This window comes from Bubalus bubalis, chromosome 1 (assembly GCF_019923935.1).
Source record: "Bubalus bubalis isolate 160015118507 breed Murrah chromosome 1, NDDB_SH_1, whole genome shotgun sequence".
In the NCBI taxonomy this organism is placed as follows: Eukaryota; Metazoa; Chordata; class Mammalia; order Artiodactyla; family Bovidae; genus Bubalus; species Bubalus bubalis.
In genome coordinates, this window is record NC_059157.1 from 164,113,435 (window position 1) to 164,257,613 (window position 144,179).

Here is a 144,179-nt window from a genome sequence, read left to right on the forward strand (position 1 = left end):
ATTCTTTTGGTCACACTGCGTGGCACGCAGGTTCTTAGTTTCTGTGCCTCCTGCATTAGAAGCACAGAGCCTTAACCACTGGACCACCAGGGAAGTCCTAGCTTTGTATATTCTTCTGGAATCCATTAGTTAATTACATAAACTTAGAAGTTTTTGTATTTAAGCCAGGCTTTTGAAAAGTCAGACTCTTCTTTGCCAGGGGCTTCAAAATTCTGTTTTGTTAAGAACCTGTGAAAGAACATTTTTAGCTTACTTTCTTGTTTGGGGTGTAGAGAAAAACCCTTATTTCTGGCAATCTCTGAAAGGCTCTAATATGCATATTGCCAAGCCACATTATTTATGATGTAGATGCTTCCCTGGTGGCTCAGACAATAAAGAATCCACCTGCAATGCGGGAGACCTGGGTTTGATCCCTAGGTTGGGAAGATCCCCTGGAGAAGGAAACGGCATTAGATGTTTTATGCAGGAGAAAGGCAATTGTGAAAATTGGATTATGAACTAGTTATTAGAAGACACCAAGGATTGATTTATTAATTTTGTTGGGTGTGAGAATGGTCTTGTGGTTATGTATGCGAAGGTCATTATAGGCAGCGTGGGTTGGGAAGTGATAGGAGTGGGAAGTAGGGGACAGATTATAAAAAGCCACACATGCCATTCTTTGATTTCATGCCCATAGCATCAAACAGGGAAGTGACATATTTAATTTGCATAGAGGGGGAAAGGATGAGCAGGCATGTTTGTAACTAGGAGGCAGACGGTTAGAGGAATTTTTTATTCCTTCTCCTCCCTCAGCACCCATATCCAAATTTATTAGCAAACTTTCCTGGTCAGCTTAGCTTCATCACTTTCCCATTCCAAGGTATTATCATCTCTTACCTGGACACAATCATTTCCTGATTAACTAACCAGTCTCTCCATTTCTGTTCTTTTCCCCTATAATCCATTCTCCACAGAGCTGCCAGATTGAATTTTTTTAAGCCTAATTTAGATTGTCATTCTCCTGCACGAAACATTTAATGGCTATTACATTTAAAATAAAATATAAACGAGGGTTGGACACGACTGAGCGACTACACTTTCACTTTTCACTTTCATGCATTGGAGAAGGAAATGGCAACCCACTCCAGTGTTCTTGCTGGAGAATCCTAGGGACAGGGGAGCCTGGTGGGCTGCCATCTATGGGGTCACACAGAGTCGGACACGACTGAAGTGACGCAGCAGCAGCTACCATAGACCTTGAATTTCTATATCATCTGGCTCTTATGTTGTTACCTCTTTGTGACACTCTCCTCCTTACACATCAGTCTAACACACAAGCCGTTGTACAGTTGCCATTCTATTTTTTAGCTACAAGTTCATTTTTCAGAAAACATTATCTTATGTGATAGTTATGAATTTATAAGTGTAGTAACATTTTAATCAAACTAGTACACATTGTACTTTTTAAACACTAAAATAATAATGATTAAGTGAAAGAGTGCTCAAGTTGAAGTTCAACTGCTAGATCTGAGATGTAAAATAGTGACAATATGGACAAAAATGTTGACTTTAGCAAATTTTTACTTCATTCAATCCACATTCTTTAACCATGGTATAGTCACTGCTCACAGGTTTCAAGTCTTGAGAGGATCAGGTTTACCTATATTGTGACATTTGAAATTTTATCTTTCAATCTGATGAGCATAACTTCCTCATTAACTTTATACACAAAACATCTTCAATTTGGGCATTTTGGGGCATATTTTCCAAGAACTTAGATCTGGCACACCCCAAATTGAACTATACTGCCATTTGCCTCCTAAGACTTCTAGAAGAAAGTAAATAACTGAAATAATTTGAGGGACTTCCTTGGCCATCCAGTGTTAAGACTGTGCTTCCACTGCAGGAACATGGGTTGGATCCCTGGTGGGGGAACTAAGATCCCACATGCCTTGTGTGCATGTGTATGTGTGTGTGTGCACGCGTGTGCTCAGTCGTGTCCAACTCTCTGCAACCCCATGGACTGTAGTCCTCCAGGCTCTTCTGTCCTTGGTATTTTCCAGGCAAGAATACTGGAGTGGGTTGCCATGTCCTCATCCAGGGGATCTTCCTGACACAGGGATTGAACCCACATCCCTGAACTGGCAGGTGGATTCTTTACCATTGAGCTACCAGGGAAGCTCACATGCCCTGCATGTTCAGTAAAATGAAGTATTGAGTTGCTGCAAATTCTACTTCTCATTCTACACCGGGTTCATATTTACAGATTGTGATAGTTTAAGATAATAAACAAATGCCTCCTAAAAACCTGTTTCACTGACCACCTCTAAAACTCTGCTGTGCGTGCTAAGTCACTTCAGTCATGTCGGACTCTTTGCGACCCCATGGACTGAAGACCCCCCAGGCTCCTCTGTCCATGGGATTCTCCAGGCAAGAACACTGGAGTGGGTTGCCATATCCTTCTCCAAATCCTCTGCTGATGGAAGTATAAAATGGACCACTCTTTGAAGGGTGACGGTCAATAGTAATAACTTTCTCAAATACCTTTCCTTTTTAATCCTGCACTTGTCTTGACATTTACACCTAATCCGAAGGGCAGGTCAAGCCAGCTTCTTACCCTGGTGCTGCTGCTGCCCCAGTTAAAAGGCTGACAAGGCGCAGAGACCAGTCCGGTCAGTACCTGGGCTGCACCGGCCCACTCGCCCACCTACTCAAAGCTGAATTCTACCGAGTCTCCTCAGATTCTCAAAAGCTGGCTATTGGGCACGTGGGAGCTCTTCCTACAGTTCCCTGAGGAAAATCAGCTTCTTCCCTTACTGCAGGGATAGTCACGTGCCTTCAAGGGAAGCAGGGATACTTCCAGCAGTCACCCACGAGCTTCTTTTGCTCTCTACGATTTTCCTCTAGTAGAAGTGAAAGTTTTCCCTAAAAGAAAAAAAATGCGATAGCGAGAGAGAAATGGAAACTCCATAAATCTAAATTGAAATTAAACTCTCTGAACCCGGTGTGTCTCATTGATTCGCTCGTGGGGCTTAAAAGGCATATTTTGAGGGCAACTACCCGGATTCACCACAGAAAACGGAGTGAAGGATCTGGCTGGTAGGGTTCGTAAAGTGAGGAGCTTATTGACTGGAAGTCCCTACTACATGTCACATTCAGTTCAGTTCAGTTCAGTCGCTCAGTCGTGTCCGACTCTTTGCGACCCCATGAATTGCAGCACGCCAGGCCTCCCTGTCCATCACCAACTCCCGGAGTTCACGCAAACTCACGTCCATCGAGTCAGTGATACCATTAGATGAAGAGAAAATTAGGATGAGGATGAGGTAAAGCCTGAAAAATGGGGCCGAGGCTTACGGCTTGAGGAAAATAGCGGAAAGGGGAGTTGTCGCCCTCTGTTTGAGGTGGCTAATCAGACGAACCGCGGATGCCTTTAACACCACATTTCGTGCTACTGGGGCCGCGTGGCTTTCCCGCGCCCTGTCTTGCAGGCGGGGAAGAACCCGGATGGAACCACCCTTGCAGCTAGGACCACCCCCCAGTCTTTGAATCGCTGCGCGGGGCGGAGTTACCCTCCCTCCTTTGCTTTGATTGGTTTGCCTCCGTAGGTCCCTCCTTGGGATTGGACTTTCCGGATGCCAGTCACAATGCGTCGCTAGTCACTCAAATTGTTGCTGGAAGCAGACGGTACTGTAGACGTCTGACCAGATTTCGGGGCGTCTTACTCTCGTGGAGTAGGCTGTCGCTCCGGCGCTCGGAACTTGTCACCGGCTTTTCGGCCGCGAGGCCTGGAAGGAGGCTTATTTAGGCGGCTTGAGAACGATCCTGGGCGTCTGAGTGTTTCGCTCGTCACGCACTCAGCGCCATGTCCTGGATGTTCAAGAGGTGAAGGGGGCGGAGGGGGGGTGGGGCGCCGGCGGTAACCGTCTAGCGGAGTTCTGAAATGAACCTGACCTTCCTAGCGTTTCCTTCTCCTTCGGGGTGCGAGCTGTGCAACTGCTGTTCGTCCTGCTGGCGGCTCGTGTAGCCGCGGGAGAAATAAATGCAGAGGGGAGGATCCTCGGGCGAGTCTCCTGCTAGAGCCTTGGGGAAATATCTGTCAAGGGATTTGGGGAACCTGGGGCTCTAAGCTCACTCCTTACCCGGGGTCTCAACCTGTGCTTTATTCCACGAAACACCTATCAGCTACCCACTGTGCGCTGGGCATTGTGCTCGGCAGAAAGGGCTGGGTAAGACAGCTTCTCTCCAAGCACCTCGCAGTTGATGTGTATGCACAGACGTGCAAATATCTATCTGCAGAGGAGCCAAAAGCGGTGTTCGCGACGTTCGAGGAAAACGCAGGGGAAATAGCTTCTATCCATTCCAGAAAAGTGGAAGCTTTCTGGAAGGCCCCAGCCAACTGCCTGTTACTTTTCATTGTCCGATTCGGTTTACATATTCGTTCCGGAAACAGTTCTCGATCTAGGGGTTGAGGTTACCCTTTAACCAACGGGAGTGGGAGGCTTGGGGTAAGCTTCCCATGATGGCACGGCTTAGATACCTGAATAAAAGAAGGGTTCTCTTCGAAGGGAATTCAAGTAATGGAAGCTGAATGTATTATTTGTAAAGCTGTAAGTGGCTTCATGTAAAAAATAGTTCTATATTTTCGAGTTTCTTCTAGCTCAATATTGAAATTTTGGTGTAAATTAATTACAGACATCACATAATTTTTCAGTTTAAGTAAGTGATTGTGACTAAGAAAGGTTTGTGAACCCTTATTGGTGTTTTCACTTTGAATACCTGTGGGTAGAAGACGCATTATTGAACAGGTAGGGTTTCTAGAAACCTCCCCCACTCACTCCAATCCTTGCTTTATAGCCAGAGCAGATTCATCTCTATACAGCACTTCCCATATTAGACTTTTTTTGTTGAAATAAAGTGTGAGAAAGCAATTGGCCTTTAAATATGGTATGGTCTTTGGGGACTGGTTAAATATTATATTTTTGTGCCCCCTTTTTTTTTTTTTTTTAATAGAGATCCTGTTTGGAAGTACTTGCAGACTGTCCAGTATGGAGTCCATGGAAATTTTCCACGCCTCTCATATCCAACTTTCTTTCCTCGTTTTGAATTTCAAGATATTATTCCTCCAGATGACTTCCTAACAAGTGATGAAGAGTTAGATTCAGTTTTATTTGGAACTTTGAGAGGCCATGTCGTTGGACTACGCTATTACACAGGAGTAGTGAGTATAGCATTAGATATTAAGTTGATGTGATGTGATGTTATTAACCTAGAAAATAAGAATTAGGTGATATGTGCAGTAAATATTTAAATAATTGAAATATATCTGGGCAAGAGATAACAAATACTTAATTATTAATGTTCTCTTACTTTTATGTCATGGTTACAGTATACAAAGAACTGTTTCCTGTGTAGTCTCATTTGATCACTACTCTGTCTGTGTGGTAGATGGAACACCTATTATCCCATTTCAGGAACTGAAGAACTAAAGCTCAGGAAGGTTAAATGATTTGCCCAAAAAGCATAGATAACTGTTTGCAAAGTGACTTCTGACTCAGTTAATTGCTTTCTCTTCTCCTGTCCCTGAGCCCATTTCTACACTTTTTTTTTAAGTTAGGAAGATCATTTCATGCTAGATATGGGACTTGTCTTTTTTAGGTCCTTTTCTTTCTTCCTGTGTTTCTCTTTTTGTGTCTCTGTTCTCTGCTTTGTGTGTGTGTGTGAGAGAACAGAGACAAAGACAGAGAAAGCAGTTGTCTTTGTTATGGTTGCCTAGTATGCCTCTGTGTTATCTGCATGGTATATCTCTAGTTTTTTTAATTTTGAAAAATTTCAGATATGCATAAAAGTAGAATAATACAGTAAACTTCCATGTACCCATGATCCAGATTCAGTAGTTAACAATTTTTTTGCACATTTGCTTCATCACTTTTTTCCTTTGGTACTAAAAATTCCAACTGTATCACTTTAAACACATTTAAGTGTGTATCTCTAAAAAATGTCAGATATTTTCTTACATCATTGTTGTACTTAGCAAAATTAATAATAGTTCCCTGTTATATCCAATAGCTAATATATGACCAGTTTTCTTAATTGGTTAAAATGTCTTTTTATAATTAATTTTTTTTGAATTAGGATCAAAACAAGTTAATAATAGTATCTTTGGTTGTTATGTAAATCACCTCCCTACTCTTTGTTTTATGTCATTGATTTATTGCATAAGCTGCTTATATTCTATGGAAATTTGATTTACCAGTTCTTTCGTTCTCCCATATTTTTCTTATGTTGAAGCTTCTCAAATCATTTTTTGGTTGTGTAAAGTATGTTTTGCAGGAGATTCCTTGGGGAAGAATTCCATTTGTCCAGTGTTTTGTCCTCTCATATTTTCTTTATAATATTAGAGCTTCTCAAATCATTTTGTGGTTGTCTGAAATGTGTTGAAGTGTGTTGTCTAGGAGATTCCTTAAGAAGCAACAATATTTCCTGAGATTTTGTATATTTGTAATTGTGATACGCTTCAAGGACAGTTTGGTTGAATATAAAATCCTTGACTCATTTTCTATCCATGATATCTTTTTTAAAACATTGTAATTATTTTTGCCTGTGAAATATCTTTGTTGCTGCATGGACTTTTCTCTAGTTGCAGAGAGAGGGGGCAACTTTTTAGTTGTGGCGTGCAGGTTTCTCATTGTGGTGGCTTCTCTTATTGCAGAGCATGTGCTGTAGGATGCATGAGCTTCAATTGCTGGGGCAAGTGGGCTCAGTAGTTGTGGTTCCTGGGCTCTGATATCAAGGACTGAACTTGTGTCTCCTGCATTGGAGGTGGACTCTTCACTACTGAGCCACCAGGGAAGCCCATGCTATCTTGACGTTGTATAAGATACTGTTGGTGAAATGCCAATATAATTTCTCTCCTATATAAGTGAATTAGAAGTCCCGTAATTTTCATTAGGGAATGTCTTAGTGTTGATTGTTCTGTAACTGTTTTCTTCTATTTCAGAAAACTTTAATTATAGTTTTTCTTTTTTTGGCTGCCCTGGATCTTCGTTGCTGTGCATGGACTTTATGTAGTTGTGGTACCTGGGCTTCTCACTGGGTGACTTTTCTTGTTTAGGAGCACAGTCTCTAGAGTGCAGTCTCAGTAATTGTGGCATATAGGCCTAGTTGCCCCTCAACAAGTGGGATCTTCCCAGACCAGAAATCAAACCCGTGTTTTCTGCATTGGCAGATTCTTAACCACTGGACCACTAGAGAAGTCCTAATTATAGTTTTAAATGGTTTTTGTTTCAAAGCTTGTTTTTTTCTTCAGAGTACTCCATTCTACTCTTTCTGTATTAGATCTTCTGTGCATATACATATGCCAATTACTTCCTCTGAGGTCATTTTTATCATGTTTTTTCACTTTTCTCTTTTCATCATTTATTTCCCTTACCATGTTTTTCTTAACAAGATGTGTTCACTTTTGTGTTCTTTCTACTTTATTCTTTAATTCTGTATACTACTTTTTTTTTTTTTTTTGACTGCACTGTGTGACAGGCAGAATCTTAGTTCCCCAACCAGGCTTTGAACTTGTGCCCCTTCAATGGAAGCACAGAGTCATAACCATTGGACCACCAGGGAAGTCCCTATTCTTTAATTCTGAAGTAGTTTTTCTTTTCTGTTTTTTTCCTGAAGTCTATCAGTTATCAGTTCATGTATCCCATCTGTTCTCCAGCTCTCATACTCATTTCAGAACTTTCCTATTTTAGATTTGTGAAATTTTTCCAAACTAAATATTGTTTTTAAATTTAAACAACCATTAAATCATGGTTGTTTTTTGTTATAGAACAATCACTGTTTGTTGATCTTAGAATAATTTCTGTGACACTGGTAAACTATTAAAAATGTGATGGGCTGATTTGGACTGACTAAAATTTATTATTGCTTAATTTTTTAATTTTATAAAGTGTGTATTATTTTATAAGTACTACACATTTATTATTTTAAAATGGCTAAAAGAAAAAGTAGTAAGTCTCCCTCAGTCCAGAACCACAACTCACTTTGTTATGTCTTCCACACTTTACTTTGAGAGCATATGCATATAAATTGCAATCTTATTATATATTAACAAAAATGAGGATCATATTATATATATTACCACCTTTTTTAAAGTAAAATATTGGGAATAATGTCTTTTCAATACAAATATTTATTGTATCTTTTATTTTCTTGATGGACATTTTGGAGTTGATCACTGATAAAAATATTGAAATAAAAATTGAGGTATTTATCTTTGTATACTTTTTTATTATTTATTATTTTCAACTTTTTTATGCTTTATTGAGATGTGATTTATATATATTTTTTAAATGCAAACATTGTAAATACATGATTCTGAGTTTTAAACAAATATATATACCTAATAATCATTACCCCATCAACATATAGATCATTTCCATTACCTCTGAAAGTTCCCTTGTATTCTGTTGCAGTCATTCATCCCTGCCTTTGCCCTAAGAACCACCAGTCTGATTTCTATCACTGTAGATGGTTTAGCCTGTTCTAGAACTTCATATACATTATTTTATTTTTTTTTTGATGTTCCCTGAGTCATGTGGGATCTTAGTTCCACGCCCAGGGATCAAACCTGTGACCCCTGCAGTGGAAGCATGGAGTCCTAACCACTAGACTGCCAGGGAATTCTCAAGAGCTTCATATGCGTTGAATCATACAATATGTACTTTTTAAGTCTGGTTTCATTCAAACAACATAATTAAGATACTTCTTGAGTCAGTTTTGGCAATTTATATTTTTATCGAAAAGCGTCCATTTATATTTTCAAATTTATTGCCACAAAATTTGCATAATAGTCATACTTAAAAATATTTTGCCTATGTTTATGGTTGTATTCCTGTTTTCATTGTTTGTGTTATGTATTTGTGTCTATTCTTATTTTTTATTGATTAGCCTCAATAGAGATTTATATGTTTCATCTTTTCATGTAATCTTTCTTGAATTTTTTTTTAATGATTATCATCTTTCTTCATTGATTTATATATTGTTATCCTATTTTCCTTAGGTTCATTTTATTTTATTTTTGGATTCTTGATTTGAACGCTTAATTTTAATAATAAAAGCTTTTAATCTTTTAAATTTTCTTCAAAGTACTGCATTGGCTGTATCTCCTAGGTTTTGTTATTTAATATTGGCATTATACATTTTTAACTTTTTAAAATGTTTTCCATTTGCTTCTGTTTACATTTTTTATTTCTTGACCCTTCAAAGCCTTTATAATAAAGTAGATTATTTCTTGTCTACAAATACTGTTATAATTAGTCCTTATTCTTTTTGTTGTCTTAATCTTGTTTTAATATAGCCTTTTTTGTCTTGTGCTTGGATCATATTTTCTTTGTTTTTATAGTCTCCACATTTTGCCCTACTTTTTGGTTATATATTTCCTGTAATTTGCATTAATATGGTTTAAAGAAGATCATGCTTTAAGAGTGGCATGGGGAAAGTGGGCTGGTAGAAAACAGAGTTATGCTTCACAGAATATCTTGAAGGAGTAATATTTGTCTGATAATCTGGATAGTCAGACTGTAGTCTCTTAAGTCAGTAGGCAGATACTGGGAGATTTAAGCAGCTTTCCTGCATATTTTTCAGGCAATGTAAAGAATTGAGGTAATTTACATACCATAAAATTTATCATTTTTAAGTATACAATTCAGTGGTTTTTAGATATTCACAAGGTTGAATCCCCACTGTCTGATTCCAAAATATTTTCGTCATTCCAAAAAACTTTATACTATTACTTTTATAGTATACTATTACACAGAGAAGGCAATGGCACCCCACTCCAGTACTCTTACCTGGAAAATCCCATGGACGGAGGAGCCTGGTAGGCAGCAGTCCATGGGGTCACACAGAGTCGAACACGACTGAGCAACTTCCCTTTCACTTTTCACTTTCATGCATTGGAGAAGGAAATGGCAACCCACTCCAGTATCCTTGCCTGGAGAATCCCAGGGACGGGGGAGCCTGGTGGGCTGCCCTCTATGGGGTCGCACAGAGTTGGACATGACTGAAGTGACTTAGCAGCAGCAGCATTACTATTATAAGTAATCACTCCTTATTTCTCTCTTCTCTTAGCCCATGGCATCCATTAATTTATGTTCTGTTTCTGTGGATTTACTTACTTTAGACATTTCATATAAAAAGAATCATGCAATATATAACCCTTGGGTCTGGCCTCCATTACTGTCTTCTTTTGTGTTAAATATATAATAGTTCCCTTCTTGTTTCTTTTGTTCTATATTTTGAGTTGTTTCCTACTACTAAGAAACCAACTACTAATGCCCATGGGAATTGCAGTTATCTTAATTCGTAAGTTTGGAGTTGTGCCAACTTACTTTTAATTGTTTACAAAACCTTTGCTTTAAAATAGTTCCATTGTCTTCTTCCCCACTCTTCTGTGCTGTTATCATACAAATTAAATCTTTATATACCTTGTATATTCATCAATACAGGTTTAAAATGATTGTTATATGTCCTTTTAAATCAGTAAGGAGAAAAAAGTTACAACCAGAAATTTCATACTGCCTTTTACATTTACCTGTGTTTACATTTACCTTTACTTGTGCTTTTTATTTCTTCATATATTCACAAATGTTACTGTCTAGTGGCTCTGATTTCAGCCTGAAGGTCTTTTAATATTTCTTGTGGAGCAGTTGGCAAGTGATAGATTCTCTCAGTTTTTGTTTGTTTGGGAAGTCTTAATTTCTTCTTTATTTTTGAAGGATAGTTTTGCCAGATAAAGAATTCTTGGTTGAATTTTTTCCTTTTAGCACTTTGAGAAGTTATCCCACTGTATTCTGGCCTCTATGGTTTCTGGTGAGAAACAATTGTTAATCTTCTTGAGGAGCCCCTGTATGTGACGAGTTGCTTATTTCTGTTGTTTTCAGTGTTCTTTCCACAGTTTGATTATGATGTGTCTGGGTTTGAAGTCTAAGTGTTTTTTACCTGGAATTTGTTCAGTTTCTTAAATATGTAGATTAATGTTTTTCTCATCAAATTTGGGAAGTTTTTGGCTATGACTTCTTCACATGTATTCTCTACCTTTTTTTCTTCCCTCCTTCTGAGACTTGGTGTTGGTATGCTGCTATTGTCCCATAGGATCTGTTTATGTTTGTTCATTCTTTTTTCTTTCTGTTCCTCTAACTTTTCCTCAGACATTATAGTCTCAATTGACCTATCATCAGCTTCATTGATTTTTTCTTCTGCCTGCTCATATCTGCTGTTTGGTCCTCTCTAGTGAATTTTAAACTTCGTTAACTATGTACTTTTTTGACTCCAGATTTCTGTATGTCAGGAAATTTCTCATGCTTTCCTTTAGTTATTTAGAAATGGTTTGCTTTAGGTCTTTGAACATATTTAAAATTAAAACTTTAAGTTTTTTCTAGTTGTTATCTGTACTTCCTGAGGGATGGGTAATTGATAGCATTTTTCCTATGTGTGGATATACTTTCTCATTTCTTTGCATGTCTCATGTTTTTTTTGGTTGTTGAAAATTAGACACTTTGTATAATGTGACAACTCTATAAATCATATCCTGCAGTCCCACTCCTGGGCATATATCTGAGGAAAACTATAATTTGAAAAGATTTGTGTGGCCTAATGTTCATCGCAGCGGTATTTTCAATAGCCAGGACATGGAAGCAACCTAAATGTCAATCAACAGATGGATGGATAAAGAAAATGTAGTATATCTGTACAATGAAATATTACGCAGCCATAAGAAAGAATGAAATAATGCCATTTGCAGCAACATGGATGGATCTAAAGATTATCATACTAAGTGAAGTGAACCTGACAGAGAAAGACAAGTATCATATGATATCACTTATACATGGAATCTAAAAAAAAAAGATAAAAATGAACTTATTTACAAAACAGAAATAGGTCCAAAGACATAGTTACCAAAGGGGAAGTTGGGGGAGAGATAAATTAGGAGTTTGGGATTAAAATGTACACACTACTATAGAACCAATAAGGACCTACCATATAGCACAGGGAACTGTACGCAATATTTTGTAATGACTTTTAAGTGAAAAGAATATGAAAAATAATAGATTTTATACATATAAATATGTGTGTATGTATATATGCTATGCTATGCTATGCTATGCTAAGTCACTTCAGTCGTGTCCAACTCTGTGCGACCCCATAGATGGCAGCCCAACAGGCTCCCCCGTCCCTGGGATTCTCCAGGCAAGGATACTGGAGTGGGTTGCCATTTCCTTCTCCAATGCATGAAAGTGAAAAGTGAAAGGGAAGTCGCTCAGTCGTGTCCGACTCCTAGTGACCCCATGGACTGCAGCCTACCAGGCTCCTCTGTCCATGGGATTTTCCAGGCAAGAGTACTAGAGTGGGGTGCCATTGCCTTCTCTGGTATGTATATATATATATATATATATATACACACACACACATATATATGTATAACTGAATCACTGCTCTACACCTGAAACTACCACAGCAGTGTAAATCAACTAGACTTCAATTAAAAGAATAATCTACGTGAGATAAAGAATGTGAACAACAACAAAAATAATGTGGCAACTCTCAAAATCATATTCTTCCTTCTCCCCATAGTTGCTGGTTGTTATTGATTTTAGTAATTATTGTTTGTTTAGTAACTTTTCTAAATTAACCTTGTAAAAGTTTTTGCTGTCTGTGGTGACTGATAGCCGTAATTTGGTTAGCTTAGTGGTCAGCTAATGATTGAACTAGAACCAGTAAATTTCCCAGTCTTTACTGAGAGGACCTGTGTGCATTTGGGGCACTCTTTCAACACTCAGACTGATAGTCGACAAGGCTGTGCCTTAGCCTTTATTTTCTGCCTGTTCAGATCTTCAAGTTTAGCCAGAGGTAAGAGTTGAGGGCCTCTCAGGTCTTTCTTGAACATGTGCACAATGCTGGGCATGCAAATAGCCATGTGCTTGCTTTTGCCCTTTTGATTTCCAGGAATATGCTGGAGCTTTTCAAAGCCCCTAGGGACATCTTATTTTCCGCTTTTTCCTTTTAAACTCTTTGGTTATTGTTTTGTTTGCCTCAGCTATTAATCATTGCTTATAAATTTAAAAAATATATATTTTTATTTATTTATGTGGCTGTACTAGTTCTTAGTTGTGGCATGGTTAGTTCCCTAACCAGGGATTGAACTTGGGCCCCTGTGTTGGGAGTGTGGAGTCTTAACCACTGGACCACCAGGGAGGTCCCTGTAAAATTGTTTTTTATAAACATCCACCCAAGGAAGAAGGTTTTATGTACTGGGTGAGTTCAGAGGTCAAGCAGAAACAGCTTTGTAAGTGGAAGTCTTCTAGGGAACCACCATACCAGTCAAATGACAATTCTATAGAAATGAATCTTTGAAAGATTCTGCTTCAGTATGCTTACTCTGGTAACTACCAGGCTGTACTGAGAATTCTGGCAGGTTGTTCTATTTTAAAAGGCTGTCATGAACTGAGAGCTGGAGATGAGACTAGGGCATTCATATTCAGCTGTTTTCTTGAATTAAGACTCCCCAGGTTTCTGTGATACTTAGGTTAGTTTCCAGAGTTCTGAAAAAGTTGATTCAGTTTTTGCCAGATTTTTTATTGCTTTTATGGAAGAGACAATTTTTGGAAATCTTTCAATTAGAAAATTGGCAGTTTTTAATTAAGTGGGATCAGATAATGGCAGGGGTTGAAGGCTGGATGTGTTTTCTTGATTCACTTCCATTCGGACTTAAAATTAATACCTTTTTCCCCTTTCGGATTCTGGAGAACTTAGGCTTAGGAACCAGCCTGCTGGATTCAAATTCTAAGCTCTGCTACTTATTAACTTTATGACCTTGGACAAGTTACTTAACTTTCCTGTGCTTTAGTGTCTTCATCTGCAAGATGGAGATAATGATGAGACCTATCAGTAGGGTTGTGACAATTTTGAAAGCCAATCTGTATAAGGTACTTAGAACAGTGTTTGGTATGTAATAAGCATTCAAGAGATTATCTGTTTTTGAAGTTATGTTGGGAATTTTATATAATGTATATCTGTTAGTTTTGATTATACCTTTTATATATCAAGGATTTGTTAACTTTCCAATTAATGTACATTAGGAAAATACTGCAAAAGAATTATTTTAAAATATATTCTCTAATATTTCTATAGAAATATGAGTCTAAGAAAATGTACATTTCTTATGTGTGGTGTTATTCAGCAAGCATTAAAAAAATGAATGGAAATCCCAGATAAAGTACAATGAAGAAATCTGTCATATATTATTTATAACATATCTGTTTATTTTTATTAGGTTAATAATAATGAAATGGTTGCATTACAACGAGAGCCGACTAACCCGTATGATAAGAATGCAATTAAAGTAAACAATGTGAATGGAAATCAGGTTGGTCATATAAAGAAAGATCTTGCAGCTGCCTTGGCCTATATCATGGACAACAAATTGGCACAAATTGAAGGGTAATGCACTTTTGGAGTTTAGTTTTAATAATTGTGAATTGTGGTGATCTTGGAATTGAAGGATATGTATAGTTGCTCTGACAACTTCTGTCACCACACCTTTAGTATATGTTCAGTAAATATTTTATCATCTGCCTGCACTACCCTAGCCATCAAATAGCTATTCCCTCACTTTCCTGGTAAATTATTACCATGGAGAAAAAGAGACTTTGGCTCAAATATTAGAAAGTCCACACAATCTTTTAAGAAAAAAGCCTTTTTGTTGTTGTTCAGTCACTCAGTCGTGTCTGACTCTTTGAGACCCCATGGACTGCAGCACGCCAGGCTTCCCTGTCCTTTACCACCTCCCAGAGCTTGCTCAAACTCATGTCCATTGAGTCAGTGATGCCATCCAACCATCTCATCCTCTGCTGTTTCCTTCTCCTCCTGGCTTCTATCTTTCCCAGCATCGGGGTCTTTTCCAATGAGTGGGCTCTTCGCATCAGTTGGCCAAAGTATTGGAGCTTCAGCTTTGGCATGAGTTCATCCAGTGTGAATATTCAGGGTTGATTTTCTTTACGATTGACTGGTTTGATTTTCTTGCTCTCCAAGGGACTCTCTTGAGTCTTCTCCAACACCACAGTGCAAAAGCATCAGTTCTTCAGCACTCAGCCTTCTTTATGGTCCAACTTTCACATCCATATGTGACTACTGGAAAAACCCATAGCTTTAACTAGATGGACTTTTGTCCACCATGATTTTAGTTTTTTGAATGTTGAGTTTTAAGCCAGCTTTTTCACTCTCCTCTTTCACTTTCATCAAGAGGCTCTTTTGTTTCTCTTTGCTTTCTGCCATAAGGATGGTATTATCTGCATGTGTAAGGTTATTCATATTTCTCCCAGCAAGCTTGATTCCAGCTTGTGCTTCATCCAGCCTGGCATTTTGCATGATGTACTCTGCATATAAGTTAAATAAATAGGGTGACAATATACAGCCTTGATGTACTCCTTTCCCAGTTTGGAACCAGTCGGTTGTTTCATGTCTGGTTCTGAGTGTTGGTTCTTGACCTGTGTACATATTTCTCAGGAGGCAGGTAAGGTGGTCTGGTATTCCCATCTCTTGAAGAATTTTCTAGTTTGTTGTGATCCACAGAGGCTTTAGCATAGTCAATGAAGCAGATGTTTTTCTGGAATTCTCTTGCTTTTTCTACGATCCAGTGGATGTTGGCAATTTGATCTCTGGTTCCTCTGCCTTTTCTAAATCCAGCTTGTATATCCAAAAGTTTTTGGTTCACATACTGTTGAACTTAGCTTGGAACATTTTGAGCATGACCTTGCTAATGTGTGAAATGAGTTTAATTGTGCAGTAGTTTGAACATTATTTGGCATTGCCCTTCTTTGGGATTGGAATGAAAACTGACCTTTTCCAGTCCTGTGGCCACTGCTGAGTTTTCCAAATTTGCTGGCATATTGAGTGCAGCACTTTCACAGCATCATCTTTTAGTCTTTGAAATAGCTCAGCTGGAATTCCATCACTTCTACTAGCTTTGTTTGTAGTGATGCTTCTTAAGGCCCACCTGACTTTGCCCACAATGTCTTGCTCTAGGTGAGTGATCACACCATTGTGGTTATCTGGGTTTATCTTCTTTGTTATCTTTGGTGGTTATCTTCTTTGTATAGTTCTTTTGTGTATTCTTGCCACCTCTTCTTAATATCTTCTGCTTCTGTTAGGTCCGTACCATTTCTGTTCTTTATTGTGCCCATCTTTGCATGAAATGTTCCCTTGGTATCTCTGATTTTTTGAGGAGAAAAAAAAGCCTTTTAGTGTATTGGTTTTAGAAGTTTGGGAATGTTTGTTTAAATCTGGTTGTAAGCTGATAGGCTGTGATCAGTTCCAGATGAGTTTGATTTTGCCTGCACAGTGTTTAAATTTTTTCAGTTATTTCCAGTATTAAAATATCTGGACATTCTGCATTTTATGCATATTATTTTTTCCCTAATTATAAAACATTATTTACAAAGTTTTCTCTTGATAAATGGAAGATCTGGTAATGCAGGATACTCATTTCCACTTGACATCATTTGACTGGAGCTAGGTAGTCGGAGAAGGCAATGGCACCCCACTCCAGTACTCTTGCCTGGAAAATCCCATGGACAGAGGAGCCCAGTAGGCTGCAGTCCATGGGGTCGCTAAGAGTCGGATACGACTGAGCGACTTCTTTCACTTTTCACTTTCATGCATTGGAGAAGGAAATGGCAACCCACTCCAGTGTTCTTGCCTGGAGAATCCCAGGGGCGGGGGAGCCTGGTGAGATGCTGTCTATGGAGTCGCACAGAGTCGGACACGACTGAAGTGACTTAGCAGCAGCAGCAGCAGCAGGTAGTAGCTGTTGCATTAATTAGGCATATCCCTTCTTAGTTTTACCACCTGTTTCTTTTTTAAAATTCAGTGTCCTTGGTTATATTTTATATGCATTTGTATTTATGATCTAAATTTTAGTGTAGATTGTTTAGAATATTTAAAGGTGAGTTTGGAAGATAAATACTTAGCAGTGTCTTCTCACTTGTTTACTTGTTTTCTCCTTTTTCAGTTCATTTCCTTTCTCAGGTTTTTTGGATGTTGAGAGTAAACTTTCAGTGAATCCTAAATCAGAAATAATTCTTTGAAATCATTCCCCATTTTCTCAGATTGAGTTGCTACACTCAGTGGTTCTGTTAGTGAAAGCTCTACTGTCTCAAGTAAACTTACTATTTTACTTATCTTACAACCTTGGTAATAGGTTATCTTATGTATTTAAACACTTTTATCCCATCTTAGTTTCTTCTGGTATTCTGATCCTAAAAATTGCCCTTTCCTTCTCATTGTTGGTCCTCCTCCGTGTTCTTTTTCTTGCTAGTCTGCCCAGTTAGTTCCTTTTTGTTGTTATTGATCAGTTGCTAATTCATGTCCAACTCTGCAACCCCGTGGACTGTAGCACTCCAGGCTTCTCTGTCCTCCACAACCTCTTTCTGTTTTACTTCCGTGTAAAATTTGCATGTGACAGTTATTTAACATGATTCTTAATGGGACTTAAAATTAAATGTAAAAAAATAACTCTACTAACTTCTCGTTTTTTTCCCTTAATTATAATAGGGTAGTTCCTTTTGGTGCAAACAATACTTTTACCATGCCTCTGCAAATGACATTTTGGGGAAAAGAAGAAAATAGAAAAGCAGTTTTAGATGAGTTAAAGAAACATGGATTTAAATTGGGACCTGCACCAAAATGTAAGTTTAGGGTTTAATATACTATTATTTTGATACTGTAAGATGCCAGAATTATAAAACATTTATTCTCTTAAGTAATAGTTTTGAGTTTGGTTGACTAAATTAATTATTGCTGAAGCCTCCAAGTTCTTTTTTAGGACTATTTTTAAGGACATCCCTGAATTTTTTTCTTTATTTTGAAGTAACAATAGATTCATAGGAGGTTGCACACATACACAGAAGAATGTATAGGGAGGGCCCTCCCCAGATTTCCCCCAGTGATAATACCTGGAAATCCCTGATTTTAAACATTCTTTTTAATAAGTAATAGACAAAAAGAATTTCCTAATAGAGAATGAAAAAGTATTATTTGTGTTTCAAAAGTTCAAATCATGTGCAATTCTTTTAATGTATTTTTTTGAATGACCTAAGAAATTTACCTTTAAAATGTTTAAAATGTGTATTAAGGAAAGTTTTAATTCAGCTTATTAGACAAGCTTTAAGAACAATTTACTAAAAGATAATTTTGTATTCTTTTCATTTTGTAAATTACAGCTTTAGGGTTCAGTTTGGAAAGTGGTTGGGGCTCTGGAAGAGCTGGACCAAGCTACAGTATGCCAGTTCATACTGCAGTACAGATGACAACTGAACAGGTGTTCTTTTTTAAAATTTTGTAACCTGAAAGTGAATTTTAAATGTTGAAGATTGATGCTTAAAAATGAGATAAGTATGCATGTGCTAGTGTTAGTGATTTATGTTTTGATGTTTTTGTATTACTTGAAAAATTTTAAGTGTCCATAATTTTTAAAAAATTGAAGCTTGAAACTTATTCCTTCAGTAAGATTGCAAATTCAGTGCTAAAAAAAACTAGTTCCGAATCTTAGGCCTTAGTCTTTTTCTTACTTTTCTCTACTTTGTGATCCAGGATACTATTATATTGGGTTATGTGAAGTATGTGAAGTCGCTCAGTCGTGTCTGACTCTTTGTGATCCCATGGACTATAGCCCAGCAGGCTCCTCCATCCATGGAATTTTCTAGGCAAGAGTACTTGGAGTGGGTTGCCATTTCCTTCTCCAGGGGATCTTCCCAACCCAGGGATCGAACCTGGATCTCCCACATTGCAGGCAGACACTTTACCGTCAAAGCCACCAGGGAATTACATTGATTTAGTTTGGGGGAACTGGAGAAGGCAATGGCAACCCACTCCAGTGTTCTTGCCTGGAGAATCCCAGGGACGGCGGAACCTGGTGGGCTGCAGTCTCTGGGGTCGCACAGAGTCGGACACGACTGAAGCGACTTAGCAGCAGCAGCAGTTTGGGGGAAAATGGATATAAAATAGTGAAATCAATCTTCCAATTACACAATTACATTAAAAAAAATTTTTGTGTCTACTCACCAGTGTTAGCCTTTTTATATTCTAAGGTAGTTAGTGTGTTTTCTCTGTTCATTGTTAGAAGGGCTTGAGCCTGTGTCTGGTGGGTAAACCCCAGATTGCTTCTCCTTACTTTTAGACTTGGCATGGTTTCTTCTGGACTGATGCTCTGTATTTATTTGCTAATTTACAAAAGTAATTATAACACATATATGTTACTATAAATTGGGACAAGATCAGTTTAAAGAACCAACTAAATTAGCATTAAGATTGAAATTATTGTAATATTTTGTTGCACATAGCAAGTTTCTGATTATAGTATTAATCAATGTAATGTCATTTACTTGAAAAAGTCAAATATACCTGATAGGATCTGCTAAAATGGTTTGAATACAGCTAGTAGAATCATAGAATTTCAATGGCAGAAGGAACCTTAGATACACTCTAAATCTAGTTCATTCTGTTTGTTTTGCAGTAATAAGATACAGGGCCATATAAGTTAAATGTCTTGCCCAAAGTTATATAAAGGTTTATTTGTGACAGAGCTGTGACTGAAACCCAGGACTTCAAACTACAGCCTATATTTTTTCAACTATAATAGAGCAGTGTAGTATCTCAAAGAATTAATATATTTTATGTACCTTTTGGTATGCAACTCTTTTAGTTAAATGACTTGAAGTCTCTGAATTAAGTGCAGTTATTAATTGGTTTGTTTCACTGTGTTTCTTGTTGCTGTTTATGGTAGCTTAAGACTGAGTTTGACAAATTGTTTGAAGATTTAAAAGAAGATGATAAAACTCAGGAAATGGAACCAGCTGAGGTACTGAGCCAGTATTTTCTATCTAAAACTATTCGAAATTTTAAAATGTAGTATTAATGTATACTTTTTTTTTTTTATCAGAAGATCAACTGTTTTCCAGATTCTTTGTGGGGTTTATTATAAGAAAGGACTTACTATATTTCTGTTTATGACATTTCTTATAGGCTATTGAAACACCATTGCTTCCACATCAAAAACAAGCTCTAGCTTGGATGGTTTCACGGGAAAACAGTGAAGAACTTCCGCCATTCTGGGAACAGCGAAGTGACTTATACTATAACACAATAACAAATTTTTCTGAAAAGGACCGACCAGAAAATGTTCATGGAGGAATTTTAGCTGATGATATGGGTTTGGTAATTACATTTTTTATTAAGTTAATAACATTTTATTTTTTAACTAAGATTTTTTTTTTAACTTTATTTATTTGACTTCACTGGTTCTTTATTGCTGCACACAGGCTTTCTCTTGTGGTGAGCAAGGGCTACTCTCCAGTTGAAGTGAGCAGGCTTCTCATTGTAGTGGCTTCTCCTGTAGTGGAACCCAGGCTCCAGAGCTCAGGGGCTTCAGTAATTGCAGCACACAGGCTACGTAGTTGCAGCTTGTGGACTTCAGAGCACAGACTTAGTAGTGCTTAGCTAAGCCTGCTGCATGTGCCATCTCTCTGGTCCAGGGATTGAACCTGTGTCCCATGCATTTCCAGGCAGGCTCTTCTCCTCTGGGCATAAGGGAAGTTCAGTAACTTAAGATTTATATGAAGTAGTCTTAAAGTAGATAGAGATGGGAATATATTGGTGCCAGTATGGGAATAGATATCACTGTTAGTGTAGAATGTAGTTTTTCCTATGGTTTTTACTTAAAATAATGCTGAATTTTTCTTCTTTTTCTTTCTTTTGGCTTGTTTGCCCAAGGTACAATTAAAATAATTGGCAATAATGATATAAACATGTTTCTCAATTTCTTTTGAAATTTAAGATTGCTTATCTTTTATAGGTTTTATTAAAGGAAAGATATGATTTGTTACATCAGCAGTTTTTATACTTTTTGGTTTTGATAATAAAATAAATTTTTCATTTTAACTCATTACTTGCTAATAGAACCAGCATATTTTTCAGTGAAAAGTGCACTCCAAAACAAAAACAGTTTTGATGAGAAAACTGGCATTGTTTTACATTTTTGCAAGTCTCTTTAATGTGTAGCTTAATAGTTGATAGCTGATTTCTTGTACCTGTTTTTTCATTCATTCTGTTGTTTTCATTGAGATGTACAGAGAAGATTAGTCCTCACATAGATATGTATTTGAAAGAGGTGTACTTTAGCAGTTTTTTTGGATAACTAGATCTTCTTTGCCAGAACATCAAATTAAGCAAGTGTTAGTTTATTAAAGGGCCTCCCTGGTAGCTCAGCAGGTAAAGAATCCACGTGCAATGCAGGAGACCCCGGTTTGATTCTTGGGTCGGGAAGATCCACTGGAGAAGGGATAGGCTACCCACTCCAGTGTTACAGCTTGTGGGCTTCTGTCTAGTAGTGGTAGTTGTGGCATTATATATAATTTCTATATATATATGGGCTCTGTAGTTGTGGGGCATGGGCCTAGATCCCCCTGAGCCTTTGGGGTCTTAGTTCCTCAGCCAGGGCTCGAATCCACATCCACTGCATTGGAAAGTGGATTCTTAACCACCAGACCACCAGTGAAATCCCTATTAAAGGTTAATAGTTATAATGTGGAACTTTTCTTTTTGGCTGTGCCATGTGACATGCAGGATCTTAGTTCCCCAACCAGGGATTGAACCTGTGCTCACTACACTGGGAGTGCAGAGCCTTAACCCCTAGACTGTCAGGGAAATTCCGATAATGTAAAAATTAAATATCATGTCAGTGAACTTTTTGTAGTCTGTTAAAATTCATTGGTGTAGCTTGCACATTGCATGGATATTTTACCCATGCATGATTTTGTAACATTAGGTATTGCTCATTTGGAATATATTGGTTCCCTGAGTTACACAGATCTGCCAAATGTTGATACATTTCATTATATAATATAAAAAATTTTATGTTCATGGGTATTCTGATCTTATTAGAAAGGCATTTACATTTGGGAAGCTTCTATGCTTATGGTGTTGATACAAGTTTTCTAATATAAATTTTGCTTAAAAGCTCAAATTTTATCATTAACCACAAACATTGTCAGTTTTTTCCTTTGGAATTGATAGGCTTACTTTGTTCATAGGCCCACTTTATTCATTTTTCAAGAAAATGTCTACGCTCAATCATAAATAACTAGTTGTCAGTCATTCTTTCAAGTTAAAATGGTGATACTTGGAAATGATGTGTGGTAATTAGTTGAGCTGCAATTCAGTCTCAAGTGATTTTTCTCTAGATAACATTCATGTTTTGGTATGGAAAAGAAGTATTTTGTGTTCTTCCCATCTTATTACAAGAATAGTTAAAAGATCCATACTTAAGAGGTGAGATTTGGTAAAATGAATGTGTACTGCTTTATCAAGAGCATTCTTAAAGTAAAACATTTTTTTTCTTTTTACTATATGTGTTAGTTAGAAATACGATGACTCCTGGTATAGTACAGTGTCAACTGCTTTGTTTCATGCTAAGGCAGCAGCAGCTTTGCCCACCATTGCATTTTGTGGAATTACTACAAATATCCAACACAAAGTTTGAGTAATATCAAAATATTTTTGACTGTACACACTCCTGAAAGAGTCCTAGGGGTACTTCTAGGAGCTATGGACCACACTTTGAAAATGGCTGCTTTACACTGCTTCCAACTTGAGATTTATTTCTGTGTTGCTCACTATAAATTCAGCTAAATAGTGGAAAATAATGAAAATTTTTATATTTCTTTTAAAAAATACAAAAGAAGTATCTTGTCGTTTATGCTCTATTGGTAAGATACAGCCTTTAAGTTTTGAAATTAAATTAAGTTTAATAAAATAATGACCTTATGTTCATACTGGAATTACTAATCATTTTAAGTTAGCTTTGAATTATGTGTCAGGTAAATAGTTGTGGTGTCATGATAAAGTTATTAGTTCAGGGTTAAATGTGAAAATTTAAATGGCAGTTGTTCAATAAAATAACATTTCTCAAAGATGCTTATAGTGTTTTAGAGTAAATTATTTAATAACTCCCAGTAATACGGAATGGTAAGACATTTCCTAATGTAATCAGTGAAATAACTTCATTAATATGTATATTATTTAGCATAATAATCAGCACACTTCTGTGGCCCTAAATGCTGTTTGATATTTTCTTACTTTATTTAAAAATTGGTTTTGAAATGTTTTCTGGTCATCTGGGTTTCAGAATCTGACCTTTTTTCTTTGTAAAACATTTTATAGGGCAAAACTCTGACAGCCATTGCAGTGATTCTCACCAACTTCCATGATGGCAAGTCTCTTCCTGTTGAAAGAATTAAGAAAAATCAACTGAAGAAGGTAAAGTATTAGTGTTTTTTTCCTAAACTCTCTGGTTTATTGTAAAACTTAAATTTTGTCATTAAAAACTTATTGGCAAAAAGTTGATAATACCCAATTTTTAGAGGTATGATGAATGGCCTTGTATATTGCTGATGAGAGTGAAAGTTGATACTACATTTTGAAGTCAGTTTGTAATATGTGTCAGAAGCATTAAAAGCATTTATAATCTTTGACTCAGTAATGCCATTTCAAAAAAACTGTCTGAAGAAGTTATCAGAAATGTATTTATTCCAAAGAGAAAAATACAGCTTTATTGTCACAGCATTATTTTAAACACAGAAAAGCAATACCTTTCAATAAGATGAGAATTAACTTATTATCCAACTATAAAATCCTATTTTTGAAGAATACTTTCATGGTCTTTTTTAGTTAAAAAAAAGAGGCCAGGTACATCTTCTATAGAATTTGAATCTTCATTTGTAAATACATATTTGTATATGTCTTAAGTGTAGTCACACATACTGTATGTGTCAAAATGTTAATAGTGATAATTCTGTCCTATTGATGAGCATATGGGTGACTATTCTTGATACTTAACTTATGTATATTTTTATATATAGTGTACATACACATAATATATTTATATTCAGAACCACTTCAGTATTCTTGCCTTGAGAACCCATGACTAGTATGAAAAGCCAAAAAGATAGGACACTGAAAGATGAACTCCCCAGGTTGGTAGGTGCCCAATATGCTACTGGATATCAGTGGAGAAATAACTCCAGAAAGAATGAAGAGATGGAGCCAAAGCAAAAACAAAACCTGTTTGTGGGTGTGATTGGTGATAGAAGCAAGGTCCGTTGTTGTAAAGAGCAATATTGCATAGGAACCTGGAATGTTAGGTTCATGAACCAAGGCAAATTGGAAGTGGTCAAACAGGAGATGGCAAGAGTGAATGTCAGCGTTCTAGGAATCAGCGAACTAAGATGGACTGGAATGGGTAAATTTAACTCAGATGACCATTATATCTACTACTGTGGGAAGGAATCCCTTAGAAGAAATGGAGTACCCATCATAGTCAACAAAAGAGTCCGGAATGCAGTACTTGCTGCTGCTGCTAAGTCGCTTCAGTTGTGTCCGACTCTGTGTGACCCCATAGATGGCAGCCCACCAGGCCCTGCTGTCCCTGGGATTCTCCAGGCAAGAACACTGGAGTGGGTTGCCATTTCCTCCTGCAGTGCATGAAAGTGAAAAGTGAAAGCGAAGTTGCTCAGTTGTATCCGACTCTTCGCGACCCCATGGACTGCAGCCTACCAGGCTCCTCCATCCATGGGATTTTCCAGGCAAGAGTATTGGAGTGGGGTGCCATTGCAGTACTTGGATGCAATCTAAAAAACGACACAATGATCTTGTTCGTTTCCAAGGCAAACCATTCAATATCATGGTAATCCAAGTCTATGCCCCAACCAGTAATGCTGAAGAAGCTGAAGCTGAATGGTTCTATGAAGACCCACAAGACCTTTTAGAAGTAAAACCCAAAAAAGATGTCCTTTTCATTATAGGAGACTGGAATGCAAAAGTAGGAAGTCAAGAAACACCTGGAATAACAGGCAGATTTGGCCTTGGAGTACAGAATGAAGCAGGGCAAAGGCTAATAGATTCTGCTAAGAGAGCACACTGCCAACAAAACAAGAGAAGACTCGACACATGGACATCACCAGATGGTCAACACCAATATCAGATTGATTCTATTCTTTGCAACCAAAGATGGAGAAGCTCTATACAGTCAGCAAAAACAAGACTGAGAGCTGACTGTGGCTCAGATCATGAACTCCTTATTGCCAAATTCAGACTGAAATTGAAGACAGTGGGGAAAACCACTAGACCATTCAGGTGTGGCCTAAATCAAATCCCTTATGATTATACAGGGGAAGTGAGAAATAGATTTAAGGGACTAGATCTGATAGACAGAGTGCCTGATGAACTATGGATGGAGGTTCATGACATTCTATAGGAGCAAGACCATCCCCAAGAAAAAGAAATGCAAAAAAGCAAAATGGCTGTCTGAGGAGGCCTTACAAATAGCTGTGAAAAGAAGAGAAGCGAAAAGGAAAAGAAAAGGAAAGATATACCCATTTGAATGCAGAGTTTCAAAGAATAGCAAGAAGAGATAAGAAAGCCTTCCTCTGCAATCAATGCAAAGAAATAGAGGAAAACAATAGAATGGGAAAGACTAGAGATCTCTTCAAGAAAATTGGAGATACCAAGGGAACATTTCATGCAAAGATGGGCTCAATAAAGGACAGAAATGGTATGGACCTAACAGAAGCAGAAGATATTAAGAAGAGGTGGCAAGAATACACAGAAGAACTGTAAAAAAAAGATCTTCACAACCCAGATAATCACAATGGTGTGACCACTCACCTAGAGCCAGACATCCTGGAACGTGAAGTCCAGTGGGCCTTAGGAAGCATCACTACAAACAAAGCTAGTGGAGGTGATGGAATTCCAGTTGAGCTATTTCAAATCCTGAAAGATGATGCTATGAAAGTGCTGCACTCACTATGCCAGCAAATTTGGAAAACTCAGCAGTGGCCACAGGACTGGAAAAGTTCAGTTTTCATTCGAATCCCAAAGAAAGGCAATGCCAAAGAATGCTCAAACTATTGCACAATTGCACTCATCTCACATGCTAGTAAAGTAATGCTTAAAATTCTGCAAGCCAGACTTCAGCAATACGTGAACCGTGAACTTGCAGATGTTCAAGCTGGTTTTAGAAAAGGCAGAGGAACCAGAGATCAAATTGCCAACATCCGCTGAATCATTGAAAAAGCAAGAGAGTTCCAGAAAAACATCTATTTCTGCTTTATTGACTATGCCAAAGCCTCTGACTGTGTGGATCACAATAAACTGTGGAAAAATCTGAAAGAGATGGGAATACCAGACCACCTGACCTGCCTCTTGAGAAATTTGTATGCAGGTCAGGAAGCAACAGTTAGAACTGGACATGGAACAACAGACTGGTTCCAAATAGGGAAAGGAGTACGTCAAGGCTGAATATTGTCACCCTGCTTATTTAACTTATATGCAGAGTACATCATGTGAAATGCTGGGCTGAATGAAGCACAAGCTGGAATCAAGATTGCCGGGAGAAATATCAATAACCTCAGATATGCAGATGACACCACCCTTATGGCAGAAAGTGAAGAAGAACTAAAGAGCCTCTTGATGAAAGTGGAGAGTGAAAAAGTTGGCTTAAATCTCAACATTCAGAAAACTAAGATCATGGCATCCAGTCCCACCACTTCATAGCAAATCAGTGAGGAAACAGTGGAAACAGTGGCTGACTTTATTTTCTTGGGCTCCAAAATCATTGCAGATGGTGATTGCAGCTATGAAATTAAAAGACGCTTAACTCCTTGGAAAGAAAGTTATGACCAACCTAGACAGCGTATTAAAAAGCAGAGACATTACTTTGTCAACAAAGTTGCATCTAGTCAAGGCTGTGGTTTTTCCAGTAGTCATGTATGGATATGAGAGTTGGACTATAAGGAAAGCTGAGTGCTGAAGAATTGATGCTTTTGAAATGTAGTGTTGGAGAAGACTCTTGAGAGTCCCATGGACTGCAAGGAGATCCCACCAGTCCTTACTAAAGGAGATCAGTCCTGGGTGTTCATTGGAAGGACTGATGTTGAAGCTGAAACTCCAATACTTTTGCCACCCGATGGCAAAGAGCTGACTCATTTGAAAAGACCCTGATGCTGGGAAAGATTGAGGGCAGGAGGAGAAGGGGACGACAGAGGATGAGATGGACCGACTCAATGGACATGAGTTTGGGTAAACTCTGGTAGTTGGTGTTGGACAGGGAGGCCTGGCGTGCTGCGGTCCATGGGGTTGCTAGAGTCGGACACGACTGAGTGACTGAACTGAACTGAAGAATTAATAAATAATTAGTTTATAAGGCAAATAAGTGGTATTAGAATGAAATGGTTGTTCTTCATTCTCAGCTAAAAGTCCAAAGAACTTAAAATAGGAATAATTTAAGTACAGTGTATATGCAAACTGTTTTTTCTTTTCGACTTTTCTACTGCTGCTGTTCTTCTGATTTTTTAGTTTTCAAAGATGCTGCATATCAGTTTCCTACCGCTGTTTATTAATTTTCCATTTTCCTAATTTCTAAGCTTAGTTGCATTTCCTCTTTATACTTTTATTGGGAGTTTAACTATGGTAATAACATGTAAGATTCAGTCCCCTACCCTGAATATTCCAGTGCTTTTTACCTTTTTTTCCCCCTACATTTTAGTTATTAAAACTGAAAAGTAGTACCTAAGACTACTTAGAACTTCATTGTTAATTACCTGTTTAACAGTAAGGCATTCTTTTTTTCCCCTTAAGATCAGCCATGCATTTAACGTGTTATGTAGTAGAAAGGCTTTAGGATATTTTGTTTGCTACATTAGTTGAAATTGAGACTAAGAATGTGATTTCCAGCAAGGCATTTACTGTAACAGAAATTTCATTATGTCAGATAGATTTGGATATTGCAAAGTTACAGAGTGAAATGTTAAATTCCATGAGATTGGAGCATTGTATTTGATAGGTTAGACTTTATATGTACATTTTTTTTGAACTTCATGAAGAAAAGGCTTGCTGAGCAAAGTCATTGAATGTGAAAAGAATAATGTAAAGGACATCCTTTATTTTATAGATAAATTTTTAAATTATTTCTGCATGCTATTTAATATAAGTGATTGTGCTGATTACTGAGGAAGACTGGGTAGGATGTCTTGACTAAAGGCATTTTTAACATCTGTTTCTTGGAGCTAATACTTTTAAAAATTATCTAATTTCTAGTCACATATTTCTAAATATGGTATATCTTAGATTTTTAATTTATTTAGACTCATACTGTTTTAAGGGGATGGATTTTCTTTTCAGCCACATTTTTAGAGAAATGTAAACTCTAGTGGAATTTTATATAATGTTTAAACTTGTCTTTTAAAAAATAAAATAAAATCTTTTATTGGCCTTAATTATAGGTAAAAATTACATTGTACTCCTGCTATCTAATCTTGAACCCATTCTGAGGTTTTGATTCAAAATAATGATCTTCCTTTCACAATATACCTACCTTTCTTTTTAAACTGAAAGAATTCATTTAATGAAACCCAATTTTATTTGTCATTCCTTTATACAGAATCAAGTCTAGAATTAAGATTGGAGGAACCTTGCTCTAGTAGATTCAGTTGAAAATACTTTCACAGAGAAGAATAAAAGTTTGCTTTTATAGAAGTTTTTGTGCTCACATAGATGGATTTTTGAAACAAAGAAACAGAAAGGGAAAAGAACAAAGAGTTGGCAGGAAAATCCCTGATAGAGCAAGGGAGGAGGTACTCTGATACCTGACTATTGGATCTATCCACTCTAGGAATTACAGAGAAAAAAAGGATGTCAATGGCAGCTTAGCTTCATTATAGATCTGTTATCTGTTGAGAAGGGACTCTTGGGTTTGAAAGTTTCTAGTGTTAGAATTCCTTTTAATTTTGAAGTAAATTTCATTCGTGACTGTTTCTCACAGTAATATGCCATTTATAATTGAATTTTGCTTTTTTGTTATTTCTTTTGAAAACGTTGAGACAGACTAGTTTTCTTTTTTTAGATACCTGTTAAAATTTTTTTTCAATTTGTACATTTTTCCTCTTAATGTACCTCCTTACATTGCTCCAGAATAGGGTAGCCATTTTAGTAGTCTTTATTGTGTAAAGTAAAGTAGTATAAAATAGGATATATTTTTAAGTTTATTTAAAACTGACAGCAGTACTATGTAAGAAATATGCCTTTTCATCTAGGAATGTAATGTTTACGATGAATCTATGGAACTTGGAGGAAACAATACCAGTGAAAAGGCAGCTGGACTAATCAAAGGTAAACCTTAATTTTGAACATGACCCCATAGATTTTTCCAATTTAATGATGTAATTCCACCTCTGGCTTTAGTACTGTACAAAAATTTCAGATATTTTTTACCAAAGAATCTCACGAAAACTGGTAGTCAAGAAAAATTTCATGAAGGAGGCCATGATGAAATTGTGTGGTAGCACATTAAAGAACCTGAGGAAGAACATTTTTGGTTGAGAAAAAAAGCCCCAGGAAAGGGCAGCTAAAAGCAAAACAAAGCAGAGTATCTTGCTCTGGGACCTCAGAATAATTTGTGCTATTTATAATGTAAATAAATAATTGAATATGAATAAACAGGCATGAATAGCAGCAGATTAAGATAGATAGAGCCAAATTAGAGGAGAAATGAAAAGGGATGCAGTTGTATGGTTGCATTTAGCAGTTAGTGACTTTCATAAAATTAATTTCTGAAGATTGGTTAGAGTAGAGCAAGACTGAAAATATTTTAAAAGAAGACTAGTAGATGAAGAAAGAAATAACATCTGTGTTCTGTTACGAATTTTGCCATGTTTGAGACAGGGGCAAAATAGATGGAGAGAGAGGCAGAATTGAGGGCTTTGTGGTGGGGGCAGGGTTTAGGAAAAAATTTTGTATGTAATGGAAAGAATAATTTGTTGGCCTTTATGAGGGAATGTGATCAATAAAATAGGTAGATGAGTTAGCATTAGAAGGAAAGGAAGTAATGCTGAGGAAAAATACAGTTAATTGAGAATTACAAAATATAAAAAAAGGAAAATTGATTAATTTGTAGAAGATGACATCTGATTTTCTTTACAAAGTGAAGTAGGTCATCTGCTGCGAGTAAAAGGAGTTGAAAATCTGGGCAGAGGACCCAGTGTATGATAGTAGTGGGTAAGGAGGCGCTGTGATAGGTAGAAGAGTTGCTAAGTGATACAAGGTTGACAACTGAGATTGGGAAGTGTAAATTTATTATACCACTTGTTTATTCATTTTTTTCTGCAGCAGCTCTCAGCTGCCTTGTATAGCAGGAAATACAGTCAGTGTGGGGACTGACTGGATGACTTCAGGGGAAACGACTAGGTTACAAAAAAGTTGAAGTTACTTTTGTGAGAAAATACTAGATTAGGAAATTGTATCTATTGAGTTAGAAAACCAGCTTTTTAAGAAAGATGCTTCTTGTCTGAGACAGTTTACTAATACTGTTTATCCTTTTCTTTGAAATGGAAGGATCTAGATGTAGTGGAGAACCCAGTATTTCAGATGTCAAGGGAAAGAATAAATATCCCAAGTCAGAATTCTCTAGCTCCCGCTCCAAAAGGTAAACTCTTTTATGGTTTGATTTTATGTAATATGTTTAAACTCTTTCTCTATTTTCTTACATATACAAGAAAGATATGACCATTATCTCCACAGCGTAGTTCTTTCAAATACATTCTTTAATTTGAAACTGCTAAAATCATTGTGACTTAGGGAGGTAGACTGTTCTTATTTTATAGGTTAAAAAGTAACATTAATATATAAAAGAAGCAATTGGTAATTTTTAATAATCACTATCTTTCTATTATTTTCCTATTTGTTTCACATAAGAACTGAGATCTTACTCTTGGGTTTTTTGTTTTCATTGAGACTTTAGAAGAGTTTTCTTTGTGAATTTAAGGAGTTGAGAACCGATGTATATTTATTGGACGACTTGACAAAAGCATTGTCTGCTCATCTGAGTTGTTTCTCAATTCACCTTTAGTAGAAATAAAGCATGATAAAGTTATTTATGGACAGTATTATATTCATGTAGACTGGAAGGAGAATTTGAATAAAACCCATAATGCCCCTCTGATTTCCACTTGAATTGTTAAGTTTATAAATTTTATTTATTCTCTGAGGTAGATCTAAATACTTGGCTTTTGTGTTTTGTTGTTCACTATCAATACCTGCAGGTATGACCCCAAATCTGAGTCCCTCTTAGCTATTCTATTTGAAATAGAGATTTCAAATCTGGGGCTTTGTTAATTGTTCTGTCTTTAATACCTGTCTGAACTGAGGATAAAACCAGGACTCATCAGTTTCCCTTTTATCTAGATCTCAAATCTATATAACTCTGAACTGACCATGAGTCTGGGTAACAAAGCACTATCAGCTGGACAAGATTAGGTTCAAGGGTGCGGAAATAATGATGACATGGGAAAAACAACAACCAACACACAAACTATTAATTAAACTATTAATTAAAAAGTAGATATATACTTAGTGTATAACAGGGACTATTTTAGAGGCTTTACATGTGGTAACACATTTTATCGTACAGAGTGAATTGTAACTTTATTCCTATTTTCCAAGTGAAGAAACTGAAACTTAGAAGAATATTAGGTAATTTGCCAAAAGTCACATAGCAAATAAATGGTGGAATGGAGATTTGAATCTAGGCAGTCTCGTTCCACAGTCCGTTGTTTCTAGGCACTTAAACATAGTACTGTACTACTTCTACACGGAATTTATAAAAGTTTCCATTATGAAAGAATTATATTTTTGCCTCTTAGCTGCTTACTTTGTATTGGAGGGTTTTCTTTGATAATCAGAATCACTTCTTTTTTGTTCTAGTTTTATACAAGTATTTTAATTGAATGACCAAATACTGAATAAAGTGTTGAAGAGATTACTATTCTAGAAGGTTTACTTTCTCAAATTTATTTTAATAATCATGATACTGTATTTTGTATAGTTAAATGCATCTGGCTGTGAAAACAAAATGCTTTTAGCAAATTTGGCTTTCATTTGTCAAATAAAAATTTTTTTCCTTTGAAATTTTCTCAAAAAATAAACCAGGGTAAGACAAAAAGCATTTGTATTACATTTATTAAGCATAGATTTTATATCCCATTTTATTTTGGGTTGATTAAAAAATTGTGTATACTTAATTTTAGGAGAAAACCTGCTGCTGTACAGTACACTGAAAGTAGTGATTCAGAGGAAGTTGAACCAAGTGAATTGCCACAGAAAATGAAAGGTAATATGAAATGAGTTGGATTTGATAATGTGTGCTATATTTTAATTTCCTAGTGTGACCATGTTATATTTGGTTTTATTTTTAGGCAAACTGAAAAGAACACAATCAGAGACTAAAATCAGAGTAAAAGGTATGTATATACATCTCAATATCCACTATCTATACTTAAAGATTATTAAAGTAATCATTGATTTGTATCTCATTGATTTGTATCTATCTAGCTTGGAATTCTTTAGTAATAGTTCTTAAACTTGACTACTTTTTACATTTAAACCATTTATGGAGCTTACCAAGGGTGTTAAATGAATGAAGCAAATTGAAAGAATAGTTTCAAATTAAAATCTAAGAGAAAATATTTAAACTGACTTTAGACAAAACGAAAATCTACTACTTATGAAATGACTTCAATAAAACCTGTTTTGTACATGTATAAATTGTAGTTACAGAAGTAGGGTGAGACTGCCTTTTTGTCAATATAGCTCAGCTATTATATTTAGCATTATACAAATTTATAAATGCTGAGTATCTTTACTTTTTCCTTTGTCTTTAAAACATAACTTTACTTTGTTTATCTCCTAATCTAATTGTATCATATTCCTAGGTTAAGAAATTGTGTTGCATTTGGAAAATAACTTATCACCATTTGACTGATCTGAAAATTTGGCAGCATCTTTGTTAAACGTTAAACACCTGTTTCATTGAACATATTCTCCTTCCACCTAGGAGCTGAATCACTTTGCATTTGACTGCTTCTACTTTCACATTTCTTCCTTAGGAGAAGCTTCAATTTATCATGAATGACTGTTTCTTCTCTGAGCTAGAAAGATGCTTAGTGTCAAAAGAGGCAGTTTTGGTTACTAGAAATTATTTTATATTTATTGAATAATACAAACTCTTGAAGTGTGTAAGTGGTATTATGTTTCCTATCCTTAGAAAGTTATCTGTACTTAAGTACAGGAGAGAATTAGTTTTCAAATATCTTAATGATTCTGTGGTTTGTACTTTAGCAGGATCTTCTAAGGTTCAAGAAGATGCAGAATTTGCATGTGCACTTACTTCATCTACCCCTGTAACAAAAAAGAAAATGTTGAAAAGGGGTAAGTAAATCTGCTTTTGTTTGGTTAACTTTTTCTGTTTCTCAAATAAAAAAATTTTAAATGACAAAAGTATAAAACCATATTACAAGAAAAAAGTAGAGAAAAAAAATAATCTCATTTTTAAAAGTACAATTTTATGTATTTTCCTATTCTATTTGTTTTAGTTAGGCTAAAAATATGATGGGCAGAGGTCTCTTACTCATCTGAGTAGCAGAGATATTGTTTCCAGTAAAGGCACAGAGCAATTTATGGCCGTTTTGAAACTTAATTTGGATTAATTAGAATTGTAAATATTTATTATTGGTATGAGAAGAATTTGTTTTTCAATTAAAAATGTGAGTGATATTTATTATTACTTTGTAATTTGTAAATCGTAAGAAAAAAGAGTCTAAATATTTGAAATGGAAAGAGATTGGACTGTGGTTAAGGAGATCTAACAGATTATTTTATCTCTGTACCTTAGTATCTTCCATTTTACATATTGAAGATGCAGCAGACAAGTCTATTTTCATGGGGCTTATGTCTAATGATGAGGTGGAAACATAAAATAAACATGTAAACAATTTAAAATGTTTTTAATTTATTTTTTATTTAAGTGTAGTTGCTTTACAGTATTATATGTTACAGGTGTACGGTTTTTAAAGGTACTACTCCACTTACAGTTATTATAAAATATTGGCTATATTCCCCATGTTGTACAATATATCCTTGTAGCTCATACCTAATATTTTGTACTTACTCCCCTATCTCTCCTTTGCGGCTCCCCTATTCCTTCTCCCTACTGTTGACCACTAGTTCTCTATATCTGTGAGTCTACTTTTTTGTTATATTCACTAGTTGGTAGTATTTGTTAGATTCTCCTTATAAGTGATATCATACAATATTTGTCTTCTCTGTCTGACTTATTTCATTTAGCATAATGCTCTTCAAGTCCAGTCATGTTGTTTCAAATAGTAAAATTTTATTTTTCTTTTTGAAAATACTACTTGTTTTATTTATTTTTGTTGTTGTTCAGTCACTCAGTTGTGTCTGATTCTTTGAGACCCCATGGACCACAGGATGCCAGGCTTCCTTGTCCTTCATTATCTCCTGGAGTTTGCTCAAACTCATGTCCATTGAGTTGGTGATGCAGTCCAACCATCTCATCCTCTGTTGTTCCCTTCTTCTCATGCCCTCAGTCTTTCTCAGCATCAGGGTCTTTTCCAGTGAGTCGGCTTTTCTCAAGTGGCCAAAGTATTGGAACTTCAGCATCTGTCCTTCCAATGAATATTCAGTTACTTTCCTTTAGGATTAACTAGTTTGATCTCCTTGATGTCCAAGGAACTCTCAAGAGTCTTCTTGAACACCACAGTTCGAAAGCATCCATCTTCAGCGTTCAGCCTTCTTTATGGTCCAACTCTCACAGACGTCCATGACCACTGGAAAAACCATAGCTTTGACTAGATGGACCTTTGTCAGCAAAGTAATGTCTTTGCTTTTTACTACGCTATCTAGGTTTTTCATAGGTTTTCTTCCAAGGAGCAGGAGTCTTTTAATTTTGTGGCTGCGGTTGCCATCTGCAATGATTTTGGAGCCCAAGAAAATAGTCTGCCACTATTTTTGTTGTTTCCCTATCTGTTTGCCATGAAGTGATGGAAACGGATACCATGATCTTCGTTTTTTGATTGTTGAGTTTTTAAGCCAACTTTTTCACTCTTCTCTTAAACCTTTATCAAGAGGCTCCTTAGTTCCTCTTCACTTTCTGCCATTATTTGTTTTTAACTTTTTCTTTTGGCTGTACCACATGGCTTGTGAAATCTTAGTTCCCAGACCAGGGATTGAACATGGGCCTTAGCAGTGAAAGTGCTGAGTTCTAACCACTGGACTACCAGTGAATTCCCCAAATTTCATTCTTTTTTAATGGCTGAATAATATTCCATTGTGTGTGTATGTGAGACATCTTTTTTTTTTCCATTCATCTGCTGATGGACACTTAGGTTGCTCTGTATCTTGGCAGTTGTAAATAATGCTGTTGTGAACATTGGGGTGAGCGTGTTTTTTTTAGAATTAGTGTTTTTATCTTTTTGTGTATATCCAAGTGTAGAACTGCTGGGTCATATGGTTCTTTGAGAAACTACCTTACTGTTTTTTCAGTTGCTGTACCAATTTTTATTTCCACTAATAGTATATGAGGGTTCCATTTTCTCTACAGCCTCACTAACATTTGTTATTTGCATTCTTTTTGATGGCAGCCATTCTGACAGGTATGAGGTATTTGATACCTCATTGTGGTTTTGATTTGCATTTCCCCAATGGTTAGTGATGTTGAGCATATTTTCATGTGCCTGTTGGCCATCTATATTTCCTCTTTGAAACAATGTCTGTTCAGGTCTTCTTTCCATTTTTTAATTGGGTTATGTTTTTGATGTTGAGTTATATGAGCTGATTGCATATGTTGGATATTAATCCCTTATTAGTCATATCATTTGCAAATATATCCTCCCATTTAGTAGGCCTCCCATTTAGCTTATTTGTTTTGTCAATGGTTTCTTTTGCTGTGCAAAAGCTTTTAAGTTTAATCAGGTCCCATTTGTTTATCTTTGCTTTTATTTTATTTAGGCGATGGATCCAAAAAATATTGCAGTGATTCATATCAAAGAGTGTTCTGTTTTCCTGTAGGAGTTTTATAGTATCTGGTCTTACATTTAGGTCTTTAGTCTATTTGGAGTTTATTTTCATATGTGGTGTTAGAGAATGTTCTACTTTCATTTTTTTACATGTAGCTGTCCAGATTTCCCATCAGCACTTATTGAAGAGGGTGTTTTCCATTGTATACTCTTGTCTTTTTTGTTGTAGGTTAATTGTCGATAAATGTGTAGGTTTATTTCTGAGCTCTCTGTACTGTTACATTGATCTGTGTGCCACAGCCATACTGTTTGGATTACTGTAGCTTTATGGTATAGTTTGAAGTCAGAGAGCATGATTCCTCCAGCTCTGTAAAAATCACTGCTACTAAACAGAAAAAAGAAAAAAAAATGAACCTATTTACAGGGCAGCAGTGTAGATGCAGACATAGAAAACAGATTTGTGGACACAGTGCGAGGAGGAGAGGGTGGGACAAATTGAGAGAGTAGCATCGAAACATATACATTACCTTATGTAAAATTAGATAGCCAGTGGGAGTTTGCTGTATGACACAGGGAGCTCAATTCTGGTGTGCTGAGACAACCTGGGGGCGGGGTGGGGTGGGAGGGAGGTTCAAGAGGGAGGGGACATATGTATACCTATGGTTGGTTCATGTTGATCCATGGCAGAAAGGAGCATACTAATGTAAAGCAGTTATCCTCCAATTAAAAATAATTTAAAGAAAAAATGAATGAAAAGAAATGAGGACACTTTAAGAGACTTCTGGGAAAGCAGCAAGCTCACTAATATTTGCATTATAGTAGTCCCATAAGGAAAAGAGGAAAAGAAAAAGCCTGAGATGTAATAGCTGAAAACTTAACTAACCTGGGAAACAGTCACCCAAATTGAGGAACAACTGAGTTCCATACAGGATGAATCCAGGGAGGAACATGCTAAGACACATTGTAATTAAAATGGCAAGAATTAAAGAGTAAATATTTAATGCAGCAAAGAAAAAGCAGCAAATAACATACAAGGGAACTCCCTTAAGGATATCAGTTGATTTTTCAGCAGAAACTCTGCAGCCCAGAAGGGAGTGGCTTGATAAATTTAAAGTAATGAAAGAGAACAACCTACAACCAAGAATACTCTACCCAGCAAGAGTCTCCTAAAGATTTGATGGAGAAATCAAAAGCTTTACAGACAAGCAAAAGATGAAAGAGTTCAGCACTACAAAACCAGGTTTACGACAGTTGTTAAAGGAACTTCTCTAGGCAAAAAAGGAAAGGCCACAACTAGGAACAAAATTACGGAAAGAAAAAACTCACCAGTAAAGGGCAAACGTACAGTTAAAGTAGAAATCATCCTCATACAAAGCTAGTTATGGAGGTTAAAAGACAAAAGTAGTAAAATCATCTATGTCCACAATAAACAGTTAAGGAATACACAAAAAAATTAGATGTAAAATATCTCAAAAGTAGTTATCATAAGGGAGTTTTAAAATGCATTTGAAATTAAGAGATCAGCAACTTAAAATAATTATGTATGTATAGAGACTGTTGTACAAAAACCTCATTAGTTCAGTCATTCATTCGTGTCTGACTCTTTGTGACCCATGAACTGCAGCATGCCAGGCTTCCCTGTCCATCACCAACTCTCAGAGCTTACTCAAACTCATGCAGTGAGTCAGTGATGCCATCCAATGATGGTGATGCGATCTCATCCTCTGTCGTCCCTTTCTCCTCCTCCCTTCAGTCTTTCCCAGCGTCAGGGTCTTTTCCAGTGCATCAGTCCTTTGCATCAGGTGGCCAGAGTATTGGGGCTTCAGCTTCAGCATCAGTCCTTCCAAAGAATATTCAGGACTGATTTCCTTTAGGATTTACAAAACCTCATGGTAACTGCAAACCAAAATCTATAAAAAATTTGCATACAAAAAAGAAAAAGGAGTGCAAGTTTAACACTAAAGATAGTCATCAAATAATAAGAGAAGGGGAAAAAAGACGTACAAAAGGAAATCCAAAATAACTTCCAAAATGCTAATACGAAGAGATATATATATCAATAATTATGGACCAAATGTTCCAGTCAAAAGACATAGAATGGGACTTTTCCTTATGGGCAGTGGTTAAGACTTTGCCTTCCAGTTCAGGGGGTTCAGGTCAATCCCTGGTCAGGGAGCTAAGATCCTACATATTTTGGGGCCAAAAAACCCAAAATGTAAAGCATAATCATTATTTTAACAAATTCAATAAGGACTTTAAAAATGGAGCTTCCCTGGTAGTTCAGTCGGTAAAGAGTCCACCTACAATGCAAGAGACACAAGAGACTCTGGTTTGATCCCTTGGTCAGGAAGATCTCCTCGAGGGATGCATGGCCATCCACTCCATTATTCTTACTTAGAGAATCCCATGGACAGAGGAACCTGGTGGGCTATAGTCCATAGGGTGGCAAAGAATCAGACACAACTGAAATGACTTAGCAAGCAGCAAACATTAAGAAAATAAAGGAAAATAGTGAAATAAATACTGACCTAAGGTTCCTGGTTAAAAATTGTGAAAGGAGTACATCAAGGCTGTATATTATCACCCTGCTTATTTAACTTATATGCAGATTACATCCTGTGAAATGCCAGGCTGGATGAAGCACAAACTGGAATCAAGATTTCTGGAGAAGTGTCAATAAGCTCAGATACACAGATGACACCACCCTTATGGCAGAAAGCAAAGAGGAACTAAAGACCCTTTTGATGAAGGTGAAAGAGGAGGGTGAAAAAGCTGGCTTAAAACTCAGCATTCAGAAAACAAAGATCTTGGCATCTGGTCCCATCACTTCATTGGAAATAGATGAGGAAACAATGGAAACAGTGACAGACTATTTTCTTGGCTCCAAAATTATTGTGCATGGTGACTGCAGCCATGAAATTAAAAGACACTTGCTCCTTGGATGAAAAGCTGTGACAAACCTAGACAATGTATTAAAAATTAGAGATATTACTTTGCCAGTGAAGGTCCATCTAGTCAAAGCTATGGTTTTTCCAGTAGTCATGTACAGGATGGAGAGTTGGTCCATAAGGAAGATGGAGCACTGAAGAATTGATGCTTTCGAATTGTGGTGTTGGAGAAGACTCTTGAGAGTCCCTTGGACTGCAAGGAGATCCAACCAGTTAATCCTAAAGGAAATCAGTCCTGAATATTCATTGGAAGGACTGATGCTGAAGTTGAAACTCCAGTACTTTGGCCACCTGATGGGAAGAGCTGACTTATTGGGAAAGATTGAAGGCAGGAGGGAAAGGGAATGAGCGAGGACAAGATGGTTGGATGGCATCACTGATTCAAAGGACATGAATTTGAGCAAACTCTGGGAGATGGTAAAGGACAGGGAAGCCTGGTGTGCTGTAGTCCATGGGGTCACAAAGAGTTGGATACAATTGAGCAACTAAACAACAACAACCTGTTTAAGAAGGTGATATTTGAACTAGCAAAGAATGATGAGAAAGAGTTAAGTTTAGTCTAAAATTAGAAATAGAAAATTCTTTTTAGATTACTCTTGATCCTAACTTTAGAAATTTTAAGAAATGTGGGACTTCTCTGGCAGTTCAGTGGTTAAGACTCTGCTCCTAATGCAGGTAGCAAGGATTAGATCCCTGGAAACCAAGATCCCAGAAGCTGTGGGGCACAGCCTACCCCGCGCCCCTCCCCCCCACCAAATCTCAGTTTATAGGCAAGGAACAGGAACACACAGTGTATGGAAGTGTAAATTACCTTGGATAACAAGTAAGCCATACAGTGAACCCAAAGATACATGACTTAGAACTCTTGATATCTACTGGGAGATATGAAAAAATAGTTTTATCACATTATTTTAGCAACATATTAGAAAAAATGTCAGTACTGTCCAGTAGGGAAGTGGAAAATAAAATTATAGTGTGTCCTCCCATAGGGTGTCTTAAATGTCCTCATGTGGCAGCTGGCCTCTCCCAGAGAGTGATCAGAGAGAGAAGCTGACTAGACAGAGGGAGAGGGCATCTGAGTCAGAAGTTGTGTCTTTTATAACGATCTCAGAAGTGATACACTATCATTTCTACCATATCCTGTTGGTCATATTGTTGTTTAGTCACTAAGTTGTGTCTGACTCTTCGCAGCCCCATGGACTGGAGCGCACCAGGCTCCTCTGTCCATGGGATTTTCCAGGCAAGAATACTAGAGTGGGTTGGCATTTCCTTCTCCAGGGGATCATATATACCAAGTTTAGTTGAATGTGGAAGGGGGCTATACAAGATTGTGACTTTGGGGAAATAGATACCATTTGGGCCCATTGGAGTCTGATACCACATTAACTATAGTACAAATTCAGAAAACTGCATAAAACAATTTAATAACTATGAATAACCTAACAAGTATTAGGAGATATTCCATACTTCCTCCCTATACCCTTTCTCAGTCATCATTCTCTACATTCCCCATAAACAATCACTATTCAGATTTTTAGTTGTATAAAGTGGCAAGATAAAATCTAGTTCCTGATACTTCATTATGGTTAGAAACAGAAGGTTTTTTGTTTCTTTTTAATTACTCCTAATTTCTCTTCATAGAGGCACATTTTTGACATATCTTTATTGACTTCATGTATGTTTGAGAAAAACTGCTGAAGGATGTGTCGCTGATTCATTCTTTCAGGGGCATCTGCAGTGGAGAGTTCAAAGAAAACTGATGTTGAAGATAAACCAAGAACAACACTGATCATCTGTCCACTTTCTGTATTAAGCAACTGGATGGTAAGTCTTTACAGCCCTTTAAAAATATAATTTATATTTGTCTTACACTATAAGAGAGTCATTCATTGGGAGAAATATGGTTGGTCAGCACTTTATAGTTAAATTCAAATAATTGTTAATTGACTTGGGGCTATTTTTACTGAATTGAAGTAATTTTTCTCTGAAAATGTATAGTAGAGAAAGAAACATTGTCAGTTGCTATTGTAAGATTTGACTTGTACTTCCACCTCTTTTCTTTCTGTCTCCTGAAGTAGGAAAGGTGTATAATTTAAGACCACATCATATTTATGAACTGTTGAAATCTCTTTCTTAAGCACACCACTAATGATAACTTGTTTATTTTAACAGCTTATTACAAACATTTAATGAGCTCTTATGTGCTCAGTTTTTCCTAAACTCTTTTCATAGATTTTCTCAATGAATCCTCACAACTAGTATTCTCATTTTCCAAGTGACTGAATTAAAACACAGAGAAATTAAATAACTTGCTTGAGGTCATCCAGCCAATAAATGACAGAGCAAGGAGATAGTATCCAACATTCTGACTCTAGAGCCTATACTTCTAACTCGCCAGAAAAATATAGTCTTTTTTTTTTCCCTTCGAGATTGCTTTTCTGTTGTAAAACATTACATTGGAATGGAGCCTTTTTTTTGTGTAGGAGCAGCTTGGTTCTATTTCCTTTCTAGTTTGACCTTCAAGCTGCATGTTATAATGAAATAATGACTGTTGGAAGCATTGTGAACATAAAGACCACTGGATTTGAACTTCCATTCTTGCCACCTGTGAGGTTATCTGCATCTGTCCTCAACTTGCCTCCTTTTATCTCAGACGTGGAAGAGTTCTCACTCTTTGTAAGATCAGTACATTAGTCTATACATTAGATTCCATCTCTTTCTGCTTTTGCATTTTGTTATTCTTCCTCTTCCCTGGTTATCCAGTCTCTCTCCACTGGCTCTTTCATGAAACATACTCAGATCCTTTTGATTTTCAAATGCTTTCTCTTGATTATGTCTCACATTTAATGATTATGTCTCATTTTAAAGGAGTGATGGTTGAGCATATAGGGATATAAGAATTAGAATTTTGCAATCTCTGCAAGTTGCTCTCTTCCAAGACCCCCAGTGATATAACTGTACAGTACTGTAATAAGCAGGCTAGAAGTAACCTTTCCTTCCCTTCTTGGTCTTCAGATGTGGGAAAGAATCCAGTTCAAGGAGTAACATACCAATCCGACATACACCACATAATTTTTTTGGGTATTTAGGTTACCTATCCTCTCAGTGGAAAATTAAGTAGTAACTCCTCTATTTCATTCATGCAGACAGACACACACATACAACCTACCACAGTGACTACAAACTCAATACTATAGGTTCTCTTTTACCAAAAGAGTTAATTTTCTTTTATGTCAAGTCTAATCTTTCCACAAATATTATCTGTTCCATTTCAAGGCTAACACATTGATTGACTTTTCTCATACTGTTCTCTTTCTCCTTTCCTTTTCCACTTGATAAAATTCTTGATAAAATTCTCTTGATAATTGATAAAGATTTCCTGATAAAATTTCTGCATTTTCGCCTTTAATGTTTCATGTTTTATCTTCTTTATATTTTTGCCTTTGCTGTTTCAGATTTCATTCTCTCTTTAGCCCACAGCAAGTCTGGGTTTTGCTCCCGTCTTCGTTAGTCTCGTCAAAGACTTCATTGTTGCCATGTCCAATGAATTCCCTTTATCTTTTCCCCTGCGCTGACTTTGTTTTCCTTTTATTACTTTTTGTTATGTGTTATTTTGTAAATCATCTTTAACCGTTTTGGTAAATAGAGGGAATGAACATAAATTACAAATTAAAAAATTAATCTTGTATTTGTTCTTGAAACTTTGGTATTCTTTGGTCCTTCACTCAAGATTTTGTTTGCTCTCCTAGTGACCATTGTTTTTCTCCACCTCTTCCATACATCATATGTAGTCTGCCTTTTTTCTCCTAAGCTTTTTTTTTTAGTATTATAAAAATTTGTAATGAGATCCACATTCAGTTCAGTTCGGGTGCTTAGTCATGTCCGACTCTTTGTGACTCCATGGACTGCAGCACGCCAGGTCACCCTGTCCATCACCAACTCCCGGAGTTTACCCAAACTCATGTCCATCGAGTCGGTGATGCCATCCAACCATCTCATCCTCTGTCGTCCCCTTCTCTTCCCGCCTTCAGTCTTTCCCAGCATCAGGGTCTTTTCAAATGAGTCAGTTCTTCGTATCAGGTGGCCAGAGTATTGGAGTTTCAGCTTCAACGTCAGTCCTTCCAATGAACACCCAGGACTGATCTCCTTTAGTATGGAATGGTTAGATCTCCTTGCAGTCCAAGGAACTCTCAAGAGTCTTCTCAAAAGCATCAATTCTTTGGTGCTCAGCTTTCTTTATAGTCCAACTCTCACATCCATCCATGACTACTGGAAAAACCATAGCCTTGACTAGATGGACCTTTGTTGGCAAAGTAATGTCTCTGCTTTTTAATATGCTGTCTAGGTTGGTCATAACTTTCTTTCCCAGGTGTAAGCGTCTTTTAATTTCTTGGCTGCAGTCACCATCTGCAGTGATTTTGGAGCCCCCAAAAATAAAGTCTGTGACTATTTCCCCATCTATTTGCCATGAAGTGATGGGACTGGATGCCATGATCTTAGTTTTTGAATGTTGAGCTTTAAGCCAACTTTTTCATTCTCCTCTTTTGTATTAATCCTCTAGATTTAAGAATCAAAAGTTTGCCACATTTGCTTTATATTTTTCTTTACTAAAATATTTTAAATTGTACCTCAGACCTCATGACCTTATCTCCCAATAGAAGCATAAGCTTTGCTCTTTAAATATTGCTCTCTTTCCCTAAACCTACCTTTATCATTGTGTTTGTTTTCCTTAGAGAATCTTATTTATTCCAGTGGTTTCATATACTGATACTGATATCTTTGAAGTCTATATCTACACTTGCATTATAGGTTAATATTTAAATTTTTGTGGTGTATTTCTCCAGTTAGATATTTTAAGGTGACCAAAATTTTAAAATGTCTAAAATAGTAGTACTCATTACCTCTTTCTCATCTTTATGCCTGTTTTTCCTTATTTTTTGAAACTTCTGTGTATCATTATCACACAGTTCTTCTAGTAGTTTTTTAAGTTTCAGAGTCTTCTTTTGTTTTCTCCCTTTTCTTCATATTCCTTATTTACTTAGTTCTCAAGTCCCCATCAGTCCATGTACATATCAGTCCTTTCAATTCTGGACTTACTTTTGCCATTCTGGTTTAGGTCTTCATCTTTCATCATTTTTCACCTAATGGTTTCCCAGCTATGTCTCCTTAGTGTCTTCTCTTTCTCATCTTTTTTTTTTTTCTGCTCAGAATCTCTCAGCTTTGTTGTTTTCATAAGTTAAAAAAACCCAAACAAAAAACTCTTAAGTTTTAAAAACTGATCGTATTGTTAAGGAGAGCAGCAGTTCAGTTCAGTTCAGTCAGTTGTGTCCGACTCTTTGCGACTTCATGAATCCCTGCACGCCAGGCCTCCCTGTCCATCACCAACTCCCGGAGTTCACTCAGACTCATGTCCATCGAGTCAGTGATGCCATCCAGCCATCTCATCCTCTGTCGTCCCCTTCTCCTCCTGCCCCCAATCCCTTCCAGCATCAGGGTCTTTTCCAATGAGTCAACTCTTCGCATAAGGTGGCCAAAGTACTGGAGTTTCAGCTTTAGCATCATTCCTTCCAAAGAAATCCCAGGGCTGATCTCCTTCAGAACGGACTGGTTGGATCTCCTTGCAGTCCAAGGGACTCTCAAGAGTCTTCTCCAACACCACAGTTCAAAAGCAACAGTTCTTTGGCACTCAGCTTTCTTCCCAGTCCAACTCTCACATCAACCAGGAGAGCAGCAACCTGGTCTTATTTTTTTCTTTAGCTCTACCATCTTTCTAGTTTATACCTGACAAATAAGTCTTATAATAAATGAATGAAAGTGGATACTGTGCTTGAAACTCTACCTACATTCATGAAAATATTCCTTACTGTTCTTTTATTGTTTAATTTTTAAAGATTAAACTGGAATCATTAAAGATCCTTTTTGTAGAATACTAAATTAAAAAAAACCTAATTACTATCTTAAAAGAGCTTGGTTGCTTTTAACTTCTAAAGATGAAGCAGCCGCTCACTGATAGGGCCAGGCAAAATTTATATAACTTATTATTACTGTAAATATGTCAGTTTCTCTGGCAATAAAATATTAGCATTGTTATTGTTGTTTTAGTTTAGATTTCGTGAAACTTGTTTTTATGGGATTTTAGTAGTTTGACTTGTGAAACTGCCAAGACAGTATATTTTATATACATATTAAACCTGATACTAATCTTATTATTAAAGTATTTCTAATTTTCTTTTAGGACCAGTTTGGACAACACATAAAATCAGATGTGCACTTGAATTTTTATGTTTATTATGGTCCTGATCGTGTTAGAGACCCAACATTGCTTTCAAAACAGGATATTGTTTTGACGACATACAATATTTTAACTCATGACTATGGTGTAAGTGTGTTGATACTCAGAGATTTTCAGAAGTTGAATTTAAGAAATTGCTTCAGGTTTCTAAAGTGTTCTAAAATTTAGGCTTTATACTCTTCCCTTTTTTCTTTCTGAATATAAAAGAAATAAATAGGAAATTTTTTAGTAAAATATTTTATTAAAATTAATTTCACCTATATCTTGTTACTTAAGTGTGGCTACTGGAAAATTGAATATGACATATGTGCTTGCACAACATTCCTGTTTGACAGTGCTGCTCTAGACCCTTTTTTCAGAACCATTCATGTGCATACGTATCCACATAATTTAGCATATAATTTCAGGAACTGGTGGGAGTGCCCTGAATCCCTCTGTGGGCTCTACTTCCAAATTAAGGATCTCTGTTTCAGGAGTTGTTGTGTTTCTTTAGATGTGGAATTTGCCGCATCATCACTGCACAGATGGAGAAACTTGAGCATCAAGCTGTCCTTCCAGCTGTGATCACAGCTAGTGCGGGAACCCCGTCCTCTGATCTTCTGGGGTGTGGGGCTGCCTGGCCCTCATGAACAGGTGTGGAGGGCAGGCCCTGGGTGTCACCTCTTAGAGGGTGATGCTGCTGTTCTGCCTCTCTAGTCGCCACAAGAGAAAATTGTTTTTTTAATATTTTGCCAAAAAAAAAAGAAGGTTCAACTTCCTTTAGATAATTTAGGAATATTTTATATTTAGACCACTTAAATTTTTAAATTTGAATTTACGTGTATCCAGCAATTGGTCAATGAATTCTTTTTCTAATTTGGAATATTGTTTTCTGTCACAATGATTTGATAATTGTTTATCTCTATTTAAAAATAAGCTTTTTTAATATCTGAAACTTAGGAGTTTCCCAATTCATTTAGGATTCCAATTGTCTAGTTCCAGTTGTTAAGTGAAAATGTTCTCCAAAATACTTTATTATAAAAATTTTGGTCTTCAGGTAAGAACATTGATTTTTACATAAAAAAGTCATTCTGTTATATTCAAGTAATTCTTATAGCTGACATCATATGTCATATGTTTGACTCTGAGGCATGATAACTTAGTGTTTTGAACCATGATCTAAGCAGAAAGCTAGACAACCTGGATTTGAATGCTAGCTCAGCACTTCCTAGCTGTGGTACTTTGAGCAACATATACCATACCTTGGTGCTTCAGTTTTCTTATTTGTAAAATAGGAATAATAATACTTTATAAGTTGGTGAACATTCAATAATTTAATGTATGTAATGCTTAAAAAAGTACCTACCACATAGTAAGTGATGATATTAAAAGATAAGAACTCATATTATTATCAAATTACATAAAGTATTATTTTAATTTCCCATGTTTTTAATTCATATGAAATATTTATTTTAGACTAAGGGTGATAGTCCATTACATAGCATAAGGTGGCTAAGAGTGATCCTGGATGAAGGACATGCCATACGGAATCCAAATGCTCAGCAAACAAAAGCTGTACTTGATTTAGAAGCAGAAAGAAGATGGGTTTTGACAGGTAATGATATGGATTTTGAGATAACATATACTATCTCACTGGATTTTGAGATAGCATTTACTTTAGAAAAGTTAATTCCAAAATACATATTGTTAAGTAAGTTATGAGGTAACTTGTAAATTTGAAGTGGATATAAAGTCTTTCCAAAAATTAATTATAGAAATCATTTTATAAAACTGACTTTTTTTCATAACTGCTCATGATACAGCAACATTTGAATTATAGAACAGTCACCAGAATAATTTTTCAACATTGGATTTGACACTTTAATTCTCCAATCAGAATCTTGATTTCTCTGTTTCCCATCTTGGAGCTTGTTTGCTACATGTGAACTGTACTGGAAGATGGGGACAAGAATATAAACTCAAAAATTAGTTTTTTTCTTCTTGCTAGTGCTGCTGATTTAAAAATCTAATAAGCAAATGTTCTTGATAAGGGGAAAGTTAAGTTTACGGGATCTGTGTTCTTTTTGTTAGTATGGCAAGTGAGAGCCTAAAGTTAGAGCCAGACTGGATTTTGAGATTGTCTGTATGTTTAACAAAGCATTATAGTCACAGCTTAATAGTGGGTATGCTTAGAACTAAGTGCCCATTTTCAAGTGTTGTCTCAGTTAATTGGGCCATGTGGATATTTTGACTGTGTACTCTTGCTGTAGAATTATAAGAGTTTTCTGTTCTCTTTAGGCACTCCAATTCAGAATTCTTTAAAGGACTTGTGGTCTCTTCTTTCCTTTTTAAAACTTAAACCATTTGTTGATAGAGAATGGTGGCATAGAACAATACAGCGTCCTGTCACAATGGGAGACGAAGCTGGACTTAGGTAAGTAATTTCACAACTGATAGCTATAAGTAATTGTTAGCAGCTTAACCGGTTGCCACTTTGATGATTACCCCTTTAACCTGACTGTTGTGGCTTTCCTCTCCAAAACATGTTCACAGCTTAATGCATTTGACTCTCAAAATCTAATTATTCTTGTTTATGGAGATGAAAATTTCTAACTATCACTAAAAGGTTAACCAGACTTTCCACTGATTTTAGTCAAAACTGTGAAGAAAGAACAGAGCTACATGGTCTTTGTGTGTTGCTCTTACCCTCAAAACCACCATTAATAAACAGTAATAGGAAAAACATTATATGCTCAGAGAATCCAATATGTACTAAATTTTCATAACTGAGTGATAAGCTTTAGATAGTTTTAGATAGTGATAACTGAATGATGTGGTAATACAGTGGCATCACCACGAGTTTCTACAAGAGAGAAAGTTGTTTCTGGTGGAGATAGATAAAAGTTGAGAACATAAACGTCAACTTGGTGATAGCCATTTTAAAAGCAAGGTATTCGGCTAACGTGGTTCAGATATTTTGCTACAGTGGTGGGTTTCAGACAGGGTTTAGGATTCATTAGCTGTTTGTAAAATCATAAAGATGGCAACTAGCATTATAGCTGTTCATTACATAAAATGAAATAGAGTAGAAGATTTAATAAAACAGCAAAGTGTATCATACAGTATCATTTTGTGAAGTATTTATTTCTCTCATGTGTGTGTTTGTGTATGTGTTTGTTGGATAGAGTAAAATAAACTTCTTACTGTAAGTTACTGTGAAAAAGGTTCAAAAGCCACTAACCTAGCTTGCAGTATTATCTACTTGATTCCTTAGAATCAACTATTTGAATTCTAATTTAAGAAATTGTATTTATATTTCAGTGTTAGGAGAATATCCTTTTTTAAAGAGTTGATATGCTTACTTTTTTCCCTGATACTGAGAAAAGAGAGTGTAAAGGTTGTAGAATCTAAAAAGGCATTTATCCCTCTTCTGAATTGTCACATCATGTTTTTATTTTTGGTATTCATTACTTTATAAAAATTATTTATGTACCTTGATTTTCATATTACTGGAGAAACTTTTTGAAGATAAGATCTTACTCATATTTATGAACTTACGATACTTACTATAATGCCTTGTGCTTAATAGGTGCTTATTAAGAATTTGAGTGTCAAACATTGGGTGATATAGTTGACAGAATTGAGAAGTAAAAAGGGTTAGTGATTAGAAAACTGGGGAGATGAGTATAAGAAAAATAAGGACAGAATAAAAGATTAAACTGTGACAGGTACTGAATTGAGAGCAAATTTAGATGCATTTTGTTGCTCTAATTTTCTCTGTAGAATATGTTTGTCATTATCAGATTGGATAAAAATCCCTAAACGTTTTTTTTTTTTTCCAAATCTTTACTAAGTTTATAAAACTAACAGATTAATATATTTATTTTTGTTCTCATTGAATCAACTTATGTAGGAATAAAAAGTTATATAATTATTTGTTTTATTTTGACTAGGCGTTTGCAGTCCCTAATTAAAAATATTACACTTAGAAGAACAAAGACAAGCAAAATTAAAGGAAAACCTGTTTTGGAGTTACCAGAACGTAAAGTATTTATTCAGCACATTACACTTTCAGATGAAGAGAGAAAGATTTACCAGTCTGTGAAAAATGAAGGCAAAGCTACTATTGGAAGGTATGGAGAAAGAAAGTCATTTTAGAAATTAGTTTTTTTCTTTGTTAACTTTAATTGAAGAGCCTTTTTAAAAATGTAAGTTAAAAAAGCCTTCAGTACACCGAAGTATAATTTGTTTTTAAGTATTCAAACTACTTTTTTACAAATTAATAGTTGGAGTGAAATAGTATTATAATTCACCAGGTAAGTAACTCCTACAGTTAGGGAAAAAAGTTTATGTGAAATGGCAAGTTTTGAATTGCTAGTCAGAAGACCTTGCTTGCTTCTATTCCTGTTTTTGTGACATGGGAGAAGATTAAAAGCATTGAAAAAAGTATACATAGGGAAAATAAACCTATTAAAGACTAAAACTTGAAATTTTTATAGTGTTCAGGGAAGATGATTTCACCAAGAAGGTAATATGTGGGAAAGGATTTAAAGAAGATTGGGGCTAGGGAACATTTCTGGCAGAGGGGAACAGCAAGTGTAAAGGTCCTGAATTGGGAGCAAACTTGAGAAACTTGAGCAACAAAGAGGCAACCGTGGCTGGATAATATGAGCAAGGTGGAAAATAGTAATGATGGCAGAGAGCTGTTGGAGTAGGGGCGGGTAACAATTATGTAAGGCATTGTGGCGTATTTCAGGAACTTTGGCTTTTACTGTTTATGAGATTTATGAACCTCTGAAGTGTTTTGAACTGCAAGAGTGACTTAATTTTAATTTTATTTTTATTTTAAAGTATCACTGGCTGTTGTGTTCTTTAGTAATAAGGCATAAATAGGGAGAACAGTCGGGACTTCTCAGGTGGCGCTAGTGGTAAAGAAACTGCCCGCCAGTGCAGGAGACATAAGAACTGCATGTTCGATCCCTGGGTTGGGAAGATCCCCTGGAGGAGGGCACGGCAACTCACTTCAGTATTCTTGCCTGAAGAATCCCCATGAACAGAGGAGCCTGGTGGGCTACCATCCATAGGGTTGCAAAGAGTCAGACATGACTGAAGCGAGTGAGCACAGGGAGAACAGTGACAGTAATCAAAGTAAGAGATGGTGGTGTTTTTTTACTGCAGTAGTAGTGATGAGGAGGGTGAGAAATGCCTAGGTTTTGTTATATTTTGAAGGGAGAGCCAACAGGACTTGCTGATTTATATAGTGTGGGGTGGGAGAGAAGTGGAAGATTACTGCAAGGTTTTTCACGTGGGTGACTAGAAGGATGAAATTGCCATTTGCAAAATATATCTATGGGAGGAGCAGAATTTTTTCAGGGAAAATGAAAAACTCCACTTTGGACACATTGATTCTGTGATCCCTGTGTGTTTTCCAAGTGGAGATGTCACATACTCAGTTGGATATGAGGTTAGAGTTCATAGGAATTATCTTGGTTTGATACACATTTGAAAGTCACCTGTGTGTAAATGATAATTAAAGCCAGGGGACTGGATAAGGTCACCAAGAGAGTGAGTGAAGTTAGAGAAGAGTTCTAACAAGACAGAAGTAGCTGGTGAGGTAGGAGGAGGCTTCTACTTCAGTATCTGGCACTCAAAAGGAATTTCTTAAACTGAAATAATGATTGTCAGTGTAAGAAGTGATGCCAGGAAGTAGTTAGACTGTTGGTAAATGTTATTGTGTTTGAAAGATTGAAAAAAAAAAACTTTATTGAAACTGTTCTTAAGTATTTTAAAAATATCTTAATAGGTAATACATTTACAAACATTGAGCAGTTACTAGGTGTTAATGCATCTGAGAGTGCTTTATGTGTATTAATTCACAGCAATTCTATTAAGTCAGTACAAAGATTACCTACGTTTTACTGAGGAAGAATCTGAGGCATGGAGGCAGTTAGTTGACTTGCCTTGTGTCACACAGCTAATGACAGAGCTGGTGCTTAAACTCAGGCAGTTTGATTCTAGAATTTGTAAGTTTAATCTTTATATTGCCTATTCCTTGCATTCTTGAATGCTGTTGTTGTGTGCGTGCTCAGTTGCATTTGACTCTTTGTGACTCCATGGACTGTGTAGACCGCCCAGGCAAGAATACTGGAGTGGGTAGCCATTTCCTGCTCCAGGGGTTCTTCCCGACCCAGAGATCAAACCCAAGTTTCCTGCATCTCCTGCATTGGTGGGTGGATTCTTTACTACTGTGCCACCTGGGAAGCCTGCATTCTTGAATACTGAGAAGCATTTGTTGCCATAATACTACCCTTACTAATAATATTAGCACATATATATCATTCATTGTAGTTCAGCACCATTGTAAATGCTTTGCATGTGGTAACTTTTTTAATATAGCAATCCTATTAGGTGTGTATTATGCCACTGTTACAACTGAGGAAGCTCAAGGCACAGGTTGAGAAACCTGCCCAAGGTTTCACAGTTAAACTGAGAGTCAGGTTTTGAATTCAGATAGTTTAGCTCTGAAGTCTGTCCTCTTAACCCTTAGGCTATATTTCTTCTATTGCCTTAATACTTAAATATCAGATTGCCTTGTTATATAATGGTATATAATTTTTGGATCACTCATTCTTCCTTCAGAAACTTTATTGTCTTTTTTCTATATTTTATATTGAATCTTTCCCTTGAAAACCTTGATTTTATTTTTAAGAAAAGTCCAGCAATTTCACGAGGACCTCTCTCTCTTGATTTTTTTTTCCTGGAACAGATGGTACCATTTAAATCTGTAGACTCCAGGTACCCCTGTACCCCACTTTGGGAAAGTTTTCTTAAATATTGCTTTCTGCTCCATCATTTTATTTCTCTATGTAGGTTGGATAGTCTTTGTTTTTTCATAGGTATCATTTTACTCTAATCTTTTATATCTTTCTGTTTAATTTTGCTTTTTTCAATCCTGTTTCCCACATTCTTTCCTGTGTTTTTATCAGTGGCTAGTCCAGTGGCTCAGTGGTAAAGAATCTACCTGCAATGCAGGAGACAGGGGTCTGATACCTGTATGGGGAAGAATCCCTGGAAGGGAGCATGGTAACCTACTCCAGTATTCTTGCCTGGAGAATCCCATGGACAGAGGAGCCTGGTGGGCTACTGTCCATATGGTCACAAAGAGTCAGACATAACTGAAGCGACTGAGCACATACCCACACAGTCTCTTTTATGCTGGCTTTCCTGTGGCTTTCTCTGATAGTTCACTTTTCTCTTTCTCACTCTTTAGCTGTACCACGCTTGTTTTTGATCTCTGTTTTGTTTTGCCATACCTTTTCAAAGTTTTGTCTCTGCCTTAAGCTATTGGTGTTTTTTTAGGAGGAACTGTTTTATCGAGTGGTATTATCATGGCAGAATTCTTGGTCATAATTTTTAATTTGTTCTATGGAAACTTTTTTCTGGTGAGTTTTCTTTTGATGCTATTTGTTTTCTCCCTTGATCTGTGCTGATTATTACTCTTATATAAATGTCTTGAGTTCTTTCTGGACTAGCTTTTTGCAAGAGATTCATCATATAAAGGGATAGGAATCATCGCTGTATCCTTGACTGGTAGGAAATATATCCTGTTTAATTATGACTCAGGGTGTTACATGTGAGTTCTTTCAACAGAGATCAGAAGCTTTAGGGTTCCCTATGATATGGAATGCTGTGCTTGTAGTATTTTCTGGAAAAAAAACAAACACACACACTAGGTCAGTGTGTTTCCTTATTCAGTTTGTCTTCCCTCTGTCCTGGTATAAACTTGACCTGGGATGTTCAAGCCATGAGCCATGCACCCTGTTTTTGTTTCTGCATGTAAGAGATGGTGGTTTTCTCCTTAGGGCATGCTGTCTATTTTGAAGAATTGTGCTCTGGCAGGTCTGCTTGAGATCTGCAGTCATATCTCTCATTATCTTCCTATTTGACATTACCTGTAGTTTGCAGCCATTTCTCATATACTTTGCTTTATTGGTGTAAATCTCTCATGGTTTCATTAAAGGTAAGACTTTACTTTTCTGTTTTCCATTCTTGTTTTGAAGTGATTTCTAGGGAAGAAGAGAACAATGCTGTTTGTGTGTGTGTGTGTGCTGTTTTAGAATAGGAAATACCATTTTTAGAGGCCTTCATAGTATTTAACATTTTTACCTCTAGGTATTTTAATGAAGGGACTGTCCTTGCACACTATGCAGATGTCCTGGGTCTTTTGCTTAGATTGCGGCAGATTTGTTGTCATACACACCTTCTTGCAAATGCAGTGTCTTCCAGTGGTCCCTCAGGTAGGTAAATGTGATTGGTTTACACATTATATTTATTAGAGATATTTAAGTCAAAATAAGAAATTGTTCATGTGGCCTAAATTTGGTTTGTCAAATGAACGTTGATTTTTAGTATAGGACTGAACTAGAAATATACTCAAAAACCTCTTTAACAATGAAATGGAATATTAATGAGGTTTTCCAGGATTTCCAATGATAGTCTTAGAAGAAAGGATCAAATTGCCTTTTATTCTATGGTAGTACCTGCAGATTGTGTTATAATACTGTTTCTGTGTAAGGTATGTTATGTGGAACTTCTGAATTTTTCTTAAAAATTCAAATTTAAGTCATGTTTTTTACCTATGATAAAAAAATAAAAGACTAAGAACTACCCAAGCAAAACTTTTCCTTATATAAGGAAGATTAAGATTGTCTAGTCGTATTACAAGTCTTCCTCTGAAATTAATTATTCAGCCTTTTCTCTAGGGAATGATACACCTGAAGAACTACGAAAGAAGTTAATAAAGAAGATGAAGTTAATTCTAAGCTCAGGTTCTGATGAAGAATGTGCAATTTGCTTGGATTCTTTAATGGCCCCTGTCATAACACATTGTGCACATGTCTTCTGTAAACCTTGTATTTGCCAAGTCATTCAGAATGAGCAGGTGAGTTTTATGCCTAGTACAAATTCAGTGTTTGGTGGTGTGGAGTTCCAGTGTTGAGTATAATGAAAACCCAAGCCCAACAAAGACTATAAGGAGTTTTTAACTTGGGTTTGCTAGTGCACCTTTTATAGTTAATTTTATCAGTGTTTATATTTCATGTAACTAAGCTCTTGTCATATAAAAAGACATAGATTTGGAGGTATAGTTCACAGTCAGTGTTCTAATTCTACTGACTCTTCAGATCATTTCTAAGAAATAGACATAATGTGAGACACAAAGGTAATTTAAAATTTTCTAGTAAAACAGATCAGTTTTTATAATGCATTTTTATTTATCCAGTATATCTAAAATATAAAAATTATTAATGAGATGCCTTATATGATTTTTTTCAACTTAGGAGTTCAAAATTCAGTGGTATTGTGCACTTAAAGCACATCTCAATTTGTCTTTGCCATATTCAAACAGCTTAGTTGCCATGCCATGGCTATTGGACTGTTATGTCTAGGTAGGTCTAAATTTATGTGAAGTGGAATAATCCTTTAAGCAATCCTTTTAAAGTATAATTTTTTTTAAACATTTTTATGGAGAGGTAATATACATATAGGGGAAAATGCACCTCTTGATTGTACATATTTTCAGAATCTTTTATTGTAATGGTATTTGGTATGTAGTTCTTTTAGAGATAATCTTATTAGTATGCCTTGGTACAAAATAGACACAACAGATAACTGCTTTGAATGAACCTGCTAGGACTTAACACATCTGAACTACTTTATAAGCTATTAAGAAGGAACTGTTTTTCTTTTAAAGAATAGTTTCAATTAGTATGCTGAATTTTAATTAGCTCAAGAAACTGTTATTCATAGTTTCTTTATTTGGCTGAAAATAATATTTATTGTTTCAAGCTCTTGCTGCTTGTCAGGATTACCTACTTTTGCTCTCTTACCAATCCCACTTCCTACATTAGAACATTATACCTGCCTGGAGTTCAGCATGTACAGATTTATCTCAAATAGATAAAGCTAATAAAAGGTTTAATAAAATGCTGACTATTAGGGATATGGAATTTACCTTGCCTTTTAAACTTTTTAGGCAAATTTATATTTCTGTTCCTTTGTTAAGTGTCACTCGTACTTTGTTCTTTCTTATATAGCCTCATGCTAAATGCCCTTTATGCAGAAATGATATACATGGAGACAGTTTAATAGAATGTCCTCCAGAAGAATTGGCATGCAACACTGAGAAAAAGTCTAATATGGAATGGACATCCAGTTCGAAGGTAAATATGCATGTGCAAATATTTCAGTATTTGTTTTATGTTTATATAATCATATTTAAAAATAATAATTCTGCTTTTAATCTTGTCACTTGAGCATTATACTTTGTTGGTGGTTACTGGCTTTTTGTTTATATCTAGTGGTGAATTTAAGGGGAGAGAGAAAGGGTTCAGATTATGAAAAATATGATAGTCTCAATTTTTTTAAAAAATTAGTGGTCTTTTACATTTGCATTTTGGGGAGGTTATATGTCAGAACCTTTCTCTTCCCATTCAAAATGGAACCTAATGGGTATCCTAATCTTTTTCAGATTAATGCTCTAATGCATGCATTGATTGATTTAAGAAAGAAGAACCCCAACATAAAAAGTTTAGTTGTTTCTCAGTTTACAACATTTCTGTCTTTAATAGAAACACCCCTCAGGTAAGTTAAAAAGTGTTTTTTTCACTTTGAGCAAAAGGATTTTATATAAATGTTTTAATTTGAATCACAAAAAAAACCCCATTATTTCTGTTTTAGCAGTTTTATTCATCTATCTAAAATAACAGTAACAATAAAGAATATTCCTGAGAACTTAGAATTTTAAAGTTTAAGTCTTGAATTTATAGGAAAAAACGTTGACTGTAGGGCCTGACATATTAGTAGATGATTAGTACATATTTGTCAGAAGAAATGAATGAAAAAATTGGTTTAATGAAAAGATTACAATTACTTTACATGTTTTTATAGTGTAGTAACTTACTTGTCTCTTTTATCCCCTCCATTAGATCCTCTGGATTTGTATTTACTCGTTTGGATGGTTCCATGGCCCAAAAAAAAAGAGTTGAATCAATTCAGTGTTTTCAAAACACTGAAGCAGGGTCTCCAACTATAATGCTTCTATCCTTAAAAGCAGGTGGAGTTGGTTTGAATCTTTCTGCAGCTTCTCGAGTTTTTTTAATGGATCCAGTAAGTAATTTTATAGACTTTTTGATCTGTTACTACCTCTTTACCAAATAGTTTTTTGTTAATTTTTTTAGAAAGACCTTTATAGTTGTAACTGATTGTGAAAATGCTTAGACAAACTTTAGAAATAGATAACAACTTAGGAAATGTGTTTTGAGGGCTTTCTCTTTAAGTGCTTCACATAAATCAACTGAAATTCTCACAACATCTCTGTGAGTAGATCTTGTTACTTATCCCTATTTTACAGGTGAGGAAACTGAAACTGAGATGTGAAATAACTTGCCCTATCACACAGCTAGTAATACACAAATCAGGATCTGAGTCCATGTTCATAAGTACTGCGCTGTGCTTTTCTACTGTTCTTCTATATATAGAATATGTTCTGGTATGTCTAATGCTTTAGGGAAGTGTTTTCATTGATTTGGCCCATGAATAATGAGATCCTATTTTGTATCAGGGAATCTTCCAGATGTGGAATCTGGCTATAAACAGAATAGACAAAGTAGCCACCATCATGGTACTAATAGTCTCAAGCTTTAATGTGCATAAGAATTAAGAAATACAGCTTGACCTCTGTCCTCAAATTTAGGAGTTCCTAGATGAGACCCAGGAAACTGCATTTTTATATAGGTGCAGGTGGTCCAGCATCACAATTTAGAAACAAATAACAGTAATGGAATGTTTTGGGTAAATTTTAATGTCTGATACAGTTCAGTCACTGTGTGTGAAACAGGCCTAGGGATAGAGTGGGAGCTAAAATTCACTCTGAACTTGACTCATCAAACTGTGTGACTTAGAGTTGCATCCCCATAGGAGCACTTTTTCTTGATTGTACAAAGGGCTTTTTTGGACTGGAAACCCTCTGAACTAATTCAGTTTCAATTTGTATTGCGTTCTGTTTTGCCTAGAGGAAACCCTGTTCTATTTCTGTGTAACCACAGACTTAATTAAGGTTTGTAGTTTTACCTTGCTGCCTGAAACTCAGAAAATTCATAACAAAGAAATTTTACTAAGATCCAAATTTTGAATTATTCTGGATAGACAATCTAGTTGAAGCATATACCTGTTACCAAGGTTTTTTTTTTTTCCTCACCTGAGGGTAACCTTTCCAGTAATATCACAGCCATAAGCCATACTCAAGCATTCATGGATTTCATGTTAATGCCATGGGGATGGCAGTGTATTGTATTTTCTTGCCTTAGTTCTGTGGATGAAGTTTTAAATATCTGCTGGAGTTCTGGTATTATGGTTATTATATAAACTATGCATTGTAACTACAGATAATAATTCTAAAAGCTGATTTTTGGAACAGATTCCCAATTTTTTTTTCTTTGGTTATAATCTTAGTACTTGATAAGAAAGAGGTTGTTAATACCAAATACAGTAATTTAATTATTATTATAAAGTTGACCAGAGACTAAACTCTTTGAACTGTTATACTTTTAGAAAACTTACAGAATGTTAATAGTTTCATAGTAAGTTGATTGTTTTTCATTGAACATTTTAAGTTTTCAAATATTGTTTCTAACTTTAAAACAAAAGCCAGGTCCCAAAAAAATAAGATTCAGTGAGGAAAAAATAGCTCATGAAAATGTTTTACATCTTTATGGAGTATTATATAAAAGATAAGATAAATTTTGATATTTCATTATGAACTTTTGATAAAGTTAATTGCTTCCTTCATCACTGCCTATGAGAATGGGAGCTGTCAGTTTTCTATTACCATGAAATAAATTTTATTATACATCTTAGTCATACTTGTTATATACTGCCATTTCACCATGAGGTTTCTAGACAAAATACAGACAGCAGAAAGCAACATTTTATCTGGCCTTTAGTATAATGATTTTAAAGTGTGTCCAGTTGCAAACTACAAAATATTCACAGAATATGACTCTCAGTTTTAGAAAATCATAAGCTACATAAGTCCTTTAAATCTAACTTCTATACCAAAAAATAATCCCAAAATCAAATTATAGCAAGTCAATAGTTAAAAAAATCTCTTTTTCTCTAGATCTCAGTTCAGTTCAGTTCAATCACTCAGTCGTGTCCGACTCTTTGCGACCCCATGAATCGCAGCATGCCAGGCCTCCCTGTCCATCACCAACTCCCAGAGTTCACTGAGACTCAGTCCATCGAGTCAGTGATGCCATCCAACCATCTCATCCTCTGTCGTCCCCTTCTCCTCCTGCCCTCAATCCCTCCCAGCATCAGAGTCTTTTCCAATGAGTCAACTCTTCGCATGAGGTGGCCAAAGTACTGGAGTTTCAGCTTTAGCACCATTCCTTCCAAAGAAATCCCAGGGCTGATCTCCTTCAGAATGGACTGGTTGGATCTCCTTGCAGTTCAAGGGACTCTCAAGAGTCTTCTCCAACACCACAGTTCAAAAGCATCAATTCTTCAGCACTCAGCTTTCTTCATAGTCCAACTCTCACATCCATACGTGACCACTGGAAAAACCATAGCCTTGACTAGACGGACCTTTGTTAGCAAAGTAATGTCTCTGCTTTTGAATATGCTATCTAGGTTGGTCATAACTTTCCTTCCAAGGAGTAAGCGTCTTTTAATTTCATGGCTGCAGTCACCATCTGCAGTGATTTTGGAGCCCCAAAAAATAAAGTCTGACACTGTTTCCACTGTTTCCCCATCTATTTCCCATGAAGTGATGGGACCAGATGCCGTGATCTTTGTTTTCTGAATGTTGAATTTTAAGCCAGCTTTTTCACTCTCCACTTTCACTTTCATCAAGAGGCTTTTTAGTTCCTCTTCACTTTTCTGCCATTAAGGGTGGTGTCATCTGCATATCTGAGGTTATTAATATTTCTCCCGGCAATCTTGATTCCAGTTTGTGCTTCTTCCAGTCCAGCGTTTCTCATGATGTACTCTGCATATAAGTTAAATAAGCAGGGTGACAATATACAGCCTTGACGTACTCCTTTCCCTATTTGGAACCAGTCTGTTGTTCCATGTCCAGTTCTAACTGTTGCTTCCTGACCTGCATATAGGTTTCTCAAGAGGCAGGTCAGGTGGTCTGGTATTCCCATCTCTTTCAGAATTTTCCACAGTTTATTGTGATCCACACAGTCAGAGGCTTTGGCATAGTCAATAAAGCAGAAATAGATGTTTTTCTGGAACTCTCTTGCTTTTTCGATGATCCAGCGGATGTTGGCAATTTGATCTCTGGTTCCTCTGCCGTTTCTAAAACCAGCTTGAACACCTGTAAGTTCATGGTTCACGTATTGTTGAAGCCTGGCTTGGAGAATTTTGAGCATTACTTTACTAGTGTGTGAGATGAGTGCAATTGTGCAGTAGTTTGAGCATTCTTTGGCATTGCCTTTCTTTGGGATTGGAATGAAAACTGACCTTTTCCAGTCCTGTGGCCGCTGCTGAGTTTTCCAAATTTGCTGGCGTATTGAGTGCAGCACTTTCACAGCATCATCGTTCAGGATTTGAAATAGCTCAACTGGAATTCCATCACATCCACTAGCTTTGTTCGTAGTGATGCTTTCTAAAGCCCACTTGCCTTCACATTCCAGAATGTCTGGCTCTAGGTGAGTGATCACACCATTGTGATTATCTTGGTCGTGAAAATCTTTTTTGTATAGTTCTTCTGTATATTCCTGCCACCTCTTCTTAATATCTTCTGCTTCTCTTAGGTCCCTACCATTTCTGTCCTTTATTGAGCCCATCTTTGCATGAAATGTTCCCTTGGTATCTCTGTAATTTTCTTGAAGAGATCTCTAGTCTTTCCCATTCTGTTGTTTTCCTCTATTTCTTTGCATTGATCGCTGAGGAAGGCTCTCTTACCTCTTCTTGCTATTCTTTGGAACTCTGCATTCAGATGCTTATATCTTTCCTTTTTTCCTTTGCTTTTCACTTCTCTTCTTTTCACAGCTATTTGTAAGGCCTCCTCAGGCAGCGATTTTGCTTTTTTGCGTTTCTTTTCCATGGGGATGGTCTTGATCCCTGTCTCCTATACAGTGTCATGAACCTCTGTCCATAGTTCATCAGGTACTTTATCTATCAGATCTAGTCCCTTAAATCTATTTCTCTCTTCCACTGTATAATCATAAGGGATTTGATTTAGGTCATACCTGAATGGTCTAGTGGTTTTCCCTACTTTCTTCAATTTAAGTCTGAATTTGGCAATAAGTTCATGATCTGAGCCATAGTCAGCTCCTTGTCTTTTTTTTGTTGACTGTATAGAGCTTCTCCATCTTTGGCTGCAAAGAATATAATCAGTCTGATTTCGGTGTTGACCATCTGGTGATGTCCATGTGTAGAGTCTTCTCTTGTGTTGTTGGAAGAGGGTGTTTGCTATGACCAGTGCATTTTCTTGGCAAAACTCTATTCTTTGCCCTGCTTCATTCCGTATTCCAAGGCCAAATTTACCTGTTACTCTAGGTATTTCTTGACTTCCTACTTTTGCATTCCACCCCCCTATAATGAAAAGGACATCTTTTTGGGGTGTTAGTTCTAAAAGGTCTTGCAGGTCTTCATAGAACCGTTCAACTTCAGCTTCTTCAGCTTTACTGGTTGGGGCATAGACTTGGATTACTGTGATCTCACGAGAAGGCAATGGCACCCCACTCTGTGATCTCAAGGGAACTTTAAAAAGAAGAAAATAACTTCCTAAGTATAAATTGTACTGTGAATCTACTTGTCATCTACTTACTCATTTATGATTTTGTTTCTGTTTTCTGTTGGTACTTTGTTGTATAAATTTTCCTTTTCTCCAAAAACCCTATTTTCAGCTTCAAGAATTATTCCATAGTTTAGTTTAAAATTTAATGATCCCACCCTGACAATTCATGATATTATTTCAAAACCACTTGACTCCTATCTTCTAGACTGAAAAGCTCTTCGATATCCTTCTTGCTTATTCTTCCCTTTTCAGTGCTTCATTGTTTTATTCTTTACCATAAGACAGTCCCTATGATAATGCTTATGATAATTAGTTAATGTTACTTTCTTAGATCAGTTTTGAAGTCAAACTGATTTCAAGTATATATACTGAAAATTATATTGCAAAGTCTTAAATAATTTTTAGGACTTTTGACTACTCCTGAAATCTTTTTTTGTACTTTTACATAATGAGTGGAGGAAAATGAAAGAAAAAGAACCAAAGACCAGCAAAAACGGAGAAAACTTTTTCATTAAATGGACTCACCTATCTTTTCTGATGTAAATTATTTCGGAGCGTGTATAACGTTCCTCTGTTAAGCAAATATAGTTTGACTTGAAAGTGGGTTGAGAAGAAACTGGAAAGATATTAGTTGACTACTCAACAATCATCTATACTGTGTGATTTCTATTTTTCAGGCCCTCAATTAGATACTGGAGGCAGTGGAATGACAGGGGAGAGAACACCTGCCTATCATAGTAGTGATTGGGGAAGGCAGTCAGGGGTGTGGATTGTTTTGTTCCCAGAACATTTATTAGTATTGTCATTATCTGAATTCATTCAGAAAGATTTCAGTCAGTAAAAGGTGAATGACTAATACTGCAACAAAAGGACTTGTATAGAACACATACAGACTGGGGTGGTAGTGATGCAATTCATGTTCTTACTAGGCCTGGAATCCAGCTGCTGAAGATCAGTGCTTTGACAGATGCCATAGACTTGGCCAGAAGCAAGAAGTTATTATCACAAAAGTGAGTTTTTAAGATACCTATTTAAAATTAGGTTGTAAGATTTTAAAAACTACATAAATAGTGTGTGAGTTTATTGTTATAAAATATTGAAATAGAATTATGCAGAGCAAACTATGAGGGACATCTTTATTCTGGTCTTGTTAATTTTGTTTTTATGTGAATTGCTTGCTTATATCTTTTGCCAAGTTTTCATAAAGACAAATACAGTTTTATAGTATAAAGGACTTTATAAATTCTGGTTTTAAATGTTTTGTTGTGTGTATTGAAAATTTTTTATCCCAGGCTCTTGTTTATCTTTGAACTTTGTGTTTTTTTGTCATGAAAGTTTATAAATTTTTATGATTTAAAATATGGCAGCCTTTTTCTTTGTATCTCCTGGATTTTTGAGGTCTTGCTTAGAACAGAAGACTTTTATCTTCAAATTTTAAAAATGAATCTTCTGTAAGTTAAAAAAACTGGAGGGGTGCTGTGCTTAGTCTCTCAGTTGTGTCTGACTCTGTGCAACCCCATGGACTGTAGTCCGCCAGGCTCCTCTGTCCATGGGGATATTCCAGGCAAGAATACTGGAGTGGGTTGCCATGCCCTCCTACAGGGGATCTTCCCAACCCAGGGATCGAACCCAGATCTCCTGCATTGCAGGTGGATTCTTTATCATCTGATCTACCACTGGAAGTAGTGTTTTATAAAAATATCAATAAAAATTGTCGTATTCAAAATTTGGAAAATGTTACCCCCCCAAAATCTCATGTAGTTCTGATTCTTTTGAAATATTTTACTTTTTGTTTATGATTCATGATATGGATCTAACTTTCTTGTTTTCAAATGAAGAATCATTTGTTACATTACCATTTTTCAGTCCATCTTTTTTTTCCTACCAATTTGAAATGTCACGTCTTCATAAATTCATATATATTACATGGGTCTCTTTCTGGACTCTGTTCCATTTCATTGATCTCTTTTCCTATTCCCAGGACAATGTTACTTTAATAATTTCTATGGTTTTATAAAGTATGCCTTGATATCTAATAGAGCATAGTGCTCTCACTATCCTTCTTTTTGAAAATTGTGTTGGTTTTTATTATTTAGTTATGAATTGAACTTTGGATTTGGATTACCAAATCCCATTTAAAAAATCTTGTTTGGGATTTACTAAATTTATGATTAATTTGAAAACTGTATTCTTTATAAATAAGGAGTGTTCCCATATAAGAACTTAGTAACATTTTATAACACAATTTTTCATTACAGTAACTGGGACCTCTTGTACAGTGTTAAATAGTAGTAATGATAGTAATCATTCTTGACTTGTTCCTATCTTTGTTGGAAATACTTTTATTGTTTTACATTAAGTATGGTGTTCTTGGTAAGTTTCTAGTAGATGTCCTTAATAATATTGAGGACATTTATTTCTATGTTAATGAGGATTCTTTCTAAAATCAAAGTTTTTAATCAGGAATAAATGTTGAACTTTATCACATTATTCTTTGGTATTTATTGAGATGATCACATTTTTTCTCTTTTAATTTTCTGAATTATACCAGATGAAGGTATATTCTTTCTGGGAAAATCTTACTTGGCTTTTTAAATATGCTGAATTTATTTTGCTAATATTCCAGCTACAGTGTTGTCCATAAAGTTTGCTTTTTTTATATGTTGCTCTTATCTGATGGTAGAGTTATAACATGTCCTTACAGCTATATTCTTTATACAGGAGAAATATACTGAGTAATAGGGGAAAATGGCACTCATCTCTAGCTATCATACCATATTCTAATATTACCACTGTATATTGAGGAAAAAAGGGATAGTGAAACAGTTTATAATAGATTATTATTGATCATTTTTGACAGCTACATAATACTATAAGGAAGCAGATTCCTTTAGAGTAGAGCATTTTTTTCATTAGGTCTCAGTTTTTTAATTAAAGAATTTAAGTATTGTGACCTATAAAGTACCTAACCAATTTAACTTTGTTTTTCTTTTTACAGTTCATTGTGAAGGATTCTGTTGAAGAAAACATGCTGAAAATACAAAACACGAAGAGAGAACTTGCAGCTGGAGCCTTTGGAACTAAGAAAACAAATGCGAGTGAAATGAAACAAGCTAAAATCAATGAAATCAGAACTTTAATTGATTTATAAATTTGTGGAATTTGGTAAGCTCAGTTTAATCAGATACATACACAAGTTTTAGAAATGAGAAAAATGCAGTTCTAGAAATTATATCTAGAGTATGTCTGCTAAAAGGGGCATATTTTATATTAGTGAAGAGGTATTACTAATCGCCTTCTATATATGAACCTATTTTTAATGATATTTCAAATAGCAATAAGTTCTGTTATATGCCGTGGCCTAAAATAATTTTTTTGGGAGAAAAAGTTACTTTTATTCAACTTTTCATATTATCTATGCTGAGTATTTTCATGTATCTCCCAAGTACTCAGCTTTTTCATATTTCCAAAAAAGTCAAACCTTTTATACTTTGACCAAATAGAGAGTTATTTTCTATGTTGACACATTTGGTTAGTCACCAAAGCCTCTCATTTGTGATGCTGTGGATTCACAATCCTTGTAAACGATTAATATGTACACAGACTAGACAAGAGATTGATTTTATTGGACCTTTGAAAACCATATATGCATTCCAGAACATTACATGAGAGACCAAAGTCCAGGTTAGCAAGTTACCTGGTTTTTGTTTGGTTTTGTTCGTATATGTGTGTGTGTTTTGGTTTATTTTTCTTTCACAGTATCATTGAGAGAAAATTCAAATAAGAAAATTCAAAAATTCAAATAAGACTTACAATTTTATGTTCATGAAAAATAATTAGGGTTTGTGTTAGAGCACAGTTTTCTCCATTTAGTCAGGTGGTACTATTCTTTTTATTTAAATGTAACTTGATGTGTTAGTGTGTAAATACAGTCTGTGGGGATGAGAAGGAACCAGTTCTGCCCAATTTGATTTGACTATTTAAATTATGGAGTTGCTGAATAGATATTTCTATATATAGATAATATTATTTATGTGCTTTAAAAAAAAACTTTATAAATTTTTATAATTCAGAAGACTACTATATGTGAGAGGCATGATATCTGGATGGAAGTTGGGCTGGATGACCTCCAAAATTATTTCGACTTTTAAAGACATCTTAATCCCTAAATGGAGAATTTTCTTTGATATTATGTTTAGAATCAGAGTTTGATTTTGGAACTTGAGTAATTCACCCTTACACCTACTTATAGAATCAGTCGTCATTTTCCTACTTTTTTGTTAATAATCAAACAGTAGCTGCCACAGAATTCTTGATAACTCTTTTAGTCATATTTAAAACAATCTATAACTTTATCAATCACGTTAGGTAGTAAGTGGTGTTTTTTCCTTAAGGGAAACTTTATATTTAATCCAAAGAAGGAAGAAATTGATCACTGTAACAGGAGAAGCTTCATGTTTGATGACACAAATTTAAGAACACCTTATATTTTACTTACAGTGTTGGAAGTGACTTGACTGAAAGATAAGAGGAGATTGGAGGCAGGGTTGTCTTCTAGGGCACACATCTTAAATTTAACACGTATTTTATCACCAGCTAAATCCTTCCCTTCTCTGAGCCCTATCCTTTGCTCTAAGGGAACAGTGGATTAGACAGCAAGAATCTTCCCAGGCCTTTTTCTCTTCAGCAGCAGGTGATGAAAAGGACCAATAGACCTTGCTGCGACGATGAGAATGGAATTATAATTTGAGGTTGGTCCACTAGCATAAGGAGTGATAGAGAAGAACTAGCACAAAAAATCAAGTTGATCAGGATCTCATAAAACATGATAGATATATGGGTTCTCAATATACCATTACTCTTGTAAGATTAAGTATAAAAAGAGTTTGCAGCAAAAAACACACTCTACTTTCCTTGCTTACAAAGGCAAAACCTTACAAACTCACTGTAAAGTGAAGACTGCTTCTTTACCTAAGCATTTACAGACTTGTGTTTTTAAACACATTCATGTGACAGGTCATTTAAAAAATACCTTTTTGGTTTTGTACAGTTCCATTAAGTGGTGTTAAATAAAAAACAAATTCGTCCTATGAGAATACATAAACTACTGGAATGAAAAGTTCACATTATGTTTATGCTGTTAACTCTGTTTCATTATTATGTAGAGTAATAGCTTTAGAAATATCTTGAAAATACTGTGTTTCCATTTGTGGTTCAAACTGGATTTTGTTTTAAATTTAAAATTAATAAAAGTTTCAAAAATTATTACTTTCTCAGTGCCATATTTTAATGAGTACCTTTTCTTTAAAGAATGTTTAATCTTTATAAATCTCATATTTCTGTTAAGATGTCTATTTTATATAATTATTTTTTACTGACAGTACGTAAAAAGTACTACAAGTAGCTGAGAAAAATTGACTCATATTCCTACCCTTTTTTAATTTTACTAAATTTCAGTTTAACTGACTTTCTTGTTTAGAACTCAGTGTATATATTTTAAAATTTTAAGTATCTTGATCTTAAACATTGGTTTCAGTTATTTTTATTTTCCCATCAGGCAGAAAAAAAGGAGCTGTGATAACAGCTATGTATAGTGGTATACTAGATACCACTATGGATTATAGACTTTGCCCTTATTACAGCTCCACGATTGGGAATATCAAGAAAATAATCGTCTTATGTTTAAAACCAGTTAAGTACCAATAAAATTATGCTCAGGTAATGCATATTTTCTTTTGGGGGATATCAAAGGCATTCACTGGTGTGGTTTTTTTAATTAATTAATTTTAATTGGAGGCTAATTACAATATTGTAGTGTTTTTTGTCATACATTGACATGAATCAGCCATGTACATGTGTTCCCCATCCTGAACCCTCCGCCCCCCCCAACTACACTCCCATCCTATCCCTCAGGGTCATCCCAGTGCACCAGCCCTGAACACCCTGTCTCATACATCAAACCTGGACTGGTGATCTGTTTTACATATGGTAATATACATGTTTCAATGCTTTTCTCTTAAATCATCCCACCCTCTTGCCTTCTCCCACAGAGTCCAAAAGTCTGTTCTTTACATCTGTGTCTCTTTTGCTGTCTTGCATATAGGGTCATCGTTACCATCTTTCTAAATTCCATATATATGCATTAATTAATATACATCGGTGTTTTTCTTTCTGACTTACTTCACTCTGTATAATAGGCTCCAGTTTCATCCCCCTCATTAGAACTGATTCAAATGCATTCTTTTTAATAGCTGAGTAATATTCCATTGTGTATATGTTTACCACAGCTTTCTTATCCATTCATCTGCCGATGGACATCTGGGTTGCTTCCAGGCCCTAGCTATTGTAAACAGTGCTGCGATGAACATTGGGGTACATGTGTCTCTTTCAATTCTGGTTTCCTTGGTGTGTATGCTCAGCAGTGGGATTGCTGGGTTGTATGGCAGTTCTGTTTCCAGTTTTTTAAGGCATCTCCACACTGAGTCGGACACGACTGAAGTGACTTAGCAGCAGCAGCAGCTTTTCTCACGGAGAAGGCGATGGCACCCCACTCCAGTACTCTTGCCTGGAAAATCCCATGGACGCAGGAGCCTGGAAGGCTGCAGTCCATGGGGTCGCTGAGGGTCAGACACAACTGAGCGACTTCACTTTCACTTTTCACTCTCATGCATTGGAGAAGGAAATGGCAACCCACTCCAGTGTTCTTGCCTGGAGAATCCCAGGGACGGGGGAGCCTGGTGGGCTGCCGTCTCTGGGGTCACACAGAGTTGGACACGACTGAAGCGACTTAGCAGCAGCAGCAGCAGCACACTGTTCTCCATAGTGGCTGTAGTAGTTTGCATTCCCACTCACTGGTGTGTTTTTTATTCCTTAACAAAGGTCTGTTCATTAGTATTTGGAAAGAAGATTCATCAAAAACATGAGGACAATGATATGTTTGACTTATTAATAAGAATTCAAATGCTTAACCTTAGGTTTCAACTATATTAAACTTGTGGAGAAGGCAATGGCAACCCACTCCCTGGAAAATCCCATGGGTGGAAGAGCCTGGTAGGCTGCAGTCCGTGGGGTCACATAGAGTCGGAAACGACTGAAGTGACTTAGCAGCAGCAGCATATTAAACTTGAAAATATTTTCAAAAGGTGAAATACAACAGCTTTCCTTCATTTAATTCACCAATAAGTATGTATAACCTTCCTTACAAGTTCTACATTCTGGAATTCAGTACCTCATTTTTATGTTACTTCTAAATAAAAAGATCTTAAGATACTGATAGCTGTGAATAATGGTTGGGAGGCTTCCCTGCAGTAATGTCTACTTCAGAGGGAGAAACTCTGTTAATTAGAAACCCTGTTAGCAGACATAATGTTTTCTTCCATGTTAATATATTTACACTTACTGTGTGGTAATAAGGGAGAACAGTCTTCTAGATGAAGCCATAATAATATGCTGCTTTTGAAAGGGCAGATGATTTCTTATTTCCAGTCAGATCTTTGAAAGGTTAAGATGGGATTTTTTTTCCCCCCCAGGAGGGAATTTATTTGTTTTTGTTTTTTTTTTTTTATTTAATTTAATTTAATTTTATTTGAGGGTTCAGGATGGGGAACACATGTATACCTAAGATGGGATTTTAAAAAATCTCTTTTCCAGCTCCGTGTTCAACCTTCTTGATCAAGAATTTTCTGACAGATTTAAACCTGCTTCTACTTTTAAATATGAAAATTAATTTTTACATGAAAATATAATTTTAATAATGCTTATGATTCAAATGTACATCGAACAGGACACCTCTATTAATCTGAACCAAGATATAATAACTGGGCTACACTGGGACTTCACTTAGAAGAACAGCAAGTGTCAAAATGATTTCTTAAATTGGTAGATAAATTCTAGGGCATGTCTGCACAGTTGAAACCCAGTCTAGTATTCCAATAGGATATTTAATGTGATAAATGTGATATTAAAGGTCATCAGAGATTATATATTGTTAAAATATGTGGGTCATTTGCTAAAGGAGAGATAGGACTAGTGTTTTGAAACGTTTTCAGTAAGTTTGCCATCTTTTCAGCATTCTGTCAATAGTGTCTTAGAAAGGCAGATAAAATTAACTAGGCTACAGTTTCCTGAATGTTTAAACTATTTTACCCTTTTTGTTAGGGTAGGGAAGGGCTATTCCCTAATAGTACATCATAGGATTTTAAAACCACTGCAGTGAGAAGCCTGCGCACCACAACTAGAGAGCAGCCCCCACTCTCTGCAACTAGAGAAAGCCCGTGTGCAGCAACAAAGACCCAGCACAGCCAAAAATAAGTTACGTAAGCCTTTTACGTTTAGAGCTCTTCTCTTATGCAGTGTAAAAAAATAGGGAACCAAAGGGAATAAGTAAACATAAAAAGTCTGTAGTAGATGATATATTTAATTCTCCTCACTCCCTAGTTAAGATGCTTTGATATCCTCAATTTTATAAAAAAAAGGACTTGAGTCTTGTGATCTCATGATACAGGTGGAGAGCTCCAAATTATTTGGATTGCATATTACATGGTCACAACAATAAGGCAGTATTAGTTATCTGAAGACTAGGTTTCTGTTCAACCCAACTAGGAGCACAGAAACCTTTTAAAAGGCTTCTAACTACCTAAAATAAATAAAAGTTCAATACATCCATATACTTAATATAAAAGGACCTAGTGTTCAAGGCTCTGTTATTGAACATTTAACTCTTGCTATTTTTGTTCTAGGCAAACAGTAGTGAGAAGTGGTAGTTGGAAGACTGAACATTATAGAAGGAAACTTCAAAGTGAACACAGAATAAGTAAATCACAAGAGTTGAGTGGCTTAGTATAGGTGTATGCTAAGTGCTGTGCATGCTAAGTCGCTTCAGTCGTGTCCAACTCTGTGCGACCCTATGGACAGCAGCCCACCAGGCTCCTCCATCCACAGGATTCTCTAGCCACGAATACTGGAGTGGGTTGCCATTTCCTTCTCCAAGTTTCAGTCTATGAGACAAAACCAAACAAACAGTTCACAGAATACCCGGCCTGCACTCTTCAAAAACATCAAAGTCACAGGAGACAAGAAAAGTCTGAAAAGCCTCCACAGACCAGAGGTTGCTGAGGAGACATGAAAACTAAGTGTAACTCGGCATCCTGGGGGGATCCTGAAACAGAGGAAGGGGTTAGGGAACAACAGGTGAAATCAGAAGATAGGGTGGGCGAGGGGGAGGTCACAGAAACAGACTGACATTGCTCCCGAGTTGTGACAAACACCAGTGTAACACAAGGTGCCCACATGGAGGGGGGAGACTGAGGGGTTCCTCGGGAACTCTGTATTGTCTTTACAGCTTTGTGGTCAATCTACAGTTATTCCACAATAAAAAGTTTATTTAAAGAAAAATACTCCACCTAGTCCACCAGTTATAATCTAGAAGAGAAGACTGGGGGGTGACTGTGCCTCCTCCCTGCCAGCAGCCTGTCCAGTGGTCTCCCCTAACCCCACCTGCTAGTGTTCATCACTGAGGAGTGGAAGTCAGTCCTTACTTAAAAGACCTTTAGAAGCACTACTGCCGGGCACTGGAGATAAAACATATCCACCTTAATAATAACAATGAATCCCTTGTGTGACACCTTACTCTGTGCCAGGCACTAGTCCAAGGGCACCTGACCTGGATTAATTAATTTAATCCTCAAAACAATACTAGGAAATAGGTACTGTCGATGGCCACATATGTTGACCATCAGCACGTTTCTATTAACTCCATATTTGATTCTGGAATTATTAGTGGAAAGCAAGACACATGGAAGGGATATTGCCAGTAAGCTAGTTAAGTGGGGTGTAGTCAGGGGTTGAATCCAACAACTTGGCCCCAGAGTCCGTGCTCTTAACCATTACTCTGTTGCCTCAGTAAAAAACATAGCCCCTATGGGGCAAGAGCTCAAATACTGGCAGAGTGGATAAAGTACCCTAAGGGAATGTGGTCAGATCCCAAGAAAGACTTCCTGTATGCAAGACTAGCCTGTATTAGGGATGCAATATACAGTAAACCTAATTAATACCACCATATGTTGTATATGAAAGCTGTTACAAGAGTAAATCCTAAGAGTTCTCATCACAAGGAAAACAGGATGTATTTTTTTCTATTTCTTCAGTTTTGTATCTGTAGAAGATAATGTTCACTGCTGCTGCTGCTGCTAAGTCACTTCAGTCATGTCTGACTCTGTGTGACCCCATAGACGTCAGCCCACCAGGCTCTCCTGCCCCTGGGATTCTCCAGGCAAGAACACTAGAGTGGGTTGCCATTTCCTTCTCCAATGCATGAAAGTGAGAAGTGAAAGTGAAGCCGCTCAGTCGTGTCCGACTCTTAGCGACCCCATGGACTGCAGCCCACCAGGCTCCTCCATCCATAGGATTTTCCAGGCAAATCACTATGCTGTACGCCTTAAGCTTACCCAGTGCTACATGTCAATCATATCCCAATAAATCTGGAAGGAAAAAAAAAGAGCATCTGAACTTGGAGGAGGAAAAAAAAAAAGCCTGCATGTCTTCATTCTCCGATAACTCTCAAGATCAAGGTCCCCTGCCTTCTCTGGATCTTGATTCAGTCTCCTAAGCACCAGGAAAAGCTCAACTCCAGGTGTACTGTCCTGCTGTGGATGAACGGAGGTGGGTAAAGGAGGGGTTTCTGCAGCACAGGAAAGACGCACAACCACTTGGGCTGGGAGGGTCCAGCGCACCGGGAGGGGATGGCTAGCAAGTCCCATCTCTTTGAGCAATGGATTACAGATCTTCCTATTTCTGGCAGACCTGCACGACTGATGGTGGGGTGGGGGGAGCTGAGGTAGAGGACAGTCTGAAAGGGAGCCTAGGTGGGGGGTATGGACAAAAGAAGGAACCAACTGGCCTGAAAGGAATGCGGAGGATAAGTGTTGAGGGTAGGTGGGCAGGAGACAGAGAAAAGATATAAGCCTGAGGGCAATAACTGACTCCCTGCACCAAGACGGGGCTGAGCGTCCATGTTGTGAATGGGAAAGGGCAGGGATGGCTGGGAATTAGCTTGGAGGAGGCAAAGGAGACACAAGAATGACCTTTTAGCAAGTGTTGGATGGTTTAGCATTGGGTTCCTGCCAGGGGGGTCGGAAGGGGTGACACCGGGCCCCAGGGTTCCTTCTGCGCAGCCCTTATCTCTAAAAGGATGCTGACCCTGAATACACCACAGTATTATATAGTCGTATCATAGAAGTTTTCTCTCTTCTGGGCCAATAAAACAACTGTGAAAACAGGATAATTCTATATAGGCTTTTAAGATACAAAGTCTATACATTGTGAAGCTGAATTGTGTCCAAGCCAAAATTCATGACTTAACCCTATCCTTGAATTTTCTTACCCACTCATTTTTATATTACAATTTCAGGCAGCCTATTTAGGAATGCCTTTTTGTAAAAAGTATTTTCCAAGTCCTATTTCAAGGCCATTGTCCTTATCTTCATAGCAAGGAAAATGAAAGCTTTTCCATTATTTGTTTCTGGCGTTTATGGGTATATACAGAGAATACTCTTGATCTCTTGGCCCATTTCCCTGATCTCATTGTCTGTATTGATCATTCATTTGTTTAATGCAGAGCATAGCTTTAGATTTAGAACATACACAGATCTGAATCAAAGTTTTTAACCTTTCTTATTCTCTGATTACCAGAGAAATGAGAAGTCTATATATACATTATAGGGCTGATATGAGAATTGAGCTTTAAGTACCGACTAAATATTGTCTTTCCTCATTGCTTTCTTACAGATTGTTTTCACTTAAAGAAGATTAAATTTCAGCATCAGAAACTCAGAGAAATAAATTATCAAAGGCTGAGCCAGCAGGGAAGCCCATCACATAACATACCCAAATGTAAAAATAGTTAATAATCCATTTGTAATAGAATGGACTAGAATGTAATAGAATGCAGACTGTGGCAGACTTTTATTTAAGGGGAAACCAAGTCTTCCTTAGCTTGCTGCTGCTGCTGCTGCTGCTAAGTCGCTTCAGTTGTGTCCGACTCCGTGCGACCCCATAGACGGCAGCCCACCAGGCTCCCCCGTACCTGGGATTCTCCAGGCAAGAACACTGGAGTGGGTTGCCATTTCCTTCTCCAATGCATGAGAGTGAAAAATGAAAGTGAAGTCGCTCAGTCGTGTCCGACTCTTAGCGACCCCATGGACTGTGTAGCCCACCAGGCTCCTCCATCCATGGGATTTTCCAGACGAGTACTGGAGTGGGGTGCCATTGCCTTCTCCGCTTCCTTAGCTTAATTCCCTACATTTCAGTGACATTAAAGAGGTAAACATTACAATTCATTTATAGATGTTATTTATGATAATATTGCCTATTTCACTCAAGGGGCGAAGTTTGTCTTCTGGAAAGCCTTTACTAAATACAAGTTGAATCCCCTGCTATATAACAACATTGCACCATGCATCTTCTGAAAGCTCTGACTCCCTATTTAGTGTAAATACCTTCTTAATGTATCAAATGGTTCTCAGATGTCCCTTGGGTCACAGTCACTGCTTGGTAGTACTTGGAATAGAATACTATGGCCTCAACCTCAACCAAGGTCTACTGAATCATAATCTATAGTGATAAGCCCGAGAGACTGTACTTACAACTCCAGTGTCTTTCAGGAGCAGCCAGGTTGGAGACTCTGTTGCTTAAGCCTCTAGTTTTTATTTACTCTGTCCTCTCTTCATATCCAATCCATCAGCAGCTTTATGCCTTCAGCCTGGTGGAAGGTGTGTTGGAATACCACTGTCTCTCTCCAGGACCACCACAGTAAACTAATTAGCCTTCTAATCAACTCTTGTTCTCATTTAAGCTGTTTTCCACCAGCTTCAGAGAAGCAGTGTTCTTAAAATGTAAATCACAAAGGTAAGACAATTAGACCTTCTTTAAGATGACTGGCATTGGACTGAAACAAACTATATTAAAATTCATTCATTCATAATGATACTAGAACCAACCCCCTCAAAACCACCTTTGGAGGATGCTATGAAACCAGTTGCATATTTTATATACTGACTAGTGAGTAAAGGGAAGGAATAAAGCATTTATCCTGCCTCTTTAATAGGAAAAACTCAGGATAACCAGATTGTTGATGAATGGAAGTATATAGAAATATTTCAGCTAGTGAGAGTATTACCATTTTGTAACCCCAGTGAGATAATGTATCTAGGCAATGATCATTAATGGCAGTTAATATCATAACGAGATTAAATCACACCTTAATCTGACTGGTCCTCTGAATCAGTTTATAAGAAATACAGAATACAAGGAAACAAACTGCCATCAGTAAAGTGTAGAATGCGGGAGAGACTAAGGGTCAAATAATCTGGTTTCTTCAGTAAATTGCAAGGCAACAACAAAACAAGGGAGTGTAAGGAAACACAGCTGAATCAGAGATATCAACCAGTTGCACTGTAAGGGCCTTACTTGTGATAGAGTCAATTCCTAGGCAGGTTGATAGGAAGTCTGGGGTCCCCGAGGAGGAGAAAGGGGTCTGGGGCTCTCGAGGAGGAGATAGGTGTCTGGAGTTCTCAAGGAGGAGAAAAGGACAACCTTTTTATTCTACATTGCTTTGTCTTAGTCAATATAAACAATGTAAGGACATGTTTCTGCTTTTCAATATGCTATCTAGTTTGGTCATAACTTTTCTTCCAAGGAGTAAGCGTCTTTTAATTTCATGGCTGCAGTCACCATCTGCAGTGATTTTAGAGCCCCCCCAAAATAAAGTCTGACACTGTTTCCACTGTTTCCGCATCTATTCCTGTGAAGTGATGGGACCAGATGCCATGATCTTAGTTTTCTGAATGTTGAATTTTAAGCCAACTTTTTCACTCTCCTCTTTCACCTTCATCAAGAGGCTTTTTAGTTCCTCCTCACTTTCTGCCATAAGGGTGGTGTCATCTGCATATCTGAGGTTATTGATATTTCTCCCGGCAATCTTGATTCCAGCTTGTGCTTCTTCCAGCCCAGCATTTCTCATGATGTACTCTGCATAGTAGTTAAATAAGCAGGGTGACAATATACAGCCTTGACGAACTCCTTTTCCTATTTGGAACCAGTCTGTTGTTCCATGTCCAGTTCTAACTGTTGCTTCCTGACCTGCATACAAATTTCTCAAGAGGCAGGTCAGGTGGTCTGAAGAACTGATGCTTTTGTTTTGTGTTTTTTTTTTTTTTTAAATTTTATTTTATTTTTAAACTTTACATAACTGTATTAGTTTTGCCAAATATCAAAATGAATCTGCCACAGGTATACATGTGTTCCCCATCCTGAACCCTCCTCCCTCCTCCCTCCCCATTCCATCCCTCTGGGTCGTCCCAGTGCACCAGCCCCAAGCATCCAGTATCATGCATCGAACCTGGACTGGCAACTCATTTCATACATGATATTTTACATGATTCAATGCCATTCTCCCGAACTGATGCTTTTGAACTATGGTGTTGGAGAAGACTCTTGAGAGTCCCTTGGACTGCAAGGAGATCCAACCAGTCCATTCTGAAGGAGATCAGCCCTGGGATTTCTTTGGAAGGAATGATGCTAAAGCTGAAATTCCAGTACTTTGGCCACCTCATGCGAAGAGTTGACTCACTGCAAAAGACTCTGATGCTGGGAGGGATTGGGGGCAGGAGAAGAAGGGGATGACAGAGGATGAGATGGCTGGATGGCATCACTGACTTGATGGATGTGAGTCTGGGTGAACTCCGGGAGTTTGTGATGGACAGGGAGGCCTGGCGTGCTGCGATTCATGGGGTCACAAAGAGTCGGACACGACTGAGCGACTGAACTGAACTGAACTGAAGGACATGTTTCTCCTTAAGAAGAACCTTCTGACTAATTTTGTTATCTTAGGTATATTGTGGGAGTGGGTCTGGTGAGACCTTTCTATTGTTAGTTCTAATCTTAATTTAAGATGTATGTTGTGGGAATGGGTCTGGTAAAAGTATATAAGGCCTTGATAAGACTAGCGATTAGGGGGCTCTCTGTCCCCCTCCTGATGTCTATATCAGAAGCTTCCTCTGTCCCTTTTTATACTTTAATAAAACTCTGCCACACAAAAGCTCTTGAGTGATCAAATCTGGTCCCCTGGTCCTGAAGCTCAATCTTCTTCAGAGATCAAGAATCTGACATCCTTCACCTTAAGCTATCACTTGGATCCTGATAAGATCAAGTGGAAGTAAAACACAACATAATGGAGGACATTTGGAATTAAGTTTCTTGGTGTGAGCATTTTATGAAGTCCCTATGTTTTAAAGATAGTGGGTGTATTTCATGTGAGTTTTTTTCATCTAGGATTTGCTTCCAAATAGTTTGGTAGGGGAAGAGTTCATGGGGATATAGGGACATAGATGAAACAACTGTTGAAAGTAGGTGATGGGAGTTCTTTATACTCTTTTGCTTACCTTGGTATGTAAGTTCCCATTAATAAAACATTACATATAAATTAACATTAATAAAACTTCAGTCATTATTGAATTTAAAATCCAAAGCCCAAACGTTCATCTATGAAGCTAATATGTTCCTCTCCATCCTGTCTTGAAAGCCTTTATTTCCACCCAGTTCTCCCGTTCCCATAATTTCCTCTGAACAGAATAGTCTTCTTCTCCTCACTCCCTTTTGGCTTCTGGAGAGTCTCTTTCTGGCTTAATCAGCATCTTGTAGGAGGCTTTTCTTGAAGACCCTAGGGCTGGACTTGCTCAAGGGCAAGTGTATTTGTCGGTGTATTTTATTTAATATAATTTGCAATTATATATGTTAGTTTCTTTCAGTCTGTTTGCCACTAGAATATAAGGAAATATGTCTGTCTTATACATTCCTATGTATCTACTGTCCATCACATGTGTGATATGGTCAGTACTTAGTAAGTGCTTATTGACAGAGTTGTGTTGTATAAATGTATATGTCAACCCAAATTGTGTTTGATGTGAAAATAAGATGACTGAATAAATGCTTTGGTAGATGTAATTTCTGGAACAAGCTCAAGTTTTTCCTTGAAATCAGACATTTTTATAACCATTGAGACTGTGAAAGCAACGTAGGGCTGAAACCAACTTTAAAATTAGGCACAGATTCCTTAAAAAAAATGGAAATGAAACTACCATATGACCCAGCAATCCCACTACTGGGCATTACCCTGAGGAAACCATAACTGAAAAAGACACATATACCCTAATGTCCACTGCAGCACTATTTACAATAGCTAGGATATGGAAGCAACCTAGGTGTCCATCAACATATTAATAAATCAAGAAGCAGTGGTATATGGAATATTACTTAGCCATAAAAAGGAACACATTTGACTCAATTCTAATGAGGTGGATGAACCTAGAGTCTATTATACAGAGTGAAGTAAGTCAGAAAAACAAATGTTGTATATTAACATGTATATGGAATCTAAAAAGACGGTACTGATGAACCTACTTACAGGACAGCAATGGAGACGCAGACATAAAGAACACACTTATGGACATGGGACGGCAGGGGCAGGAAAGGAGAGAGTGGGATGAATGGAGAGAGTAGCATGGAAACATACTACCATATGTAAAATAGACAGCCAGTGGGAATTTTCTATGTGACTCAGGGAACTCAAATGGGCTCAGTAACAACCTAGAGGGGTGGGAAGGGGTTTGGGAAGGGACATTCAAGAGGAAAGGGACATATGTATACCTATGGCTGATTCATGCTGATGTATGGCAGAAACCAATACAATATTGTAAAGCAATTATCCTTCAATTAAAATTTTTTAATATTAGATACAAATAGATTGTCCAGAAATACTTGTTTGACTTGTAAATTGCACTGTAATGAATTTAATTTCAGTTTTGCCAGACTTTTCTGTGCAATGGATTCTCATTGGAAGAGATTCTCATACCCCTCAATGCAGAGATTCTTGGACTGGGAGGGTCTTGCAGGGTCTTTGTATGGCTGCACCTGACACGCTGCTGCTGCTGCTGAGTCGCTTCAGTCGTGTCCGACTCTGTGCGACCCCAGAGACGGCAGCCCACCAGGCTCCCTCGTCCCTGGGATTCTCCAGGCAAGAACACTGGAGTGGGTTGCCATTTCCTTCTCCAATGCATGAAAGTGAAAAGTGAAAGTGAAGTCGCTGAGTTGTGTCTGACTCCTAGCAACCCCATGGACTGCAGCCTACCAGGCTCCTCCATCCATGGGATTTTCCAGGCAAGAGTACTGGAGTGGGGTGCCATTGCCTTCTCCGACCTGACACGCAGAGGCACTTAAATCTTTGGTAGTGCTTCACGTATTTGAAGACCACAGCAACTCACTTTCCACCAGTGCAACTAACCAGCCTATTTTACCTTCAGAAATCATTTGTTATTTAACAGTTTACACTTTGAGGTAAGTCCTCAGGCTCTTCTTAAGCTCTTCTGGTAGCCAACATCCAAGGTGGTCCCCCAATCCAGTCTTGCCTCCAAGTGTCCATATTCCAACATTCATTCACACCCTTACTGTGGAAATAAAGGAATCTTTTATTCCTGATCTTGAAGGTTAAAAGCCACTGGAGCTTCTGGCCAATTAAATCTCTAAAGTTTTTTCTTGTCATGGTCTTCTCTCTTGTTTTCTTCAACAGAATAGTTTGTGATTACTCACTTCAGATTTAAAAGGTCATTTAAATCATGCCCTTTACTAGCTTGCCATCCGTGCAACCTGGAATGACCTGCACATTTAATGAGTATGTTTTATATTGATACTTCTATCATTTTAAGCCACGGATAAAAATGCTAGAAGACACTGGGTCTGATACTGATTCTAATAGTCCTGAAAGATTACTGAGTATGTTCAGAGACTGACAATGAACCTAGGTTCATTAAGGTTACAATATTCTAAAATTTGAGTACCCACTTAATCTAGAGATGAAATGTGAGTGACAGATGAGATAAACTTGATCTTCCTTTCCTCTATCTATCATATCAGATACGTCACCATCACTGGAGAGCACTAGATGTAGATTTCCCTAGGTATCTAGAAAAAAACTTCTAAAGCATACATTTCAGTGTCAAGTTTTACACTGGTTTTTAAAATACAAATTCTACAAATTATGAAAAATTCCCTGATACTTTTTTTCCCCATGAGGAGTGGGTGTCCTTAATGAAACAACCAAGATATGGCAATAAGTGTTTATTTTTCATACAGGGTGCCATTGCAGGGAACCATCACACTGCTGTTTTCAGATATACAGAACGGAACAAAGCATTTTAGCATGCCGCCTTACCGTACACAGAAAACTGGTGAACATCTTCAGACGCTAAGACTAGGAAATGGGTTAACACCATTTGTTGATACGCTTATGAATCACTCAGCAGTGCTATTACAGGCTGTCTTTATCTGAAAGCAGAATTACAATCACTCTGGCAGCCTGTGGGCGACTCTAAAATGCAGGTCTAGTGAGGGGTACAGCAAGCAAGCAAGAGACATGTACCATGCGTGTCCCATTCTGAAAGGAGACTGATCTGAAGCCTGGCTTGGCACATTTTAAGAGTTGATACAGCTATCTTAACAACATAAGATTGAATTTCCCTTACCATATACACTGGCAGTCAGCTTAACTGAGAATTTCTGAAATATAAGCTCAGGGTTAAAAAGCAGAACTGTTGTTCATATAACAGAATTGCTACTTAAACAACTTTTGCCCAGTTCTCACCAGTTGTCTTGCAAAAAACCCCACATCTGATGAATTTCAGTGAAAGCCTCTAGCAACTGTAACAGACCTTTCTTAACCCAGCTCTAGGTACTAAGTATCCGAAACAAGTGCTTGTGACGTGGATGTGTCCACAGAAAACAGCAGTGTTTCTACTGGAGGTAAGTGTCAAGTTTCCTCTTGATGTTGTCAAAGGAGTCTGCACCCATGTAATCAGCCTGGCCTTGTTCCCACCGCTCCTTCCGTTCTTCTGAGGATACAAAAGGCTGTGCCGGAGCTGGGATCTCCCCAAGGGACAGCTGTGATACGGCTCCTGAGACATTTTCCTAGAAAGGAGAGAGTAAGTAGAGGCTCCTTTAGAGCTTAAAGTCGGACCATTTTAAAGAATGCAATAAATTGAGGAAGGTGACTAAAACCAGGATGAATTATCATGCAAAGTAGCAAAAACCAAAAAGTATTACATGAAACAAAACAAACAAAGACACGGAAATACAAGGATCATGTGATTTTTTTTTTTCCCTAACAAAATGAAGACTTCTTGACTTGGTGAAAACATTGGGGGAACAAATTAACTGGGTAGGGTTAATGTTTAAGTTCTGCATACCTTTCTACAGAAGCCACAAGAGAAAGCCAGTGTATAGACCAAGTCTGAAAGCTGCAACAGTTCATTAGAAAGCGTAAGATGGATGGACAAGGGAACAGAAGTCTCATGATAAGTTCCTGATCTGTGTGGGCTCAGAAAGGTTGAGAACTTAAACAAAATGGTACTTCAGAAGCTAAGAACCTAAGCAGAGAGCCGCACCACATATACAGCCGTCACGTTATAAAAGCGAGCTAAATGGTTTGAGACTATACACCGAATTTATCTTCCTGTTCAAGTTTATTGCCAAGTCGGATCTATTCCTGTAGCTTCTGTTAATCTGCTTAGTTTTGAATGAATCTTCATTTCCCATCTTTACTTCCCTTGGTTCATAACCCTCAGCCCCTGGCTTGTGTGGAAGGAACAAGGTAACTGTGCAGGGAATGGAGCAAGCCTCCTCTGCATTAAGCTCAAATCTCATTACATACAGGTGGGGAATTAACTTCAGGCTTCCCAGGTGGCCCTAGTGGTAAAGTATCCGCCTGCCAATGAAGCAGACACAAGAGACGCGGGTTCAATCCCTAGGTCAGGAAGATCCCCTGGGGTAGGAAATGGCACCCCACTCCAGTACTCTTGCCTGGAAAATTCCAAAGGCAGAGGAGCCTGGTGGGCTACAGTCCATGGGGTCACAAAGAGGTGGACACGACTGAGCACACACCACACGGGCAATTAACTTCAGTGGTAGCATAAGAGAACATTTAAGGTTATCCTTCATAAAGCTCTCAGGTGTGACAGGACTAGAACCATTAGTAGAGAAAAAGGAAGGCAAATGCATACATACAGGTATTGCTTTTAACAGAGAAAATGGGAGAGCAGAACGTGTTATTACCTATTTCTGTTGCTATATGTGTAAGTATGAGTATATATGTATGAATTTAAATATTCTAGAATTCCAAGGTATTTGGGTAGATTCCATGGGATTCTATATAGCTGCGGCAACACCTGTCCTTCCCCTGGATTAGTCCTGCCTCTGCCTTCCACTTGCCACAGGACTGACACAGGCAGCCTCTCACAGAGTCCCCCTCTCACAAGGCTCTTCACAAGGACCACAGTCCCTCAGGCCTGGGTGTGAGTCCCAGCTCTGCTACTGCCTAGTCAGTTACATAACTAGGAGAAGCTGTGGGACTTCTTTGCTGCTGCTGCTGCTAAGTCACCTCAGTCGTGTCCGACTCTGTGTGACCCCATGAACTGCAGCCTACCAGGCTCCTCCGTCCATGGGATTCTCCAGGCAAGAACACTGGAGTGGGTTGCCATTTCCTTCTCCAATGCATGAAAGTGGAAAGTGAAAGTGAAGTCGCTCAGTCGTGTCTGACTCTTAGCGACCCCATGAACTGCAGCCCACCAGGCTCCTCCGTCCATGGGATTTTCCAGGCAAGAGTACTGGAGTGGGTTGCCATTGCCTTCTCCCAAGTCTCAGTTAATTTTAATATATAAGAAGGGGATATTAACAAAAATACTTACTTGCCAGAGTGGTTATAAGGGTTAAATAAGAATAGATAACTTTTCATAAGCACTTCCTACGTACAAGGCAATATTCCAAGTACTGTATAAATATTAGTTCATGGTCCATATAAAGCAAATAGTCTAAGAATGTGTTGTTTTTCACTTTCTCCTTTTTATATTTCAGCACCAGTGCTCATAAGTGAAATGACTAAAATCTAACTTTATAGTCTCTTATATTATAGCAAGGTAATTAACTGATCTTTTAGACTTGATTATAATTCACCCATTTAGTTTTATTCTTTATATCTTAATACGTAACATAAGTTTAATTTCCCATACTCCTCCAACTCTTCCAAAAGAACCAACCTCAGAGGAAGACCTTTAAAGTCAGAAAAGATGCTAAGCAGGATGTAACTGTAAGTTACTATGTAATCTTCTTCTTACAAAGGGATTTTTCTAAAATCCCATATAACCAGAGGAATAAAACACAGCAACTCAAAATAATCCCAGAAAAGTATTTATTGTATGTTCCTGTTATTGTAATTTTCACTTGAAAAATATTCTTCTACACAAATGGCAAAACTAAAATAGGTATATTTAAAATTTTTCGGCTTCTAAAACATAACTGGGGCATTCTTTGTTTTTGTAAACCACTACTTTAGGAATAATCTCACAGTCTTAGGACAATGGACTAAGAATTTTATAGTTATAATATATGGATATATATACAGAGACATCTATCAGTCTAAACCTCTAAAAACCTTTCTTGTGCTCCCAAGTCTAATGAAATCTGCCACAAAATCTACTTCTGCTTTAATCTTTGCTGGTAATATTTCTCCCCCTCTAAGATGAACACTGTTTTCTTTCCACAAAGTCTTGCTTATCTCTCTGTTCAAAATACCACTAAAAAGTCTGTCTCTACTCGTATACCAAGTTTTTAAAAACAAAACACCAAATTACCTGAAGGAAAAAAAGAGAACCTACCACATGTACGTATGAGCGGGTGTCTTTGACAAGGCCAAACTGCTGAAGCACAGGTAACACGCTGGTAGTGAAGATGTTCCACCACAGGCTAAGAAACTCTGGGTGAGTCATATTGGGATCGTGGGACTCACTCTGAATACTTTTTGTTTGAGGATCGTAAGTATAATTCCATGGTTTGGTTCGTCCTAGGAAATGCACAACTTTGGCATTTGCACCAAATCTGCCAAGGGAACACAAGTTGACACAGTTAGTGAACTCTGAGCACTGACAGAGCGCCTTCCATCCTTCAGTCGTGGTTAGAAAAGTTGAGCTCACTGAAAAAACTTTAGACCTACTTCTAAAATTATTCAACTGTACATTGTGCCTGAGTGCTAAGTTGCCTCAGTCTTGTCCAGCTCTTTGCAACCCTACAGACTGGAGCCGGCCAGGCTCCTCTGTTCATGGGATTCTCCAGACAGGAATACTGGAGTGGGTTGCCAAGCGCTCCTCCAGGGGATCTTCCTGACCCAGCGACTGAACCCAAGTCTCCCGCAGCTCTTACACTAGGTAGATTCTCTGCTACTGAGCCACCAGGAAGTCCTCAATTGTATGTTAAATATACACAAAAATCCCAAAGTAACAGTGGATCAGTGCAACAACCAAATACTGATCCACCAAGGATAGAGCTGGTGGCTCAGTGGTAAAGAATCTGCCTGCAATGCCGGAGACTCAGGAGACGTGGGTTCGATACCTGGGTTGGGAAAATCCCCTGGAGGAGGGCGTGGCAACCCACCCCAGTATTCCTGCCTGGAAAATCCCATGGACAGAGGAGCCTGGTGGGCTACGGTCCACGGGGTTGCACAGAGTCAGCACGACTGAAACGACTGAGCACCCATGCAAGGACAGAGAAGGTACAACCACCTGGAGAACCATTTGATATCACCCAGGAAAGCTGAAAATGCTCACGCTTTACAACCCAGAAGCAAGCTCACCTCCGAGGCATGAACCCCAGAGAAACTCCTACATGTGCACAACAGGAGACATAAAACGTTCACAGGCACAGCACTGTCTGAAATAGTCATTAACTGGAAACAACCAGAACTGCCACACATCAGGTTAGTTTACTGTTCTGCAAACGTTCACTTTCTTGCCCAATCTCTTTCCTGCCTCCCTGATATTGGTGTGTTTGCATGATTTGCTTTCACTGATGAAATGCGCAGAAGGGACAGTGTGCCTTCTAAAAGCACTGCTTGTTTCCGTGCAGCCTCCCTGAGAAGCTACAACTTCTGCCAGCAGAAGAATGTTCCAGAAGAATGAGATGATCCAACAGATGTGGATCAAAACCTGTGGCCTGGCTCCTAACTCAGCTGAGACAATCAGAGCTGTCCCAATCTAGTCACTAACATATGAGCAAGAAATACATTGCTGACTGTTGAATGTCACTGAAATTTGATGGTTACTTATCCATTCTGTTTTCTTAAGGACAACTTCTGGTATACTGATATCATAGAATACAATACAGCAACCAAAATAAATGAACTGTAGCTATACACATCCTGTAGCCAACAGATGACTGATTTTTAAAATATGAACAAACTATACAAATTCAAATAGAAATATGAATACAGGTATGTATTCATATGTATGTAAATATGGATACATACATATGAATCTACTTACATAAGGACAAACAAAAAAAAGTACTGTTTATAGAGCAGAAAACCGTAATCAATATAAATTTCATGATACTGGTTATCTTGAGAAGAGAGGGGAAGCTGTGATAGGAAAGAGACAAAAAGAGGCTTCTAAGATGCTGGCTATAGTCCACTTCTGAACTTGAGTGGTGGATGTTTCTTAAAACTGAACATTTTTGTATATCCTCTTGTGTATATACTATATTTCACAATACACACACACTATATATCATAATATAAGAAAAGTAAGAGTTAAGAATGGTCCTATTCTGTTTGTCCTATGTATATAATCTGCTGCTGCTAAGTCACTTCAGTCGTGTCCGACTCTGTGTGACCCCATAGACGGCAGCCCACCAGGCTCCCCCGTCCCTGGGGGACGGGATTCTCCAGGCAGCAACATTGGAGTGGGTTGCCATTTCCTTCTCCAATGCAGGAAAGTGAAAAGTAAAAGTGAAGTCGCTCAGTCGTGTCTGACTCTATACATGTAAAACGAAATAATGATAAAGGTGAATACAAGTGCCAAAAGGAAGATGGGAACAGCAAGGAGTTCAGAGGCAAAGAGGTCACTGACAGCTAAGGTCAGTGGGGCAGGTGGTGGTGAGATAGAGGATGTGACTTAAAAACCTGTACAGCAGACAGGCATTGGGTAGCAGGTGGTAATACAGGGTCTTCTAGGCAGGGGCTGCAGAGAATGTGTATGCCAGACTGAGTGTCCTCCAATTAGAGACAAGCAGGAAACCTGTATGCAGGTCAGGAAGCAACAGTTAGAATTGGACATGGAACAACAGACTGGTCCCAAATAGGAAAAGGAGTACATCAAGGCTGTATATTGTCACCCTGCTTATTTAACTACTATGCAGAGTACATCATGAGAAACGCTGGGCTGGAAGAAGCACAAGCTGGAATCAAGATTGCTGGGAGAAATATCAATAACCTTAGATGTGCAGATGACACCACCCTTATGGCAGAAAGTGAAGAGGAACTAAAAAGCCTCTTGATGAAGGTGAAAGAGGAGAGTGAAAAAGCTGGCTTAAAGCTCAACATTCAGGAAAGTAAGATCATGGCATCTAGTCCCATCACTTCATGGGAAATAGATGGGCAAACAGTGGAAACAGTGTCAGACTTTATTTATTTGGGCTCCAAAGTCACTGTAGATGGTGACTGCAGCCATGAAATTAAAAGACGCTTACTCCTTGGAAGGAAAGTTATGACCAACCTAGATAGCATACTCAAAAGCAGAGATATTACTTTGCCAACAAAGGTCCATCTAGTCAAGGCTATGGTTTTTCCAGTGGTCATGTATGGATGTGAGAGTTGGACTGTGAAGAAAGGTGAGCGCCGAAGAATTGATGCTTTTGAACTGTGGTGTTGGAGAAGACTCTTGAGAGTCCCTTGGACTACAAGGAACCAGTCCATTCTAAAGGAGATCAGTTCTCAGTGTTCTTTGGAAGGATTGATGCTAAAGCTGAAACTCTAATACTTTGGCCACCTCATGCAAAGAGTTGACTCATTGGAAAAGACTCTGATGCTGGGAGGGATTGGGGGCAGGAGGAGAAGGGGACGACAGAGGATGAGATGGCTGGATGGCATCACTGACTCGACGGACATGAGTTTGAGTGAACTCCGGGAGTTGGTGATGGACAGGGAGGCCTGGTGTGCTGGAATTCATGGGGTCGCAAAGAGTCGGACACGACTGAGCGACTGAACTGAACTGAGGAAGCTCTGAGGGCTTCCCTCATGGCTCTGCTGGTAAAGAGTCCACCTGCAATGTGGGAGACCTGGGTTTGATTCCTGGGTTGGGAGGATCCCCTGGAGAAGGGAAAGGCTACTCACGCCAGTATTCTGGCCTGGAGAATTCCATGGACTGTATAGTCCATGGGGTCGCAAAGAGTTGGACATGATTTGAGTGACTGTCATTTTCAGGAAGCTCTAATAGGAAAGGTAACATGGGACAGATCCTTGGGTGTTGGGTTCAAGTGTCATATTTTAGTGGAGGTATCCTGTAGGCAACAGAAGTACTTGAGCATGATGGGCAGATCAAAACAACGCAAACTCTATTCATGTAACCTTTCTTATCTCCTATAGGTTTTTTGTTTTGTTTTTAATGTCAGAGACCTGTTATACAGCTATCATTATCTGACACTTTGCTGACAAAGGTCCATCTAATCAAAGCTATTGTTTTCCCAGTAGTCATGTAATGATGTGAGAGTTGGATCATAAAGAGGGCTGAGCGCCAAAGAATTGATGCTTCTGAGCTGTGGTGTTGGAGACTCTTGAGAGTCCCTTGGACTGCAAGGAGATCCAACCAGTCAATCCTAAAGGAAAACAGTCCTGAATATTCATTAGGACTGATGCTGGAGCTCCGATACTTTGACCACCTGATGCGAACAGCTGACTCATTAGAAAAGACCCTGATGCTGAGAAAGACTGAAGGCAGGAGAAGGGGATGACAGACGACGAGATGGGTGGATGGCATCAATGACTCAATGGACATGAATTTAAGCAAATGCCAGGAGATGGTGAAGGACAGGGATGCCTGGGGTGCTGCAGTCCATGGGGTCACAAAGACTTGGACACGACTGAGCAACTGAACAACATCATCTGGGGTCCAAATTCTTTCAGGACATATTTGGGAATAATATTAGTCCTGCCAGGTAGATTGTTACTAATGTGTTAAATGGAAGGTCCTAGAGCTGAGCTGTCTAGAGTCATAGGGCTATTTAGTGGCAGTGATGGGGTCTTGTCCCTCTCTTAAGCCTAAGTTCTTACCATCCTGCCATGCTGCTACTCCAAAACCAAGCACAAAAAGAGTCTACTGTTTAATTCCTCCTAAGGATAACTATCTACCCTCAAAGCACTTCTTCTGATGATGGAGTAGATACTTGAGATTCCCAAGCATACTCTTTATTTTATACATGCGGTATATTTTACATGCATTCACATACTTGGGCACATCACACACAAGAACTCTCAATGTTATTGAAGGGATAAATCATAATGCTCAAATTTGTGCATAGACAGGCTTCCCTTGTAGCTCAGCAGGTAATGAATCTGCCTGCAATGCAGGAGACCTGGGTTCAATCCCTGGGTTGGGAAGATCCCCTGGAGAAAGAAATGGCAACTCACTTCAGTATTCTTGCCTGGAGAATCCTATGGACAGAGGAACCTGGCAGGCTACAGTCCATGGGGTGGCAAGAGTCGGACATGACTTGGCGACTAAACCACCACTAGGGCGATCAATTAAATAACCAACAGTTCCATGTAAGGCACCACTACTATGGTCAGTGTGCAGCCCCAAGAGCCTTTATCCAAACATGGAGATGAGTCATCCACATAAAAATAAGAACAATAGAACAAGCAGGCAACACATTAGAGCCAGCAGGGCAGTGCTGACATTACGTGCTATGGACATTCCGAAGCAATTACTGCAGGTGGGGATTTTCGGAAGAGGCTCAGTCAAGGCCTGAGAAAGATGAGCAGGATTAAGAGAAGTGCCTTCAACAAATGTTCTAATGATGAGGGGGCAACCCATCCCAGAGACCTGATACTTGTGTTCTGGGGCAGCGGGGGCCAGGCAGGGACAACAGGCCCTGCCTCAGCCTAGCAGTACACTTAAGCCTAAAACCAGAATAGAGCACCCGTGAGAGGGGGGCCCCTCCCACCTCCTCTGATATTCACCCCTCTTGCCCCGACTTCCCTGCCTGAAGCAATAGCACTTAAAGGCTTCTCCTTTATTAACCAACCAATGTCTCAACCCATGACCTGCTGAGCCTAATTTAAATGTCATGTACAGTCATTACATGAGAGACAGCAACACTAAGAAAAATAATATTAAAACATGAATACAGCATGAACTTTATTCCTTTCCAGCCCACTCTCCTCATAGTTCACACATGCTTAGGCAATAGTAATCGGAAGAGCTAACCTCTATCAGGGCTTCCTAGGTGGCTCAGTGGTAAAGAATCCACTTGCCAATTCAGGAGATGCAGGTTCAATCCCTGGGTCAGGAAGATCCCCTGGAGGAGGAAATGGCAACTCCCTTGAGTATTACCTGGAAAATTCCATGGGCAGAGGAGCCTGGCAGGCTACAGTCCATGGGGTCGTAAAGAGTCGGACACAGCTAAGTGACTGAGCATGCACTGAGTACTCACGTGTGCCAGGCACTGGTTAACATTTGCCTGGTTTACCTCAGTTAATTTCCAAAACAACTTTGTGAGGAAACCAAGGTAGGAAGAAATTAACTTGTCTAGAATCATGTGGCTGGTGAATAACAGGACTAGGATTTCAGCAAAGCAGTCTGGCTCTAGAGCCAAGGTTCTCCACCATAGCCAGGCTGTAAGACATTTCCAGAATTATTAAGGACATAATCTCAGAGTATCACTCCACAGATTAACCCCTTGCCTACAGACAGTTGGGCTTCCCTGGTGGCACAGATGGTAAAGAATCTGCCAGCAATGCGGAAGACCCACGACTGATCCCAGGGTCAGGAACATCCCCTGGAGAAGGGAATGGCTACCCACTCAAGTATTCTTGCCTGGAGAATTCTGTGGACAGAAAAGCCTGGCGGGCTACAGTCCATGGGATCACAAAGAGTCAGACATGATTAAGCAACTAATACAACAGACAGTCAATATCAAAGCTGGAAACGAACCCTGGAAATATCCCCAATACAGTCAAGGACATAGCAGCAGGAAGTAATTAACAGGAAATGAAGCTAGAGAGCAAGCAACTTAGCACTGTCTGAAAACTGTTCTCAGAAGGATGCAGTCTGCATCAAGTTTAGGGGGAAAGGGGAAAACAAGAGCAAGAAGTGGATGGTGCTTCTTAGGGACTCTCAGGTGGACTGTGCTTGGCAGTGCCTAGGGGCCTTCCCAGCACCTCACTCCATGAACTGGGCCATGAGAGCACATGCAGAGGAAGGCACAATGGTCTATTCTACAGCAGAATGCCACTGCAAAGCAGCAAACCCGCCTACCTGCAGGACTGCCCACTGTCTGTGGGAGGCAGAAGCGTACACTGGTTCTGCCTGTGCCCCGAGGTGGCTCAGAGCCCTCTGCCACCTCCCTGGACACCCAGGTCACACCCGTTGGATTCCTGCCCACGTGGCCCATGGCCTTCTAGTCAACAGGAATGCCACTGGGGACAGTCCATACCCTGCATTTCACTGTGGTTCAGGCCTGGGCTCTTCCTTCATGAATCCACGGTGCCTGAGTGTTTCTTTAATGCTAAGTCACCGTTACCTTCTGTGGCCAGGGGAGGGACTTCTTTTCTCTAGGACTTCACATTCCACCCTAACAATGTGAAAAATTCTATTCACTGGAGTGTCCTTGCCTAGATAGAGCGGTGTTGGTTTTAAGCGAGTTCTTTGATAAGTCTGTTAGAGGTAGAAACTGAGCTCTTAAAGGGTCCTAACACACACAGAAGTCACTCAGTTGTGTCCGACTCTTTGCGACCCCATGGATTGTAGCCCACCAGGCTCCTCGGTCCATGGGATTTTCCAGGCATGAATACTGGAGTGGGTTGCCGTTTCCTTCTCCAAAAGGGTCCTAAATGTGGGGTGAACTGCTCTTTCTGCTCAAAGGTGAGGAATCCCTTGGCTGTTGGTAAGCGGTGGCGGCGGGGTGGGGGTCAAGAGGTGAGCAGAACTGTGGAAGCCTGCCCAGTGTGACGTACTCCCCCAACAGCTACTCAAATTCCAGCAACAAAACAAGTCACAAAATGCCCAATGTGAGGTGTTTCTTGGGAAAAAAATGACTGGGTCCAGGGTACTGGGGAGCAGACTGGGAAGAGTTCACGAGGATCCAGGAGGTGACAGCAGAGAGATACGTGAGAGAGGAAGATGCTGGGCTTATAGCCCACGGTGCAGAGGCTTCCGATGTCACAGGTTCATTCTACAGTCAGCCCTATTTCTGCACAGTCAGGAATCAGAACTTGTTTTTTAGGTGCTGAGGTATTACTTTAACCTCAGTGCCACCTACCTGACAGATCTGTGGGAATGAACAGGGGTGGGAGAAAAACAAGTTTCAGAGCAAGGATGAACAGAAGAACAGGCCTGGTGAGTCACTGAAGGTTTTGCCCTGGGCCCTTCGAGGGTGGGGAGAGAAGCAGCTGCTGAGTGGGAATCATGGGGCTCAGACAGAAAGGTGGGAGGAAGTGAAGACAGACTCAGCAGTTGTGCAAAAGGTAGTCACCCAAAGGATGTTCCTGGAGATCACCGGAGGCTGCCCTGGGCTCCACGAAAGGGGCGGCCTCATTAGGCCTAACCCTGACCACCACATATGAAGGTTTGTCAGTTACATAGTTTATGTAACCATGGTCTCACTGCACAAACAGAATGGTATTTAATTACAAAACACAGTAGCCTGAACGGTCTGCTCTATTAGCTTTCATGATAAAACAGTCTGTCTGCAAAAGAGATGAGCAAAAGGTCTCAGTTTTTGTATCTGGAATTTCCATTCATCTAGACATGGATTTCATGTAATTATGTTTGTCACAATCATGTTCTCTGAGGACTGTTTTTAAAAATCATTTTCTATCATTTTAACCAATTTACTCTTCAGCCATTTATAAAAAGTCCAAAATAACCATGTGAAATGAAATAAGAGTGGGCACAGGTCATAAGAAAAGGGAAAATTACTTCTGCTTAAAAGAACAATTTAGCTTAAAAGCAAATTTGGGGGAGGGGTGTTTCTTAGAGAAGAGAAATCCAGAGTGTTTTTCTGGTGGTATCTCTCTCCCTTACCAAAGGCCAAACAGGTACGACAGTCAAAATGTAGGTCGATTTTTTAGTCAAAAGCAAAGTAGGCAGTGAACAAGAAGGGGACATGCTGATATCAGAAGATCAAGTTCAACTGACCTCGATTCAGTGCAAGGATAACCAGAAGAATCACTGACTCACTGCCCGATTTATCCACCAAATTTTACCAGCCAGGAAAAAAAAAATGGGTACATATCACAATTGTCTCTAAATTACTGAGAGCCATTCATTCTGACCCACTACTGGGGATTTGTCTCAGCTTGCACACATCTCTTAAAATAAGTGTTCTAATTTTAACTTGATAGAATCTCAAAAGTGATGTCCAGATCACAAGACATAGTTTGAACCCAAGCCAGCAATAATACTGCTTAGGTTAGCCGTTAAAATAATCCCTGTGACCTGGTGTTACCAAAAGATCAGATAGAATTTTCATGACCAGTTTAGCAGTTGAGAAATGCAGCCGGTAAGGTGTGGATGAGACGACAGGACTGGCCAGAGCAGAATGGGAACTAACCCATGACGGTGCACACAGGAGCAATTTCAATTCTCATGAAGCTCTTTGCGTGCACTGTTCATGCAGGTTCCAAGAAGAGACACGCAGCACTGCCAGCCCAATCCTTCCCCAGGAAATGTGGCCGCCGTGCCAATCATCCTCGGACCATTTCAGTGACTCATGCTCTCTGATCTGTGGCTACTCACTCTCGTATCTTCTCGGATTCCCTCTCACATACAAACCCAAACCGATTCCCATAGTCGATCAGCCAGCCACCTCTCCTCTCTCACCAAAAATTTCCTCCTCTTGCCCACTCACAATGTAGATCAAGAGTTATAAAGCCAAGTGCCCATGGGGTGGGCTGGTCATGTAGAGAGTGGAGCTGGTGAGGGGGGGTCATGGGGTGAGTGCTTTTCCCATCACCAGAAGACAGCTGCTACCCAGCAACAACCAACTGCAGCCTCCAGGGACCCACCCAATCTTTCTTTGCCTTTCAAGCTAAATTAAATAACCCTTCCAACTGTGCCCTGGAAATGCCAACAACATCAGTACTCAAACCCAGACTTAATGACTCAACTTGGGACTTCCCTGGTGGTTTAGGGGCTAAGAATCTACCTGCCAATGCAGGGGACACAGGTTCCATACCTGAAGACCCCACATGCTGTGGGGCAACTGAGCCCAAGCACTGCAGCTACTGAGCCTGTTGCACCCTAGAGCCTGTGCTCCACAAGAGAAGCCGCTGCAACGAGAAGCCCACACACCGCAATGAAGAATAGCTCCCGCTCACTGAATCTAGAGAAAGACCACACGCAGCAATGAAGACCCAGTGCAGCCATAAATAAACAAACAAATATTAAAAAAAAAAATAACCTCAACTTGGACCTTGTCAACTCCGCCACCTTCGTGGTTGGCTACTCTTCACAAAGTAGCAGAGGGAGCCCCATGAGGTAAGGTCACTAGGGAGACTCTCCTGGGGGTAGTGTGTCACTCTCAGTCTCTTCTGGCTGACTGCTCATTCATTCACTCGATCAAAAAACCACAGCCACCTACCTGCATCCATGCCCACACAACCGTCCTCCCCGTGTCTGAAGCCAACCTCTCCACTTGTTCACTCAGACACATTCCTTTTCACCTTCTCAAGGGCATCACTCAGCAAGTCTCCCTCCAGGTTTTTCAGGGCTCTCTCTCCCTCCTGGATCATTTCCATCAACACACAAACATGCTGTAACTGCTTCCATCTTAAAACACCACCACCACCACCACCACTGTCTCTTGGTCCAACATTCCCATCCAGTTAGGAGTCCCTTTCTCTTCTCTCTTTTAATTAAATGCTTCAGAAAGGTTCCAATTCTCCCTTCCCTTGGATCTGCTGTGGTAAGGTTTTCTCCTCCACCCTCCACCAGGCGTGTCCCTGTCAAAGTCACTGGTGACCCCACGTTCTAGGTCCAGGACCACTTCTCAGCGGCCCTCTTACCTGGCTTACCATAGCATCTGACATGGATGGATCACTGCCCCCTCTCCTGAAATGTTTTCTTTGTTTGCCTTGTGCAAAACCTCACTTTGCAGGGTTTCCTCCTGCCTTGCTGGTCTTGGTCTCTTGTTCTTATTGCTCCACATTTTCCCGTCTCAGGGCTCAGTCTCCAGGACTCTTCTGTATCATAACCACTCTCTTGCTGATATCATCTTGTCTCCCAGCTATAAATATCACTTATATGCTGACACTCCTGTGGCAATGTCTTACCCGATCTCTATCCTGAACTTAATATTTGCCCTACAACTTTACACACTGGATACTTCTTTGGTCAGTCCCTGCTCCTAATAACCGGCTTTGCTCACAGTCTTCCCATCTTGGGAAATGGCAGCTCCTCTGTTCCAGCTGCTTAGGCCCCATGCTGGTAACAATATCTTTGACACTCTTCTTCTACATCCTGCTAAAGATCTTTTTTTTTAAGGACTTGGAAATTTGCATTTCATGTGAAATTCCCTAATTTTAAGCATTAATAACTGAGAAAATTAAAAAAAAAGAAGATTATGTTAGGAAGACAAAACATATCCCTGGGACAAACACAGTCTGTAGCCCACCAGCTTGAGACCTCTGAAGAGCCCGAATCTTCCACTCAATCCCCACGTTCTTCCCCTCCCACGAGCTCCCTCTCCTGTGCGACGGCATTTCTCAGTCAGAGGCCTGCCCATGTCCTCAGACCCTTTTGTGCCTACTGTCAGAGCAGCCTCTGAAGGCTGCAATGGGACTGTCGTGGAAGCTTCCCACTTCATGATGAGGACCCGGGTAGCAGAATGGGCTGCAGCAATAAGATCTGAGGACAGACCACCCGACAGGTGCTTAGAGGTGAAGTCAGAACAACCCGATGGCTATGCTGAGACACGGGGCACCTGGGGCCCGGCAGGCACCCCTGACACCCAGAAAGGAGAAAGAAGACATCCGTGGAACCACAGACTTGATTCTTCGACACTCAAACCATGCTGGACTGTACCATGGGATGTACAGGAAGCTCTGCATGCTTAAGCATTTGCCACATTGATTAGATTACAGCGCCCTCATTCATTCTTCAGGTCCTCTGTGAGCAGAAGGCAGGCACCCTCCATATGCTCCATGCTGGATAATCAGTAAGAAGACAACAAATGGATGAAAAAATAAGAGCCATACCAAGTACAGCTCCTCAGGGTTTTAGGTGAAGATGGAGGAGTGTGGAAAGAAATGAACACAGATGGTCTCTATCTTCAATGACAGCAGTCCCAGGCAGAACTGGAGCCAGGGGTCTCTTAGGGATCAAGGAAAAACAACCACATCAGAAATATGCGTACACAACCGAAATGAGGACACCAAAGGTTCAATTTCACTTTCAGAAAATACTGACTTTAAAGAGGCTAGAAAAGGTTTTAGTGAATAAGCTACATTTCTGGGAAAGAAATAATGGATATGAACATCCTCTGAAACATCTAAAGCAGCAAACAAATGGATAGAAATATTTTGGGTCTGTAGATATAGTTTCTGAGATTAGATCACTAGGCCAGGTCTTAGATCATATTTAAACTCAAGTTAAAGGGTAAGTTTGGAGCCCCACAAAATAAAGTCTGACACTGTTTCCCCATCTATTTGCCATGAAGTGATGTGACTGCAGCCATGAAATTAAAAGACACTTACTCCTTGGAAGGAAAGTTATGACCAACCTAGATAGCATACTCAAAAGCAGAGACATTACTTTGCCAACAAAGGTCCGTCTAGTCAAGGCTATGGTTTTTCCAGTGGTCATGTATGGATGTGAGAGTTGGACTGTGAAGAAGGCTGAGCGCCGAAGAATTGATGCTTTTGAACTGTGGTGTTGGAGAAGACTCTTGAGAGTCCCTTGGACTGCAAGGAGATCCAACCAGTCCATTCTGAAGGAGATCAGCCCTGGGATTTCTTTGGAAGGAATGATGCTAAAGCTGAAACTCCAGTACTTTGGCCACCTCATGCGAAGAGCTGACTCACTGGAAAAGACTGATACTGGGAGGGATTGGGGGCAGGAGGAGAAGGGGATGACAGAGGATGAGATGGCTGGATGGCATCACCGACTCGCTGGACGTGAGTTTGAGTGAACTCTGGGAGTTGGTGATGGACAGGGAGGCCTGGCATGCTGCAATTCATGGGGTCACAAAGAGTCGGAGATGATTGAGTGACTGAACTGAACTGAAAAAGGGTAAGTTAAAAATATTTATTTGGAAATTATTTGACAAATCAAGTTTTTTTAGTCAATCAATTCGACCAATTAAAATGTATGGCAGTTTGAAACAATACCATAGAATTCTTTATCTTTGTTTTAGGTCAATTTTATATAGCATAATATAACCGAAACAGCTTTTAGTCAGTGGATTTAATAGAAAGAAAAAATGGAACTAAATGGCTGATTTTAAAAAGACTAATGAGATTTCACCCAGCATTATGTACAAGCCAAAATCTATGCTATTTGGATAAAACAGGCCCTCCAGATGGAGAAAACATAAAGAAACGAATATTAACTAGGAGCCTGCTATTTCCCAAACATTATGCGAGGCACTTTCAGAAATATTATTTCATTAAGAAATACATTTATGAGCTTGTTTTTCAACACATATATTACAAATTAATCGAAAAGTTCTAAGCCAAGCATTTTGGTTCTCAAGTTATGCAGTATTAAACAGGATCTTTTGTTACAGAAAATATTATTAATTTGGTTTTTCAGAAGCTATGTTTGAAAATCCATTCAAAGTGGTAAAACTAGTACATCTGCTTCCTTTGTGCTCTGTTCTGTCCAAACAGTTTGCAGAGAAAGGCTTTAGATATGCTACCCCTGGGGCTCAAATTCATGTTAATTTTGATTCATGTCAGGCTGTCCTTTTGCAGAAACTTCATGTAAGAGCAAAGGCTACATTGCTGTAAGACATCCAAGGTGGTGAGATTCTGGGGCATCTAAATACTGTCTCGGCATTCTCAAGGCACACGGTTGCTAGGAGTGGTGAGCCAAATTCTTGACTTCTTCCATGAAGCCTCTAAACCACTCCTTAGTTTCGTTCCACCTGCCACCAGCTGTGCTGCCCCGGGGAAGGCCAGCACCACAGAGCCACTCGGTCCTGCAGGCCAGCAAGGTTATCCTGCGCCCAGCAGTGGGGCTTTGAATTCACTCTTGAGTTTTCAGCTGTGCACAGGGTTCTTGGTCAGGTAGCGATGGCAGCCCAAGAGTTCATGACTGTCTCTGTTGCTGTTTAGTTGCTAAATTGTATCAGACTCTTTGCAATCCCAGGAACTCACAGCCCTCCAAGCTCCATGGGATTTTCCAGGCAAGAATACTAGAGTAGGTTGCCATTTCCTTCTCCAGGGGATCTTACTGACTCAGGGATCAAACCCACATCTCCTGGATTGGCAGGCGGATTCTTTACCACTGAGCTACCAGGGAAGCTTCAAAGATTTGGGCCACAATTTTATATTAACTTAAAAAAGAAAATGTAACTGCCTGCCTTTTTAGCCATTCCCAGTTGTAACAAAAGTGTAAGGAAAAATTTCTCTGGAGACGGATATCTGCAAAATAAAACAAAAGAATCTTCTGGCAAAGGGAAGGGAAAATGAGTTCTGTGATCTGGTTTCCACATCCCTAAATAACTAGCAATGGGGAAAGGCAAGGCATCTCTCTGAGAAGCCTCATTACCAAACTGTGGAGCTGACACCTCCTAGGGAGAGCAGCACGGAGGCAGTGTTAACTCCCGTCAGGTCACACGCCAGCTGACGTCGAGCTAGTGATGGGGCTGCTCCTAACCTCCCAGTGCGTCATCCACACTACGGTTATGGCAATACACCAAGCAGATGTCCAAAATTAGCACTCATTTCTAGAGTCAGGAAGAAGAAACCATCCTAACCATTTTGGTAATTTAGATCCCAAACTGTTGTGCTGGGAAATTCATTTAGAGGATATAAAAACCACTGGGATTCTGAGAGAGGTGGCCAAGATTCCAGCAAGTAAGTCTATCTTCTCCCCAAATAATTTAACTCGGCTCTACCTGCTTCTTGTTCTTTGTCAAAAATAAAATGAATGCAAGCAATGTCTGTGCAAACCAGGCTTATCACTAAAGGGACAGTAAGTTCAACGTTGGTAGGAAAATGAAAATCAGAGGGAATCTCTGAATGAACCATAGTGGAAATAAGGCCATGTTACATGAAAAATATGAATCTTTAAACTCTGCATCAACACGGTTTGGGAACCGAGTCCAATTGGGAGGATGTCAAATTCATGTTTCCCCAGTACAGTCATCTCAGGATACAAGCTCGATGAGCAGACTTGAGTGGAAAGAGGCCCAGAATTGCTCACACCACTAATGATTCTTTCTCTTTTGTACGCTCACCTTTGCTTGCCCAGCTGAAGCTAGTCAATTAAATTAAGCAACTGCCCTCTTATAGAGCAATTCAGTTCTAGAGGGCTTTCAAACTGTAGTGCTGAAGAAGACTCTTGAGAGCCCCTTGTCCAGCAAGATCAAACCAGTCACTCGTAAAGAAAATCAACCCTGAATACTCATTGGAAGGACTGATGCTGAAGCTGAAGCTCTACTACTCTGGCCACCTGATTCGAAGAGCCGGCTCACTGGAAAAGACCCTAATGCTGGGAAAGATAGAAGGCAGGAGGAGAAGGGGATGACGGAGGATGAGATGGGTGGATGGCATTATTGACTCAGTGGACGTGCGTTTTAGCAAACTCTGAGAGACAATGAAGGATAGGGAAGCCCAGTGTGCTGCAGCCCATGGGGTTGCAGAGTCGGACATGATGGAGTGACTGAACCACCACCAAGTGACCACAGTTTGTAGGAACACTTTTAGTTATGAGGCAATAAGGGTTATAAGAATTAGGCACAGAGAAAATATTATACTTAGTGAAGTAAGTCAGACAAAAAAACAAATATTCTATGTTATCACTCATATATAGAATCTAAAAAATAACACAAATGAATTTATATCCAAAACAGAAACAGACTCACAGACATAGAAAACAAACTTATGGTTACCAAGGGGAACAGGGAGGGGAAGGAACAAGTTAGGAATTTACGATTAACAAACTACATCAAAAAGATCAACAAGGATATAGTGTAAAGCACAGGGAATTATACTCAGTATCTTGTAATAACCTTTATTGGAATATAATCTGAAAAAAATAATCACTTTGCTGTATATCTGAAAATTAAAAGCAAAACTAGAGAAAATCAAGTCCACACTTCAAAGCAAGACAGGCTTGTACCTCACAAGGCCAAGGACTAGAGGCAAAGATAATGCATCTCCTATTTCATCCCTTGACAGTGAATTGTGTTCTGTTTGCTTACTCAGACCACAGTTGGTATGTCTGAGAGGCTGTCTGTTTTGTTCTAGAAAGGAAGAGGCTGCAATATGTCAGAGACACACACTCCAAGAGAACAGTTAGGGAGGAAAGAACACAAAATACTTGTAATCTTTAGCTGGGTAACATTGACAGCGTTTGCCCAGAAAAGAACACAAAAGGAAACATTTCTGCCTCAAAAAGCCAGGCATGCTCATTACCGCAGGGCAAGATATCTAGAGGGGACTTTGGATAATGAAACACAAGGAGTGAAAGACCCTTTGTTTTCTGCTCACTCAGGAATGCCCATGCGGGATATAGAGATCACGAGCCTAGCCCAACTCAGCAGAGAGTGTCACTGCTCACGGCTGTCTCAGGATCAACCTGACAGCTTGGCCTCTGCTCAAGAAGCCTGAATCATCATCTTGGTTGCACACGAATGAGTCAGAGCCTAAAGGACAGGGCTCCGGCCCTCACTGGGAGACAAGCACTTTTAACTGGGCTGTATTAGCTGCTGAATTAGAAATACACAGGGAACACTGTGAAATGAGCACGTTGCAAAAACAGCAAATGTCCACTGAGCACTTTGTGTTTATGAACTGCTTTATCCCAACAGCCTGACGAGGGAGGTTATTACTTCCCTCCTCCTTTTACATATGGTGGACTGAAGCCAAGAGCCTTCCCGACACTGCAGGGAAATGGCAGAATGAGAACACACACGCTGCTCCTCAGGCTGGGAGATTGCCTGCATTGCTAGACCACCTCCCAGATAGAGAGGACGCATCTCCTGCTATTACTAAATGCTAAGGGAGGCCGAAGAATTGATGCTTTTGAACTGAGGTGTTGGAGAAGACTCGAGGGTCCCTTGGACTGCAAGGAGATCCAACCAGTCCATCCTAAAGGAAACCAGTCCTGAATATTCACTGGAAGGACTGATGCTGAAGCTGAAACTCCAATACCTTGGCCACCTGATGCAAAGAACTGACTCACTGGAAAAGACCCCAATGCTGGGAAAGATTGAGGGCAGGAGGAGAAGGGTCAACAAGAGGATGAGATGGTTGCATGGTATCACTGATTCACTGGACATGAACTTGGGCAAACTCTTGGAGTTAATGAGGGACAGGGAACTCTGGTGTGCTGCAGTACATGGGGTCACAAAGAGTCAGACACGACTTGGTGACTGAACCACAACAAAGGGAGGCCAGCCTCTCTCAGCTCTTCACATGATTGCCTCCCTTAGGTAGGCTGAGTGGCTCAGTCATGTCTGACTCTTTGTGACCCCATGGACTGTGCAGCCTTCCATGCTCCTCTGTCCATGGGATTTCCCAGGCAAAGAATACTGTAGTGGGTTGCCATTTCCTTCTCCAGGGACTCCTCCCAACCCAGGGCTCAACCCTGGTCTCCTGCATTGCAGGCAGACTCTTGACTGATCCACCTCCCTTAGTGCTCACAATAACCTTTGGAGGACACTGAGGATGAGCGTTCAGTAACAAGCGCAACTTCTACTAAGCTGCGAGTTCAGTAACTAGTAACCATCCAGGAAGTGGCTTCTCCAAGACGTGAAGTGAGGGAGGCCAGCTCCACAGGCCCCGAGCCTGACCATGACACCACTCATCTTATATCATCCCCACCCCAACCACGGAGGGAGCTGTTCACACCCTCATTTTAGAGAGCTGAGGCTCAACAGCTTGTACAAGGCAGAAGTGTTCTTGACCATGACAGAGAGATGCTTCATCAGAGGGCCTGGCTTCCAGGAACCAATGGGAACCTTTTCCCACAGGTAGCAAAGTGCCCTCTGGGTTCCTCCAAACGTAAAGTGATGAATACCAGCAAGGCCCCTCCCCATCACAGCCAAGTTTCTTATGAAAGAAAGGACTTTCCTCAAAGTCTCCACCTGTTTTTGCCCCAAGAATGACACTGAGGAACCCCCCTCCCCAAATATGAACCGCACCCCCTGCCCTCACCATCCCACACCACGGTTAAATCCTTTGCACTTACGCTTTAAATGCTGGGAGGTAGGAGTATATAGAAATGCTGCTTAGGTTATAAATAAATGGCAGGTGTTTTCTGATATCTGTTGTTGCCCAGCTGCTAAAAAACGTGTTCAGTAAACCCTGGTCCCCACCTGAAAGAAACAAACAAATTACAGTCACGGACTTCAAGGACAGGTCAGTAATTTTATAGGAATATATAACTGGACCTTTATAAATAGGCTAATTCTATTTTTTTTGTTTTGGTTTTTTTTTTTCTGGCCGTGCCTCAAGGCTGGTGGGATTTTAGTTCCCTAACCAGGGATTGAACCCAGGCCCTCGGAAGTGACAGCCCAGAGTCCTAACCCCTGGACTGCCAGGAAATTCCCACTAATTCCATTTTTAAAATAATGAATTCTATGTCAGGCTCCCGAAGGACATTTTAGAGGGCAGCCACCTCCCTGAGTTAATTCATTAATTGAGAAAATATTCACTGAGAAGCTACTATGTGCCAGACACCAGCCCAGGCACTAGAGAATCAGCTGCGAGCAGAGACAGAGCCATCATCTCTAGGACAGTCTGGGTAGGGTGGGAGGCACCACTATCAGCAAATCAAGAATCCACAACACCATCGTAAATGGAAAGTTCTGAGTGCTATGAGGCACGTGGCAGTGGCTTGAGACTTGGTCTGACAGGCTGCGGAGGGCCTCCATGCGGATGCTGTATGTAAGCCAGAACTGCCTACATACATAGGGTGTCCGAGGGATGCACAGGCGGCCTGACAACTGCAGCTGGAGAGAAGGTGGGCAGATGGCGATCCAGGCAGAACACATACATAGCACCACAGACCTGGAGGGCAAAACATGCAGCTATGGAAAGAAGACCTGGAAGGCGGCCTGGGTAAGTGGACTGCAGAGTAGGGCGGGGGTCACCTGGCACCAGGTGGGTCTCCAAGGGGTAGGCAGCAACTAGACCACACCAGGCTTCGATTTTAGACTGTTCTTGGTTAAAGATTTTAGACTTTAGGTTAAAGAGCAATGGGACAGGGTCTCCCTGGTGGCTCAGTGATTTGAAGAAAAAAAAAATCCACCTGCCAATGCTGGGGACATGGGTTCGAACCCTGATCCAGGAAGATCCCAGCGACTAAGCTCGTGCACCCCAACGACTACGCCTGTGCTCTAGAATCTGGGAGCCCCAACTACTGAAGTCTGAACACCCCAGAGCCCATGCCCTGCAACAAGAGAAGCCACCACAATGGGAAGCCCACACACCACAACTGGAGAGTAGCCCACACAGCAAAAGGACCCAGCGCAGCCAAAAATAAACAAATGAACAAATAAGTAAAAATATTTTAAAAGGTCAGATAGCAAATTTTTTTTAAAGAAAGAGAAATGGTACAGAAAAAGTCAAAAGCAAAAGAGAGCAAACTTAGTAGAATTGCTTCTGAAGCCCCCAGCATTGATGGAAGGCTGATGGACAGCAGGCCTTGTCACCCTGGTGCACCCTTCCGCCACCAACCACACCTCCAGGCAGGTCAGTCCTCACTGGGCTAACGTCAACAGCAGCCACAGACACCCAGCACAATGACTGCTCAGACCCTGGGGGTTCCTGGACCTCACACTTCCCTTAGTGAGGACCATGCCATTCATTAAAAAAAAATAAAACAATAAAAATCTCAACAGCTAAGAGCAAGACCTAAATCATAAACACACAAGTAACCAAAAAGTCACTAAGCCACTTCAAAACACATTCAACCACAAGGCCCACGTGCTTCTCACCTTAGGCTCATGAGCCTAAGAAACACCCAGAACCAGAGTCTCCCGTGAATCAGAACAGCAGCTCAGGTGTGCAGGTGTTCATAGGTGTGTGCAGGTGTGTGTATGTGTGCTTAGGAGGGAGGGAGGGTGACAGGCAAGCAGAATCCTGCTCTTTCAAAGTGCAAGGCTGGTAAACCGCACAGATACTTCCCTCCCTGGTTCGCTTTGCACTAAGACCTAGTTTCCTTTCTAAACATACCCGAATTGGCTGTCATTATTGCTTGATTTTTCTTGGTTCTGAAAATGACTTTAAAGATCTGGAGATGTATTTAATATTGAGAGCTAAGAAGTAAGATCAGGGCATTAGGCTTAAAGTCCAAACGTACCTTACCTATCCGCTGTGTGTTCCATCCTTTCCAAATGCCTTCGATCAACTCTATGGATCAAAGGCATCACTGAGCAACTGTCTGGAGTGACCTCACATGGAGTGATCTCTCTGTATCAGAAAGCTCTGATAGGCCCCCATTACTTAAGGGACAAGTAGCTCAACAAAGAATCAATGTTGGTGGACTGTGTCAATGCATCAATTCCTGTTGCAGAATTACAATTCTATGAGATGTTACCATTGGGGGAAACAGCGTGAATGAAGTATATATGGGATCTCTCTATACATTTTTTAAAGCTGCATGTAAATCTACAATTCACTCAAAAAACTTTTTTTAAAGTTCAAAGATTAATGTGAAAACGCCATCAAGAACTGTTAGTCATTAGATTCTAGATTCCACAAGGACAGAGATTATGGCCCTTTCTGCTTATCATTATAATTCTAGCAGCTGGCAGAATGCCTTACACATGGGTAAGTTATTTGTAGAATGAAAAAAAGAACCATGAAGAAGGACATTAATGGCAGAAAAGCTGAAACAACTTGAATTTTCTACCATAGAAGAGTGGTTAGTATACTCTGATGCTGGGAGGGATTGGGGGCAGGAGGAGAAGGGGACAACAGAGGATGAGATGGCTGGATGGTATAACCGACTCGATGGACATGAGTTTGGGTGAACTCTGGGAGTTGGCAATGGACAGGGAGGCCTGGCATGCTGCAATTCATGGGGTCGCAAAGAGTCGGACACGACTGAGCGACTGAACTGAACCACTCCCTGAACATTATTCAGCCATTAAAATCAGTGGTTATAAAGACCATCAATATACTGTGTAATATAAAAATAAACAATGACACATTATGATTATAACTAAGAACATAAGTGTGTGTGTGTGTGTGTGTGTGTGTGTGTGTGTGTGCGTGCTCAGTCGTGTATGACTCTCTGTGACCCCATGGACTGTAGCCCGTCAGGCTCCTCTGTCCATGGAATTCTCCAGGCAAGAATACTGGAGTGGGTTGCCGTTTCCTTTTCTGGGGGATTTTCCCAACCCAGGGATTGAACCCTCATCTCCTGGGCCTCCTTGTATTGGCAAGCAGATTGTTTACCACTGAGGAAGCCCCAAGAACATACACATTCCTACCAGAAGATAATAAATCCAACAACAGTAGCAGTGTGAGGGGACTGGTGTTACCCATGTTCCCTCACTCCAACTTTTCCTTAATATTGTTACATTATTTTTGTAATTCTAGCATATTAATAATACAATTTGGGAAGAATGAGAATTGTGCCAAGACCTTTTCTATTTTTCACTTATTTATTTTCAGTATGAAATATATTATCGAAAGAAAAATATATGTGTAGGTTATAAAGCATACAACAACACTGCTGCTGCTGCTGCTAAGTCGCTTCAGTCGTGTCCGACTCTGTGCGACCCCATAGATGGCAGCCCACCAGGCTCCTCCGTCCCTGGGATTCTCCAGGCAAGAACACTGGAGTGGGTTGCCATTTCCTTCTCCAATGCATGAAAGTGAAAAGTGAAAGTGAAGTCGCTCAGTCGTATCCGACTCTTAGCAATCCCATGGACTGCAGCCTACCAGGCTCCTTGTCCATGGGATTTTCCAGGCAAGAGTACTGGAGTGGGGTGCCATTGCCTTCTCCAACAACAACACTAAATATACCCAATATCCAACTGAAAAACTCATACATTACCAACACTGTTTAAATTCTCTGTGGGGGTTCCCTTACCCAATTTCACTGCCCCCGACCCCAGAAGGAACTATTTATTATGAAATTTGTTTGTAATTATCGTGATTTCCTTTAGCACATGTGTGTGTATCTCCAGACAATACATGCATTTTCACTTGTTTTTGAACTTCATAAAACTAGGCATCAGACTACATATCTTTTTCTACTACTTGTTTTTTCCTGCCATATCTAAAGACTTTTCTTTTAAAATTAAGCAATTCCACTTAAAAATGACTACTGACGACATTGTAATGCAGAGAAGAAATCCGATTCCACCAAGGTCAGAAGAGTAAGTATAAAGCAGGACTCCCCCAGTCTGATAGGGTGAGCCTGGGAAACAGGAGTCAAGAGTTTTGTTGATCCCTCAGAGCCCCTGGCCAGCTGCCTCCAGCCACAAACGGCCGCTTCCGTTCACTCTCAGGTACCCTCTGAATACCATCAGTCCCTCAGCTGTGTGCCACGGCAGGGCTGAGAAGCTCTGCTAGACCAGGAAACAAGCAAGAAGTGGAAGAGACAGGGCAGCAGACGTGTGTGTCAATGGTACGCATGCAACTGGTTAGTCCTTACACCCTCAACAAGGACCCTACCTCTCAGGGCACAGAACATACAGACCATGAAACTTCCATGGCCACTGACTTCATTATGTGACTATGAAGAGTGACCCTTTAGTCAAAAGTTGTGGATTAAAAATAGAATTAAATATCACCTAGAAGTCTATGGCTTCTTATATAATTTTTAAATTCAGCCATCTAACCATCTTCTCCCAAATATACAACTGCACATTTCAAGATCATGCAAAACTATGTTTCAGTTTCACTAGAAAAATCTGTGTTTGGTGTTATCAATATCCTTTTATTAAAGTCCCTAAACTCGAGCACACTTTAAAGCAGAATGCAAATCTAAGCAGGTCTGTGCTACAAGACATACAAGGATGTAATGAAGGCTGCTGAATTTTCCCAATGAAAACCCCAGGACTTTTGTCCAGTACATTCTAGTCGGGCTTCCAGAGGCAATTTTATTTATTTTGACAGGTTAAGACATTGTTCGTCTCAATCAGCTCAGAACCAACAAGCATGACTAGCAGAAATGCCAGCAGCTGTGATCCAGCAAGCGTGGGTGTGGTGACACAGATGAGAGACAGAGAGAAAGGAAATGGAACGAGAGACGCATGGCACCTGTTCTGCAACAAAAGCAAACATCAGAATTCTGTATCTTCCTTCCCCCAGGCTGGCCAAGTGCTAGTGATAACGTTACAACCACTCAGTATTTCCAGGTCTTTTGACCAGACTCATGAACCTGATAAACATGAACATATCACAGCACTTATCAGAAACTGTGTCCATTATTTTATGAAACAGAAATGGAATTGAGTGCTGTTATGTTTTTTAATGTGTGCACTATTCAATGCTTGCAGAGAAGGCAATGGCAACCCACTCCAGTACTCTTGCCTGGAAAATCCCATGGACGGAGGAGCCTGGTAGGCTGCAGTCCATGGGGTTGGACACGACTGAGCAACTTCACTTTCACTTTTCACTTTCATGCATTGGGGAAGAAAAATAGCAACCCACTCCAATATTCTTGCCTGGAGAATCCCAGGGACGGGGGAGCCTGGTGGGCTGCTGTCTATGGGGTCACACAGAGTTGGATACGACTGAATTGACTTAGCAGCAGCAGCAGCAGAAGCACTCAGTGCTTAAGTATTTTGTGTGTTTTCCCATAGTTTGTTGGCAGCCAGCTTGCCTACTGTGAATAGCAGGGCAGGAGTAGGGGGATGAATTTTGGTTTAAACATGAACCTGAATTTCTCAGCCCCAAGGAAATGTTCTCCTAAAACCATGTTGCTCAACACAAGGATCCAGAAGTAGGGGCATCACATGAGAGTTTGACAGAACTGTGGAATAGTAAGTCCCCAATCCCACCAGACCCACAGAATCAGAATGCTCATTTGAATCCTTAGGTGCTTTGTTTGCATATTAAAATCTGAGAAGCACTGGTCTAGGGTCTTTTAGAGAATGACCCTTTTAAAATTTTATTATATTAGAGAATGTAACTCTTAGAAATGTCATTTCTATAGAAAATGTCTGAGGTTATATAAGTTACATATAGGTACTATAGGATGACGGCTAAAATAGGCTTCAGCTTTCAAATGGTTTTCAACCTAATCAGGGAGTAGAAGAGCATAAACCAAGCAAACAATTTAAAGCAAAATATGGTTAATATTATAGGAGAGGGATGGGCTTCCCAGGTGGCTCAGTGGTAAAGAATCCACATGAGATGCAGGTTTGATCCCTGGGTCAGGAAGATTCCCTGGAGAAGGAAATGAAACCCACTCCAGTATTCTTGCCTGGAAAATCTCACGGACAGGGGATCCTGGCAGGCAACAGTCCATGGGGTCACAAAGAGCTGGACATGACTTAGTGACTGAACAACATAAGCAAGAGATAGAAAAATGCTGAAATGAAAATGTGACTCAGTCCTTAACACTGAATTCCTATAACATGCTCGGCAGGTGTTATCACTCTTGTCGACAGACAGCATGCCAAGGATACTAAGTTACTGTTTGTGAGTGTTCCATCTCTTGGGGATATTTCCATCAGGTTTACTAAGGATCATCGGATTAACCCAGGTGGCTCATGGGAATCCAGGTACTTTGAGCCCTGGTCTTAGCATCACTGCTGGCCTCAATCCATTTAAACCAAGAATGATTGATTTATTTTACCATTTCATGTTCAGCTAGGGAACACTTATTTGTGGTTTAAATTTCACTTTCTCAATTTAAGGCAGCTCCTCCTAGGTCTAGATTCTTTTAGCACTCTGAATTTATCAGATTCATGATTACATAATTGTGTGATTAGGTGTTAAATGTAAGGTCTCATAAAATGTACAGTGTACAAGGTTTATACAGGTAGGGATTAAAAAAAAAAAACTGTATTATTTACTTATCTATTCCTAGCCCTTAAACTTCGTATCTTCCCCAGATGAGGAGCTCAAATGATTTTTTTCAATACTATAGGAATGGATTACAGAAACAAAGACAAAATTAATCGTTTGCAAAAATACTTCTAAACCCACAAAACAATTTGAGACTATCAACTGTGCTGCTGATTAAAAAAGACAAAGTAACTTACAGACACAGAAAACTAACGGGTTGCCAGTGGGGAAAGGAAAGTGGGGACAAGATAGGGGTCAGGGGGTTACGAGGTACCGACTGCTATGTATAAAATAAGCTACATGGATAGACTGTCCAGCACAAGGGATATGGCCAATGTTTTGTAGTAACTATGAGAGGAGTGTAACCTTTAAAAATGGTGAATCACTACCTTGTACACCTGAAACATATATATTATAAATCAACCATTTCTCATTCATCAAATAAAACACATCCACTATTTTAACAATAAAAAGACAAAATATTTCTAGACATTGTGGTTTAGAGGGGAGAAACAGTAGCTGCAGAGATAGAAGACTTAAGTGTCCTCATCTCTAAAATGAGGAATATATCAACTGCTTTCTCTAGTCAGGGCAATGAATTTTAAGTAATTAATCTGTAATAAAGCCAGTATAATATTTTCCTCCATCCTGTACCATTCCCAGGATATATTTTCATGAATGTTGCAGCATGTGGTGATCCACTGGAAGAGAAGACATAAAACTACACTCATACAACCCAGCCATAGCTTCAAGAAAGACTGTCTGCTTCAGACCTTGCCAGACTGTCTGGCAAGAGGCTGTCCAAACTGTATCGATGCCGGTGCCCAGTACAGCCATACAGCAGGCCTTCAATAAATATCTATTGAATTAATATACTAATGAATAAATAAATGACTACTTCACAAAACTGTTAAGGAATAAATGAAGAAGTAAAATGACCCCCCTAAGAGCCTGTACACATGAACACGTTAGTTCTTCCTTCCATCTCTATTTCTCAAGAGTTCATGATCTCTGCTGGTTACGAGGCTAGAAACAGATGGCTAAGTTAAAAAAAAAATACTCATGGGTAGGTACAGTGAGATAAAAATAGCTCTTAAAAATTGTGTGTACTCATTTATTTTGCTACATGATATGACTTTTGCTTTTCATCTTTATTCAAGATACTACCCAAACTATCAATTAAAATTTACTTACTGAATGATATAAACACAAGAGAACAGAGTAATTTTCAAAGCAACTGACAACACATCTTAAGGCCTATATAGCCACAAGTAGCCTAGTCTGTGGGCAACTGGGGAAAGCCTACCATGAGCACCTGTCAAAGTGGAACCTTTCAAGTCAGGGGACCAGGTGAGGCACATCTGAATTTCTGAGCATCTCTGGTTTGAACAAGACAAGTACTATCTGGGAATACCTCTCTCCTTCACTACTTTTTTGGACAGTTTGAATCCAAACTAATCGCAAAGGTTAGAGAAGGTAGCACTGGGGTCACTTTTACACTTTAAAATTTAGAATTTAGAACCAACTCTTTTAAAATTATTTAAAAACTTCGTTGTACTCTCCCAGTTTACATTTCCAAGCACAGAAAAAAATTCAGTTTAAGGGTCTCAGTGACCCCTTAAAATCAGAATAGGGAACACACAGTTTAATGACCTCACAGCAGATTTTAGATTCTGCTGAAGGAAAACCATACCTAACATTCTACACCAATTTACTCTGTTCTTTTTTTTTTTTTTTGAAAATTCAACTACAGACCAAAATTTCATGACTTCAAAAAAAGTTTAGGATATTTAGATTACACTAATGAATTCCACTTTTTTTTTAAAGATGGGTACTTGAAATTGGAAAATATCAATTCTAATTTTTCACTTAGGTTTTTGAAGGTAACACATGGAAACAAAATTTAATATACAGCAACTGTCAAGCACGAAACTTTTCGACTGTATCAGTTCAGTTCAGTTGCTCAGTTGTGTCCAACTCTTTGCGACCCCATGGACTGCAGCACACCAGGATTCTCTGTCCATCACCAACTCCCGGAGCTTAGTCAAACTAATGTCCATCAAGTCAGTGATGCCATACAATGATTTCAACTGTATAGGCATCCTTAATTTAGGATACTCTGGAGTCATGGGAGAAAAGGAAATAAAAATCTCAACTTGCATCCAGATTAATTTAATCAAATGAAGAGTCAAGTGAATCAGCCTTACTGTACTCTCATGTGTGGAGATAAAACCGCTGACTAGTATCTACAAAATCATCACCTCTTTTCCTTCTCACTGTTAAGTCCTGAAGTTGACCTTATCTTGTCAGAGTCTATAAAATGTTACTGTATATGTGTTTTGCAACAGTTACTGTACAACTCTTCAGAAAACATGTAATGTTGGTTATGAAGTAAGTGCAAGACAGTCCACAAATATTAACAGCATAGGAAGTTAGACACTTCATTGTGGGAAATTAAACACCAGCCATGAGTTAGGTATGAAGTCACTAGTTCGAAATTTCTAACACTCTATAGATATTAGGGAAGAAAAAAGATGTCAAGGTCCCTAGCATGATTTGCCATTTTAGGAATATCCTCTTGGTCAGAGGCAAGGGTGCGGTGTGATTAGAGGACTGGTGATTCAGTGTGATTAGAGGACTGGTGATTAGAAGCCTTGACAGCCACATTCTTTCACATGAGAAGGGCTGCAGAAGCAGCTGCAAATACTCAGCCATCAGCAGCCCACGTGGCTTGTCAGTGGACATCGGGCCCCATCAATTTTTGTTGAAAGTATGAGGAGATTAAGCAGAACTTGCAAGACATTCAGACAGAGCTATAGTTATCTGCAAACAGGTTTTCTTTAATATCAGTCTAAAAATGCTAGGACTGAAGACCCCTGTTCAGTACACCTGGGGGCTGGGGGTGGGGGGAGATATCTGTGGGTATTAAAAAATGTATGGTAAAGTAAAAGGAAATGCCTGAAAGTGCTCATCTCAGAGCCTGTGGCGTGACGTCTGCATTGAGAGCTTGACGTCAGTTCCTTGGTTCAACTAAGCCCAGAAACCACGAGCCGAGGGACCATAACTACTGAAGCCTGTGCTCAGTAACAGGAAAAGCCACTGCAACCCACCGCAATGAGAAGTCCTCTCACGACAACCAGAGAGTAGCCCCTTCTCTTCACAACTAGAGAAAAGCCCATGCAGCAGTGAAGACCTAACACAGTCAAAAATATAAATAAATAAATAACATTTAAAAAAAGAATAACCATAAGCTCCTATCTACATAGTTGAATTTTCAACTTTTTCAACTAGGTATTTCTACAAGTCACAGAAAAAAATTCAAATCCTTTGTCACCAATGAGCCAGTAAATGGAGCACCCTCCAGAAAGGCCAGCTCCTGGAAACCCTGCTGCTGAATAATGAATGTGCTCCCAGGCACAGAGAATCGCCTGCAGTTTCAGATTCTAGCTGAAAGAGCAGAAAGTGCTTTCTAGTTGAGTCCTCTTTACACGTTCTTGCTTCTTAACAAGGGACCATCAATTCCTTTAGTACCTCTTGGTTCCAGAAAAAATGCATGATCCAGGTTGGTTTCTACCAGCTAATTAAACCGTTTTATATTCTGAAATTGTAACCCAGTAATTTATCACGGCACACTGGCATCCAAACTTTCATCTTGCGACAACAGAATCTAGTATTCTTCAAAATTAGAAAGTGGATTCTCTTTACGCAATTATAATTGTGTGCATTTTAGGCAGCTAGATCTACTGTAGCATGCGACTCACTCAATAGATCTGATAATTTATATGAAATTTCTGGCAGGATTATGCTACTTCCTTTAAATTTAGTGAGAGGAGGTGAAGAAAGCCACAATCTGACGCAAAAGTTAAAACAAACAGTGGACTTCTGCTAAAAATACTCTTATCTTCCTTCTGTGCAAAGGTAACTATTTTTGTGTGAGCAAGAGAAATACATGTTTTGAACTCAAATGCCAATATAACTTTCATTCCTTATATGAAAGGAAAATAGCAGGAGCTACAAAATAAGTCAGTGAAGTGAAGAAGTTACATTTGGCCATAACCACAGTGAGCACTCAGCGCATTATTTCTCACTTAAGGTTGCTTAAAGTAAGAATGCACTTCCTGTCGGAGGCTTCCACTTATTACGGCTCAGATACTTTTGCTCACTGTTTTAAGGGCACATAATGACTTGGCACTGAGCAGAATTTCTCAACCTTGGCGCTACTGACCTCTTGAGCCTATGATTCTTTGGTGTGGGGGCGTGCGTTGGAGGATGTTTAGCAGCATCCCTGGCTTCTACTCACTAGATGCCAGTCCTGTCTTCCCATTCACTTGTGACAGCTAAAAATGTCTCTAGACATTGCCAAAAGTCCCCAGGGGGTGGGGCCAAATCACCCCAGGTTTAGCACTACTGGTACAGAATATAAACTAGTCAAAGAGTGAAACAAGATTGAGACTTAAATTTCTCCTTCCTTTTCAATGACATTTCAAATAGCTGCTGTTTCAAATCCTCAAATGACTAAACAGAATTCAATTTCTGTGAACAGCAACAACAAAAACCCAATTTCAATTTTATATTTAGCTAAAACTGTTTTGGGCTTCCCTGGTGGGGAAGGTAAAGAATCTGACTGCAATGCAGGAGACCTGGGTTCAATCCCCGGATCAGGAAGATCCTCTGAAAAAAAAGGAATGGCTACCCATTCCAGTGTTCTTGCTTGGAGAATTCCATAGAAAGAGGAGCCTGGCAGGGTAAGGTTCCTGGGGTCACAAAGAGTTGGACATGACTGAGTGACTAATACACACAAAAATGTCTTAAATTCCAATTTCTTAATTTCAGCAATCCCATGGACGTCTAGATGTACTTTTAATTCAAAAACTTTAAATCTGAAATTGTGATTTTTAACTTTACAACTAGTTAATGGAGATGAATCCCCATATCTGCATCCAGGGCTGAACTTTATGTCAGTTGAGGATGGTCATTCCTGCTGGTGTCAAAAGATCTACTCACTGCAAATCTCATACCTGCTCTTGGAGTGGAAAGTAGGGCCTGGGGTCTGCTCAGGGCTCTGGCCTACCCCCATGTTCCTGGCCCTGGCTTCTGCCACAGTGTCAAGTATCTGACAGAGAGTCACTGCTGAGAGGGGGGTCTCCTTCTACAAATCCTTCTTCCTAGATACAACTGGGTCTTTTCTTAATTCAAAGGATCCATCAACATTTATTTTCAAAAAAGCTGTTTTGCATACTAACTGCTAGTTTTGTGGTTTGTGCTGTTAAAAACAAAAGTGACTTATTATTTATTATTTTAGAGACTGGCCTAAAATAGAAGCTGCTGCTGCTAAGTCACTTCAGTAGTGTCCGACTCTGTGCGACCCCAGAGACAGCAGCCCACCAGGCTCCCCTGTCCCTGGGATTCTCCAGGCAAGAACACTGGAGTGGGTTGCCATTGCCTTCTCCAATGCATGAAAGTGAAAAGCGACCCCATGAATTTCAGCCCACCAGGCTCCTCCGTCCATGGGATTTGCCAGGCAAGAGTACTGGAGTGGGGTGCCAAAACAGAAGTATACCTAACTAATTAATTTAACCAAAATTCTCCAAAGGATCTGAAGCCCTAAATCACAGTCATAACCTTTCTATATAAACATATATTGACAGCTATAGATAGATACACATACGCCTTACGGAAAATGGATGGTGACTGCCAAGGTTCTATGCTTTAGCTTTGCAGATAGCACTCTATCTGATGCACTGCCTTATAGACAGTGAAAATTTGGAGACAAAGATTACTCACAGAGCCTGTGTTCTGAGAATGAGAGCCTAAATTTATTCCTCAAATTTCCACAGAAACAATTCTGGGTCCTCCTGTTCTTGCACTTCAGTTTACTCAGGCTTAAGACAGCTGTTAAACTCTTTTATCTGTTTAGTGATCTTTTGAATTCCTGAATAATCATGGTTGCTTTAATCATACTCCAATTTAGGCACAGGAAGATCAATGAATGGCAAGTCTGTAAAACAACCTAGGTACCTATAGGAAAAAGATGCATACACACACACAAAACACACTATTTCCCAGAACAACACGACTTAAAACACTTATCACATGTATCACTATCTTGTAGACACAAGGAACGTAGCAATTCCCTGAGAACAGTAGCCCCTAGAAGTTATTCACAGCTTATCTGATACAAGGAAAACAGATACGTACCATCAAAACTACCTTGCTCGGAAGCAAGATGCAACAGCTGATTGTATGTTTCAACTGAAGGCTGATAAACAAAGACTCCAGAATTGAAGCAGTCAGGCCACCCTGGGTCTGGTGCCGCCGACAATTCTTCTCTCTCAAAAAGATCGTCAATATTGGCTAGGACCTGATTCAAGGGTAAGGGGGTGGGGAGAAGGGAAAGCATTTCAGAACTGTTCTTCTATAGCATAACCCTTCCTAAGTTCTCCAACACACAAGATGCAATCTGTTGCTGGTCTTTAACTCTTCAGATGACACCTGTGAGGCAGACTGCTCCTACTCTCCTTCAACACCTGACACTTTTCACAACAGCAGTTTTATCTGAACTTTACTGTCAAGTCCTGACAGCATTCTTCACATGCCTAACCGGTTTCAGTTACTATATCCATCTCTCCAGCCATCAAAGTCATACTCACCAGAGTATCTGCATCCATGAATACACATTTTGAGTACTGTGTAAGTGACCAGCAGTGGAGTTTAGTCAACGTGACACCCAACTCAGGCCTCTTCATTAAGGTTAGATGTGCTGAATCACCGCTGTCCAGGACATCTACCATAATGACTTCATCGAAGACTGTCTCTAGAGCTTTCCTGTCAAAATAAAATCCAGAAAACAGCTCTTAGCATCTCTTCAGAACAAGTGACTCATACAACATAAGACTGCATTCTTATTAGCCTATCGACAACTACAGCAATCTATTACTTTGGTATGTTAGTCTCTTAAGTATGTTCTGACTTCAGCACAAACTTTTAATTTGCATGTGCAGTTAACTTCACTAAACTGCCAAGACTTATGGTGAGGATGAACTACTTGTCTTAAACACTATCATAGAAGAAGTTCCGTATGTTTTATTGTACCACTGACTACCAGTCAAATTGTGAAACAGCCTGTAAAAATGTAACTGATGTTTGGTCAGACGTCTTTTCAACAGCCGATGTCTTTAACGATAATATTTTATTAGAACTGCTCTTTGCTGACCACTGAATACTTTTCCAAGTGATGCTGAGTTAAGGCATACAATATCTGCACTGACGCCTATAACTAATAATTTCTGCTAAAGCAGTTGACAACTGCCTGAAACTGTGTGTCGTAAAAGAAGTTGAGTGACTCAATTACTCGGTTTCCATTCTTTTGCATCGAATATAACCAGCATTTATTATATGCTTAGCACCCCTGGCATGAGAGACTCACTTTGGTTTGTGAGGTACAACACTTATCTCTGCCCAAAATTAACTAAAGACTTCCTTTAGAAAGCAAGCCAGAGGTGAGAGAAGTCGGGGTGTACTTCTTAGGTGAGACACTAAACTCAGCACAAGAAAAAACACAGGATAAAGACAGATCATCACTGAAAGTTTATAACAATATCAAGCATGGTGAACAAAACTGGTATTGTGCTAGTAATCTCCAAAGCTGTACAAAAATATGTTCCAGTTCACACTGTAAACTTGATTTCTTTGAAAGAAATGGTTGGTGTACCCCTTACCACAGGAAAGGGGGCTTAGTTTCTTGATTTCTAAGACTACACCCACTTTCTTACAGTATCCTCACTAAAGTGATTACAGATTAGGACATACACATAGGAGACAGTTTGGGGGTAATTTGGTTTTCCTAAATTATCCTTTAGGAACAAGATTGTTAGTGTGTGAGATATACATATGCATATATAAATGCCTCTTTCTCAGGGGTCCTTGGGATGTGCTTATATTTTTTGAAAAGAGTCACAAAAGGGGCATTTTCAACTGCTAAAAGGGATAAATGAATGCAAAAATAAACGCAATACAGAGGTCCTAGTGTGGCAAGACACTCTTAAATAAGTTAGTATGAGGATCTAGGCAGTTGATTCAGATACTTCAAAATTTAATTCCAAAAAAGTAACATGAACTAACCCAATCAACAAGCAGCTTGTGCCCCTCAGGGTCTCTCCTAGCAGGACCCCTAATTCAGAGAGCCCTTTGGAAAATATCTAGTCTGCTGAATTGTAAATAAAGATCATTAGGTCAGATGTAGTCAGATGTGGTGGAGAAAACTGCTGCTGCTGCTGCTGCTAAGTCACTTCAGTCGTGTCCGACTGTGCGACCCCATAGACGGCAGCCCACCAGGTCCCTGGGATTCTCCAGGCAAGAACTGCTACTTTCTTTCAAAGGCAAGGGAGGTTTGCTTGGCTGGAAACAGGAACAATAGCCCCTGTTCCCTTTGGGGGAAAGGTATGCAGGTGAAGGAGGAGGACACAGAGGGAACGGCTGGACTGAATCACTCACTTGGATCACCCAGAGAGGACCTGCCTACGAGACAGCCCAACTCCTGGTTGGGATCAGTAAGCACAAGGGCCAGAACTCCACCTCCCAGATGGAGCTTGTGTGGAACATCTTCCAAGAGCCAGGAAGAGGTTTCAGACCCAGGAATCCTTCACTCAGCAGCTCTCATCGTTCTCCACCAGCACTCAACCTCTGGAAAGGGTGTGGCCTTAAGGTCCACTGATGCCAGAAACAGGGGAGGGGATGTCAGAGCCCAACCAATGGCCCGGCAGCAAGGTCCTCACCTCATGGAGTCCGAGACCTGTGGGGTGATGAGCACGACCAGCCTCCTGGTGGTCCTGTGCTGTTTCAGAGACAAGCCCAGGACCAGGGCTCCTTTGGCGTAAGAATCATTTGTGGTCAGTGTCACAAAGGCCTGATCTTAAAACAAGGAAAACAGAAGGTATTCATTACATCATTCTAACTAGAAAACATGACCCCAGGACCCTGGTCAACCAATAATTGGGCAAAATCAACTCCTCTGTGATCAACCTGCTCGATTAATAAAGGAACAGCCTCTTGGGGGATGGAGGGTGGGAGAGAGAACCCAGTGCCCACTTTAAGAGTGTCTCAATACTATTCTTTAGCAGGAGATCATTGGCAACCTTCAAGAGGCTATAAAAATTAAATCTAATTTAGAGTCCAGACATGCTAAAATTCTCAGACTACACAGTAGCTTAACACACAGAGGGCAATTACCAGGTAGCAGAGAAGAGATCAAGAAGTGTATTTTCTGTTTGTCCTACAAGGTATCATAGACAGTATTCTCAGTCAAGAACAAACCCAGCCAACAACCTCAACTGAGAGCATCTGAAGCAGAGCCCATATTCTTCATCCTGGTGCTCACGTGTGCCAAGCCTCAGGCTTTTTCAACTCTTTCCTCAACCTGGAGCAAAGACTCCACAGTCACCCAACCACCTCTCCAGAGTCACTTTGAGTCTCTCTTAAACATCACTTCCCCAAAGAAGCCTTCCCTCCTTGATGCTTCCATCTAAATAGTGGCCCATCACTGTTGAATGGATTTAGGGACTACCTCACAAGCTCTAGCAAACCCGCCTCCTTTTCCTTGGAGAAGCAAGCACTACATCCTACCCAGTACCCTGGGGCCCCCCAACCCTCTCTTTCACACTCATGCTTGTTCTCAGTCGCTCAGTCCTGTCTGACTCTTTGTGACCCCCTGGACTGTAGCCCGCCAGGCTCCCCTGTTCATGGAATTTTTTAGGCAACAACACTGGAGTGGGTTGCCATTTTCTCCTCCAGGGACTGTCCTGACCCAGGGATCAAACTCACATCTGCTTGGCAGGTGGATTCTTTACCACCTGGCCACCAGGGAATCCCCTCTCTCTCACACACACCCCCACATTCAAATATCAATCTCCAATAATCACTTAGTTGCAAATACATGAATTATTCTCCCTCCTGAACAAGCCCTACCCTTCCAAGGCCACCAGCCAAGCCTTTAGGATTTCTTTAGTCCTTCCCAGGATGTTTCTGGGACACACTCCCTCTCGAAAGGGATTTTAACGTTAAAACAGGTTGGTGGGTATCTAAACACAAAGGATCCAGTGCTGCTGGGGCCACGTGGGTCACTGTTGCCCAACTAGGCAGTTGGGACACTGTAACGAAGTCACTCTGATTCTGTCTTAGGTTTGCTCTTCCTCCCTTTGCCCATTTTCCAGTAGAGCCTGGAGGCAAATTCCAGTGAGAAGAGGAGATTGTAGGCTGTCCAGTGAGCCAGCCCAGTCCCCATCCGCAGATTTGAGGGCAACCTTCACACATAGCCTTGGATTCTCTGTTAAGCAGTAGAAGGTCTAGAGTTTCTACCTGCACCCCGCCCTTCCCCAGGGTCATCTGCTTCTAGGAAAGCTCGGAACAGGGCCCCCATCCCTTGACATACCCATCAACCTCTGCCTGTTCTCGTTTCTTCAACCCGTCATAAGATAGTCAGCCCACCACAAGGGCGCTTAACCTGGGGCATGATGAATGATGTTTCAACTCAAAGATGGTCCTGATTCCAGGACCATGGAGGAGGGCATGGCAACCCACCCCAGTATTCTTGCCTGGAGAATCCCTGGACAAGAGGGGCTACAGTCTATGGGGTCCCAAAGAGCAGGACATGCCTGAAGCCACTTAGCACACATACACACACCGGGGGATCAAAGAGAAAAGTTTACAGGTAAGTAGGATTCAAGGCTTTCAGGAAGCAAGGCTATGGATGATTTCCCAAAGGAAGAGGGAGGCAGGACAACCTTAGGAACTGAGGTTTGCAAGGCAAACCTAGCAAAGGAAAGACCAATGACAGCTGGGGAGAAGGCTAAAACCTCCCAGAGATGGCCGAGCTCCGGATGACTTCTGCAATCTTTCCGCAGTTCAGTGGCTGTAATAACCCCACTATTAGACTCAACAGCACGGTCTGCGGTCCTCGGGGGCAGACTCGCCGAGCGGCCCGGACACCCTGCAACAAGTGGGCCGGCGTCTTCCCACCGCGCGGGTCCCGCTCCCCGGGGGCGCTCGCCGGGCTCCGGCTTCCCGCAACCCAGCCCCAAAGGCCTAAAAATAGGCTCGGCGAGGCGGCCAGCGCCGGGACTGACGGCCGAGGAGCCGGGCCGGGGCCGCCGGCGTGCCCGTCTCGCGGCCGCCCCTTTCCAGAGGTTCCAACCCGCGGGCTGTGGAGGCGGCGCCCCGCGACCCCGCCGCTCTCCGGGCTTCGGGCCGGGCGCCCCCGAGGAGCCGGCTCCCCGCCCCTACGCAACCCGCCGCAGCTGCTCCGCCCGCCCGCCCGCCCTTCACGGTGCGCGCAGGAGGAAGGGCAAGGAGACGGAAGCAGGAACGGGGGCTTCGGCGGAGGGCCCAGGCGCTGCCGGCGGGGGCCCCTCGGCTGCGCTCCGGGTCGGGACGGCAGCTCGGGCCCCCGGGGCGGCGGGGCAGCCGCTGACGCAGGAAGCGACATGCCCGGCTGCTGCCAGCCTGCAACTTCGCGGCGGTCTTCGTCCTGCCGGGAGCTCCCCCGGGGCGGAGGGCCGGGGGCGGGGGGAGAAGCGCTGCGGCAGCGGCGGGCGGCGCGTACCTGTCATGGTGCAGCCGGGGGCGCGGGCGGTCGCCACAGCCGCAGCCGCAAGTTCGTGACTCGGAGACGCCGGGCGCGGGGAGCGAGCGCGGCCGGCGAGGAGGCGCGGCGGGAGCCGAGCGTCCGCCTGGAGCGCTCTTATAGCGGCCGTCACGTGGCCGCGCACGCTCCCCGCGCCCGCCGGCATCCTCGTGGGGAGGCGGCCCCGGGACTGCGGGACCCCGGTCCTCACCCAGCGTTTCCACTGGGGGGCCGGGCTCCGCGTCCACCTCCCGTGGCCGCTCTAGTCCTGGTCCGGCTCCCGCGGGGCACCTGCCTGAGACTGTGAGCTGGGGCTTCGGAGGGGGATTTTAGCGGCAGAGTGTAGCATCCCAGGGACAAACTCCCAAAGAAGCCAAGCATTAGGGAACTTTACAAAACAAAAACCCCAGATCACTTAAGTTAGAATAATTCATCTGAACTGTTTGTGTGAAACATAAAGTTTAACTGCACTTTCTTCACCTGGAATTCCAAATCACCCTCCGGAAGCATTTCTCAGTGTTCTCACAGCGGTTTTGTGGCCTTAACCTAAAAACAGAATACATTTTCAGTACGTATAGATTCTCGAAGTCCTCTGCATCAATTAGATATTTCAGTGTTTAATTGAATTGTCAAACGTTAACTCAATGAAGTAGGTTCTATAATCTTTACAGATGAAGAAGCTGAGTCACAGAAAAGTCACTTGTCTATGGTCGTATCATGTAAGTGGAGAAAGTAGGGTTTGAACCATAGCTGTTTTGTTACATCCGGAGAAGGCAATGGCACCCCACTCCAGTACTCTTGCCTGGAGAATCCCATGGACGAAGGAGCTTGGTGTCGCTAAGAGTCGGACACGACTGAGCGACTTCACTTTCACTTTTCACTTTCATGCATTGGAGAAGGAAATGGCAACCCACTCCAGTGTTCTTGCCTGGAGAATCCCAGGGACGGGGGAGCCTGGTGGGCTGCCATCTATGGGGTCACACAGAGTCGGACACACTGAAGCGACTTAGCAGCAGCAGCAGCAGTTTTGTTACAGAACTGACCTTGCAAGCAAGACCATGACATCTCTGGTATTCTGGTGCCCAAAAGGTTAGTAAACTATGACAGTCTTTTAGGTTAATCTGTTTCACAAATCATGAAAAGGTGAGTTTGTCATTTTTCTAGGAAGTTGAGAAATAGTTCTCTGATGTGATCATACCCTTCTCTCCCCATCTCTTCCATCTAGTCCAATCACACAGGAAAGCAGCAGCTAGTATTGAAACAATTCTCTGCAAACAATAGTTGCTCAGTATCTGCTGAATGGAAACCAAACAGGAAGTTGACAACATCAGTTGAAACAACCAAACAGATGCTTTAGAATAGGTAATTTATTTGTAAAGGTGATATTGCTGTTCTCAAACCAATCATGTATGTGTGCTTAGTCAGTCACGCAACTCCTTTCAACTCTCTGCAGCCCTGTAGGCTGTAGCCCACCAGGCTTCTCTGACCATGGAATTTTCCAAGCAAGAATACTGGAGCAGGTTGCCATTTCCCACACTGGGGAATCTTCCTGACACAGTATTCGAACCCCAGTCTCTGGTGTGTCCTGCTTTGGCAGGCAGATCCTTTACCACTAGTGCCACCTGGGAAGCCCAAACTAATTATATCACTGTTTATTCAAGTGTAGGCCTGGACCTCCTACATCAGAATCACTTGGGGGCACTTGTTAAAAAGGCAGATTTTTGGTTCTAAGCCCAGACCCCTGAATCAGAATAGAACCCAGGAATCAGCATTTTAAATGTCATCTCTGGGAGACTCTTGAATCCTTTCCCCCATCCTGACCATAGCAATTGACACCACTCATTCACTTCGGAACACCGCCTGATTACTTGGCATTCTAAACTTCCTTTGAAGGAAGTGGAAATGTGGGGAGAAGGTGTAGTAAGTGTGTTACTACTTACTCAAAGCCTACAAGTTTAGAAGAGTTGGAGCTCTTTAAGGACGATAAGGCTTCCCAGGTGGTGCTAGTTGTAAAGAACCCGCAAGCCAATGCAGGAGATAAAAAAGACAAGGGTTCAATCCCTGGGTCAGAAGATCCCCTAGAGGAGGAAATGGCAATCCATTCCAGTATTCTTACCTGGAGAATCCCATGGACAGAGGAGCCTGGTGGGCTACTGTCCATTGGATCCCAAAGAGTTGGAGATAACTGAAGCAACTTAGCAAGCACGCAAGGAAGATAAAAGGCTATGGTTGAGTTGCACCTACCTGAGGAGAGGAAAGGGGCGCTAGTGGTAAAGAACCCGCCAGCCAAGCAGGACATGTAAGAGACCCAGGTTCAATCCCTGGGCCAGGAAGATCCCTTAGAGGAGGAAATGGCAACCCGCTCCAGTATTCTTGCTTGGAATAGCCCATGGACAGAGGAGCCTCGCACCCTACAGTCCACGGTGTTGCCAAGAGTTGGACACGACTGAAATGACTTAGCACACATATGCACCGGGAAAGGGAAAACAGAGTGGTGCTTTCAGGTTTGAATTGCTCTTTTCCATACTGATACGTGAACTCGAGAGAGTGAGGCTTTCCTCTTTCACCCAGGAACCCTCCTACACTTATGACACTTAAGCACCTGCTGCTTGAAGTCTAAGTATTCATACTGGGCGCCCACAGGGTGTGGTTCTGGGGCCAGAAGGGCAAAGCCTAGAGGAAGAGCTGTGGACAACTAGAACTGGCAGGCTTTCCTTAGGAACAGCTCCTCTCGGCTCCACACTCCCCCCGACCCCCTCCCCACCCCACACCCCACCAACCCGCAGTGTTTCAGTAAAAGCAGTCACCATAGCCTCCTTTCCTGTGTTTCATATGAGAAAAACATTTACATGAAACAGAGTTACAGAAACAGAGACTTTGCAGCTTCTACCACATTGAGTCAAATAGGGGCATTTTGAGGTTGCTACAATCTCTTCTTAGATGTTGTCTTAATTGAGATTACTAATAGTGACCCACTGACCAGTTTTCCTGACGCTATTCCACATTGAGCTTCATGAATTATGAGATCAAAGCGTCTCAAATTTTAATGTGACCACAAATTGCCTGGGGATTTTGCTGAAATGCAGATTCTGACTCAGTGGTTTGGGGTGGATCTCTCAGGTGATGTCCCAGGCTGTGGACCAAGTAGGTATTCAAGCCAGAATCTGGCTTATAAGGCTTTGCAGGTGGTAGATACTACCTGCAAATACTACCTTGATACATGTATCGAGACAGATGTTTGAGACTTTCATTTGTTTATTGTTTTTCTGTGAAATTTAAACTTGTAGAATTTCTGATTCCTAAAAAAAGATTTAAGGTTAAAAAAAAATCTGTATTGTACAAGAGTACCCAGAACTATTAACCATTTAAACTTTTGCTAAATCCATATACTCAGCATGGTTGGTCCAAATTAATTTTTAGTTGGCCTTGGAATGCATTATGTAATTTTTTTTGGCAGGATACGTACCTTCCTGATTATGTTTTGTTTAAGATAATGCTGAAATCAGTTTGCCTTCCCTTGAGCACACATGCTAATTGATGGTGGGAACAACTGACCTGGAAATATAATCAAGAGCAGAGGGCAATGTGTGGCCCTAAGACACAAAGAGTTCCCACAGACAGTCCATGGAATAAACATACCGCATCTGGCCAAACACAGGAACTAACTAGGTAACTGACAGCCTACAAGTTTTCCCTTAATTGATAATACATAAATCCATACCTGGAATTGTTGCCAGTGACCACAACCCTGTTCATATCTAACTGGAAGCTTAGTTTCAAGATATATTATCCTTGGAGGCCCAAAGGAGTCCATTCTTTACTCAAGAGTTGGAGTTCCAACCCCACAAGTTGCAAGAGCTTGGTAACCAGCTACATTACCTTAAAAGAAAGTTTTGTTGTTGTTCAATCGCCAAGTCATGTCCGACTCTTTGTGACCCCATGGATTGCAGCATGCCAGGCTTCCCTGTCCTTCACCATCTCTTGGAGTTTGCCCAAATTTATGTCCATTGAATCAATGATGACATCCAACCATCTCATCCTCTGTCACCCTCTTCTGCCTTCAATCTTTTTCAGCATCAAGGTCTTTTCTAATGAGTCAGCTGTTCACATCAAGTGGCCAAAATATTGGAGCTTCAGAATCAGTCCTTCCAATGAATATTCAGGGTTGAGTTCCTTTAAGATTGACTGGTTTGATCTCCTTGCTGTCCAAGGGACTCAGTCTTCTCCAGGACCACAGTTCAAAAGCATCAATTCTTTGGTTCTCAGCCTTCTTTATGGTCCAGCTCTCACATCCATACATGACTACTGGAAAGACCATAGCTTGATTATACGGACCTTTGTCAGCAGAGTGATGTCTTCACTTTTTAGCACACTGTCTACGTTTGTCATAGCTTTCCTGCCAAGAAGCAATTGTCTTCTAATTTCATTGCTGCAGTCACCTCCGCAGTGATTTTAGAGCCCTAAGAAAGGAAATCTGTCACTACTTCCACCATTTACCCTTAAAAATATTGAGTTTTAAGCTGACTTTTTCACTCTCCTCTCTTACCCTCATCAAGAGGCTCTTTAGTTCCTCTTGCTTTTGCCATTAAAGTAGTATCATTATATCTTTATGGTGATATAATTCACATACTGTGAAATCAAGCTATTTAAAGTATATAATTAGGGGCTTCCCTGGCATTTGGTGGTTATGACTCTGTAGGCGGCATGGGTTCCATCCCTGGTTGGGAACTAAGATCCCACGTGCCATGAAGTGTGACCGAAAAAAAAAAAGCACACAATTAGTTTTTAGTATATTCACAGAGCTGTGTAAACATTACCACAATTTAAGTAGAGGATATTTTCATCACCCCAAAGAAACCTATAACCAGTTGCAATCATTCCTTTTTCTTTCCCCTTTCCTCAGCACTCAGTCAACTACTAATCTACTTTTTGTCTCTATAGACTTGTCTATAGAGATTTGCCTATGTGTAGTCTTTTATAACTGGGTTTTTTCACTTAGCAAAATGCTTTTGTGATACTTCATTCTTGTGGCATGCATTATTAGTATTTCATTCCTTTTCATTGCCAAATAATATTTCATTATATGGATATACCAGTTTTAATTATTCATATCATGGATAAACATGTTGATGGGCATTTCAGTAATTTCTGTTTTTTAGCTATATGAGTAATGCTCCTATGAATATTTGTTTCCCAGCTTTTGTGTGAATATATGTTTTTCTTTCTCCTGGATATATACCAAGAGTAGAATTGCTAGATCAGTTAGTAACTCTGTGTTTAACATTTCCAGAACTGCTAGACTTTTCAAAAGTATAGGTATCATTTTGCATTCCCACTAGTAGGAGAGTTCTAATTTCTTTACTTTTTAGCCAATACTCGTTATTGTTTTTTTTTTATTATGGCTATTCAAATGGGTTTGGAGTGGTATTGGACATTTGAGTATCTTCTTTGGAGAAAGGTCCATTCAAACCCTTTACCCATCCTTTAAAGGAGTTGGTTTTTTTATTTTTGAGTTGTAAGTTACTGTTTTTGTTTAGTTATTAAATCACATCTGACTCTTTGGTGACCCTGTGGACTGTAGCGCCCAGGCTCCTCTGTCCAAGGTATTTCCCAGGAAAGAATACTGGAGTCAGTTGCTATTTACTTCTCCAGGGGATCTTCCTGACCCAGGGATCAAACCCGAGTCTCCTGAATTCGCAGGCAGATTCTTTACTACTTAGCCACCAGGGAAACCCTCTTGAGTTGTAAGAGTTCTTTGTAAGATAGGAGTTTGAGATTAACTTATACCTACTGTGAAAGTCACTCAATCGTGTCCAACTCTGCAACCCCATGCACTGTTCAGTGTCTATGGAATTCTCCAGGCCAGAATACTGGCATGGGTAGCCTTTACCTTCTCCAGGGGATCTTCCCAACCCAGGGATCGAACCCAGGTATCCTACTTGCAGGAGGATTCTTTACCAGCTGAGCCACCAGGGAAGCCCAATTTATACATACTACTGTATATAAAATAGGTAAACAACAGGAGCTACTGTATCACACAGGGAACTATACTGAATGCTTTACAATTATCTACAGTGGAAAAGAATCTGAAAAGGAAACTGAATCACACATATGTATATACATATATACTATATAGATATAAATAACCAGATCACTTTGCTCTACACTGGAAACTAACACAGTATTGTAAACTACCTATATTTCAATTAACAAATCTGGGAAAAAAGAGGTCTTTACTAGATACAAGTCCTTTTCAGATATATATTACATGTATATAATTTGCAAATGTATCTTCCCATTCTATGGGTTGACTTTTCTTGCTAGTATATTTTGTAGCAGATAGTTTTACATTTCTACATAATCAAATTTCTTTCTTTTTTTGTTTGTTTGTTTGTTTTTGCTTTTGGTGTCATATCTAAGAAACCATTGCCTAATCCAAAGTCATGAAGATTTACCCCTAAGTTTTCTTCTAAGAGTTTTATAGTTTTAATTCTTAAATTTAGGTCTGTAATCCATTCTGAGTTATTTTTTGTGTGTGATCTAAAGTAGAAGTCCAACTTCTTTCTTCTCTGTGTGAACATTGAGTTGTCCCAGCACCATCTGTGGAAAATACTATTGTTTCTCTTTTGAGTTGTCTTGGCACCTTTTGAAAAATCATTTGACTGTAAATGTGAGAGTTCTATTTCTGGACTCAATTCTATTCCATTGACATATATGTCTATCCTAATGCTAGTTCCATGGTTTCTTGATTTCTGCAGCTTTGTAGTACATTTAGAATTGGGAAGGGTGAGTTCTCTGTTTTTATTCTGTTTTCAGATTGTTTTCATTATTCTGAATCCTTTGCATTTTCATATAAATTTTAGGATCAATTTATTAATTTCTACAATAAAGGAAGCTGGAATATTGATAAGCTTGCACTGAATTTGTGGCTCAATTTGGGGAGTATTGATAACAATTAAGCCTTCTGAACTATGAACGTAGGATGTCTTTTCATTTACTTAAATCTTCTTTAATTTCTTTCAGCAATGCTTACTATTCTATTGCCTTTTAAAACATATAACAAAACTCAAACAATTCAGGCTTGTTAGCTATATATATCCCACAGGCATGGCAGCTGATTTTCGTATCTGCTAGATACTCTAAATTTATATTCCTGGCTAAAATCTGATTATTATTTAACTTCATACATGCAACAATATCTTGGCCCATCACAGGACAACCTTGACAAAACTTCACTTTGGCTTTATTGTTAGTAATGACTGACACGTACTTGATGCTGAGCTTCTTATACATATTAAATCATTTAACCTTCCCAGCAATCTGATGAGGTAGTCTCTACTCCTTTAGAGGTGAGGCACAGAGCTTGCCCAACATTTTGCAGCTAGTAATTTGTACAGCCAGGATTTGAACCAGGTGGCTTGCCTCTCCAGTCTGTGTACTAACCTCTGTTTGGCAATGCGTGTAGGTGTGCGCTACTAAAAAACATACGTGTATGTGAAAAGTAAGTCTTGCCTGCTACCTTCCCCCCAGCCCAGCTACCATGTTCCCCTCCTAGAATGGCATTATCTTCTTGACTTTTCCCATGGTTTTAAGGATGTCACAAAAAACTCACTGTTGTGACTTTTCCTATGTTGCTGTTCAGTTGCTTAGTCACGTCCGACTCTTTGCAACCCCGTGGACTGCAGCACATTTCCCTGGTCTTCACCGTCTCCTGGAGCTTGCTCAAACTCATGTCCGTTGAGTCAATGATGCCATCCAAATATCTCGTCCTCTGTTGTCCCCTTTTCCTCCTGCCCTCAATCTTTCCCAGCTCAGGGTCTTTTCCAGTGAGTTGACTCTTCACATCACGTGGCCAAAGTATTGGAGCCTCAGCTTCAGCATCAGTCCTTCCAATGAATATTCAGGGTTGAATTCCTATAGGATTGACTGGTTTGATCTCCTTGCTGTCCAAGGGACTCTCAAAAATCTTCTCCAACACCACAGTTCGAAAGCATCAATTCTATGGATGCTATTTTTTTTAATTTTATTTATTTTTGATGCTACACATGGACTTTCTCTAGTTGCAGTGCGCAGGCTTCTCACTGCTGTGACTTCATCTGGTTTCTAATCATGGGCCCTAGGGCACACGTGCTCAATAGTTGCTGCATGTGGGCTTTGATGCCCTGAGGCATGTAGGATCTTAGTTCCCAGACCAGGGATCAAACCTGTGACCCCTGCTTTGGAAGGCAGATTCCTAATATTAACCACTGGACCACCAGGGTTAATAGGTCCCTCCTATGGGCTCTTGTAGATGTTTCTTGGTGTCATAGAATTTCCTCTTTCAGAGGCTCCATGGGAAAATTTTCACCTTGGTATTGGTATCAGAAAGAGTGTTGTACGCCTTAATACTTAGTTTTGTTCATTATCTAATAGACATTTTGAGTTATATTAATTCTTTTTTTCTTTTTTTAGGCCACTGGCTGCAGTCCATGGGGTCGCTAGGAGTCGGACACGACTGAGCGACTTCACTTTCACTTTTCACTTTCATGCACTGGAGAAGGAAATGGCAACCCACTCCAGTGTTCTTGCCTGGAGCATCCAGGGGACGGGAGAGCCTGGTGGGCTGCCGTCTCTGGGGTCTCACAGAGTCGGACATGACTGAAGCGACTTGGCAGCAGCAGCAGCAAGAGGCTTAGAGCAAAATTTGTAACTTTCCATTAGTTACTTGGCTCTTCACCCTGCATTTATTTATCCTTTAACCTTTTTTCTCCATTATTACCCTGCCTGATTTATTTCTGAAGTTGCTGAGATCCTTTGGAAGTGGGGAAAGAATGTGGAATTAATTAGTAAATAATTAAGTGATCAGAGTTTTTGTGGGAGTAGAGAAGGGAAGATGACATTTCAGCTCAATTTGGGTGACTGGAGTTTTTTGCAGTGATCTGTCAGTAAAATGAAAATGTCATAGACAGGCTTAACTGATCCAGACATGGGAATAACCTGTAATTAGTTTAAAATCTTAAAAAGACACAGTAATGGCTTGATTTGTCAGCCTTAGTTTTATTATCTATTCTAACCAGTAATATAATAACAACATGATAATGGTCAAAAGGGAGGGATAAGGTTGTCCAGTTTCTCAAATATATTTCAAATATTTTTCACCTTTCAAGTTCTAGTTATCATATTTATGATCTTTTAGTTGATGGATTGCCATTTAAATTAGCTAATTGTCAGGCTGAAATTAGGAGAATCTCTTTGGTGGTTACCTTTTCTTTAAAATGCTTTATGATGGCATAATTTATATACAGTTATTTCACTTTTTCACATGCTAGTAAAGTAACGCTCAAAATTCTCCAAGCCAGGCTTCAGCAATATGTGAACTGTGAACTTCCTGATGTTCAAGCTGGTTTTAGAAAAGGCAGAGGAACCAAAGATCAAATTGCCAACATCCGCTGGATCATGGAAAAAGCAAGAGAGTTCGAGAAAAGCATCTATTTCTGCTTTATTGACTATGCCAAAGCCTTTGACTGTGTGGATCACAATAAACTGTGGAAAATTCTGAAAGAGATGGCCATACCAGACCACCTGACCTGCCTCTTGAGAAATTTGTATGCAGGTCAGGAAGCAACAGTTAGAACTGGACATGGAACAACAGACTGGTTCCAAATAGGAAAAGGAGTTCGTCAAGGCTGTATATTATCACCCTGTTTATTTAACTTATATGCAGAGTACATCATGAAAAACGCTGGACTGGAAGAAACACAAGCTGGAATCAAGATTGCCGGGAGAATATCAATAACCTCAGATATGCAGATGACACCACCCTTATGGCAGAAAGTGCAGAGGAACTAAAAAGCCTCTTGATGAAGGTGAAAGTGGAGAGTGAAAAAGTTGGCTTAAAGCTCAACATTCAGAAAACGATGATCATGGCATCCGGTCCCATCACTTCATGGCAAATAGATGGGGAAACAGTGGAAACAGTGTCAGACTTTATTTTTCTGGGCTCCAAAATCACTGCAGATGGTGACTGCAGCCATGAAATTAAAAGACGCTTACTCCTTGGAAGGAAAGTTATGACCAACCTAGATAGCATATTCAAAAGCAGAGATATTACTTTGCCAACAAAGGTTCGTCTAGTCAAGGCTATGGTTTTTCCTGTGGTCATGTATGGAGGTGAAAGTTGGACTGTGAAGAAGGCTGAGCACTGAAGAATTGATGCTTTTGAACTGTGGTGTTTGAGAAGACTTTTGAGAGTCCCTTGGACTGCAAGGAGATCCAACCAGTCCATTCTGAAGGAGATCAGCCCTGGGATTTCTTTGGAAGGAATGATGCTAAAGCTGAAACTCCAGTACTTTGGCCACCTCATGCGAAGAGTTGACTCATTGGAAAAGACTGATGCTGGGAGGGATTGGGGGCAAGAGGAGAAGGGGACGACAGAGGATGAGATGGCTGGATGGCATCACTGACTCAATGGACGTGAGTCTGAGTGAACTCCAGGAGTTGGTGATGGACAGGGAGGCCTGGCGTGCTGCGATTCATGGGGTCGCAAAGAGTTGGACACGACTGAGCAACTGATCTGATCTGATCTGATTTCACTTTTTAAAAGAATACAATTCAATGAGTTTTAACAAATATACAATCATATAACTATCACCACAATTATCTCCAAAACTTTCTTATTGCATCTTGTGGTCAATTCTGTTCTCCTCCCCTGCCAAACACAGCTCTGATTTCCATCTGTATAGATTTACTTTTTCTAGAATTTCATAGAAATGCAATCATACAGTATGTAGGCTCTTGTATATAGCTTCTTTTACTTAGCATGATGCTTCTGAGATTTATTCATGTGGTTGAATATCAGTGATTCATTCCTTTCTATTGCTGAGTAGGATTCTTTTGCGTGCATATACCACAATGTAATTATTCAGCCGGTGGACATTGGAGCTGCTTCTACTTGGGTTTTATGAATAAAGCTGCCAGGAATATTCAAAGGAGTGGGATTACTGGGTTGTATAGTATGGTATATTTAATTTTATAAAGAAACATTTAGCTTTATAGGAATGGCAGTTAACTTTCAAAGGTCATTGCCAAATTTAGATACGATCATGAAGAACAGAAGTTATTGTTTTTATACAAATCAGTTATGTCTTAAGATGATCATATGTCCATTCATAGTTCACTGAGAGAAAAGGGAACATAAATCCCCATGTGTATCACTGGAGAATTTCTTTTTTATAAGCGTGGCAGTGCAATTCACTTCTACTTGTCCAGCATGTGTACACACGGGGCCTCATTTGAGAAGGACTGGAAAAGATGACCCCAAGGTTCATTACAATCCAAAGTCTTAGTGCTCTGTCAACTGCAGGGATTTTGCCCAAAGAGCAGAAAACATAGAGATAGAAAACATTACCAAACCTCAAGGTCACAATATATATTATAGAAAGTTTTCTCCCATGGATTGTGTCTTTTGATCCTTAAAATAGCCAATCGTTAATCCAGCTGGATACATGACATTTTCACAAGGCCACTCTGGGAATCTAGAACAGTTTTAGTCTTCTTTTTTAAAAACTAAGCTTCCAGTTTTAAAAATATTAAAGGCTGTAACAAGCACCCCCACCTAACTCAGAGCCATCTTCACATCACTGAACTATACCTCATCCCTCAGACTCATTGTATCTCTGATTCAGTCTCAACCTTGAACCTCTAAGGTGAGGATGAGGGTGAGGGATGTATTATCAAGCGCAATGTTTGAAAACAAAAAGTTTCATTTTTTGGTTTCTGTCCTGTCTTTTTCTTTTCCATCAGGAAAATGACTTTCTTTAGCTCATGTGGAATGTATATGACCAATGACGTAACAGAGATATGGAGAAAAGAAGAAATTGTTCAGGGTCATTTTAGTAGAGAGTAGCATTCTGGGTCTCCTTAAGCTGTGCTGCTTCACTGCCATGTAAGTGGGAAGCAAAGCATTCCACAGAATTTAGGACCTCAGAGATACTCATTTCCAATGAAGACAATCAATACGTCAACAGCACCCCACCATCTGCTGCTGCTTTTGACGTAAGGAAAGTGGAGGAATGAATGGGCACTGAAGCTTTGAAGAAGCTCTCTAAGATCTCTAAGAATAAAAATAAAGGTAGAAAGTAAAAGAAGATGGATGAATGCAAGAAGGAGCTTGAGAGAGGCTCCAAGGCCATGGGCAGGCAGAGAAGGAGAAGGGGTGAGTTAAGAGTAAAGAAAGCTCCAAGGTGCTGGAAAAGCTGCTGTTAAAGGACATACATGATTTCCCTCCCTATGATTCCCAAGCAGCTGCTAGAATAGATCCTGTTGCATATTTCTGGTTCCAAGGAGGGGTCATTTAAATGAAGGCTTAATGATTTCTTGGAGTGTCCTAAAATCCTGAAATACCTCCACGAGTCTGAAATTCTTTTTGATGACAAATATGTCACCTACAGTTAGAGAGAAAAGTAAATTCTGATTGAGGGAGGAGAGACACTTATTTTGAGTGCTAATTAATATCAGGCACAGTAAAGAAGAAGTCCTACATATATGATCTCATTTAATTTTTTAGCAGCCTGTGCAAGAGACTAGTAGCTCCATTTGGTAAACAAAAATGATGAAACCGAGAGGTTAAGAGACTGATAACTTTCAATGTGTGTCTTTGCCTTTTGTGAGCCAGTAAAGAAGACTCTGTGTCCAGAGGTATTTTTGTCATATATGAGTATGTTTGGTTTGGCTTGAAATGACTGCTGAAGATTTTTTAAAACAAAGTGCCTAGTAAAGCAACACGTTTTCAGAGGATACATTGATTGAGGTATCACTATTTTGCACATAGAGCAATTATAGTAACATATGATTGTTAGAAACATGAATACCTAGTGCTATTGTTGCCATTTGTAAATTGAAAAGGTGTTTATGTACAAGCAGACCTTTCCTCAGTCCTGGTACTAAAACTTTTTAAGGACTATTTAAGTTTTTTTCCCCCCAAATATGTATTTTAAACAATTTTTTCCCAGTAAGGCAAGAAAAAGTGACTTACTATTATTTTGTACAGAAAAATAAGGTCCTTGAGCTAGAAAATACTAACTCATTTCTATTTTTAAAAAGTTAATTAATTTATTTTAACTGGAGGCTAATTACTTTACAATATTGTAGTGGTTTGTTTGCCATGGCTCTTAAAGTTATGCAGCTGGCTGCTTTCACTTTTGCTTCTGATGAATTTTCAAGTTCTTTGTGACCAGATAAACATTTCCCCCTCGGAGAAGGCAATGGCACCCCACTCCAGCATTCTTGCCTGGGAAATCCCATGGACGGAGGAGCCTGGTACGCTACAGTCCATGAGGTCGCTAAGAGTCGGACACGACTGAACGACTTCACTTTCACTTTTCCCTTTCATGCATTGGAGAAGGAAATGGCAACCCACTCCAGTGTTCTTGCCTGGAGAATCCCAGGGACAGAGGAGCCTCGTGGGCTGCCATCTATGGGGTCACACAGAGTTGGACACGACTGATGTGACTTAGCAGCAGCAGCAAACATTTCCCCAAACATTTCAGATTTTGTTCTGTTGGATGATTGAGATAATTTTTGATTTGGAATTAAACAGCTGTAAAAATATACTCAAGTACCCACCATGTTAACCTTCATTGGCAAAGATTTAGGACTCATAGTCTCCTAACATCTGTATTTCAGAAAGACTTGCAATCAGTAGTTGAAGGGTGTGTGAGTGAACTGGCTCCATGCAGCACAGACTGACCTTGAACTGAAGATTTTTCTAGGCCAGTTTGCATCAGGAAAATCCCTCCCACAGCCCAGGATCTTCCTTGACTGTTACAGAGCCAAAAGCTGTCGTCAGAATTTGATACTACACCTCTCCGTGCCAAACAGGATCCCATAGCCAAAACCGTTCTGTCATGGTACATCATTAGGACTCACCCGGCTTCTGGCCTGGCCAAAAGTTTAGGAGGGGTGACAGTATCTAACCTCCCCGGGCATATCAGAAAATCAGCATGTGAGCTGCTTGGCATGTTCAGTTGGTGTCAACTGAGGGCAGCCCTTTCTGGAAGCCAGTGGGTTCTCCCAAAGGGAGATGAGCAAAGATGCCCAGCACCTGCCCTGAAGTGATACTGCTTAGGATTCTGGTGTTAGGCTAGAATCAAATTCATGAAAAAAGTGTGTGACCACTGTTAAGTGAAACTCACAAGGCGATGTCTGTAAGAAAGGCAATACCCACCCCAGGGGCAAGCAGAAGAATGGCTTATATCAAAGATACCGGTTCTCAAAATTTGGCCAACAGACCTAGACAAACAGATTTTGAAAGAAATAGTATTTACCTGCTGCTGCTGCTAAGTCACTTCAGTCGTGTCTGACTCTGTGCGACCCCATAGACTGCAGCCCACCAGGCTCCACCGTCCCTGGGATTCTCCAGGCAGGAACATTGGAGTGGGTTGCCATTTCCTTCTCCAATGCATGAAAGTGAAAAGTGAAAGTGAAGTCACTCAGTCGTATCCAACTCCTAGCGACCCCATGGACTGCAGCCTACCAGGTTCCTCCATCCATGGGATTTTCCAGGCAAGAGTACTGGAGTGGGGTGCCATTGCCTTCTCCAAGTATTTACCTAGAAAAGGTGTTTAGATACTTTTCGAGGTTAGGAGAAAAATGTTTCACAGCACAGAAAGCCCTGCAGTTCCCAAGAAATATGCTCAGCTGATAAGGACAGCTGGGTGTTTCTGACACACCTGGGACACAGCACCATGTATTCCCTACTCACAGAATCTTTTTGGATTGGAGGCTTAAAAGTTTAAGGCCTTAAATGGAAGCCAAGTAATCAAGGCATGGCTGATGTTAAAGGTGAAGTTTACATAAGGAAAAAAATGGAAGGCAGAGGTTAATACAGGAATCCCCATTGATTTAAGATTTGATTTTTCTCTTTTGGAGAATTTACAGGATTTTCTTTATACTTTTGTTGGTTTCAAGAAGATTGAAAATTGAGTCCACGCTTTCAAGGTTAAAATAAATAGTGTGTGCGTGTGTGCTCAGTTGTGTCTCTTTGCTACTCCGTGGACTGTAGCCCACCAGGCTCCTCTGTCCATGGAATTTTCCAGGCATCAATACTGGAGTGGGTTGTCATTTCCTACTCCAGGAGGTCTTCCTAACCCAGGGCTAGAACCTGGGTGTCTTCAGTCTCCTTCATTGGCAAGTAGATTCTTTACTACTATGGCACCTGGGAAGCCTTAAAAATAAATACACCACTGTGTAATTGTCTCAGTTGAAAAATATATATATAAAGAAGGAACCTCAGTGATACAGGTAGGAGAGGGTGGAGCCTTGATTCTGTCAAGACCCATACCACTGGTAGGTAACCTACAAATGGGAGGATAATTAAAATTGCAAAATTTTTCCTCAAAGATGAAGTGGTCTGAGCCCCACATTGGGTCCCATAGCCTGGGGGTCTTGCACCAGGAAGACAAGCCCCCAGAATGTTTGAAGGCCAGCAAGACTTATTTTCAGGGGAACCAGAGTGCTGTGGGAAATAGATTGCACACTTAAAGGGTGCACACGTCACACTTGGACCCAGGTAGAAAGAAGCAATTTAAAAGGAGCCTGGTCAGACCCCTGTGCTGATATTGGAGAGCCTCTTGGAGAGGTACCAAAAAGCTGGGGCTCATCCTGGGGATGTAGATGCTGGAGGCAGCCACTTTGGGGAGCGTGTTATACCATGAGGACACTGGTGCTGGCAAGCATCACTTTGGAACCTTCTCTCTGGTTTATTAGCACTGGGACCCAGCCCCACCCACCAGCTTGTCAGCACCTGAGCTGGGACACTTTAGACCAGGCGACTAGTAAAGCTGAGGAACCACCCACCCCCATCCACCACGAGGCCTGCTACTGTAAGATCCCTGAGCCTACAGCCGCCCTGGGACCTGGCCCTGTCCACAAGGGGGCCAGCACCTGGTCTGCAAACTTACATGGAAGTAGTCCCTGACCCCCAGGACCCTGAAGTCAGAAGCCCTGGGACTCAGCTCTACCCACAAGGGGGTGGTCACCAGTTCTAGGCCCACCTGGGCCCCAGCCCCACCCACCAGTGAGCCAAAACCTACCCCAGGGCCCTGCAGTTAGAGACCCTGGACCTAGCTCCACTCTCCAGTGGGCTTACATTTGTCCCAGGATCCAGCCCCACCCACCAGCAACCGACAGCCTCCATATAGGGTAGAGCTTGGCAACCACTGAACTGAGGACCTGCCACAACTTCCAGACTGCCCATAGTCGTCAGCTTGCCACAACAGAAGGACCCTCACAGCCTAAATAAGGGACACGCCTAGAGTCAATAGTTGTAGTGACAGAGGGGAGTATGCTTCTGGGATGCAGAGCATGATTTTATAAAAGGCAGCTTCTCCAAGGTTGGGAAGTGTATCCAACCTGCTGAATATATAGAAATAAAAACAGCAAATTAGGCAAAATGAGAGGACAGAAGAATATATTTCAAATGAACAAACAGGATAAAAGCCCCAGAAGAACTAAGTGGAAATAGAGTACTCTGATAAAGAGTTCAAGGAAATGATTGTAAAGATGCTCAAAGAACTCAGGAAAAGAATGGATGAACACAGCAAGTTTAATAGAGTTAAAAGAAGAATCAAACAGAACTGAATAATACAATAATTTGTTATTTTACTTTACTTTATTTATTTTAAATTACTCTCTACTGGGATTCTACCAATTTATACTCATACTCCCACTCTGTGGCCTGTGTTTCCATTCTCTTGACAGTGTCGGCAATTGTACCAATTTATACTCATACCATATATGAAATATTTGAAAAGCTGTATCTCAGTCTAGTTTTGATTTGTATTTCTCTTACTATAAGCAAGGTTGAGTGTATCTTATCTTTTTATATATGAATCATTTATGTTTCTTTTTCTTTCTACATCCTCTGTCCATTTTTCTATTGGACTATTGGTATTTTTCTTGTGAGGTATAGTAGCTTTTCACATGTTATGAAGATTATCCATTTATCTGATATAAATTTCAATTGAGTGTATATATGTACAGACTATTTTAACAAAGAGCATATACTCTGCTCCAATGGTGTTCAAACATAAGATCCCTTGATAAGAATTTTATATCAGATATTCTTGGATCAAATCTGTGGACCATATGACTTTTAAAGTATATTTCCAATTTCAGCTTTTATATTTTATTGATGAAGGAAATGGCAACCCACTCCAGTATTCTTGCTTGGAAAATCCCATGGACGGAAGAGCCTGGTAGGCTACAGTCCATGGGCTTGTAAAGAGTTGGACATGGCTGAGCGACTTCACTTTCTACCTAACCTAGAAAACCTAGGTCAGGCTAACTCTGCATTCTCCATATAAAGCAGTTTGCTTGAAACACAGTCTACCCAGCATCTCCTCAGAAGACAAAGCCAGAACACTTGGGAAGCACGTACTTGTCCAGTATCCAGTGGCCTGCACCTTTGTACCCTTTCCCCTAGAAAGGAGGAAGCAGCTGTGGCCTCTCACCTTTGAGTATTTTTGGCTAGCAGCCTGGCACTTTGGGAATTTATCCAGCATGCTTTTCAGAGGTATTTAGACCCTTTTATGAAGAAAGCAAAGTCATGAAAGGAAACCAAGAACATTAAAGATTCATGCCTCTTGTGTAATTTGGCTGTTAAGACACAAAGCCAATTTCTGCTCAGCACTTCCTGTAAGATGAACTGAAAACTGCAAAGAAACATGTTTAAAGATAATATGTTTGTATGATAGTTTTGTCGAAACACTTGTACCACACATCCTACAGGCAGCATGAAAACATTTTGCACACTAGAAAGATGAAAGCATTCGATATTTATTTCCTGGAGGTGGAAGAAGAGTCCTGGGTTTCTGAAGTCCCCAGATGATTCAGCGTATACTCACATAGCTACCAACCGTGGGAAATCAGAGAGGCCTCACTGGGATTTTGGACGTGTCAAGAAACAGTATGGGGCCGAATGAAGCAAATGCCAATGTGACGTCAGCAGTTGCTGAAGGATTTTTGTTCAAGTTTTTTTTTTTTCAAGTTTAAGAGCAAGACTTCCCTAACATAGAATGATTAAACACAGAACTTTTCTAAAAGGAATGAAATAATAAGGTTAGGTCATATGGATTGGAACTTCAATTTTCCTCATTTTTTTTCTTTTTTTTTAAGAAAAGTTTTCCTTCTCTCAACTCTCCTAATTAGCTGTTTGATCCTCATAACTCTGCCTCTCATTGCCCCCCTCCACCTTTAAATTCTGTGCTCTCCTATCTCTGAGAGGCTCTAATCAAAGGAATATATTTTTTACTTCTTTTTTGTTTTCTCTCCTCAAGGGTAGATCCCTTGTGCTTATGCTGCTGCTGCTGCTAAGTCGCTTCAGTCGTGTCCGACTCTGTGTGACCCCATAGATGGCAGCCCACCAGGCTCCCCCGTCCATGGGATTCTCCAGGCAAGAACACTGGAGTGGGTTGCCATTTCCTTCTCCAATGCATGAAAGTGAAAAGTGAAAGTGAAGTCACTCAGTCGTGCCCGACTCTTAGCGACCCCATGGACTGCAGCCCACCAGGTTCCTCCATCCATGGGATTTTCCAGGCAAGAGTACTGGAGTGGGGTGCCATCACCTTCTCCTTGTGCTTATGGACCACTTGATATTATTGAAGAAGGATGAGTTTGGGATCTAAAAAAAATGCCAGATGCAGCAAAGTACACAACTTTGACCACAATCCCTGATTGGGAGGTGGCATTAGGAAAGGTCAAGAGTGAAATCAGTGGCTCTAAGCATTTCTCATGGCTGACCTGGAGCCTGATGTAGCCGTAGATAGAAGTGGATGTTTTGGGAACGCACGGCCAAGCCAGACCGTCAGGAGTCCTGTAAGGCAAATAATGGTTGGATCCACTATATTTGGCCAGCCATGGAGAACACCCCAAGGCACCCCACCTGTTAGGCACCAGGCAGAAACAGTCAATCTTGTCTGTCAGTTAAAAAATGAGGGGAGTGTGTGGGAAGGAGTGAAATAGAGAGAGAGATTAAAAAGAAGCAGTATTTTTTTCTTTAACCGAAGTTTTAAGACCTCCAGGTTGAATTCACAATAATGATGGGGTGGAGAAAGTTCAAATAGATGTATCCCATGCATGGCATTAAAAATGAAGCTTAAGCATATGCAAATAGCAAGTCGATGGCAGCTCTGAGATGATGGTGAAGCATAGGCTCTGGGCTGAGAAATAAGCTTGTGCTGAGAAACCATCTGGGAAAACTCTTCAACTAATTTGAATTGAGCCAAGCTGAGACCTTAAGCATTTCTTCCCAATGAGATCCAAGCTGAACAATGACACGAGCTGATGTTCAGTGGTGGAGATGCCCGTGTATCCTCGCCTAACAGCTGTCACGGTAGGTCCACGCTGCTCCTGAAAGCTAGATAATTAACTGCCGTTTGCTTTGAAGTCCAGGGAAAGCTGCTTCCTACTGCGGTGCATTTACAACTTCTACAATTGCCTCGTCAAATGTTCAGTGCCTCGACCGCGTCAGTTCCACTAACTCCTTTAGATGTTCAGGTTTCTCAAAGGTATTCAAATCACTGAAGCTGCCATGTGAGGTTTTTCAAGACAGATGTTTTAAAAAAGTGACTTATTTTTTAATCACTAGATTATTAAATAAGTTTGCCAAAAACATGACTACAAGTCATGGATGTTTGCAGCTTTTTCTTTATTTTTAACTGATGGAGAGCTGTTTTCAAAAGGATCAAGTTTGGCACGCATGGATATCGGATTGTTAAATCTATGTAACAGTCCAGGTAGTAGCATCACACTAGGAAAAGAAGACTAGATTAGTTTATTATTATTTTTTAAGAGCTTGATAAAAGGACTAAATTCACTTCTGTCTACCTTAGAAGTTTCCAAATAGGCCTTGGGAAAAAAATATATTTATAAAAAGGTTCAGAGTAGAGGTTCAGAATGAACCTAAATTTAGTGTACATGCATTGAAGGTAGCAGAGTAAAGAACAACTGAATGAATACTTTATTTGTGTTCCATATATATCTCTCTGTGGCAGTGTGACAGTTGGATCTCTATAAAGGACTTTGGTTTCTAGATATTAATCATTCAAACCAAAGTGAATGTAATTTTACTCGGAGACGGTTATGAAGGGAAAGGAATTAACGTGATATTTTAAAAGATAATGTTTCAGAGCACAATTTTGAAATGGATTACTAAGACTTTTAGTGAAATTACATTAGTTGATTCACTATATGTGACATTGTATTAAGAAAAACACCAGTTTTCATGCTGAGATTACTTGGTAGGGTAACCCAAGGGTAATTGCCAGTTTGGGTTTATCTTTGCAGTAAAAATCAAATGTGGACTGCATTGAAACAGAAATCCAGGACTTAACCTGTCCAGTGGAAATTATCCATGCTTAGCAAAGCCTCACAGTTATTTTTCTTTCAAATTTACATTGTTTTGCCTTTAGGGAGTTGATGGAAATTCATTGTGAGTGTTTTTGTGGGTAAAGTTAAAATTGTTTCATTAAATGTTAGTGGACTTAATAGTCCAGTTATAAAAGCCTAATATATTAGCCTATATTCAGCACTTAATGCTGACATGGCTTATGTTCCAGAATTGCATTTGGGCCCATAGAGCTGAACATCAGATGTGAGCATAGGTTAGAAATGGGTTTTGTTCTTATGCCATAAGGAAATAACCATTCTGTTTACAAATGACTCTGATTTTTAACAAAGCAGCTATTTTAGATGCAATTCATTGGTTTATTTTGGCCCAAAGAAAGATTCGGACATCTACTTGTACATTAGGAACACAGTACGGCTCACTGGACTTGACAAGCAAATAGAATGTGAGTTACCTAAAATCCCATAATATGCCTCTAACTTTCTTTGGCACCTTTACTATCAAATAAGCTAACAGTGCTATGGGAGGGAATTACCAATTTTAAGGTATTTTGCAAATCTGCAAGAGATATCTTGCTGATTGTTTTTTGGGAATGGAAACTTATGCCATAAAAGATATATCTTGAAAAATGAGTTTGTCCTTGGCTGATGAAGAGAGTTAAAAGGCCATTTCCTCCAGATTAGATGAGAATAATAACTTGTTGGTAATTTTGAGCAGTTAAGGGTACATTATGTTAAGTATAGGAATGCAGGCTCAGCTTAGCCCACAAGTTCACAAGACCACCCTTATTCTTGTCTTCAGGAATCACAGCATCATGTGGCTTTGGATACATCTTTGTCAGCTCTTTTGAAATCAAACAACACTCATTTTAATATAATCTTTAAACATTGGGAAATAGAAATCCTGCATGGTTTCACAATACATGAACCACATGTAGTTTCAACCATATGGACTATATATAGGCTGATATGATCATACACCAGGGTCTCCATTTCCTCCTCCTACTTTATAAAAGGTTAGGAATTCAACAAAGAGATTGTAAGATGATATGAAACAAAAGCTTTAAGAATTTTCATTCATTCATTCAACAAGTATTTTTGTGCACTGACTGTTTTTGTTTTCCACCCAGAGAGAAATGCAAAATTTGCACAGAAGTCTACAACTGTCTTTAGTTACAGCAATTCTAGGATTAGAGATAGGAATTTGTCCAAAAGAATTCAGAATAAACTATATATGCAAAATGATGACAGAAGTAGAAGGACAGAGAAAGAGCCTGAGACTAACCAATGGGTCCTCAAAGAAACAACTGAATTCTCTCTGCATTAGTGTCCTCAGCCAAATGAGGAATTGATTGGTAACTTGAGAGGTTCCTTCTCACTTAACAAGTCTGTGAATCACAACATAAATCACTGTTGAATCACTAATAATAATAATAATAATGATACCAGCACAATAGGAGAGATTGATACTCTGAGTCTTCCCAAGGGCATGAAGTTTTCAAAATTCTCTGGTTTTCAGATGCTTTGAATGGACATTTTACCGTTGTCTAATATTCAAGTGCTTTGAAAGCTGCTAGGCACTTGAATGCAAAGTGTATTTCTTGCAAGATCTCAATTCTTCAGGATGTAAGACAAATTCATGGGTAAGTTTCTAAGCCTAAGTCTCCACTTTGAATTTCTTTCATAGATAAATGAGGGAAGCTGATAGAAGGTAGATAAACTATTAAAAATTAGCCAAGCCTGGGACTCCCCTGGGAGTGCAGTGATTAAGACTGTGTACTTCCACCGCAAGAGATGTGAGTTGGATCCCTGGTTAGGGAACTTAATATCCTGCACGCCATGAAACATGGCCCCTCCCCCCAAAAAACATTAATCCAGCTTGCATGGTCATTCCTCTATCTCTTGAATTTTATATCATTAAGCTACCTTTAGGAAATCATGATAAAGCTATTGCCTTAATGACCTGAGAATGTTTGGTTCTTCAAGAGCTTTTCTGTAGTAACTCAATAATTTTGTTAATATCAGAAACTTAAAGCCAGTCAGTTATAGTCACGAGGGAAAAAAAGTGAAAGTGTTAGTTGCTCAGCCATGCTGTTTGACTCTTTGCAACTCTCTGGACTGTAGCCTGCCATGGGATTCTCCAGGTTAAGAATACTGGAGTGGCTTGCCATTCCGTTCTCCAGGGGATCTTCCCAATCCAGGGATCAAACCCAGTTTCCTGCATTGCAGGTAGATTCTTTACTGTCTGAGCCACCAGGGTACAACAGAACATATCTAGCATTTGTTTCTTTCCTTTGTCAGGTACTTTTCTAAACCTCTTACATATATTAACTCTTTTAATCTTTGTAGCAATCCTCAGGTTGGTACTGTTATTACTCCTATGGCATGGATGAGGAGATTAAGTCATAGAGAAAATAAATGACTTGCTTAATTTCACTTAAATTGTAAATGACAGAGCTGGCTTTCGAACCTGTGTGGTCTATGTTTAAGGCCCATGCTTACGTCTGCAATAACATAGCTACCTTCAAACATGACTACCCATTTGTCATATTCACAGTGACACACACTTAGTAACCAAGAGTAACCAGTGTTTAACCCAAGCACTGCTGAGCTGGAGGCAGCTCAGCTCTATCTGTCAGGCATAGGAGGCCAGGGTCTAAGACCCATGATACTTTCAGGGGCCCAAGAAAATGTTTTAGTTTCTTTTAAAATCAGAAGGAAAAACCCCAAATATAATTTAGCCTGGATCATATTTGTTTATATCAGCCTTGCCATAATCTATACTTTATATATTTTAAAAGGTGCCCAGGAACATTGTAGTGTGGGCCTGACTGGAGTAGAAGTTGATAGGTGTGGACAAAGCTGCTCTTCCCATCTGGTCTCTTCCTCCTCTCTGCAGGGTGGTACCCAGGAAAGCTGCCATATAGCCCATCTTTGGCTCAACACAGCATCAAAACCTCTGGTTTCTCCTGGAAGTGCCACTCCCCCTGCCCCTGGCCCCTGCCTTGGTCACTGGGTGCATGGAAATTTTCTCTTCTCTCCTGTCCTGTACTGAGGCAAGCCTGTTTCACTGCTGGCCTGCAGGTGGGTCTGGTCTGGTCTGTACAATGTTTGAACAAATCAGAATACAGTAAGCCCTCTACATCAGAATGAGTTCTGCTCCGAGAGTGTGTTTATAACTCCAGTTTGTTTGTAGGTTCTAACAAAGTTAGCCTAGGGACCCAAGTAAAGCAATTGGCTATATAGTACTGTACTATAATAGGTTTATAATAGTTTTCACACAAATAATATGCTTCCTTGGTGGCTCAGCAGCAAAGAATCTGCCTGCAATGCAGGAGACACTGGAGATGAGGGTTTGATCCCTGGGTTGGGAAGATCCCCTGGAGGAGGGCATGGCAATCCACTCCAGTATTCTTGCCCAGGAAATCCCATGGACAGAGGAACCTGGAGGGCTATAGTCCATGGGGTCTCAAAAAGTCGGATACAACTAAAGTGACTGAGCACAGCACAGCACAGCACACAAATAATGTATAAAAAACAAGCACAAAAAAATAAGGAAAACATTTTTAATCCTACAGTACAGAACCTTGAAAAGCACAGCAGTGCAGTACAACAGCTGGAAAACAGGGGCTGGCACTGAACGAACAGGCAAGAAGAGTTACAGACTGGAGGAGGGAGAGGAGGTGGGAGATGGTAGAGCTGAAGCTTCGTCAGCAATAGGAGAGGAGGACAAGCTGCAATTTCACTCAAGCCTGACGTTGATAGAATGTACATTCCTGTTTTTTAAAGTTTGCAACTTGAAAGTTCATATATAGGGAATTTATTGTAGTTGCCAGCATTTTTTTTTATAAATGGGAGGTTTCACATAAAAATCTGGATTTCTGTCTTCCCTTGAAAAATCAGAAGGCCTAGTAGCACTGGGCCGGTATTACACAGCTCCATTTGGCTGGAGGTGAGTGGAGCCATTGCTTCAGTCCCTCCCAGCCCTGCCTGGCCCTGTAAATATGGGAGAATTTCAAATCTTTGTGCTAAGATATACATGATAGCTTAAAACATTATCTTTCCTCAAAATTCTTGGAGGTTTACAGAGAAGGAAGAAAGCTGTAGTAATTATACAATGATAATGGCTGGATCCGAGAAGGCAATAGCAACCCACTCCAGTACTCTTGCCTGGAAAATCCCATGAACAGAGGAGCCTGATAGGCTGCAGTCCATGGGGTCACTAAGAGTCAGACACGACTGAGCGACTTCACTTTCACTTTCACTTTCATGCGTTGGAGAAGGAAATGGTAACCCACTCCAGTGTTCTTGCCTGGAGAATCCCAGGGACGGGGAGTCTGGTGGGCTGCCTTCTATGGGGTCGCACAGAGTTGGACACGACTGAAGTGACTTAGCAGCAACAGCTGCAATGGCTGGATGGCCTCACTGAAGCAATGAACATGAACTTGGGCAAACTTCGGGAGATGGTGAAGGGCAGGGAGGCCTGGTGTCCTGCAGGCCATGGGGTTGCAAAGAGTCGAACACGACTTAGTGACTGAACAACAACAACAATGGAATTACAGGCTTCAGCCATTGGGAAGGCATGAAGAACATCAGGGCTTCAGCATTTCACGCTGGGTGAGGCCTTTGCTTATGTTCACTGTGAGCAAGGTTTGTCCTAAGCTTCACATGAATGGTGTGGCCAGGACAGCCTGACTTTGCAGGGATAAAGGTGGTAGAATGCGAATCAGGAGAGGCCGTGGAAGTTGGCGACTTGCCACCTAATCTCACCTGCCCTACTGTCCATGCTTCATTCTGCCAAAACCAGGTGAAGTATGAATATGAATTGAATACAGATTATATGCATCTCTTCTTTTTAACTGTATTGTGACTATTATTATTTTAAAAGACAGAACTTCAAGGAAGCTGGCAAGT

At 39.8% G+C, this 144,179-nt stretch overlaps 2 protein-coding genes across 5 annotated transcripts; one reads left to right on the forward strand and one right to left on the reverse strand.

Moving 5' to 3' along the window:
* The first annotated feature begins 3,629 nt into the window (after nt 1-3,629).
* Nucleotides 3,630-66,240, forward strand: HLTF (helicase like transcription factor). Of its 2 annotated transcripts, none has more exons than XM_006063126.4 (25): nt 3,630-3,861; nt 4,990-5,197; nt 14,306-14,472; nt 17,584-17,717; nt 18,252-18,349; nt 19,814-19,888; nt 20,053-20,244; nt 23,248-23,343; nt 29,175-29,250; nt 30,472-30,562; nt 32,163-32,245; nt 32,331-32,375; nt 33,253-33,342; nt 40,623-40,720; nt 45,132-45,275; nt 46,644-46,782; nt 47,466-47,601; nt 49,121-49,300; nt 53,340-53,464; nt 53,930-54,108; nt 55,262-55,387; nt 55,696-55,808; nt 56,153-56,333; nt 61,905-61,985; nt 63,974-66,240. In XM_006063126.4, the coding sequence occupies exons 1-25, from the start codon at nt 3,842-3,844 to the stop codon at nt 64,124-64,126; spliced, it is 3,030 nt and encodes a 1,009-aa protein (XP_006063188.2). In that variant the 5' UTR covers nt 3,630-3,841; the 3' UTR covers nt 64,127-66,240. The 2 variants fall into 2 exon arrangements, with proteins under 2 accessions (XP_006063188.2, XP_006063189.2); XM_006063127.4 differs by having other exon boundaries at nt 33,256-33,342.
* Nucleotides 66,241-79,128: 12,888 nt separating this feature from the next.
* GYG1 (glycogenin 1) lies at nt 79,129-119,064 on the reverse strand. 3 transcript variants are annotated; one of them, XM_025290177.3, is made up of 7 exons: nt 118,863-119,064; nt 116,041-116,176; nt 113,917-114,091; nt 113,465-113,627; nt 100,482-100,608; nt 82,731-82,950; nt 79,129-79,989 (listed from the first exon to the last, which is right to left on the reverse strand). In XM_025290177.3, the coding sequence occupies exons 1-7, from the start codon at nt 119,047-119,049 to the stop codon at nt 79,816-79,818; spliced, it is 1,182 nt and encodes a 393-aa protein (XP_025145962.1). In that variant the 5' UTR covers nt 119,050-119,064; the 3' UTR covers nt 79,129-79,815. The 3 variants fall into 3 exon arrangements, with proteins under 3 accessions (XP_025145962.1, XP_025145955.1, XP_044802101.1); XM_025290170.3 differs by lacking the exon at nt 118,863-119,064 and adding an exon at nt 118,121-118,840; XM_044946166.1 differs by lacking the exons at nt 79,129-79,989; nt 82,731-82,950; nt 118,863-119,064 and adding exons at nt 95,353-96,706; nt 118,121-118,840.
* Between the last annotated feature and the right edge of the window lie 25,115 nt (nt 119,065-144,179).

What these genes read in the sequence shown, in the direction of transcription:
- HLTF (XM_006063126.4), top strand. Translation starts at nt 3,842, where the DNA reads ATGTCCTGGATGTTCAAGAG. An exon ending in GACTAAAATCAGAGTAAAAG is followed by an intron (nt 32,376 to 33,252) that starts GTATGTATATAC and finishes TTTGTACTTTAG; the next exon opens with CAGGATCTTCTAAGGTTCAA. An exon ending in GTCTTCCAGTGGTCCCTCAG is followed by an intron (nt 53,465 to 53,929) that starts GTAGGTAAATGT and finishes CCTTTTCTCTAG; the next exon opens with GGAATGATACACCTGAAGAA.
- GYG1 (XM_025290170.3), bottom strand. Translation starts at nt 118,745, where the DNA reads ATGTCGCTTCCTGCGTCAGCGGCTGCCCCGCCGCCCCGGGGGCCCGAG. An exon ending in TCATGGATGCAGATACTCTG is followed by an intron (nt 113,628 to 113,916) that starts GTGAGTATGACT and finishes CCCTTGAATCAG; the next exon opens with GTCCTAGCCAATATTGACGA. An exon ending in CCCGCTCATACGTACATGTG is followed by an intron (nt 79,990 to 82,730) that starts GTAGGTTCTCTT and finishes TCTCCTTTCTAG; the next exon opens with GAAAATGTCTCAGGAGCCGT.